General features: G+C 40.2%; 3 protein-coding genes and 2 long non-coding RNA genes across 10 annotated transcripts; 2 read left to right on the plus strand and 3 right to left on the minus strand.

The window, feature by feature from the left end:
- The first annotated feature begins 875 nt into the window (after positions 1-875).
- si:ch211-112f3.4 (EF-hand and coiled-coil domain-containing protein 1) lies at positions 876-13,261 on the plus strand. Of its 4 annotated transcripts, none has more exons than XR_002290272.3 (9): positions 876-2,437; positions 5,469-5,889; positions 5,971-6,105; positions 7,023-7,078; positions 7,164-7,267; positions 9,316-9,451; positions 11,434-11,523; positions 11,620-11,686; positions 11,775-13,261. XR_002290272.3 is itself a non-coding variant. In XM_004069196.5 (9 exons), the coding sequence occupies exons 1-9, from the start codon at positions 1,873-1,875 to the stop codon at positions 11,780-11,782; spliced, it is 1,623 nt and encodes a 540-aa protein (XP_004069244.1). In that variant the 5' UTR covers positions 876-1,872; the 3' UTR covers positions 11,783-13,261. The 4 variants fall into 4 exon arrangements, 2 of the variants coding, with proteins under 2 accessions (XP_004069244.1, XP_011473616.1); XR_013656205.1 differs by having other exon boundaries at positions 5,472-5,889; positions 11,775-12,478; XM_004069196.5 differs by having other exon boundaries at positions 7,164-7,308.
- On the minus strand, positions 12,817-39,155 carry slc41a1 (solute carrier family 41 member 1). 2 transcript variants are annotated; one of them, XM_023955112.2, is made up of 11 exons: positions 38,967-39,155; positions 34,885-35,941; positions 28,327-28,434; positions 22,904-22,975; positions 21,606-21,750; positions 21,339-21,485; positions 17,771-17,918; positions 17,514-17,593; positions 16,724-16,858; positions 16,491-16,639; positions 12,817-16,192 (listed from the first exon to the last, which is right to left on the minus strand). In XM_023955112.2, exons 2-11 carry the CDS (start codon positions 35,365-35,367, stop codon positions 16,007-16,009), a joined length of 1,653 nt encoding a protein of 550 aa, XP_023810880.1. In that variant the 5' UTR covers positions 35,368-35,941; positions 38,967-39,155; the 3' UTR covers positions 12,817-16,006. The 2 variants fall into 2 exon arrangements, with proteins under 2 accessions (XP_023810880.1, XP_078804195.1); XM_078948069.1 differs by lacking the exon at positions 38,967-39,155 and adding an exon at positions 38,512-38,895.
- A 7,953-nt stretch (positions 39,156-47,108) lies between these two features.
- On the plus strand, positions 47,109-59,310 carry LOC110015152 (uncharacterized). Its single transcript, XR_002290274.3, has 3 exons — positions 47,109-47,247; positions 47,362-47,394; positions 59,198-59,310. It is a non-coding gene; the product is annotated as an uncharacterized LOC110015152 (long non-coding RNA).
- klhdc8a (kelch domain containing 8A) lies at positions 58,469-110,133 on the minus strand. 2 transcript variants are annotated; one of them, XM_004069045.5, is made up of 9 exons: positions 109,813-110,133; positions 100,195-100,226; positions 76,374-76,745; positions 74,417-74,627; positions 71,854-72,018; positions 71,562-71,780; positions 61,784-61,885; positions 61,518-61,666; positions 58,469-59,259 (listed from the first exon to the last, which is right to left on the minus strand). In XM_004069045.5, the coding sequence occupies exons 3-9, from the start codon at positions 76,536-76,538 to the stop codon at positions 59,206-59,208; spliced, it is 1,065 nt and encodes a 354-aa protein (XP_004069093.1). In that variant the 5' UTR covers positions 76,539-76,745; positions 100,195-100,226; positions 109,813-110,133; the 3' UTR covers positions 58,469-59,205. The 2 variants fall into 2 exon arrangements, with proteins under 2 accessions (XP_004069093.1, XP_020559066.1); XM_020703407.3 differs by lacking the exon at positions 100,195-100,226 and having other exon boundaries at positions 109,813-109,952.
- Positions 110,134-121,244: 11,111 nt separating this feature from the next.
- LOC144992328 (uncharacterized) lies at positions 121,245-125,691 on the minus strand. The gene is made up of 2 exons (XR_013656206.1): positions 125,436-125,691; positions 121,245-124,737 (listed from the first exon to the last, which is right to left on the minus strand). It is a non-coding gene; the product is annotated as an uncharacterized LOC144992328 (long non-coding RNA).
- Positions 125,692-144,179: the final 18,488 nt, after the last annotated feature.

A 144,179-nucleotide genomic window follows, 5' to 3' on the forward strand; every position in this document is an offset into this window, starting at 1 on the left:
GTTCTTGAAAATGATCTCCGGATTTTGTTGGTATGCAACGCTGCAATTATGATCAGATTAGAGTGCGGTGTGAACGCTGCGGTGCAGTCTGGTCCTGCCCAGGTGGGAATAACAGGAGAAGCAGTTCATCTTTTGGCTGTCAGGACTGAGATCTGAGCTGGGAAGAGGAATTTCCTGGAGGATTCTTTCTGGAATCAGGTATTTGACTTCCAGCTAAAAATCTTCGTAAACGTCTGTTTGCTTTACTGTTAGTGGAAAGTTAAAGCTTCATCTCTCTTTTAACCCTTGTGCTGTCCTAGGCACTTTGACATTGGGAGTTGGGTCATATAGACCCACTAGATGGTGCGCTGAACTTCTTCAATGATTTGTGATCTTCACTGGTTTCCATGGATTACATGAAATCCTCTCCACCTTTATCCACCTTTGTCATGGTAGGGAGAACATGTCAGGGGTCATCTTGACCCCATAGGATAGCACAAGGGTTAATGTAAATGTTTGATATCTGTGTTTTTTCAACGAGGGTCTACACTGTTTTGAGGCATTTTATCCCAAATCCTTAATTGTTCCATCACCAGTACGGCGTCTGTTCAAAAAGGGTATAAATACCACAACCAATCATGTTATCATTTCTTTTATTCTTTTTTTATGAGCAGTTCTGGGGGATTTTGTTCCCAGATTCATATCTAATATCACAACCAAACTTTGTAATAAATCATGGCTGTTCTTTTCCTCAATGTACAGGAACTCGGATAGGCGGCAGGGGGAGATTTGTAAACCAACAAAAAACGTCCCTTTGAGATCCCTACAAGCATGTGTACAGAAGAGTTCGTCCAGCATGGCGATTAAAGAACATCGAAATGCTGTAAAGCTTTTTCTTTTTTTTTTCTTATTCATATAAATAGTCATAGTTTTCACTGAGGAGGAATTTCACTTGATAAAACGACTTTTGTGAAAATAAAGAGAAGAATGGACTTTGTTTAGAAAAAATTAGGCTTCCATGAGACATCACTGTAAACATTTTCATTGGTCAAGTCTTTTTCATCAGGGTTTTGAGGTTTTGCATTGATATTGGTGTTTGCCCTGCAGGTCAATTTGGAGCCCAAGGGGGCTGTCTAGTCATCTGGACATCTTGAAGGCTGGGATGCGTTCAACCACACGCCATTTGGTTCCCTTCTTTTCAATTTATATTGCATTTGATCTATTCAGCTTTTCCACTTATCAGTCCCTCTACAAATCTGTATTTTTTATAATTCAGTTTATTCATTTTTTTTAAAGCTAATGATAATCTGTTTCTCCATGAAATAATCTATGGAATGTACTGGATGTATGTAGCTGATGTGTTTGCCTCCGTGCTGTGACTTTGTTGTGCTGGAAATTTTGTTTTTGTTAATTTTTGTGTGTGTGTTACTATTTGTTTATGTCAAAATAACAATAAAAAATGTTAAAACCTAAAAGAAGGCCTTTTTCAAAGTTTATGGAGTCAAACTTCAGTGAATCCTACCTTGACTATTAGAAACTGTGAGTGCAGGAGTGAGAAGTCATTTAAAAATAGCTGTCCCTCCAGGCTAAATCTATACTCTTATTTCAACATTTTGTTGTTCTCTCTTTCTGCTCCTTTGATATCTGATCCACGATCAAACGGCTTTTTTTTTTTTTGCTCACCTGAAGTAGTATGACATGTACAGTCATCCGTGCGCGTGCAAGGAGAGCGTGCGCACGGAGGGTGGAGTCGCTGCTCTTGTGAGGAGATTATGCGCTTGAACGATTCGAGGAGTGGTGGAACCCAGCAGCATCTGGTTCCTTTTTTGTTGTCGTTTTTGCAGCTGTTGGGATTTAAAAACGGTTGGAAGAGAGTTGTGACTCCAGACACCCATGGAGCGCACCGCGCTGGCCGCTGCGCGCATCCACACCGCACCCAGACCTGCGCGTAAAAGCGAGTGGCTCCGGAGCGCGCTGGCCCACCATCACTGCCCCAACAAAGGCGTAGACAATGAAATAGTGGTCCTGGCCACCGGGATAGACCAGTACCTGCAGGAGGTCTTCCACCACCTGGCCTTTCCCAGACAGGAGGACTCGGTATCGGCAGAGGACTTCGCTGCTCTCTGCGCGGTGCTGGGACTCCGCGGCACGGAGGACGCAACAAGAACACTCAAAGATGAAGAGTTCAGGGACGTTTGCGCTGCGCTGCCAGAACAGATACCCTTCAAGGAGTTTCACTCGCGACTCTGCGGCTTTTTCCGTGCGCGCTCTTCCGCGCACAGTGCGTGGCGCTTGCCGGTCTCTGAGGACACGGAGCTGGTGGAGAGGCAGATCCGGCTCCGCTGGCCCCGATACAGACGGAGAAAGTGCGTCAGCTTCGATCTGACGACGAGGGACCAGAGGGGAGCCGTAAACAGATCCACGAAGCCTCGAACCCACGAGCAAGTCCACGAAGCAGGTACTGCGCAGCTCCCTGAACCTACTATCCTAGAAGAAGGAGAGGGGAGGTTTAGCCACTATTTAAAGCAGGTCAAAAACAGTTCAAATAAACTAAAACACAGATTACAAAATATATTTTGTTATATTAAAAACGTGTTTATTAAACATCAACGGTAAATATTTGTATATGCTGTAACACAAAAGACCCACTCTGATTACAATTATGGTTTTAACTTGTTCTTGTGGCGTTTTTTTTAATGATGGAGGACATGTACCAAGAAAACTAATCTTAACTGCAGTTCTGAGCATTTCTGCATTAAAATCATCGTGAATCAGGAGCAGACAAAGAAATGCAGTGTGGACCACAATCTACTTGCTGTGCTTCATTCTGAAGCATCCACTTGCACACAAATAAATCCATGTACGTCTTTGTTTTCCTCTCTGAGCTGACATCTGGCCCAGAGCTGTACGGCTGGATAGCTCCAATAGTGCCCGCCATTTTTGGTTCAGCGGTAATGTCAGGTTGGGTGTGTGAGAAAACGTGTAAGCTAGGAGAGCATGTAAACAGAGAGCTCTCAGCAGCTGGACGGGAAGGGGGGGTCAGCTTGAAGTCTCGCCTACAGCTAAGAGGCAAATTTCTAAAGGAACTTCTGCTGATGTGTGGATTTAGCCTTAAAACGGTACAATCCTAATTAAAAGAGCAATGGGCTTTTACAGTTGATTAAAAGATCCTCGGAGTGATTCTTTAAAGAGTTTTAATCCAAATTTGCTTGTTTAAAATTTTTTGTTTTACTTAAAAACTCGCCTCTTTGCAGATGATCCCCTCATTATGAAAGCCCTCCAGCTCCTTCAATAAATGTCTTTGTGGTTAGACACTCATTACGTAATCCCAGCAATTATAGCTTTTCATCCACTGATGTTTTCCTTCCTTTCAAGTCTCACTTTCATCATTGTTTGCCATTAATTAAATAAGACTTGAGTATTTAAATTGCTTTACTTTGAGCATGGTGGTGAGAGGTTGGCACTCCTGTCGACAGTGAGAACGTTCAATTGGGACTTTTCTGCGTGAAGTTCGTATGTTCTCCCCATGCTTCTTCAGTTTCCTCCCACATTCTCAAAATATGCATTGTAGGTCAGTCGCTCACTCTAAATTTGTCCTTAGGTGTAAATGTGATTGATTGTGTGATGGACTGGCAACCCGCCTGACAGTGGGTGGGATAGGGTCCAGCAACCCCCTGACCCCAAAAGGGATTACATTTGTTTACTTGGAAATTCCAAAAACAAAACCAGAGTAAAAGCATAAGAGACTTTGATCTGCACGTCTTTAAAAGTCACAAAGGACCAGTGATGGTACAACGCAAGTTTGGTGACTTCAACATTCATAAAAACAAGTTTGTAAACTTTGCTGCAAATGTCAGGAACTCACAAACTCCATGAGATTTGGCTTGGTGGCAAGAACTTAAACATTTAAGAAATAAACCCAAACATGACCGCAAAAAAAAACCCTAAGAAGCAACAACAAACAAACAAATAAAAGTGACAAAGCAGATGACCTGACAGTGAAGAACTCTGAGCCAGAGACTTAAATAGACTGAGGGCAATTAACTTAAATAAGTTAGCTGTGTGGCATGATAAACCTGAAACTGGTGTGACAGACAAAGGAACAAACAGAACCCGACCAATACCATGACATAACTGACAGAAACCAAACCACAGTTCTCAATCCTCATTCATTTACACACAACTTCCCTTCCCTCCAGTCGCTCCTTGCACACCAGTTAGCCATAAATCGGAACATTAGCTAATTTTGAAGGGACAAATAAACCAGATTTTTGGAGGGATATTTGACATATTAGTTAAAAAATAGACGGTTAAATGTTGAGTTTGTGCATATTTGAATGAAGTCACAGGCGTCATCGATGAGTCACTCATGCAGCCTGTAACGTCTTTTTGTTGTTTTATTGTGATGTGTACATTTCACCACTTGTTTTCTCCTTCAGTTAGGTCTTTACGATTTTAACAGAATTTAATTAAACATTTGTAAATCCTCAAAGAGCATTTCCTTGATCAGAGAACATAAGATAAAGATACTTTAATGATCCCAGCCTGGGAAAATTGATTATTGATTGACATTTGATTGATGTTAAAAAATGTGGCTCATCACAAAGTTAGGCGTCTGTCACTCAGCTGATCCCTGGGACATTAGACTGCAACTTTTTGGTTAGTTTGGTTCTCCAATTGGAAGCAGGTTATGTAAGAACAGATTTCGTTTTAATTTCTTTAAATATGAACTGCTGTTTCAGCCTATTTTTTCACGACGCCTTTGTGAAACCTGCAGTAGTTTTACATTTGTTTATTGATGTTTGTTTTGGAAGCAAAATAGTCAATTAATGTTTTTTTTTCTTCATTTCAACTGTTGACTGTATATGAAAACTGGACTAAATGACCCCTCCCCTTGGATTTCAAACAAGAAGTACCTGTTGGCTCCAAGAAGTCAAAATCACACAGACTTCTATAGAGAAATAAACAGTTATTACTATCTCATTCTATGTCAGACTAACCATTCCTGATCTGATACATATGTTTAACATGTTCTTAATCATTTTAATAGTAATTTAAAGTTAATCAAGTTATAAACTGGCCAATCGGATGCAGGAATAAAAGTAGGTTGAGCCTACTGGCCTTCACGTCTAACGTTTAAAACATTTGATTGACAGACAGTGGACCAATCACTGTTTACTGACGTCGTCTGGATCTGTATCGTGAAAAAAATGACCAAAAAACATGACCTTTCAAGTGTTCTTCAGGTGTGGAGTGGCCAATCATATTATAGAGTGCAGGCTTGGGAGATGGTGGCCACCATCCTGAGACAACCATTTAGTAAATAATACAACGACATAAAGCAAAACAGTCCATTTTAAGACCAGTTTTGGGTCCAATCAGTAAATTCAAGCGAACAAATCAGATTAAAAATAATCCTCACCTATAATATTGATGTTACAATGAGTCACTCGTGAAGAGAGATTAAAAAAATTTCAATATTTTCCCAGAAGAGGTTGCAGCTCTCAGGGAGCTGGTGGAGGACCTCCGCTCTGCTCTTCAAGGGAGTGACGCTCGCTGCCTGGCTCTGGAGGTGGCCCTCAGGCGGGAGAGGAGCAGCAGGACGACTTTTCCATCGGGCTGCAAAGCCGTTGCTCTTGAATCGTCTGACGCCTCGGAAAAACTGAACCCAGCTCCTGATGGGGCTCAAAGGGATGGAGCAAAAGAAGTGGAACGCAGATGGGACGTCAGGGACCCCAGAGACCCTGTTCTTCGAGAGCTGAAGCTAATTCGATCCTCCCGCGATGGGCAGCTGGAGGAGGCCATCAAATTCAACCAGCGTTTGGAGGAGGAGCTTCACTGGGCGTATCAAGAGGTGCGCAAGCTGCAGAGAATGGAGTCTTCATTGAGGAAGGAAAACATTCAGATCAGGTTCCTTTATTTTAAAAGTCTGAACGGAAAGTTTTAAAAGTTGATCTAAATAGAATTGTGAGATAATCTGTCTGCTTTTAGGAGGCGCGCAGAGGAGGCCAGGGAGGCGCTGAGGGTCGGCCTGCAGAGGGTTCGGCTGATCCAGGAACAGGCCAAATCTGTGCCGCAGCTGCAGTCCAGGATCAGCCAGCTGGAGACAGAGCTGCAGCAATATAGGTGCTTGTGCCGCGTGCATGTATGGTTTTCCACGGTACCGTGCTTTAAACATCATTTGACTGAACGCTGATGTGACTCACAGTCTTCATTCTCTGCAGATGAGCCAATTCAGTCTAAAGCATGTGGAGATCTTCATCACAAACCTGAAACAGGAGTTTTTAACACTCCTCTGTCGCTCAAAATCTCAAAGTGTGACAGCTTGAGCAGCTCTCTTCAGCTCTGTGACAACTGCTATTTTCACTTTCCTTCATCCAAAAACGTCTTGAAGAAATCAGATAACCACAGGAAATAACTTTTTTTTTTAAAAATGATAGCAACAGCTGCCAAAACATAAATAGGTTGTGTGAAGAAAGTGAAAACAGATACAAATGTCAGTTTTGGAAAATGACACAAATTCTTTTGATTTTTGGTTAAAAAGGAAATAATCAGAAAGAAAGACGACTGACTGAGAACGATTTGAAAATAGGTCAAAACATGATTTGAGTAGGACATCAAGCATCAGCATGACACCCTTATGACCAGGAAAACAATAAGATTTAATCACAGAAAGAACAGCATCATCAGCATACATCTGCAATTCAGCAAAAAAGTCAGAATCTCTGCTGGATGGAGTCCTTTCACCAGCCAGGAAGTGAGACCTGATGGAGGAAATGCAACACTTTACATTAATTACTAAACCAGTGATAAAGTCAACAATCATTCTCTATAAGGCTTCTCTAAGAGGCAAATACATCCACGTAAGATCCTCCACCACAGCAGAATCACCCCATTTTTACTCTTTTCTTGGTTTTCTAAGATTTTCTCTTGTATAATATGCATTTCGCTTTTTTTGTTGTTGCTTATTTTCTGCTGCCTGAGCAAAATATCAAGCAAAAAAAAAAGAAGTTTTGTATGTAAATTGTTGTTGTGACCAACAGAGGGCACAACACCTGCGACGCCCCGGTTCACTCTGAAGACTCCTGCAGCCAGACAGGTGAGTACTTTGCGATGAAGCTTTGGGAAACATCAAATTAAAGTCTGCCTCTCACTTGTTGCAAATCTGTATTTGTTTTTTGCAGTGAAGCATCCATCAGTCCTGCCCCCAGAAGCCGAGTGTCTGCAGCGCGCCGTGGAAGGACGAGCTGCGTCTGATGAAGAGGAGGACGACAGGGGCGTGAAGGAGGTGAAGAGGCATGCCTGCCGCCTGCTTGGCTGTGGAAAAGGGTCAGCTAACATCTCACACCCAGGCCTCGTTGTCAAAATTCATGTTGTCTGCTGTTAAGATCCACCTTCTACCTTGTAGATCGAGCAGTGATTGATTGGCGTGTACTCATTTAGTGCTTTTCAGTCATGGTCCCAGACACACACACATTCACACACTGATGACGGCTCCACTACAAACACTATAACCACCAAGTGGGGTTCACAATCTCACCCCAAGGAAACTCCAAAACTTGGCAGGAACCGGACCTATAAAGTTCCGATCAGAGGTTAACCGGATCTACCTCTGCGTCATTTTGTAAACATTTTTTGTGAACTCCTCACTACTTCAAGAATTAATGTGCATTAAGACACATTTGGTTCGCTCAAAATGAACCAGAGTTCATTTCCAGAACAAACTTTCAAGCTGTTCCTGGTCCGAGACCACCTCCATAGATTGGGTCAGAGAGCTGTTCCTGGTCCGAGACCACCTCCAAAGATGGGTCAAAGGGCGGTTCAGGCGGTCAAACAGCTCTCTGACCCAACTTTGGAGGTGAACTTGGTTCGTTTCCAATCGGACTGAGCTTCGGTTCGCTCTAAGATTCCTCAGCCTGAATACAATCCATCCTTAGAGCAGAGCAACTGAACCAAAACGGCCACCGTAGCCGGGCATTATGGGATGTAAAGAATGGTGGAAGGAAACAACTGTGACCATGAGACACGGCAACTCATTGAAATTTGGTCGGATGATGTACCTGACGTTGATACAGACATTCAAACTTGGAAATATAAAGTTTGAATACGTGAACTATCCCAACAAGGATTACAAAGCTAAGGACTTCCAATTTTCTTTCTCTCGTTGCTTTGCCCCGCCCTCGTAATTCCTGGCCAATCACAAATGACAAGCTGGGCTCATGTGAAGACTAAAACTTGACTTGGACATGTCTCTACAAACCTGAAACTTGATGAGAGCGTTTGGACCGTTTACCATCAACCATGTGCAAGAATATCAGAGTTCTCTTCTGAAGCCTTAGTCACAACTGGGTGGATATGGAATATCTGTGAGTGAAAAATGGGCGTGGCACCCACAAAATATCAAGATCGTAGATCGCTCGGTGAACTCACCCTGACCCACCGGTCAATCAAAAAAAAAAGAAACACCTAAAAATGGATCAATTTCGTATTACAGAAGTGTTTTGTTTTTTTCTTTTCAATGTATTCATGTGTCCAACAACAGTTGTCATGAAAAAGATGTAAAACAACTTAAATCTAATAGGGTTTTCTTGAAACCAGAATCATGAAATTGTTTCTTTGTGCTGTAAATTAGACTTTTTAAAAATGAGAATCCATGGGAAAAGAAACTGCTCCCTTCTTCACTTCTCATTTGTTTTCTCCTGATCTGCACCAAACCTGTGAACAGAAGGCGGGGGGGTTAGGTTGTCATCAGCCCCCAGCCTACGATGATGGTGAGGAGATTATGTTCAGTGAAGATGTTGGGCTTAAATAGACCCTCACTCTATAAGTTCAGAACTAGGTTGGACATGAAGTAAAATGGAAAATTGAAATCCTACATTGACCTTTATGGGAACACGTGTTGTAGTTTTCTGGGCGAGGTCATGGGACGGCGTTTTCCAAGATCTTCATGTCTTCTCTATCGGAACATAATGCAGTTCAAAGGTCTGTGAAACCCCTCGGTGTGTTTGTTTGTCAGGTGTTCTCAGCCGTCTTCAGACGGCAGAACGGTGTTCTTGGGATCTTTCAGCTGCTTCCCTTTGATCCGGTTGAGGATGAATCCCATCTGGGATGAGTTTCCCAGAATCTTGATAAGGTTAAGACACGCTGCGCTGTCTGACACTGCAGATCTCAGATATCGGCCCACATGCAGCAACAATAGCAGCATTGTTTTGCACGTTTAGGACGAAGCTAACAGAAGATGAGCTGTTGAATAAGACTTTGATCGTCTGTGCTGAGCAACTCTTTAAGTTCTGGGTCTAAGTTTCATGCTGCATTTTTTCCTTTTTATTTTTTTAGATGTCAGAACAGCGCTGCTCATCAAAGTCATCTTCAGGAGGAAAACAGTGACCATCCTCAAAAGGACAGCACAAGCTGCTGCAGGCAGATAGAGCTACTCAAGAAGAAACCTGACGTCAGCTTTGACAAAGAAAAGGTGAGAAAAAAACAAGTTTGACACCTTAGCCAATGAGTGTGTAGCGACTTTAATGTAATTGCTTAATTTATCTTTTTCACACGCCTCCATAGCAGACCTCTCACTCATCCTTCTTTTATAAGCCACGTTGCGCGTGATCCTCTATCCACAGATCTAACTGCGCTGCTTACGGAGCACGACAGACTCAGCATGACAGACTTAGCATGACAGAGCCATGTTTAATTCACTACCAGTCAAACTTTTTAATCATCCAAACCTCACAGTCACCGTTTCGTCTTTCATCAAACAGGAAATCAGACTTTTGCTGAGTCGGGTTTTGTCCGTGGCTTCTGAGTGCTTACCTCGGCTTGTTTAGTGGTGGTACCTGTGACTTGTTTGCCGTTTTATCTCTTGTGGCGTTTAGATTACTTGATGGTTTTTTTGTTGTTGACAAAATTGTAGCTTTTAATGCTTCACCAGACGCAGGTTCATTGTTAGTAACATGCAAAAGTAACCAAAATAACCCCTGCCTGACAAAGTTCTTGAATTTATTCTAGAGCATGAAAAATACATTAAAAATGGAGAATTTTCAAGGTTTTTAAAAAAGAAAATAAATGTAATCTGTCATATGATGGGTTTCCCTAAAATAGCAGTACCTGCCCACCCTCTCCATGCACAAACAACCACAAAAGACCCAACACGCAGGTGAACAGGCGCACTATATCCAGATTCACTATGTTGTGACGTAGTGACAACAAATGGCGGTTATAGAGTGTTTAACCCACACTTTTTCCACATGAAAGTCTGGAGCAGGAGAGCTGCTTTGAAGATTTAGGCGTGTAACTACTGCCCTCTAGTGGATTAAGAGTGCAGCACACAGCAAGTTCTGGTTTTTACGCTATCATAATGAGACTGTTAGTGTTGGAAATGCGTACAATATATAGGCCCATGTATGCTTCAAGGCTGTATTAACAAAATGTGTTAATAAATAATGACACAGCATGAGACTCCACTCTGCTGGTGTACTTTTTTTTGCTTTTATCCATTATATTATTTTACTGTGTCACTTATTTTATAATTTTTCACTATTTTACATTCTGTTCAAAACTTTTTTGTTGTTGCTGTTTTTAATGTTTTTACTTGTAAGGTACCTTGTGCACCTTGTTTGACTGCGGTCATGCTAAGAAGCCATAAAGTTAAAATTAATTTGATTTGAAATTTAATCTTAACTAAGTTAAAAAAAATTAATTTGAAAATTGCTGAACTAAACAATGCTAAAAAAGGAGAATAAATTGCCACAAATAAAATGGCAGATGTGGAAAATTACTATCATATGAAAATATTTGAATTACCATTACATTTTAAAAATATAAGATTAAACAATTTAACATAAAAAATGTTATGTTATTATTTTATGTTTGATATTCAAAAAGTAGCTAAATAAAAGAAAAAATTCTTAATTTGCTGTACAAAAATGTAAAAAATAAAGTTATTCAAATAAACTGTACTAAAATAATACCAGTGTTACTATTTCCTTAACCCTGTTTACTGCCTTTTGCTCACAACATTGTTAGTTTAATATGCAAAAATATTGACACGAATGTTCAGTAAAAAAGCATCTTGGTCCACACATTTTCAACAATGTGCAACTGTACTGTAAAGAATTAATCCTCAAAAACTTTTATAGTCTTTTAATACAGCAATAATCATCAAAAAAGAATAATGGATGAACTACTCTTACCATAACACTAAGCAAAACACTTCTCGCCAAAAGTGTTTTTGAGATTTCATGGAGGTAGCCATTTTGACACGGGCAAAGAAAAGCCCTTGTACTGCCCCCAGTGGAATGATGATAAACTACAGGGCAGAGATCATGGACTAAGTTATTTATAATGGGTTCACAAGGAAAGTTTGGATCATTAATGAGATAGTGGTCTCAGAAATGTGTATTAAATATGATATGAATGGTTACAAAGGGTTAAGCCAACTTTTTCTTTCCTCAGAGGTCTGACAGGCTGCAGGAGAAAGAGAAAACACGACTGGAGGACAAATTCAGGGATTCACTGTCTCTGCTGCTGCAGCTTCACAACAAGGCAAGCACAAACATTTAACTTAAAGATATGTTCTTAAAACATCCGCTTTGTGTTGCTTTCCTTCTATTTCAAAGCTTTCTTTGTGTTTGCCTCCAGAAAGCGTCCTGCAGAGTCCTGGAGAAGCTTGTGACGGACAGCCTGGAGGTGTGCAGCAGAAGTGCAGGTGCACGCTCTGATGCCTGTCCCTGTTTGCGCCAATTTATCCGTATTTGTCTTAATCCTTGTTCCCCCTCCTCCACGACTGCGTGTAGGACCCTGACAGCTCACGCAGGCAGCCGACGGCCTCTACACCCACCTGACCTGCAGCAACTGGACACAGGAGGGGGCAAAGACAGGAGAACATAACCTACATTTAAACCTCCAACCTTCAACTCTGCTTAAATCTGCTAACTAACACATTTTTAAGATTCTGTCCAATTTCTTTTACTACTCTCTACTTAATGCACTATATATGGCGTTTGCCATTTTTTCGGGGTGTCGGAATCCGCAGTTCAAGTCTGTGCCAAAATCTCTCTCTCTCTCTCTTTATATATATAAAATATGTATTTTTTCCTTTATATTATTTGAAATCTATTAATGTGATGTTATTTATTGCACTTCGACTTTATGAGAACTGGACTGAGTGCGTGCGACGTCACCCATAAAAAACGTATACTTCCGGTTCCAACAAAACAATTTTTTTTATGTGGACTTCGCCATGTTGGAACCAGAAATCCTCATATCGGTCTGACTCAGTATTTTCATGGCAACCACTCTCTCCGATCAGGATGGAGCTTTCTGGAAGGCCATACACCTACCACTAGAAAGTGAGCGACACGAAATCTGTCAAACGTGTCGAACATTTAAGATTTTCCATGGAGGAGCTGGTAGACACCGCATCATTATACTGAAGTATCTGATTAGCTAGTTAAAAACTTGCAATAAAGAAAAAAATAGCAAGAACATGTTAAAAAAAGGTATCAGAGCAAGAATGGTTATTCTGAGTATTAGATGTTTATTACTCTATAGAAGTCTATGGGATTTTGGCTTCTTGGAGCCAACGGATACTTCCTGTTTGGAACACCAGGGGGAAGGGGGTCCCAATATACAGTCAGTGAATGTACTTTAGATTTTTCAAGTATGTCTGGGCTCCTACTTGGTTTGAACCGGAATCTGAGACATGACTACCACTAGCATAAACCAGCTTGGGAGAATGTTTTATGCCAATTTAATTGAACAGAAACATCGTTGCAAAGACTTTTGTTACAGGATGAAAGAGCAACAATTTCAACAAAAGCTAGACTAAAACAGAGGAACTGTATGAAATAATATAGTCATTTATTTCCAGCAAATTACAGATACAGAAAGTGCCCCCCCCCGAACAATTCCTCTTCCTCTGAGAGGTTATACAGAGCGACATCTCCAGAGCCGGAACATTTGACATCAGCTTTCTTCAAAGGAATTAGAGCTGACAAGCAAACAATAGAGGTTTGATCTTGATGTTAGCAAACTGAAGTTGAGCGCGGCTCCCCGTGAGGGTTCCAAGGTTAACAAGGCAGCGGCAGCTGGGAACAAGCTCAGAAGGCTGGGAATGGGGGCGGAGCTTCAGCCCTCACATGGTCAAAAACATTGACAAAAACCAGCACACTTTTCCACTGCCAAAGTATTATCGCATCACAAGTAATCAACAGACTGTACATCCTTTATTAAACGAATTAAAGAGGCAAACCTAACTCCTGATGGGTTACTCTGAGTCGAACTTGGCTCTGTTATTGTTAAGGCCGTTTTGTGTTTCTGCAAAAGAGTAGTGGCTCGAAATGAAGAAGAAAAAAAAGTCTGACATGGTGCCAAACTGAGCCAAAATGGCAACATAAAACAACCTTATATATAGAATAAATACCATATGTACAATTTGCCTTATGTGCTTTTCAAATAAATAGACATAGCATCACATGCCCCATTGAAGAAGTATTCACACCTTTCTGCTGATGTGGAGACAGTAAGCCGGCACATGGATGGTAAAAAATGAAAATAATGTCGAGCCAAAATGGAAAGATGCCACTTTTCTGCATCAAATACATCCAGAAGACACTAAACAGCCTGCAGTGCCCTCTGCTGGTAGTGTGCAGACTACAGTACTCTGTCTCTTGCATTAGTTGAAGTGGTTGATGAACTTTATGACACACACACACACAAAAAGATGTTTTACAGTTAATTCAAAGATTAGAAAGAAAGACAAAACATTTCAACATATTTAAAATAAACTCTTTAAGACCAAGATTTTTTTTAAACAAACAAAAGGATCAAGTTCTGCACATTAGCACTATGTGTCCCGCACATGCATTCTGCTGGCCCCTATTTTAAAAGAGACAAGGGTGGATGAATTGTGGGTAATTTTTACATTAGCAGAAAGAGATGAACAGCCTTATATTTACAGAGTTTTGCTAAACTTTCCTCAAAACTTCCTGTGACAAAAAAGTCAGATTTCTGAATATGAAGCCAAATATGAATAAAAAATGAACAAAAACCTCAAGAAATGAGCACTGGAAGCTTTGGAGCAGTTAAAATGAACAAATTATTTTATCTCCTCTTCTTCTACCTGTTTTACTTGCCCTACTTGTTTGTTTAATTGGCACATTTCAAATGTTCTGGTGTAAATAAGATAAAAACAAAACGTGCATTAAATTTTTTTTTTTTTTTAAAGCATAGAAAGAAATCCCAAAGTTTTTGTTTTCTAGTTAAAAGTTTCTCCATTTTTATGTTTTTTTAATTACTTCGCTTTTCATTCCATAAATTATTAAACTTCATTTTAATAAGACTTATACCAGAATTACAAAAAAAAAAAAAACGTAACCTGGCGGACTCACCCAACTTTCTACAGCTGTTGGCTAACTGCTAAGCTAAAAGGTTAGCAGACTCAACCACCCGCTGCATTGCTAGATAGCTAACCGATTAGAGTTGTCAGCTAGCTGATGAGCTACATGATTAGCGGTCAATAATTATTTAGTAAGCTGAAAGGTAAGAAATAAATCATTTTTTAGCATTTGATTAGTGAGCTAATTGTACTTTTCATTCTGCTGATTAGCTTTTTGGTTAACTAGCATTGGCATGTATTAGCATCCTAATTAGCCACAACTAAATTTGTTACTCATTTTCATTCTTTTTTTTTATTCCCACAAAGGTTTGATAGTCGCAGTTAATATTATGTTTATTATGGAATATTTAATCAGTTTAAAGCACATAAGGCCGCTTTACAAACAGCTTGAATTAGGGTGACGTGGATCTAAAATTGATAAACTGAAAATCTCACATTTTAGAGGTGAAAATTTAGCTTTACTTAACAACTTTTAGTTGAGTTTAATCTTTTATCCTATTTTATAGAACAAAATAAATAGTTGACTCAAATTATTAACTTTTAAATGGATTTAAAAGAAGTGTCTTTCGTTTTTGGGAGGATCTTAAAATGGTTAAAAACAATTCTGCTCTGTTTGGCTGGTGATTTCAAACAAAAGGACTGGCAATGTTTCCTCCTGGAGCAATCTCCAACAATAAATTATATTCGTATTCTTGATTCTTTAAATATTTTGTTTGATTTGTTTTTCTCACAACATCCTAATTTGTAAATCTGGTAGCCAAGCTATCTTTGAATTTTAATCAATCAGCAGAAACTAATGAGTTAATCATTTACAAAAAACAGGCGCCCTAGAGTGCTGTGCTGCATCGACCTCAATTTGATGCTTCTTTTCTTCAATTCTAAAAGACAGAAGCATTAAAAAATAAAAATCACAGCCCATATTTGTGCTCAAATGAAGCTACGAGAAAAGGCTACAAAAGAATTTAGGTCCAGTCCCCTGTGGTGAGACCACAGCCTTCTCTCATACCATAACAAGGCCAAAAGAATTAATTTTGATATTTACTAAAGCGCTAAATTACACCAGACTTTGTGTAATATTCATTCTGTACATAGCACTTTGTGATAAAACATTCTTGTTTTGAGACATACACAAATATATATGTATATATATATTCTCTTTCATCACTGTGGCTTCAAGTGTTAAAAGCTTTAAAAAAAAAAGAGGGCTAACATCCCCATTGAAAATAATGAGGACTCGCTGTGCATGTTGAACAAGGAGCAATTCAGATTCATAATCAACCAACAGTAAAAATCACGGTCAACAAAAATAAAAAAAATGGATGGGTATTAATTCAAATACAGAAGGGGTAGTAGAGTCTGGGGGTTTGCTGGGTGGTTAGCAAGAGATATCCTTGTTTCCATAGTGACGGAAAGGCAATGTCTAGATTTTCTGGGCCCTAAAGTGAGAAGGTAAGCCACATCCTGATATCCACTGTGGGATATCATGGCTCAGGGATCATCCTGAGCCATGACGACAATTAGCCCTTAAGTTTGTCCACTCAGACAGATTGCTCAGACACACAGACCAAGTCGTCCATCCATGCACGCTTACAGTACGTCCGAGGGGTTTTCTTTGAATGTTTCTGCAGCTCAATCGCCCACATTCATGTCTCTGTCCCCAATGAACCAGCGCATGTGAAAGCAGAGGGCGAGGAAGCCCGTCCCCAGGAGGTCGCCCAGGGCGGTCAGGTACGGGATGGAGAAGTTGTCTGGATCCATGCCCCTCCCCCACATCCAGTTAACCATCCAGTCTGCCAGGTAGAGGAGGATCATAACCTTTGGTGGGTCGAAAAGAAATAAGTTAATGTTCGAGTGGTCATGCGTTCACCATTTACAGGCACAACAGTTCTGTCTTCAGTAATACACCTGGTGCATTCTTGTTCTGCTGGAACATAATTTCTCCAATATGTCACGGGTCTGCTATGGCACCGCCTACCAGGTGGATGTAACCTTAAAATCCGACCCCTGCTTTAGGACTCTAGAGGACGTAAAGGCCCGTTGTAGTGGAATACAACCCCAAACCCTCAACCAGGCAGCTTTGCCTTGATGACTTTCTATACTTGAGTGTGCTTACCTGCAGTAGTGCAGCTGCCAGATAAAAGGTGATGAAGATGGGTGTCAGGGTGGTGTGCCCTCCCCTCAGAGAGTTGATGGTATAGAGGAAGACGAGGTGACCAGGAGCAACCAAGAGGAAGAGCACACGGGCCGAACGAGAGTTAACCGCTGAAACCAAGGAGAAGAGAAAAAAAATAAAAATAAATCTGCACTTCTTCAATTTGCTCGTGGCTCCAGTTCACAGGAACTTACTGGAGCTGAAGAAAGCCATGCAGGGTGTTGGGCACTTCCTGGGGGAGGGGCTAGGTTCTCCCATGGGAAGACCACTCATGTGGAGATAGGTGGAAATTCGACTGGCCTGAACTGCCACCAGATTACCCCCAACACCTTCAGTGAAAACACAACAATTATAAAACGCCAAATGAGCCAAACAACAACAACAAAAACTCAAAGGAGATAGTTTAAAACGACTTCTGTTTAAAAACTGTTTTTGCATGTGGTCTCTGATCGAAATGCCATTATGGTAACCACTTCCTACTGGAGTCTATTTCTGCTGGAAAATCACAATACAACTACAATTATACCTTGTTAATCGCTGGAGTTACGTTGTACAAATAACCCGCAATAGGTGAAATCCACAAGGTAGTTAGCTTTATTTTTTACGATTATTCTAAATGTTTCAGCACTCAAACTCCTCACTACACACTTGATACACTTTTTCTCAGACTGACGTGATCACACTTTCTCCCTTGTTCAGATTCAGCAGGATCAAAAGAAAGGCTTAAAAATACTAAGTCTATCAAAGAGTTTTATTATCGTTACTGTTATTAAAATGAAAACAGCAGTTCTTTTAGCTGAGGTGCATTTCCTAATGCTTAAATGAGTTTGTATTAAACAATTTCTTAATCTTTGTCAAAAATGACACTAATATTGACTCAAAAATTGTCTTATAGCCCCCTATAGCTCAGCCCATGGCCCCAATACTGTTGTGAAAATGACAGCAGCTACTTCTGTGTTGCAGATCCAGTTCTCAGCTGCTCACCGTTGATGACTGGTGTGAAGACGGCAATTCCAGCAAAGTTGGGGTTGGTGACAGTTTTGTCGAGGATCAAACCTCCCACACTGAAAAAAGAGAAGCACCCTTCATGAAACAGCTCTTCGTCTACTCTTTTATCATCATCACTTACACAGTTCCAGCCATGAACGCACCACCACTTATACAAAAACGATTTACTTTTGTTTTTAATTGCTTGTTGCCCATTTTCCATCACCCGTTGGGCCCACTTTAATGAAACGTACCTACTGATCGCCATTGCGATAATGACCGGCTCCCAGCCAGAATAGAGGACCTCCCTGGTGGAGGGGGTCTTCCTGGCGATCAGCACCCACAGAGGGCACATTGCCACGAACGCTGCACACACCAGCGGGTTGGCGTAGTCGTTGTACTCTGAGTCGGAAGACAAGGAAAGCATAGAAAAGTCACATTAATTTGAAAAAAAAAACCAAAAATTTAAAAAGGGAGCAATTGTAATTCTAAAAAATCTGATAAAATCAGAATGGAACTAAAAAGGATTAGAAAATCTGAGCAAACATGCTCTCCTCCTGCAGGAGGCAGTGTTGCAGCTCGGCTCACACTGCGGGAGATGGATCACTTTCAAGCCCCAGACACCAGCTGTGTTTTCGCAGCCAAAATATCCCAAATATTCTGAATTTAGCAGCCCAGCGTGACGTTCAAAGAAGCACCGTAAAGGCTCGGTCCGACTGAGGCAGGACTCACATGATGGCTGCTTTCCTATGTCTGTCTGCGGCTGGAGATGACGGAGCTGCGGGGAGCTCGGGTGTGTCGCCGGTGAAGACACCGACAAAGACCTAACAATAGAGCCAAAATAACTGGAGGCTGGGCCCTGAAGCACAGCGAGAAGAGGCGTGGGAGGCTTTTTATCCTTATTTATCGCACACAGCCAGAAGCAGCGCAGCGTTTCACACATTTTACGTTTCCTACTCCCCTTTTGATACTTCAAAGGCTTTTTGAAGCAGAGTCAAAAATATAGCAACCTGAGTGATTCCATCACTGAGATTATCGTTGCAACTTTAAACAAAAAAAAGTTTCTTTGATTGTCATCTGGGAGCTGTCAGCAATCTCCATCTTCTCAAGAAGCTTTAGGGACTTTTGCCCCCAAAAACACCGCATTCAGGACAAGTTTATACTAAAATCTCTAGTCAGATATGATGAAAGTTAGAGAAAGTTTTGATGTCACACAGAGATTGAACATCAGGAAGATGTAAACCAGTACAATCCTTTTAGAAGACAAGATCATTTTCTGAGCTAAAAAGTTATAAGAAGCTTTTTTCATCTTCTTTTTTAATCTTAGAGTTGTTCCACCCACAACTCTAGTAAACTCCTGCCGCTCAGCAGAAACTATGTCCTAGAGAGTGACACTGATTTTTTAATTGTGGCAAAAACCACCATAATCATAATTAAAAGACCACTGGAAATGCTTTGAAAACAGATCAATAGATGATCGTAGTGAGACTTTAAAGACATAAAATAACAGCCCACTGAACGCAGCAACCAAACACAACAATTGCTGAATTGTTGTCCTCAGCAAAGTCAATTCAATGCTTGCTTTTTGGTGTCCCTAAAATGACTGTACTATCATCACAAATAGATGTTTTAGGTGCCTCTAGAACAATAGATTTAATCCACAACTCGTTCCTTCGGTTTCCCCGAGAAGACCAAACTAATATATATCTGAGCTAAGATGACCAAAACTGGACCCAAGATGTTTTTTAGAAAGTCCGAGGTCATTAAAGTAGCTTTCATGTCTTGATGACTTTAGAACTAAATCATGGTTTCTATTGTATAACTGTGCAAGGGGTAGAAGCACTAAAGAGTAATTCTCAACTGGTCTGAGATGTGTGTGTAAATCTGTCAAGTTTCTAGTACCAAATAAACTTCCAAATGATCTAAACTTGAAAAACCAATGTGTGAAAAACTTGATCCTGTTCTGCCAACTTTAAAAAGTCTTAAAACTTCAATAAATGTTTTTAGCAATAAGTTATCTATTATGACTGTGTTAAATTTTTAAATTATTTCTGCAAAGAATCTTCCAAAGCAATTTAAAATCCTGAAAAGTCCTTTGTTTGAGTAGCAGCTCTCCAATACGACGTTTCTGAAATTGAAATATATTCAACAACATCCTTGAGAAAAAATCTTAAAGAAGATGGTGTCACAAATTTCTCTAGTAGAAACAGTCTTATAACAGTCGTAAATAATCTTAGAATAATATCAAAACTATCCCAAATCTGTCTAAGAACTGTCACAACATTGTCTCAAATTGTTCTTAGTTTAGTTTCTGTAAATCAAACCGTTTGAGAGGGGTTGGCAACGTATGAAAAATAATCTGCAACTGATGGGAGACAGAAATTAGAATCTGACTTTTAAGACGTGTCACTCGACTAATTTTAACCCACATTGCGTGGATGTTACGTCGTATTCATGCAATATTTATTCAGTTTGACATAACGTGAAACTCTTCAATTTTACAAATGTCACAAATTATTTGCGGCCCGGCTAAAAAGAAAAAAACTAATTTATGCTTGATTCACAGAGCTGTCATTTGACCTCACCATTAAACCTCTTGCTTGACTTCTAGTAAAAGGTCTCTTTGGCCCAAATTGCCATTGTACAGACCCAATAGCCGCGGTTACATGGGCAGAATATCTTGATCGGATCAATTGTCGGGTTACAATTCCCCCGTGCACATGGGCACAGAAAACCTTTTTCCGATTAGAAGAAACGTTCACATGGGTCAAACTTTCGGTCAGAATAAATCATTTGGGCATGCACAGTAGTGTCGAAAAACCGGAAGGGAAATGTGTCCCGTTGTAAACAAACCTTTGCTGTCACATATATTTATGCAGCAGCTCGGTTATATATGAGGGGCGATCTTCTTCCAAACGGGCTTTCATTAATGTTATGAATATTATGAAGCACCTGTTCGCTCATCATTTTATATTTAATCCGCGTGGTCAGTGCTTTTTTTGTGGAAGAAGTACGGAGCTGGAAGAACCCGGTGTTACAACACGGGCTAACAACATTAGGATGGACACAAAATCCAGGACTAACCATGCGGGAAACGCTGCAATCTGCAGCTTGGCTGCACGTAAATGTGTGGGAATGACATCAGCCTTTATTTTGTCGGGGCACAACTGGAAACACAATTCCATGTGATATTTTGAAAAGTTTCTAAGGATTGAGACGGCTGTGTAAGCTGGCGGCTCGAGCTCTGCTCTGTTCTCGTTAGTCCGGCAGCCGCTAACCCAGAGCGGCGGTTCGGCTCGCAGTCCGAATTCTCACACATGACAAAACAACAAAACGGACATTTAACAAAGCACCCTCCCCTCAAACACATTAATAAATCCAGCTGCTTTGCTCAGAGAGGTTCACTCGGTCCACTGGCACTGGAGCCCGAATGCAGAGCTCTGGTGCCGGGTCCAGACGTCAGTGAGCACGCATCCCCCCCGCATCTCCCTCGTGAGGGGTGAAAGAAATGGGAGAGCCAGCGGGGCGAGAGCGGAGCAGCGCTTTACGCGGGGCTGACGCTTGTAATTTTTTATGCTCCAAAAATGGGCCCCTTACGACTTTAGAGCCCCTGACCTAAATCCGCCTCTCGGTATTAGGTCAACTAACACTTGTTTGCTCCATGAAATTGCATTTCTTTTGTCAAACTCTTCATCTAATAGAGCTCCTCATAATGGACCCTGGGGTAAAATTCAAGTACAGGTCACTTTCTAAGAGAAAAGCAGAATAAAATGTTGTTAGTACTGGACCATTGTGTGGGGCAATTAAGGAAACTTGTGTTACCTAGCTCCTTGTAGAGCCCAGTGGAGATGCCTGCCAGTAGGGAAAGGGTGATTAGGTCCCCGAGGCTTGCAGCGATGGGTGTGGCCACATTGTCAGGGTTGATGCCAACTTTCCTGGATGCGATGATAACGCCAATCATGATGAGACCTACAAGGGTTGGAATAGAGTTTTTTTTTGTCACTTGATTTTCCCTAAAATATTTACCATTCTGCTATAAGGCAAGGAGAAACAAAAGGTCACATGTTACAGACAGTGCAATGAGAGTACCGAGGATGAGGGAAGCAATGAAGGCGGTGGCAACGCTGGAGGCGCACAGCAGCACGGCGTGACCCAGCCTGATGTGTCCCTCTGGGATCCAGCCAAAGATCACAGCAGCTATGGAAGCCAGGAACCCCACCACTGTCGCCTGGACCTACACAAACACACACGCTTTAAAATGCTTCATCTTCCAGTGCAGCCAACGTGTGCTTATAGGACACAGAGAGCCTCCCAATATCTCAGCCTGCACACACTTAATGGTCTTCTTAAATACACACTACACAAAGAAGTACAACACTAATGTTTGTTGTTGTCACAATTCCATATTTATCTCTTCAAGTAATAAAGAGAGTCATTAGTTCTGAGTAAACCACAGCACATGTCTGTCCCCGTGAGAGTTACCCTTACCTAAAATAGGAGAAGGTTATATGTTACATGTATTCTAGGAAGTACAGTCCTCTTGGTTATATGATACACTCACACTAAATCAGAACTGTCTCACAACAGGTAACATAAGTATGTAGAATACATATATAACATTTTTTGGATAAAACTTAAAAAGGTTATGTTAAGCACAGCGGTTATAGACAAACCATAATCTTGTTCTAGCTCACTATATCTTTACTCTAGAGACAAAAAATTTGAGACCACCTGAGTTGCAGCTGAAGCTTGCTTCAGCTTAGATTAGGAAAAAGGGTTGGTGATGCCCATGTTTCATTATTTTACCTAGGATTCATCTCTGTTAACTAAGAACTGGTACAGAAAGTGAAGTATAAAAGTTGGTATTTTTGATGGGTACCTCTGTCTTTGCTGATGACATTATCATAAGCATGCCAAAGAAGTTGTATTGTCAAGTCATAAACAAACTGTATTTGTTTGACCATTTTACAATGCAGAAAACTTCCAAGAAGCTGTAAAACACTAGCTATGCTAATACTATTTTATGTTCTTACAATGGGAAAATAAATATTAAATACTAATAATTTATAAAAGTTAGCACTGGGATATAAATCCAGCTATACAATGTTGGATATTAAGTGGGAAAAACCTAACTAGAACCATACCTCAAGAGGTAAAAATATATTTTTTAAAATGGATGTCCCATCATTTTATCCCAAAGTGCAGAATCTGTACCCAGGTTTTGTCTATTTTAATTTAAAATCATCCACCAGTGATCTGAATATTTGATTTGAGTCAAAACAAACCATTTATCCAGCTTTGGTATGTAAGGTGGATTTGAGATCAGTCAGTTTCCCACAAAAAAGAGATATAAACAATTTACTTGTATTTTTTTTGCATTGGTGTACCTGGATTAGGGCCAAGTTTCCCATAACCATTTTCCACATGTCCTTGGCTGTATCCATTTGACCAATATTAGCCTGAAAAACAAAGCAAAGCACATCATCATTTCCCCTGTTTGCGTGTTGTTCAGTGCAAACACATGCTTTGGTATCTTGATCCCTTCAGAACAATTGGATTTCAGTTCTCTGGACAAAGACACTCTGATCTGACCCTCCAGCCTGCGGCCGACTCCACTTATGTCATCTCTCCTCTTCTGACACACACACTAATGGTCTACAGAGTCAAGAGGCTATGGTCGCAGTGGCTTACTGTGTGTCCAAAGCCATTATCCAATCCCCCATCCTTTTCTGATGGGTGATTTATTCACAGTTGCAGAGTAAATGTGAATTCTGACATATTTTAATTTGAAACTTATTATATCCATTTCTCCAGATAGGAATTTTTCATTTTTTCCAGATAGTTATAATTATTTAATAAAACATATAATAAAAAAGTAACTTGGGGGGTTAAAAAGAAATGTTATAATGCTGTCTCTTGTGGTGGCACATCCACTGTATGAAGGACATACTGAACATGAAACTTGCTCTGTGTGCATTCACTAATACAACAAATTGATCCATAACACTATTAAAAAGCCAAAAATGAATAACAATCATAGTTACTCCATGTAAATGTGAGGAAAAGAGCAAAGTGGTGGCTGGGTAGCATCAGCACCACAACCAACCCGATATCAGAACTGACTTAGTTTGTCATGACCGTTGTCATTCAGATACTTTCCACCAAACATAAGACTTGTTAAGACACTTAACTTGTAGTTACTTTTTCTTATTTACTTATTTGCTGATTTTCTGAAACCTTTCATACAGTTATAACAACTTTACAACTCAAGACTTGACTTAGACTCATGACTAGATTTGACTTGAAAAAAATGAGCTGATAATGAGCATCTCTACTAACATATTCCAGCACAGCTTATGATGCAACATCCAGGTGATTGTTACAGGACATTTTTAACCAAACCGACCATTTAATTGAGTGTTTAATGACTCATAATAACTATATAAAGGGAATTTAGGATTATCGAGTTATGAGCGAGGAACTGAAAAAAAAAAGCCTTTGCAACATAAAAAACATCCTACTCAACATGGCTTTTAGTTTATTTTTTTAAATTAATAAAGTACATATGAATGTTGTTAAACGTTAATGCAACCACCAGGGGGTGCGATACAGTGCTTTGGTGTGCAGGTCCCATGTTCGGCTAAAATGCAGACGATTGTGTCCGGCATCAGAAGTAAAGCTAAATCTGTTGTGAATGACGAACATACTTAACACTTTTATACTACAGATGTTGCCAGAGACATGAAATAAAATGCTCTCTTCTGTAACTTCGCGTCTTTACGTTATTAGCCTAAATTTCAACAGATTCTGAAGCTCAGAACAGCAGTTTTCTGCCAATGCGGTAATAAAGTGTTGCATTTCTGTGAAAAGTGGCTTTTCTCTGCGTAGAGACAGTTGGGTTGGTTTACGTCAATTGTCTTAACATTATATATATATATATATATATATATATATATATATATATATATATATTTAATATAATTGCGTAAACAGTGGATGTGTTGCAGTAATTCAATGAACAGCAGTACATAGACTAAAGCTCCGGTGTTAAAAGGGTCAAACATACTTAACAACCACCAGTTTCGGTGCTGTAACAAGACTACTGTTGGTCAAAGATGGAGAAGAAGATGTGTTTTTCAGCAGAAAGGGAAGAGGAAAGGCAGAAGTGCAGGATATGGGGGGGGGGGGGGGTATGCTATGAATATGCAAGTGAGGAGGATGCAGAGAAGAAGGTTAGGTGGGGGTAGATGATTCGCTGGGGTGAGCCAGAGAAGGAGCAGCCGAAAGACAAAGATGGAGAAGATACCAAGAGGGAAGGTTGAACATTAGAGACTTTTGAAGCACAGCTGAGGGGTGTTTGTTAATTCTAACACCTTCACATCCTCTCAGATGATCACTTGTTTCTTTGACTGCAGGGTTCTAAACTGATGTGGTTGGGGAAGACAAATGCTTTCAAAATAATTGTTCCCTATTGAAAAGTAGGTTAGTCCTTAACCCTTTAAAGACATTCTCGGGTTTAGTCACAAATGGAGGGAAAATAAATCTGTATCAGAGCAATCAGGATGATTTGAAACAACCAGTCCTGACTCCTAACTCCTATAAAACCTGCTCTGGTTCCTCCACTGGATATCTGAGCAATAATGAGTGAAGACTTTTTCCTCCCCTCACATTTCAAACCACATGCCACCATCCAGTCCATGGAGTGGCACAAAATACCAGACTTACGAGGAGAGAACCAGACGTGTGAATCTACCAGATGAACCCGGAACCACCACCAAGAATGTGCTCCTTGTCAGATCCTGTTATGTAACCTTATACCTACTGCTTCTACTATCACCTAACAAAAAAAGACCCAAGCAAACATCCGTTGCCAGACCATGAAAAATATGTCTTAGGTGGGTGGAAACCATTGACTGTATATGAGAACTGGACAGAATGAGAAGAAAATGGTTTTCTTCCAGCTCCGGCAAAAAGAGGTCAATTCTGTCGCAATGAGGACACTGCCATGTTTGAGCCAGAAGACGTCAATAAGCAGCAATTAGTCCAAATCGGTCCGAGTCAATGCTTCTATGGCACTCTTGGAAGTGCACACCTGTACCACTTAAAAGCGCTCCATGGCTATGTCCCAATTCCCTCCCTAGTCCCTAACTACTAAAAAAAATTATCCACTGCTGGACTTTCTAGTTCCCCGGATTTTAAAAGCAATTCGGACACCATGCTCACTCCTTTTTAATTTTTTTTTAAACAGCAAATATGAAGTCACCAATTTCACAAAGTGAAAATCTAATCAATACGAGTATTTATGCCAACTATTTATGAATCCACTGTGTTCTGAAAATGAAAATGTTGATGGTTTATTTAAAAAAATACATTTAAATACATTTTTTTCTCAAAAATTGTTCAAATGCAATGGATTGTGGTCTATAGTTGTCATTCTAGTGAGCATCAATGCACATTGGTTTTTCTGCAGAGTTCTGGGAAATTTCTAGGGCACTTGATTTTGAGATTTTAGATTCGGACACTATGTAGTGAGTAGTGAAGGAATTCGGATATAGCGAAAGATGTTGACTGAGTAATAGCTGTTTATTTCTTAATAGAAGTTTATGGGAGTTTAGCGTCTCGGAGCCAGCGGGTACTTCCTGTTTGGAATGCCAGGGGGGAGGGGTCACTCAGTTAAGTTCTCATATAGTCAATGGTGTAAACTCATAGAAAACGTGCAGTTTTGTGAAAAAGTTCAAAGAAAGCAGAAAATATAGAAACATTGGGGTCACACAACCGTGACCTGGTGTTCTGTGAAGATCACGGATGACAACAGTGAGTTTCATCAGGTTTACAGTAGACACTCAGAAACCTGACAAGTCCTCCATTTTTCGGGGGAGCCTGCCAACAGTGATTACATTTCGAGCTGTTCAAACAGGGATTACAATTTTTTTTCTTTTGCAATCATATAAGCGCATTAGGAAACTTGCAGTGGACTTAATCTGCTCATTATTACTAACAGCGTGGAGGGAAACGTGGTCCTGCTGGGGTCAGCCCAGCAGCAATGTACCAGGACGGCCGCTGGATTGCGGCCAGCTGGAGATGGATGCGAGTTGGCCTGCGCAGGAATATATATCTCTTATTGGTAGCTCTATAAAAGGTCCTCGGCTGGTCCTCTGTGAAAGTCAACCTTACCTCTTGATGTGTTTCTTGACAGGAACTCCGGCTCAGGTTACAAACCTCAACTCCTTTCCACACAGACAAGTTTTCAGAAACAAAAATTGTTCATAACTTGATTATTAGTTAAAACAATGAATGTCTTTCAGGTTTAGACTCAGCGGTTAAGGTGTGCTACGTCAGAGTGATATTTCTCCCAGCAGCCCTCTGTTACCCAGCAACGGTTTCCAAGTATTCACCTGTTGTTTACTGTCCACTGATACAGAGTCCCGACTTTAACATTTACTAATGTGGAAAAAGCTCTTCAGGCGCTGACTTCCTTTATGACTTCATTACTGTGTGATTAATGCTGGTCTAAACCCCATAGGTGCTAGGATATGCTCTCTTTTGACTGATGTTTAAAACATAAATACACAAAGTAATTTAGTGCACATATTTTTTTAAAAAATTTATGTCATTTCACTTTTTCCTTCAGCTGATCAACTTTTACAGATTTTAAAGGCAATTACACAGTGGGCCTCCTATTGGCGTTCTTCAGCATTTAACCTTTTATTTCTGGTTTAAGCTAATTTTCTGAATTGCTGTGACACTTCTGTCAGCTACTCATATAATTTTAAATTTTCAACCAAACTATCAATCAACAAACATAATTTTTTAGCATCATTACCATTTTTGTGCATGTTTGGTTGGTAATTTAGGATGCAACATAGATTTTTTGTTATTAATCTGCCTACTTTTACACTTAGTTTTTCTCTCTCTTTTTATAGTAAAGCATGTTGGTACCCTGAGGGAGTTGGAAAGTGCTTTATAAATAAAGCTTCATTCGTTTTTTTAACTCTTTGACGCCCATTGAATTACCGTAACTCATCGACCTTTTACGTAATCAACGCGATTCCAACAGATTCTGAGGCGGGGAAAAGCAGCTTTGGGTTGATTTACAAAAGTGATAATGGCCGGCGAAGTGAGCATTATCGAAGTTAACGCACCGTGGAAGCCTGAACTGTCTGACGCATTGCTTCCGCAAAGTCTCTACTTAAGCTAACAGCTACCAGATTCACACCTGACTAGGAAATACATAATATTGCAAATCCTCAAATGACCACTAGAGGCTGGTTGCAAAAGGGAACAATTGCCCGTTGATCTCCATGTTCAAAATATAAAATATATCGTTTTATTAGGGCTAACATTTGTAAATTATTACAGCTGTCGTTTCTGCTTGGCAGTTGGATTACCAAATTGGTTCACTGCTGCACTTAGTCCCGCCTATTTGCCCATTTTTGGAATATTATTGAGGTGGGCAGAGTCACTTTCTGTCAATGTGCCTGTCCCCCTTCAGTTTTGATTTTTTAATTTAAAGAGATGAATTCTCAATTATATATGTGTCTACGGTGGTCAGTTTCCTTTTAAAAAAATGAACCGTTTCTGTTTAAATCCTTTGATGTAAGGATTTGACCACCAACCTGATATGAACCACCTATAAATGATTTATCAAAATAGGCGATCAAGTTATTTCTCAGTCTTTGAATTGAGTGGTGTAACATAGAATCTGATTATAAAAGCGGAGAACAGTTTCTATTGTTTTTTGTTTTTTTTTGTCTGTCTGTAAGAAGTGATGATGGTGCGATTCCCAAACAGGAAACATGGTGTGTCTTACCGCTGTGGAAAGCCTGGAGGCCAGTGTCATCTCCAAGTTGCCTTTGAGCCCCAACAATGCAGGAACCAGAATGAACACCTCCGACACCTCAATAAACACCGTCCAGTGCTGTAATGACACAATCGGATGGAAATCATTAGATATGTTCACACCGTGTTCAAATGAGAACAGAACAGTTAATGAACTTTTGAAGGAGGGTGCATGAAGGATTTAGCCCAAAACTGTGAATGGTAGACCTAAATTTAACAGATTCTAATTTATTTTTTTTTATAATTGCACAACATTTTGAAATCTTTAAAACCCAAGCTCGTACCTTACGCAGATCTTATCCATACGTTCCTTGACTTGGTAGTTGAAGAACATTTATAGACATCATGAGACTGAATCGCCTTACTTCCGGGTAGGAAAATCAACTCGCGAAAACAACTCATATTTAATTTTTAAAAAATCGCTGTTTAGTGTGCCAAAGTTAATATATCATCATATATATGGATATAGTTTACTCTGAAAGGCTGAGGAGAAGAATGAACACCAATACTTGAGCCCTTTAAATTCATAACACTAGTGTGAGACAACGGCTCCTTTTTGAAGACTTTAATGAATCTTCTGTCTGACATTATTGGACGTGACCCACGATAACCTTGAGTGTGGCAGCTGGCCAGCTCCCGGAGAGCTGTTTTTATGACGACTCCCTCTGTGCCTGCAGTTATAGCAAAGAGCTTCCTCTATTAGGCATCCTGCAGTGAAAGCAGGTTCCTGCAATCAAGAGGGGAGCGATTGCTGAGGCAATTGATCTATCTCCAGCAAAAGTGCTTATCTTTGAGTTGCTCCCTTTAGGCCTTCCACAGAAAAACAACAAAAAAAGTTCCCTCTTGCCTGAGCTGAATCAATATTCTGCAAGCTCACACAGAGGAAAGACCCGCTGGAGAAACTAAAGTGTGTGTGAGGGGGGGGGGTAGTGATACTGTGGATACTGCTTTAGCGTCTTCTCTTAGTGTCACTGGGTTGTTCTCACCAGATGTTCAAGAGCGATAAGAAATGTTGTCCACACATCAGTATGCTCTGAAGGTGTGGCGCAGAATCTTCAATCTTCCTTTTGCCTGCCTCTTACGCTGCCTTAGAGTCTTTATCCAATAACCAGTCCTCTGGCCTTGGCTCCCTGCCTCCTGCCAACCCAGCGGCCCTGTGAGCACCTCTGTGAGCACTCCTCTTTCACAGCCACATGCTTTCAAGCTTTCTCCCTTCTTACTTCTTCCTCAACTGTCTATCTCCCTCTTTGACTCCCCCGCCGTGATATATGTTGTTGTGTCCATGGAACCCTGGCTCGCAGCCAAAAGCCCGCCTCCTCGCTTCCAGGAAATCTACTGGACAACTCTGAGTGCAGACCTATAGGAGCTCTGGTATGCAAGCCTCACGACGGTCGAGCTGCCCAATTGAGTAACCTGGCCCCATTTTTATTTGTGATCGCTGTACTGGCTGTACTAAAGCTGCACTGGGGCTTGGAGCGCAATGTCACGGCGACGTCCAGCGGCGTCACAGAAATGACGGCCAGTGGGGTCGACGTCGTCTTCCTGATCCTACGGCATTGGATGGTGAAGTCTGGCTTCATGCGTGAACACATGAGGATCCCAGATGCCAATAGCAAATACGAGGCAACTTGCAGCAGCAAAGAAAGGCCAAACTGACAAAAATATTAGGTCTATAGTAAAACAAATCTGAAAGACCTACTCAGATAAATTCTTATTGGTGTTTTAACATGTTCTTGTGGCATTTTTCTGATGATGGAGGACAAATAAAGAAAAATTAGGCGGAAAAAAAATGCATTTCTGAGGAATTATTCAAATCAGTGTGACTCGGGAGGAAAAACAGCAGTTTGAAAAAGATCATATTTGTTGGATAGAAAATAGGCTGGGCGGGCCACAAGCTCCTTGCTCTGCTCCATTCTGATGCGCTCACTTATAGACAACTGACCATCTTAGTTTTCCTCTAAGTTGGCATCTGGCTCAAAACTGTGCAGCTGGATAGCTCTGATATTGCTCGCCATTTTTGTTGCACCGCTAATGTTAGGTTGGGGGTGTGAGGGGCTGTAAGCTAGCAGGAGAACAGTTACTTATAACAAAGAGCTCTCAGCAATGGGGAGGGGCTTGCTCCATGCCAACGGTTCCGTCCACAACGCAGAGGTAAATTTCTGATAAAATACTGCCAATCTGGAGAAAATATGTCCTAGAAAAAGTTATAGGTTTTACATTTTTTGTCTAAAAACGACATAAGCTTAACTAAAAGACCACTTAGAAGGCTAATAAAATAGTTTAAAAGATAATAGAAATAAATCTTTTCTAGGTACACTTGTGCAACATAAGGGCATGAGTTATTAAAATTCTAGAAAATGTGGCTCAAATTTCCTTGTAGGTTTGAATGAAATGAATTATCTGCTCGCGGCTCAAGTGCAATTAATGTTTTAAAATATTTTTAAAATATTAATAAAATAGGCAAGGTACATGGGTTGGGAGGCGCAACACAACGTGAAGTGGACCATTTTAAGGTAATTACGCAGGAAGAATGAAAGAATTCACCAAAAAAACCCAAACTGAATGAAACACAGGAGAGAAAGCAAACAATCGGCACAACCTTAGCAAAATATGTATTTGTGAAGCTACTGGCTCTTCTTGGCCTGACAGCCTCATGCTGTGACTCAAGCATTTCCACACATGATTCAGTTTGGTGGAATCAAGCCCACAATGTTGTTTCCCAGTGGCTTCGGTGTGAAAACCAAGCGGGTGGATGTGGCTGGAGCAAAATACCATGTGGCGGGCAGAAAGGAACTGTCTGTGGTCAAACCTTTGTCTCAACTTGAACTTCCTGCTAACCGTGGTCTGTATTTTTAGATGTTTTGTTTTTGAGGCCGAAATGGTGTCGGAACCTAAAAAAAACCGCTAGACGGCTAGACTCTGAGACAGGCACACACGCAATTATTTGTTAGATTTAGAGTTGTGACACAAACTATGGGAAGGAAAAGTGACATTTTGGGCTTCGGTGACCTTTACAGACAATATGGAGCAAAAACGAACAAACTTTTAACACTTAAACCATTAACTTATCAGTTTATATATTAGCAGATTATTTTCTGCCCCAATATTTTCAGAGCAAAAAAAAGGAATTTATAAAAGCAACTTATGCAAACTTAGTTAACCCTTTAACACTGGAGATGTCGCCGGCAACACTTAAATAACACACGCTCTTTAACCTACCGTTATTCTCTGACACGATTAATGGACTCTGCTGATTCTCACACGGAGAAAAGCGGCTTTTCAGATAGGCAACACAATACTAACGTAGAGTGATAAATATCAGCGCAAGATTGCTTTTCTCCGCTTCAGAATCCGCTGGAATGACATCAGTTGAGTGAACAGGTTCAATGAATCACAGTAGTCCAAAACATGTCAACACTGGAGCTAAAGCTCCAGTCTTAAAGGGTTAAAGACCGTCTAGCTTAACCATATTTCTTTGGTAGTTGCCCTAATTGGTTCACTACAAACCTACAACTAAATCTGAGCAACATTTTTCTTTAAATGATGTTCAAATGTTGCTCAAGTCCGCCCCCTTTCATTTCAAATTCTCTCTTTTTTTTGCCCATCAGTCTCAATTTTCTCACCAACTCTTCTCAAAGTTGTCTCACATTTGTTCCACTTTCTTACTAGATGGTACAAGACAGATTTTTGAAAGTTGAACTTTTTTGCAAACTTTTAAAATTGTTTAAAATGTCAATGATAAGAGATGCAAAATGCAAAAAATAAAAAAGGGACAGGAGACATTTTGAGACATTTTGGAGACTTCTCTGCAAACGCGAATATTTTGTTACAGTCACCAGTTATAAACGAGTTCGGCAAAAAGCAGCATCAATCAGCCGTTGCATCCAACCGTTTGAGCCAGCTAGCCTCTGTTAGCTGATTTATGAGGAACAAACAGGATTAGCTATTATCTGGTATCCTGTTGTTCCCCCTCACACCACCAGTTTATCTTCTTCTGATAATCAATCTCATCCTCATCTCGTCTCACATTCATCAACCTCCCGCTTAAAAAAATTACTGTAAAAAAAACCTTCATAGGTTATTTACATCCAGCCTGCTTTTCTTCTCTTGGGTTGTTAACATTTAAGTCCAGCTGAGCTTGTCACCCTTGGTGTGCAAAAATATCTGAGTTTCAAGTGATTCTCCTGCCAAGCCTCAGAGCACAACTATGCAGATGACTCTCTGCTCTATATCAGCCTGGACAGTCCTGTTTCAAGCCAACTCTGTGTGGGAATAAGGCCAAACAGAGGCTTTTTGTGCATGTCACAGTGTTTTTTTAAGTGACCAAAAGTTCAGGACCCACATTTCAAAGAAACTCCATTGGAGCATCCAGGTCAAAGCTGGGACTCTTGAACTGCCATGCTGCAGCTCTCAGGTTCCCTTTTAGCAGAGAACCTGCAACGTTTTGACCAAACTAATGAGAGAGACAGAGAGACTGAGTCGAACGATTACCCTCCTGCAAGGACGGGGCAGGGGGATTAGCTGAGTTGGCTTTCCACTGTCAAGGAGGGGGGAGATTTAGGCAGCGAGGCGCCGTCTTAGATGTTCAGCCGAACTGTCCGAGACAGTCCTTTTCGGTAGAGTCTCACCTGGCCTCCCACCATCTTTTTTATTTTATTTATTCAGCTGCCGAAAGGCGACAAAGTCCTCTACCTTGGTGGAGTTGTGAGCGTTTAGTTCTCCCTCTGAGTATCACTCTCACTCGGCTGCAGTGTGCTGCCGTTTCAGGTGCTCAAAGAAAGAAAACTAACCCCCACCCCCAACCCTCCTCTCTGTGCCCAGTTTGTGAGGGTCCACCATGTTGGCATCAGTATGCATGAACACAATGTACCAGTCCACTAAAAGTCTCACACATCCAGTTTGATCTGCATTACCAGCTGACTTCGTCAAAATATGACACAGAAACTTCATCTACAGGCAATTTTAACATCAAACACACGGAGTCACCGGTAAAAAAGAAAAAAAGAAAGGAAGAACTAAATCAAGACATGTTTGTTGTTGTTCGGAGGCTCCGGGGGAATCCAGTTGCTTCTTGTTGTAACAATAAATATCATCATCCAAGTGTGTCACGTTTTAAATTGGGCTAGTGCGCAATGGGTCATTGCAAGTCAGACGCAATGGGGGGTCGGGTTGTGCCAACACTGCAAGCAGACAGGCATGTTGTGCAGCAGGAAAAACAGATCACATGGATCTGCCGCGCTGCCCTTCAGCTCCAAAAGCAGAGTAACAGACGCATGCCAAGGTGGTTGGGGGGGGGGGGGGGGGGGGGGGGGGTCCCACAGAACCCATTCATTCACACCTTACAGGGGGTTTCCGACGGTACGATTCCCCGCACTCAGGATTAGCAGTATTCATCAAACATTAAATTTGGTTGTTTTCCATCATGGCAACAGAAATGATATCAAATGTATGAAGCAAGAGAGGAATAAACCCTTATTTGCTCAACGTTTGGAATAACAAATATTCAGACATTGGTTTCTATTTTTTCCATTCACTGAGTTTGTTTTCTCTTGAGGGTTCTAAAAAACAGAATAAAATTCCTCCTTCTTTAAAATCTTCTGGATTCTGTAAGAATTTGATTGATTCTGCAGTTAGTTTAAATCTGTCAAACAATGTTTTTGATTGACCATGAGTTGTTTATCACTAAAGCTGATGGGCATGTTTTAGGGTTGTTCTGGCCCGTGGAGGGTCGTAGAGAGGAGCGACCACACTTTAAGGGGACTGCAGGTGTACTGTATCTTAGAGTTCATTTAAGGCTTGTTGAAAATTGTGTGTTCCATTGTTGTGCCAGTGGTAAGAATATCGTGAAGTATTCCTAAAGTTAATGTAAGTTTCATGCACTTATGACATGCGAGTGACGCTGCTGTACGGTGCCCTTACGCCATACTAGTCGTTAATAAATCTTTAGGCACGACTGCTCCTATGGCTAGATATTAACTGTCTTCGGGCGAAAAATGGGCAAATCTGTACGCAAAGAGCACGCACCTACCGCTTAAACAGCACTTGGAAGCTGTCTATGGCTAATAAGTATTTGTCTGGATTTTTGTGTCTCTACCTCAAAATGAGTTTCCTCTTCTGCTTAGCAACCGACTCTATGCTACCGACATCCGCATGGTAGCACACTAACATTCAAATACAACTCTTTGTAATATTTTCTACCTTTTCGACTTCCATCTTAGGGAGTTTTTCACTGAGGTCAGTTTGTTTCCAAATAAATTCTAAACGACTCATGTAAGAGTTTTCCAGATGTTGTCAAATGGTAAACAGGCTTCGACATGTCTCAAACTGTTCTCACTTCAGTTGCTGCAAAACCTTTGAAACTCAAATTGGGTATAAAACGAAGAATTCAATATTCCAATAAAATGTTTCACAAATTTAGCTGAAATTGTGACAGAATTTCAGCAGGATCATGCAAGACTAAAGGTTTTGTTACTTTAAGTAAAACAGTGATAATTTGCTACCTTTTTCTTTATAAATCAAGATCACCTACCTGGACGATGTCCAACACCATTCCCGCAGCTACTGTCCCGAACCCGGCCAGCAGGAAGGGAAAAACCACTTGCAGACCGATGGAGAAGGAGCTCTCCTTGAAGGGTGCCGGTGGTTCAGGGCTCCGATTGGTGCTGGTGTCGTCACTCTCATTGCTCTGACTCGCATTCTCCAGGAGCGCATCCTCCTCTCGCTGACCTTTGACGTTGTCTAGACAGTCTATTGCTACTACACTCTCCGACCTCTCCTCGTCCACCGTCTCGCAGGCTCTCTCCGTTAACGAGGAGACCTCCGTGAGCTCAAACTCGCCCCCCGTTCCTGGGCTCACTTCTTCCGGGCCGTTGGAGAGGATGAGTGGGTGGACAGTGCAGTTGGAGTTGAGAAAGGCCGGGGTGAGGGGGCCTCCCTCTTTCTTTATCTCAATGGCCCCCGAGGACATGTCGATGTCGGGGACTTTTTCTTGTTCTTTCGACCAAAGCACCATGCGGAGGCCTTTGAAAGACAGTAGACTTGACAAGAAAAGGTCAGCTCACCTTGGCCCAATGGTTCTGGGGCAGTCAGAAGGGAAACGGTCACCTGCTCTGGTCTTGAACCTGCTCAGCCCAGGTTTTATTTATCCCATTAAAGAAGCAGGCAGGTAGTTAGAACCCACGCTAAAGGGGAGAAAAGCACTTTGCGGGAATAGACGTCCAGAAAGGCGGCGGCAGTGCGTCTGCAGAGCCCGTGTTCCTGTCGGTGCTTTGGCAGCAGAACCAGTAGGTCCTCCATTCAATGCAAGGTGCTCAGAGTGGGCCGGCAAAAAAAAGACATACTAGTCAAAACGTTAAAAAGAATATGTTCTTCAGGGCAATGGCAACCTTTCCCCGCGGTCGGTCCTAAATAGTCGCTTAAAGGGTGTAGAAGGAGGCAGACTCAAGTACGGACTGGTCCGTTCACTGGCTAGTGAGGGAGGGGGGGTTTCGCCTTACACTGTGTGGCCACAGGGAGGTTTCCAACGAAGATATTTAAAGATCTGCTGGGGATTGAATTACCTGCTGCCCAAAAGGACAGGCAGACACCTGAAAAGAGAGGACATTCACAAGGGATTTAGTTTTGAAAGAGAACAAGACGACTTCCAGGATAACATGAGACACTTTCCTGAATGAATGCAACAAAAAAATCAGAAATGCTCAGAAAGTTCTAATGAGTGTCAAAGACTTTACCCCCTTCCTACATGACATAGTGGAGCAAACAAAAGTTTCTAACATTCGACACATCGAAACATTTAAAAATAAGTCCTTAGGGACTGGAAATGACAATGCCTTAAAACTTTTGAAAACGCGTGCCAACTTGGAGACAATAACAGATATAATGGTAAAGAAAGAAAAGAGAAGTTTTTATTTTATGAGCCACATATGGAGAAATGCTCAGTTGTATGCTAACTAACGGGTCATATCAGAAAGGCAACTTTGACTAATGGGGAAAAAATTGACATTTTTACTATCACCTGGAGACATGAAAAAAATCAATAGAATTTTTATTTATTTATCAAAATCATAAATTCTAAATACTACAGTTGCTATGGACCAATTGCCTTCAGAAAAATCAAGATTATGAAGAATGGACACAATCTATCAGGCATACCCAACCTACCATGTTGTCAGTATATTATAGACGCATAAAGATTTTTAATGATTCGGGTTGTGGGCTCGCCAAGACGCTAGCTTTACCGTAAGAAAATCTTTAAATTGCAGATACTTAACGTTTGTTCAACTTGTTGTGAACTCAACCTAAATCATTTAATCCAAATACATGTGGCTTTTCACAAAGCTAAAGACTAGTTGCTATAAAGACTTTCAATTTAACTTTAACGTATGACATTTAAAAAATGATGACCCGGTTAAAGAGAAAAAATTATAACTTTTTGGGCACTTTGGATTTTTTAATCTAAAGATGTAAGAAATTAAAACTCAAATAGTGGCATAGTATTTGAAACTTTCTAAACTTTGAACTGATTGGCACAAAAACGTGTTTGAAGGCTTCAGCAAGCCAAATTCAACTATATGAGGGTGATCCAGTGTTTTCAAATTAACAGCATCCTGTAAGCAGAAGGTTCGCTATGGCGACCCCTTAAGCTGGAAGGCAAAAGCAAAGAAGAACATCTTTTTTGCAAATGAACAAGTTGGTTGCTAGGCAGGTTTTAAACATTGGCTTTGGTAAATGTACCTTTATTCATCAGCGCCAGACATCGGCCCTGTTGCATTATAAAACTCCAGACCCCTTTTTCATAAAAAGAAAATGGTGTGATCCAATCAACCAAGTGGTCCTCAGAACACATAAATGTTGCTCTTCTAATACACTGATGTCACCAAGGGTTCTTATGGGTTAACAAGAGCTCTTATTTTGAATTAAAGTGTCCCTTTACCCCAGGGGTCCCCAAACTTAAGGCCGGACCAGGTCCGCCCACCCATTTGACCCGGCCCCCCTGAACGATACCAGAGAGAGAGAGAGAGAGACCCTTTTTTTTGCATTATTATTTTATTTTTAGCCTGGCCACGTGATCGAGATTCATGAAAGCATAGAAAACGGAATCCCTGGTATTGTTTACTCACATCAATAAAGCTTTTTTGAATTGAAACGTCATCTAAGCTAAAAATGTTGCTACTGCAACCTAACTTTGCCCCAGTCATAGAACTTGAACGTGACACCCCCATCAAAACAAAAAATGATAAAAAGGTTAGGTAGGAAAAACACTGATCCAGAATGCAGGGTATTTAACCTAGGGAGTTGATCAGAGAGAGCAAAGAGTGGTGTCTACTATAGGCTAGCCTCCTGAAAACCTCCAAAACTATTAGCAAAGAACACAAAAACCTTATGCGACCACTCATATAAGTCGTTTAAGAGATTCTGCTCTAACAAGTGAAGTTGAGCATTTACCTAAGATTGTGCATGGACAACAGAAACTTTATTTCTGTTAACAACCCACAAATATTTATTTGGTTATTGATTTTCTGAAATCTAAAATACTGTTACTAAATATTTCCTGACTTTTTATGTAAAGACCCCAAAGATGGTTTTTTGTTTTAATTTCATAAATAGTATTATTATATGTTTGCTGATTATTGTAACTTTTTTTTTTGGTGAAGAACCCAAAGAGGAGTATTTAATATCAGATTGGGTTATTAATATTTGGTTATGTGTGGCTTTCAGTTTACATTTTGGCACCCATGCGACTGTCACACTTTCTCTGTTTCAAACTGACCCTGGCCCCTGATCAGAGAATGGAAACGTCAAGTGGCCCTTGCTGGAAAATATTTGGGGACCCCTGCTTTACCCTTTAAAAGTCCTGTACATAATTTCCTTCCTGTTGTTCAGGTTTCCCAGAGTGACTTTAATAAGAACTTTTACAGCTTCCACCTTTACCTGGACTTCCTCATGTAGTCTGATTTCTACCAAAACCTCCAAAGCATCACTTTAAACCTGTTAACAGCAGTATTCATGCCATTATTGTAAGAGGTAAGTTTGTCCCTCCTCAGCAGATAAACACCAATAAAATGATAAAACATCTTTAGAAAGTGTAAATAATTACTTAACCAATGTTTCAGCATAGGGAAAGTATTATTATTATAATCATTTGTCAGACCCCCACCTGAGGGATGATCAGTGGTATCAACCTGATCAGAGTCCACATCTGAACACCTGATGGGTCCGTGAAAGTTCTGCTTTTATTCTGAAGGCCAGTGTTCGGGCCCGCGCGCCTCGCTTCTGCTCCGGCTGGATGTTACGACATCCGCGCTCAGACTTTCTCCGGCTGAAACAATCCTCTGCTTAGTAGTCAGGACCAACACCACCCGAACCCAACATGGCCAAGGCGTAAATTAGTGCTCCCCTGCTCAGGGCTGAATAGACGAGCCCTCCTGTTCTGTTCTGCTGCTCATTTAAACAAGTGCGGGGTCTGGAGCGTCAGGGAGTCGCCGGGATGAACGCAGAAATCTCCTTCATCGTCGCGGGAGCGTGCGGGGCAGACTGCAACCTTTTATCGTATGATGAAGAAAAGTAAAAAAAAAAAAGAAAAGACAGTGGATGAAGTTTTTGAAAAGTTACCTAAGTGTGGAGAGATGGTCGTGGCGCGCTGTCCTCACGTCTCCTGGCGTGGACGCAGATGCGCACGCGATGTGACCGGCACGAGCTCTGCGCAGCCCGTCTTAATGCGTGCTCGTGGCTAATGGTTAAACCCTTCCTCCCGCCTGTCCCAGGCTCTCGCGACCTCGTCACATTTGCACCGTGGCCCCCACCGCGCGCGTTCCGCTCGGACTCGCATCTCTCTAAGCCCGTGCGACTCTAGGGGGGCGGGGGGCGGGGTCAACTCTTCTCCGCACGCGCGCCTACGGCTGGAGGATCGCTTGCGCACGAGCGCGTGCCCTCTGAACCGACGTGCGATTTTTTTTTTTTAAAAAGAAAAAAGTATTTTGCTTATTTACAAACTAGCCGCTGGGAGGGAGGTTTTAATTTAACAACAGATTTATGAATGAACTCCAGCCGCACGTTTCTAGTCATTTATCCACGAACAAGCGGAAGAAATGAGTTCAAGGCGTTTAAATAACACCTGAACGTCCCGAAAACGAGGCCACTGCACACTGTTTAAATAAAGTTTTAGTCTTTAAATAAAGTACACTCAAACTCAATTTAAAAATAACAAATTCATTAAAAAAGGACACATACATTCTAATGAAAAAGGTACAAATGTGCAAATAAATGTCAGGAACTGGTCGTGGAGGACCCAAAATGCAGGAGACCAGGCTTGGTGACAGGAAATAAAACATTTAATAAACTGAAACATGACAAAATTATGGGGCAAAGCAAAAATATGATACAACAGAGCAGATGACCTGACAAGGATGACCAGAAACCAAGACCCTTAAATAGGTTGAGGGGAATTAACTGAACTGACGACAGCTGTGGATCATGAACCTGAAAACTGGACTGACTGACAAAATGAAAATCAAAAACATCACCAAGAACAAAACCACAGAATCCTTACAATAAACACATTAGATTTGGTTATTAAAAATATTATTACTTCCTATCGGCTGATTTTTGTGTTGAAAAATCTTCATTGGCTTATACCAGAGGTGTTTCAAGGTTCCAATAGTATAGCCCAAAACCTAACAATTTTTCAAGTATGAATTGCATTATTTTTTTGCACTAAAGCTACGTACATTTGACGTGCTTTTAAAAACGTGTTAAACGCTTTTGAACGTGCGTTTAGCCCTTGGTGTTCACACTGGAGGAGCAGAGAGGGGCTTCTTCTTTTTCTACTGTTTACCAGAGTATGTCCACCATACTCACCATAATCTAACGAATCTTGCTCCAGGCTTTTTCTTTTACAGCTCTATTCCTCTATGTGAAAGACTTGGTGTCATAGAATCCCAGCCGGCACAAACCACAATTATCAATTTCTCTTACACGATCCAATTTCAAACAGTTGGAACTTCTGTGAGTCCCTGATTAGTCAAAGTTCGACCTGGTTTAATTTTATCGCGCATTCAATGGTCCCGCATTTTGTACATAGATTCCAAAAACTGAAACTTGTTTCTGTATGTAAGTATGACAATAAACACCTTTGAATCTTTGGAATCCCCTGACAACACAGAAGAAGCACCACTCAGTCTTATGATTGACTTTGAGGAGTTGCTCTAAAGCAACATGGATAAAGAATTCAGTGGATTTGGAATAATTCCTCATATTCCTAATATATTAGAGTCCTCCTATGATTCATAAAGGCTAAATAAGCATCAATGTGTTACGGTAATGAAGCTTGCAGATATTAAGTCTTTTATTGTTATCTTTTTTGTTGTTATAAATTGCGTTTCAAGATGAAATGTTTATTCTAATTCCCATATTTTGTTAAATACATTTCTCCCAAAAGCGCGGCTCATACATGATTTTTTTCTTCTTTTTTATGCTGCTGCAACTTTTACTCGATTGCACCTATTGGAATTTATACCATGGTCTGTCTGGGTGAATACTCGATTCTGATTGGCTGCTGGATGTGCATTAAAAAGTGATATACCACAGGATAACCGAATCTTGACTGAAGCGGTGGTGTGGCGCGTCGCATGCCGCACCACGTAACAAATAGTCCACTTTTTGTAAGAAAAGCGATCCAAATAGGAAAAAAAAAAACAAGAATTAAGGACTAGAAAACTGGTTAATATTCATTGCTTTTGTAAGTGACCATGGTATAAGTGGGTTAATGGCCTTCGAAGTGTACATTATCTTCGCGTCAGACGGTTCAGGCTTCCACGGCTTGCGTTAAAAAATGATAATGCACACTTTGTCAGCCATTAACCCTTACTTAAAAAATATTAGGAATTTTTTGGCTGCTACGACTTCTAGTCCAAAAACTACAGGTAAAGAGTTTTTAACCTTTAATTTTAGACTGAATATACAAAATATAATTGTAGAAAACAACAATAAAAAAATACATAGAAAACGCCTTCAACTCACTTCTAACCTGTAAAACCATACGTTAGCTGAGTACTATCGTGCAGTGTTTTTCAACCTTTTTTGAGCCACGGCACACTTTACCCTTGACAAAAATCCCGCGGCACGCTGGCATCCAAAAAAAAAAAAAAAAAAAAAGGAGAAACTCATAGTCTATTGATCTACAGCCCCTCCGCAATCTCACATGCATTTTTGTGATAATTGTGGAAGAAAAAGCTGGAAGACGCAACTGTTTTTTCTAAAAGATGTAATAAAAGTCATGTGAAAAGGTTTAAAAACTGTTTGATGTGTGTTCATTGTGGTTTCAAGACGTTTAACAAAGAAAGGCTCATTGTGCACTGAGATGCTTTCACTTTTACCCAATGCATCATGGGAGATGCATTCATTGTTTTGTTCACGTGTTCCACGGTCTGACACAGGATTCTGTGGAAAGCTGCACCGCTAAAGACGAGCTTTAGCTGGTATTTTTGTTGGAACTGAGCGACTTTATGAGCAGAATCAGAATAAGGAAATGAAGACTTTAACCACTTCTGATTGGTCAGACTGATGACGTATGATTAAGCCTCCAAGAATGATTGGTGGAGACAGTTAAAGGGGCGGGACTTTTCAGAAAACACTTATAGCTGCAGCTAAATCGCAGTACTGTAATTCTTGTCAAAATGTCTTTTATAGAATTAAATAAACACAAAGAAAAAGTATTTTATGATCTTTCATATCCCTAACTACTCAGTGTTTTATCAGGGCCTGTTTGGATGAACAAAGAGCTAATATCCTGGAGATGGTAAATGTTTTTAGATCAGTTAATGAGGGCAATTTCCCACGGCACACTGGTTGAAAAACACTACTAGAGTGAACAACTGCACAGAATAAAGTATTTAGGACAAACTCATTTTGAAACTAAAGACTTTGAACCTCATTTAACTGTATTCCTGTTTATTCCATTTTTTTGTTTTAATTGCTATTTTTAGACAAATAAAATATGTAAAAAGAAAAAAAATTCGGGAAAGGTTTACTCAGTTTCCGGTTTCGAAATTTGTAAAAAAAAAAAAAAAACACAAGTTCTACGCTGTTATTTATAGAATAAAACACAATAGCTTATATTTCTCTGTCTGTCAGATCTGTACTCTCTTTGGATTTGTTTAGTGTCAGCATCCTCGAGCTGTTCTCAGGCGATCAGCAGCACTTTCTTATTTTTTGTGGGACCTGCAGCATGAGCAGCAAAGGCTGTGACAATTAGCAAATCCTAGAGCCTATCATAGCAAAGATGGATGTGCTTGAATGAGTCTTCTTCTGTCACTTTTGGCTTCTCCCATCAGGGGTTGCCACAGCGAAACAACCCTCCCACGAGGATGAGTCGCACGGCACCCTTGGCAATGTTTTTACGCTGGATGCCCTTCCTGACGCAACCCTTTCAATCCAACCGGGCTTGGGACCGGCACAGCAACAGAGAAGGGACTAGGGAGCAGCCTGGATTCGAACCCTGGTGTCACGGACGTAAGGCGCCACGAACCAGTACGAGCTAAACCGGCCCCCGATGTGCTTGAATGAGTAAGGGATGGAAATCCTTCTCCATTAATTATCCGTGTCATTCATAGATGAACTCACTGTGTAAAATGTGTGATTTGTTAAAGATCTCCTGCAGAACATTCCAAAGTAATAAATACTGCATTTTTCGCTCATTAGGGCTTACCGGATTATATGAATGAAGGGTATATTTTTGGGTATTTCTTTGAACGTAGGCGCATAGAACTGTAACGCCCATAGAGGGAGACAAAAGAGCAGAAAGTGCTGACTGAGAGTGCATCAGTCAGACTTTGTGTTCACAGTAACTCTGGAACTTGTTTGTAAAACGCTAGCTACACGTTAGCCGAGTTAGCAAATTCACAATACCTGTAACTCCCAACCTTATTTGCAACACGTAAAAAACTGATATCGTTAAAACGAATGTCACTGTGACGATCTAAGTCCCAACCTTTTTAGTAACACATAAAAGGACACAGTCCTGTGCTGCTACACGTTAGCAGAGTTAGCCACGTTAGGGTATTTACAGTAACACCCAACCGTTGATGCAATTCGCAAAAAAAACAGACTGACATTTGGACAGAGTGCTGTGTACCTCTCAGACATCGCTTTGACATCAGTAAACGCAACCAGAATAAATCCATGTATAAGGCGCAGAGGATTATACGGCACACTGTCATTTTTGAGAAAAATTATGCCTTATAGTGTGAAAAATGCGGTAATTTGAAGCCAAAAAAACATTTGTCTGATTTTATTTCAAAGATTACAAGTATGTGTCCTTTTCTACAGGTTGTAAGATTCAATCTTGTTATCCTCGACTTTCAATGACCACCAACTACTATCATGTTATTTTTCTCTATGACCCACTTTTTCACACCAGTGACCACATACGCACGGAAGACTGTGAGTTTCGGAGGGTTTGTTTTCCCCAGAAAAATGTTGACAAGCTCTTCCAAGAAGTGAAACCTCTATTGAGATAAGAAACTTGGCAAGCGGTTTCAGATAACAGTGCAACACTGCTGGGAAAAAAACCCTGCTGTTAATGACTTGCTTTTCTTGTTGCTTTTAATAACAGTTGACTAGTCCTAATGTGTTTTTTTTTTCCTTAGTAAATGTTGCTTAAGGCAACTGCATCGAATTATTAGAAAAGAAGAGGATTTAGAACAGATCCTGGTGGGACTCCAGATGTAATTACAAATCGTTTTTATTATTCAGTGCTTTTACACTTTAATAGTTTTACAGACTTGGTTGAAACAAGCTGGGAAATATTGACAAAGTTTTATTTGGTTTAGTTTGCGTTCACACTTAGGAGAGAACCCAAAGACTTAAAGGAACCGAACCATGAAAATCGTGACGCAGTTCCAACAGCTGCTTATCTGTTGGCAATATTTTGTGAAAAAATCTCTGACCAGGATAGAAAAAAATCAGGGGCAATTGACCGCTTTGTCCTCTGGCGATCACTTCTTAAGTTCATATAACTGCGTAATACATCACTTTCACATTTTAGAACTTTTCTAAGACTTGAGCGTCGACAGGTTCAGGGGGGTATTCCAGAAAGCATGTTTAAACTACCCTGACTTTAAGCCTGAACTCTGGCTGAAATCCGCCTGAACTTGCTTACTCTGGGTATGTCAGTTCCAAAAGACTGGATATGAGTTAGTGTAATCATGCTCGACTTGGTAACCCTGGGTTAATGCACGTGCACAGCAAGTACATAAAGACATTCTCAATGGATCGCCGATTTCCAGAGTCACCATAGAAACGCTTGGAGAAAAAAGAGAGCGCTACACTTCAGTGAGATGGAGTCGGAGATTTTAATGACGCCGTATGAAGATTATACGTCCATCAAAAAAGTAACACGGCTGCATCAGCAAAAGAAAGAGTTTCTGCTTGGAGAGAAAGAACGGATAAAGTAAACGCAAGAGTTTCTGATCTTACTTACATTGTGACGCATATATATATATATATATAACTTATCCAACTTAAATTAATTCAATTGGTAAGAAGTTATTGAGTTAAATTTATTCAACCTAATTTCTTACGTCTATTCAACTCAATATTTTTTTACAACTCAAATTTACATATTTATCTAACTAAATGTCATATTACTCCAATTCAATTAAAGTTTTTCCATCTTAATTTATTGTAATTCTTGAACTCACATATATGTCTAAATTTGAGCCTGCAGATATTCTCATTTTATAACAAAAAAATGAACAAAACAGATTTGAATCATGTAACCATGTACCACATCTCTGAATTTATCATTACACATTTACACAGTAGTGGTACAAAATAAACTCATCATCCTCTCCCTCTCTCTCACTCATGGTACAGAAAGAATTAAATATGACAGTACAAATAACTCGGCAAAACACAGAAAAACAGCTAAACAACTAAACACATTTGTTCAAAAACCCACACTTAAATCCAAATCCGTCCAGACAGGCAAAGGGAACGGTATCCCACAATTCCTTGCGGTGCCGATCTAACAGCAGCACCGAAGTTACACCTACCTTACGTAATTGAATTAATTTAAATGAAATTAAAATAACTGTCTGAAAACTACGTGTTTCTTTAAGCTGACTTAACTAAAAATAATTGATTACTTTTAACTAAAGCAAATAATTAAGTTGGATCAAAGTAAAAAGGTTTATCTTTCCAACATCCATACGTGGTCTTATCACCCTCTCACGGTGGAAAAAAGTATTATCTGAGCTTCTTCATCCACTAAATCATCTTCAAATGGACACGCCATGCTGCTTCACCTCTCTGAAAACAAACTAACCTTCAACTAAACCTGCTCCAGACCAGGTTATGTTCAGAGCATGAGTTGCCAGGGGAACTAAGCATACCCTGAAACATACCTCTATTTTTGGAACCGAAAGCGGTGGTTGTACACTTATTTAGCCTGTGTGCATTCACACTGACACATACCAGACCAGAGATCTTTAGCAAGTTAAGCAAAATTATGCTAAAGGAGGAAGCCATCAAAGGAAACAAACTCTTGTTGAGACCAATGTATAAATGCACTTCTATTATTTGTTATAAAAGTTCAACAACATCAATGCAATTCATTTAGTTCCTTTTTATTTGTAATTGCTTGTGATTGTTAATTGCTGAAATCATTAAGTGCTAAAGAATAACAACAAAAATAAAAGTGTAATTTCTTGAGAGTTTTGGGAAACTTATATGATTTACATTGAAATAAATGTGAAAAACTGGCAGGAGAAAAAAACAACAAAATAGACTATTAATTGACACAAAAAATATTTTAAAAACAAAAAATGTATTTAAAAAAAAAGAGTATCTAGATTCGACCCCTGCAGAACCTCCAATGTAGTTTACATAATAAGCATTTTAAAATTCTGTTAATTTAACAAACTGGCTAATGCCTTGTTGTAACATAATTCAAATTGAGAACATAAATGTCCTTGTTCCGCGCTCAATTAAGTTAAGTTTAGGCTTTTGTATCATTCCCAGAGGGCAGTCTGATCCTGCATCCAACGGGTCACTGACACCTTGTAAATTTGTCATGCAACACCGCTCTGATGAAAATCATTGAGGCCTCTATAAGAGCTATGTCAAAGTCCAGGCTTTAAAAGAAGCGAGAGACTTATTTCCTCCCTTTTTTCTCAGAAAAGCTGAATGAACGTGTACTTTGGAAAATGTCCAGAGGGAGGAGAGCAGTTCTGTTTCTGCTCTGACTGGATTCATTCAAAAAGTATCTTCACTCCATTGTTGACTGGGTGTCAAAATGGTAGGAATGTCAAAGTGAGTCAACAATTCCTGTTGAAAGATTAGATAAAGTATGAAGAATATTAATTATGTTTAACCTCATCCTGGGAGATTATCTAAAATGATGTTGTTCTTATCTTTAGAGTTTGATCTGTAAATAGGGCCTCAAACCTTTCCGCCCATGAATGAGAAGCTACTGTGGTGAAAAATTAATCAGAAGTCATCTGATTTGAGAAAAAGCTAAACAAATAATACACTATTAATGAGATTTAGCAACAACTGCTACACTTAGTAAGACTTTACTTATTTACCACTTCCTGTTGAGTACTGCAGAGTCCTCCATCATAGCATTTTCTGATGCCAATAATGATTCAGATTTGCCTCATGAATGACTCACACATTTCCGCTTTAGACCTCATCCTGTGCAAAATAAAAAAAAAACTTGATTGCCATCATGAGTGGGCAGCTACTTGTTTGTGACTGCTCTCTGTGGCCGCTCCATTGCTCTCTGTGCTTTTTCCACATTAAGGCAGTGAAAGTAACTGCCTCTGCAAAGCAGTGCAGAGACACAAGTGGGGCACTTCATTAGGCTGGACTAGTGACACTCTTAAATATTCAGGTAGGATTAACAGTACATGACTTTTCAAGAAAATAAATGAAAACCATGCACACTCACTTCCAAAGCCTATTTTAAATCACCCATTAACTTAACATGCTCTTTTCTGGACTGTAGGAGAGCTGAAGCGCCGGGGTCAATCCTACACAGGTATGTTTTAAATCAGGAAGAGAAGAGTCTGTCAAAGTAAGCAAAAATTTAAAGGCGGAAAAAAAGGGTGCAAGAATGATGTAGAGAATTTTTAAATATTATTCTTCGAGTAAAACAGTTAATTAAAATATCAATTAAAAATAATTTTACTACTGGAAATGCAAAAAAAAGAAGCAACTAACATACTAGAGTAGAAAAATGTTAAGTCGGCAAACTTTATTTAATTTTAGCATTTTTCTTCTAAAGTAAAAGAAATAAATATTAGTGATTAATTGTTGATTAGTTTTGGAAAAGTAAGACTTTAAAATTACAAATATTGAAAATACTTTTAAGGGTGTTACACATATTTCACCAAAATTTAATAATTTCAACATTAAAAATGTTGACATGATGCCAATTCTGATCAATATTCTACATTTTTTAAATTCTTTAAAACGCATTCCAAATTTAAAATGAGTTTAGAGTTAGGTGAGAATGCTACAAAATGTTATTTCTAATATTTAATTATAAGGTTACATTAAAGAGCAGTGGATATGATTGTTTCAAAAACTGTTCCAACAAATCCTGTTATGTTTATTTTAGGTATATCCGTCAAATCCCAAGTTTACTAAAAGCGAACAAATTGTGATTGACAGATGTTTTTTTACAAGCAAAAGAATCATTGCAATGTTTTGGAAGAAAACCTGTAGGCCCAAGTTAAGTCAATGGGTGAAACAGATGCTCATAGTTTTCCCATTAGAAAGGATGACATGTATTTTACGATTTATTTGTATTTGAAAAATGTATCAAAGGATGGCTTTCCTTTAATTTCCTGACTAGTAGAGGTTGATCTGTTTTTTTCTTGTTTTTTCTCAGCATTTTTTTGTTTTTTTCATGTAAAAATTGGGTGCAAAGCTTGTAATTATATTTGATAAAGTACCAAAAAAATTTAAATAAAAACATTACAAAAAAATAAAAAATAAAAAACGTTACATTAGCCATAAAAAAGGCTAAAAAAATAAAAGAAGTTTAAAGATGATAAACCTAAAGAAGTGTTTAGTAGAAATGTTAGTTTTTAAGGCAAAATGTTGGATTAGCCAAGAAAGTATTGAATGAATAGGACAATAACAAAGCCTAACAATGCTAATACTACATAAGATTTTACGCTAAATTAAAACCTAAAAAAAGGAATTGAAACAAGAATAATAAATAGTCATGACAAGCAAAATGAAATATTCAAAATGCTAAATGATAATATAAATGTTTTATAGAAAACTCATCCGTCAGATGGCTGAAAATACTAAATTTGCTTAAGGAAAAATACAAGCTTTAATGCAAATTTAGCCAAACAGTAGGCAATCTGAAACAGCTGTAACAATGACGTAAAAAAAGATTTAAAAAAAAAGCTAAAATTTAAATTTTAATGACGCACAACTTAACTAAAACTGACACATTCATACCCACTGTTTGAGTCAGTAGCATTGATTTAGATGTCAAACTGTGCTTTACTAAATAGGTCTTTTGTGTCAGTATAGAAGCTAAAAAATAAAATAGTGATCAACAATTTCTAGTGAGCCAAATGAGTTATGGCCAAAATGTGATGGTTAATCACGGTTACTAGGTCAAGTACAATGGAAAGTACCAATTACAGGCAACTTATTGTGTTCTTAAGCGTGAAGATTCTGCGTACATTTTTGTAAGGCAACTAAATAGTTGCCTCAATGCCCCTCTATTAACCTTGAGCACATGCTGACATCTGCGTTGGCCCATAAGTCATTCTGCACGACTGTAACTTTGTCTGTACACGAGTTCTGTTTGATCTGGACACAAGGTTACCAAACTGGTTGCATCATTTTGGGGAAAAAGGTGTCTTTACATAATCCAATGCTTCTTTAGCACCACAGTCAATGCCCATGTCACTGAGTTCACATGTGTGGAAAAAAACATTTAATGATTTTCTGCAGTTTCAAAAGACAAAACTGCAATTTTTTTAAATAGAATAGCTCAGACTTTTGTTTCAGTTTATATTTTAACTGCTTTAAATAAAACCAGAACACACGTACATGCTTTAATTTTAAACAGTGGACATACACATATGATTGTCCAGATACTTTAACTTTACCCATAAACAGTTAAATATTATGAAGTAGTTACTTATGAAGTTAGATTAAACTTTAAATCATCCAGGAAGGAAAAGACGGTTACTGACCGTACAACTCGTTCCAGTTTGGGCCGAATTGTGACAGTTGTTGAGTCGCGGAACCGACAGGAACCACATGTTCTCGTGTCACAGTGACTTTATTTGTTAGTATGAGTACATTTGGTTTGCGATGCTAAAAACATGATGAAACGTTTTTTCAAACATGAAACAATTGGCAACAGATTTTTGTTTGGGTTTTCTTTCAAATCTAAACTTTAATTCAGGACTTCTTACAACAGAACAACAGGCGGAGTCCGGCTGATTCGCCCATCGGGTGATAGGAGCATCTGTCACGTCAACACGTCACTCAAAGTGCTGTGCATAAAAACAATAAAATTTAAAAACAAGATGTCAAGACGAACCCCCCCCCCCACCCCCCCCCCCCCCCCACACACACACACAAAAACACACACAGACACACACCATGATAAAAAAGTGATAAAATGATGGAATGTAGAGACCTGGCTTCCTCCTGAAGTGGGGGAACAATATTTTGGGGACATGTCCACATCACTGACCCCCCACCCAAGTTCACGGAGAACACTACCACAGGACCCCCCCCAGATCCAATCAAAAGAGTCATACCTGGGACATCCCATTACAATGACCCCGTTCACCGAGAAGGGTCAGTCACCGATGTGTAGGATCCCTCAGAGGAGAACACTGGAGTCACAAATAAAATGTAAAAGGAATAAAATTAAAATTGAAATATATTTGAAACATGAACAAGAAACAAATAATTACATAAACCCTAATAGACATATAAAATGGTAAGTGTGACTAAAAAAATTAAAAATAAATACAAATAAATAAATAAATGAATGTATGTACATACACACATGAAACTAGTAAAAAGAGAAAATAAATAATTTAAATATCAAATAAATTCCTAAAATACAACTCAAAGCTATATTAAAAAGGTAGGTCTTAAGCCTTCCTTTAAAAACATGAATAGTCTCTGCGGCCCTGAGGCTCTCTGGGAGGCTGTTCCACAGGCGAGGTCCGTAAAAACTGAATGAGGCCTCGCCGTATGTTTTCGTTTTAACTTTTGGGATACCCAAAAGGCCGGTTTTAGAGGACCTTAGGGTTCGCGAGGGCTCATATTTTAAAATCATGTAAGATAAATATGAAGGCCCGAGACCATAAAAACATTTGTAAACCAATAAAAGAACTTTAAAATCAATTCTGAATTACACAGGGAGCCAATGCAATGATTTCAAAATGGGTGTAATATGTTCCCGCCCACTGGTCCTCGTCAGAGCGCGTGCTGCTGAATTTTGCAGCAGTTGAAGATTTGCTATCCTTGTACTGGGAAGACCAGCGAGCAGGGCATTACAGTAATCTAATCCGCTGGTAATAAAAGCATGCATTAGCACCTCTGTGCTGGCAAGACAGAGAAATGGGCGGACTCTGGCTATATTTTTTAGATGATAAAATCCTGTTTTCGTGATATTTTTAATCTGTGGGATGAAATTCATCTCAGAGTCAAAAATGACACCCAGGTTTCTCACACACTGAGAAGTTTTGTAATTGTTTAGTTTAGATAAAACAATCTCTCTCTTGTCCTCAGAACCGATCAGTAAAGTTGTTAGTAGAAAGCTGGGGCACGAGTAACCTAGGGTACCCATGACGCTTCACGCAGTCCAAAGCATGTAAATACGCTCTAGTTAAAGGTATGATGACATGCATCTGTAAAGGCACAGCAGGTTTTGGGGTTGTCCAGACCCATGGAGGCTTGTAGAAAGGAATGGTGGTGTGTATTGGAGTGTATTGTTCTCATTGAAAATGGAACGTAGCATTCCCATGTGTGTGATAAGTGTATCATGAAGTATTTGAAAGGCTTAAGACTGATTTCCACTTGCACGTACGCGGTGTGTCTCTGTTGTGTTGACACAACAAAGTAGAACATTTGCGTCGGAACTCCGTCCTTCTGTCCTTCCGAGTTCTTTTTCCGGTCTGGCAATTTCATGGTAGAAAGCCGGAAAAAGCGAAAATAGGTCCGGGTTTCAAAATAAAAAGTTCCGTTGTACTTTCAAAAAACAAATCTTATTTCATATTTACGGCGGCGTGCCCATGCGGTTTTATGCACGTTAACACCAGAGACAACACCGGCAACTATCTTTGCTATTGACACTCAAAAGTTTTTTTTTGAAAGCACAAAGACATAACATCATTGATGATACAAAACATGCATTTTACACAGACTGAATGAGGAAGGAGACGGCATGGGACCTGATTGCTAAAGTTTTGGATGTTGATGACATGGGGATAGCAGGACAAATTACTCCTCCGAGTGCCAGGGGGGAGCAGAGACTCCAGACGGACTGGAGACGCAACTGAGACAATGAAAACTAACAGAAGGTCTTGAGACGGACTCCTAACACAACGCAACGGATACGCACCGCAGAACGCAGATGGACCACAGACGGACCAGTGTAAATTTAGGGTGACACTGTAGTTGTTAGTGAAACATTAGTCACAACTGCCCTCATGGAAAGATACCGGCTACCTGAAGGAGAAAAATGGGCAAACCTGAACGGGGCACACACGCATCATGAGAACATCATGTGAACTACCCCCTTCCTCAATCCTGGGGATTTGAGGTGGCGTAGAAAAAAGGAAAAACTGGTACAACACGCTGCGTCCCACCCACTTCACCCTTCCACCCTCTGTGGGTTGAATGAGCGTTCGCGGTGACCTGTTGCTCAAAGCATATCAAAAAAGTGCGCATGAACATTTTCCCTCTACGATCTCACCGAGCGATCTACCACCTCGATATTTTGTGCACGACATTAGAGTGACCCGTACAGGTTTGCCCCTTTTTTCACCCACCGACAGCTTGTAGAGCAGTTGAGACTAAGCCCAACTAAACAGGAAAAATAAAAACTTCGAATTTGTGGCATCTTAAAAAAACCTGGAAATCACATCTCCTACCTGTTAAAATTAGTTAAATGCCATTCAGTCTTGAAAGTAAGATAAATTTCCAGCGCTGTTTTGAATGAAGAATGTTTAGATGTGTGGTGCATCTCCACAGTGTTGCATGGCGACATGTTCTTTCCATGTCTGTTTCATGATTGTGTAAGTTAGTTTCCATCGTCTCTGTTGCGTCTCTGGTCTGCCCCTCTCTGCCCTGGCTCCCAGAGGAAGTGGTTTATCCTGTCCAGTATTTCGTCCCCCTCTCTTCGCTCATCCAATACTGAAGCAATCAGGCCCCACGTCCTCTCCTTCCTCCATGAGTCCTTGTAAAATGCATGTTTTGTGTCAGAAATATAATTTTTTACTTCCAAAAATAAACTTGACAGTATTATCCGCAGTGTGAACGTCCGTTATCGCGTGGGCATATTACCTCTAAAAATTTTGCATTTTGTTTTTATGTTTTATTTTGAAAGTCCAAAGGAAGTTTTTATTTTGAATTTCGGATCCATTTCTTGTTCTTTGGCTTTTGGCACGGACATTGACGCGTCAGCGGACTAGAAATAGAACTCCTGCGTAAAGCTAGAGTTGCGTTGAGGAGGGTCGAACCTCAGAGGCGGACGTGACGGAAGCGATGTAAACATTCTGCTTGATTAATGGACGTTCTGTTTTTTTGTGTCAACGCAACAGAGACCAGTGGAAATTCTCCTTGAGAAGCCTAAGATAGTGTTCCTTTCGAATAAAACAATGTTATCCATCCAATTTGGATAAAACTAAAAGCACATTGAGGAGTTGTTAAGCATGGAGGTGGAGTGATGATGGTTTGGGCTTTTTTTTTTTTTTTTCAAAGTCGTTATAACTCGGCAATTCTTTGCATAGAGCTTTTTTTTTTTAAATCCCTTTAAAGGCGACTTTGGTTGGAGTTAAGTGGACACATCTCAAACGTGAACTCAAACCAGCAAAATATGACAAAGGTAGTCGCTCTTTTTTTAAGTTTGCCTGATTTTTAAGGATATGTTTGAGGATTGCAACAAAGCTTGTGTCTCCTCAGTTTGGTAAAACCTTGGAAACACGTGTTTTTCTATAAGATCAGGCCGCTACCTCCTCTCACTGCTTTGATGACCCAAAAGAATGGTCTTTATGGAGCCTCCAGCCCCCCTGTGACAGGCCAGAGGTGTCTGTTTTGTTTAATGGATGAACAACGTGATGTTAGCGGGAGGTTACTCTTCACACACCCATCCAAACACAGTCTTCTCCGGGCACGAACAAGTGAAACCCAGTTAAAGGGTACGGCCCGGTGTTACTCTCTGACACATTACTTTCCTTTTCCAGCAAACCTCGTTGCTTAAATGATCTGTTCTTTCCATGTTAGATATGGATTTTGACATTCTGTGTTTCATTTCCTTGCTCGTTAAGCATTGTGGAAAGTTGGGAAATGGATTACAGAAACCACAGGGCAGATCAGGGTTTAAAATTTCCAATTACCTTATAGTTTTATAGAGATGTTTTTTTCTTTTTTGTATTGTTGTAATTGAAATTGGTGTCTGTGGTTCCAGCTGCTTTGAGATCATTTACCAACTCCTGCCCTGTTGTCTTGGGCCGATTTCTCACTCATGATCATGGAAAACCCATCAGGTCAGATCTGGTTTGGAGCCCCAGACCTATAGGTGGATTGATGGTCCTGTTCTTGCACCAAGAGCTGTCACCTTCACCCCCCAGCTTTAGTAGTCCACTCCGATATCGTGCAGGTCTGAGATCTTCTCCCTTAAATCCACTGAAAGCTCTTTAGTCTTTTCCATGTTGGAGAGTTTAGAGTCTGATTCTGAGAGTCCAACTGATCTGTGTCAACCAGAGCTTCCAGTGGTTACTAGGGGAACCATGACTTATTTACCAAGATGAAATGCAAGTATAAATTCTTTAAAGGCATGTTCTTGAGTTTTGATCTTTCACTGTTAGGATGACAGGCTTTCAATTTCTTTTGGATGAGAAAACCTTCAAAATCAGCAAGGGAGCAAATGCTTATTTCCTCCTCTGTAGCTCCTCCTCATCCATGATGTCAAACAAGCCCCGCCCCCTTTTAAGATCTGAATCATTCTGTGGGATCACCTGGATGGTCCAGATCAGGTAAGCTGACCTAAGGTGACTATTGATGACACAATTAAACCCGACTCTGCGTTTAAATGTATTTGTTTATTTGTGACTCTCCATGCCGCCCCGGGTGATTACCCACAATGCCCGTGTAAAAGGAAAACAAGTTTTGCGGGTTTCCCAGGTTTTCAGCTGCTGACCTGTGTGTCTGGGAGGAAGCTCGGAGGAGATCTGGGTGATTGTGGAGAAAACCAATTCTCCTGAGCTCAGGGAAAGGCTCCAAATCTCTCCCCTCCTGACATTCTTCTGGGCTCAAAAGACCCCTGAGACAGAAGTGACCCAGCTCTGGCGCAGACCTCGTTGGTCCTGCCAAGAGTGGCTGCTCTGCCAAGGCGTTGCTGGGGCTTGGCGCGGTTTTGTGTTCTGTTCTCGTCTCACTTCCTGGTTTGGAACAGTAACCATCAGAAGCGTTTACCTCTGCATTCAGACCCTCTCCCATCATCTTTGGAACCAACATTTAAAAACCTGTGTCGTTTTCTAGGACATAGTTTCTGCAGAGCGGCAGGAGTTTCGTGAAAATTCACCTCCAAGTTGGTCCATCAGCGTACAGCAGTGCTTCTCAATTATTTTTTGCCAGGCCCCCCCGAGGAAAAAGAAAATGTTTCGTGCCCCCCATGACCCCTCCCATAAACCCACCCCACACACACACACTCGCGCGGTGACAATAAATGAGGTTAAAGTCTATAAAAATTATGTAAGTATACCTAGAATTGTATCTTTTAACATTAACAAAAGAAAAAAGCAAAATAAATCCACTTTCAACAAATACTAACTTTATTTTGCCACACAGAAACCCTGTTCTAGTCTATAACAGAAAAAAAGCTTAAAGTGCCTGAAATAAAAAATATCTGTCAGTCCTGATTTAAACTAGAAACATTTTGACCAACTGAACCATTTGATGCTGAAAAAAATAATTCAATCAATACATAATATTAAATGTAAATTGATCTGAAACATTAACACAGCAGCACCAATATATTTAAAGTTTTTAGTCTGAAGAAATAGATAAAAACATTGTGCAGATTTTTTTTTCTAAATGATGGATTGTTTATTTATGATGTCATAAAGTGCAGCTGTTTTCCTGCATTACCTGCTGTCTTTATGTCAAATACTGACACCAATTGAACAACAGGCAGACAAAGAATACATTTATGAAAAATAAAGACCCGTCATCAAAATGTCTACAATAGTTCATAAAGAAAATTTTTAGCATGAGCTGAGGAATCTAAAGGCACGCCATGATCCTGGTGTTGGGCAACAGGCAGTGCTTGCAGCGCTCCGCGTGCCCCGTTTCACCTGGCAGCCTGAGCCCACACTACCCCTAGCCGCCAGCCTAGCAGGAGACGGGATGGGGATTCCCAGGTTTCAGGCTGTTATAAACTCTGTGATTTAACAGACAATAGGAATCGAATAGTGGCGCAGATTATTTTTCCAAGCACTAACCCGCTGTCACCATCGCCCCCACGTTAAATTTGCGCACCGGACAATTGCCCCTATTACCTGTGCCTAAAACCGCCACTACTGCATGCCCCCCCTGGCATCGCATCGGGCGCTCCCCACTATTTGAGTAGCACTGGCGTAGAGCAACCCCGCCCCCATTCCCATTGCTGAGAGCTCTCTGTTTACACAATTTCCCGCTAGCTTACAGCCCCTTGCACCCCCAACCTGACATTACTGGTAAATTTACAAGGATGTACAAAAATCTAGTCATCTACAGGCGAATGCATCAGAATGGGGCGGAGCAGAGAGCTTATAGCCCGCCCACTGAATTTTCTACACCATAAATAGGATCCTTCTCAAACGGCATATTTGCGTCTGCACCGAATTCACAACGATTTGAGGAAGGCTACTCAACTGGAAACTCGTTGGAATGGTCATGAATGTTGACGGCGGCCTTCAGGCGACGGTCAGTCAGGCAGGGATGATGTCATTCTGCAGCAGCTCTGTTTGGAGCAGATTGGATGTATAAAAGTCTTGGGGGTACATATAAAGGTGGCCATTCTGCCTGCCACTGGACTGCCACCGCATGACTTTGACATGTACGCGGGCGGCCACTGACTAATGTAAAAAAATAATCCTCTGGTTGCCGTAAAATTGACATTTTTTCTTAAAACCTGTGTGTAAAAATGCGACTACCGCCTCTTGATCACAAATGTCGCCAAGCGACCACCTGGCGAATTTGCTAAACAACATGCATTTAGGTCTCAGCCCAGTGGCATTTTGGGATATGTCACTGTAGCATAAAGAAATACTCAGAAATGTAATTTTAAGCTGAATTTTCTTAATACATGTCATCCAACATGCAGAAAACGTGTTAAAAACCCCAAAACACAATTTTCATCGGCGTGGGTCTTTATCTCATATTCGTTTTTAAACAGACATCATGTCAGAGGATCCGTTTCTGTCCTTGGTGACAAACGTAACACGACTGGCATCATGTCCTCTCAGAGTGGATCATGTGTGAAAGAAATCCTCTTAGCGTCTGAGTCCTCTTAAGGTCAACTCATGAGTTTCTTTGAGCCCGCATTCCTGCAGAAGTGCAGTCAAGGTTTGTCCTCACGCATGCATGCAGCAGCTCCTGCATGCATGCGTGAGGACCAAATGACTGATGGCACTTACCCGCCATCAGTCATTTGGGCGCCAACCGCAGAATTCCGCCCGCAGAAGCAGTCCGCATGCTGAAACACTCTGCACGAGTGACTTCCTGAAGGACCAGAAGACGTTTGACCATAATTTCAAAATACACAAAATAGAATTTACCATCTGATTTCCATTTGACCAACTTTAACATTTGAATCGGCCCCCTTTTGAACTAACCGATTCATTTTCACACAGTTGGACTGAGTGGCTGACTGGAAAACAGGGGATAATAGTTAGACTTTAAATCACTGCTGTCCATTCATTGCTGTTTAATTTGTGGTAAAACATTGGAGTTTCAGACTAAATGACATCCTGTCTTTGGTCAATGAGTGATGGTGGGTCATTGTGTTACTTTATATTAAATAACTTTAGTTTTCTTTGGAGAAAGTCCTAGAAAATGGAGAAGAAATTCCTGTTTGATGTATAACTGTGTTTAGGTTAAAAAACAGATTTATTTAAGGATTTTTTAGACCAAACTGGAGTTAAGTTTGACATGGATCACCCTAAGCCATGCCTTCAAAAATCCACTTCAATGTTTTTGGTGTTTTTTACATGTTCTTCTGACACTTTCTTAATGATGGAGGACATAGATAAAGAAAATGAAGCTTAAACTTGGATTTCCGTCACATACTCAAAAGTGACCCAAAAAACGATGACATCACAGCGGCAGGTGTAAAAATAATGAATGAGGCCCAAAAAAAATATTAGAAAAACAAACGAGACCAAAACTCACATGTCGAGGATATCCAAAGGAAGTTTTGAAGTTATTATGGGATGGCCACAGGACCTACAGCTTGGTGGCCATCTTGTGGCAAATTTGGGGTTTGTCACATTTTTCGACAATTTGGGAAAGTTTGAGTTTAGTTTGAGTGATTTTCATGAAATTTCACAAAAGTGCTGCTAGATTAAGCCCAGAATCACAAACAGTGTCATTGACCTTTGACCTTTGGAAGAGGCCGTCATCTTGAATTTTGGGGAAAAAAAGTATTCTTTACACAAGGGCCCATATCTGGTGAAATGAAGGAAAACCAACAACAACATCCTAAAAGAGTTTAATTGTTTACATTTATGTTTTATTTTAGATTGTTTTATACTTTAGACACCAATCTAATGTAAAAACTTCAAATCTCTATTTTTTGTGTTTCTTTTTTAGCACCCGTCCCTTAATCTCACTGTGGTTGACAGACAGTAGCCTTATTCAATAAATAGGTTTTATTCATATTTTCACTATGTTAAGTGAAACATTAAAATAAAACATGCAAAATATTCACTTTCAGCAAAAAAAAAGAGCTAAATGGATTTTATACTTTCATCTGCTTGACCTACATTATTTCTCTAGAAATATCTTAAACATTCGGAATAAACATGCAGGAGAATGTCTGATCTAGTAGAATTTCTCCATGGAGAACCTGAGTGTCAGCTGTGGATTCTGTGCATCGGCGCTGCCCTCTAGTGGAACACAAGGGAAGTGCAACAACCATTTAGCTGTGAGGATGCAGATGAAAGAGCAGCTACTTCTCATCACAATAACAGGATTATGTCATCACAGGGAATTATTCAGACACTAAATTGTTTATTTTAAATAATGCAATAACTGCTCAACTTCCGAAACCCAACAAACACAAAAAAATGGTAAATGTGAACCTCAAAAAACGGATTTCTGTTACATTTTTGTCTACAGTTCTAGACATAGTGATTATAAAATAGTTCCTTCTCCAAGTATGCACTACAACGTACAACGCAGAAGAGTTACACAGTAGAAGTATCCGCCATAGTACTAAAACAAAACAGTTCCTCCACAGAAGTCTTTGTGAACAGTTGTGTCCGTTGTGTCCAGCAGGGGGCAGTGTTATCTGTTGCATTGCAGAGGGACGTCTGTTCTCCGGTGTTTTCCTGGCTTTTCTAACTACTGCATTCTTCTAGAGGCTCCATCACAGCAGCTCCTCTTCCTTGACGTAGAGGATCTCGTGAGCCGAGCTGGGGACCTGACGGAGGCACAAATGAGGAAGAAGAGGATGAAGATATTTGCCGCTGACGCGCCCAGCTCCTGTCAACAGCTCAGGACGACGTCAAAGTCACTGATTACTCAAAATTGAGGCTCACAGTCAGGGAGGAGACAAAACATTCACGAACAATGTTTTCATTTTGAATATTTTAAATTAAATGTATTAGTCTTGATTATTAGGTAAATTGCTGAACTCTATTGTCATAACACTGCAGTTAATCCCTGGACAGTAAATATAAATGCACAAATACATCAATAAATGCAGAAAATAGGACCTTTGGCATAAAATGTGCTTCTTTTCTTTGTGATTATGTTTTGTGTACTTGTGCTTTCTCAGTGTCACGTCACATTTATGACTCTGCTCTGCAGCATCACTGGGGGAGTGAAGGAGTGGGGGATAGAAGCCAGTAATGATCATGAAATGTCATAATTTGTATTAAAAACCTGCAGTAAAGAAACTTCCACGGTGCAGAAATGCTAAGGAGTCCCTGCTGTTATGGTTGAAATGAAATGGAACTATTTTATTTTGAATAAAGCGGCGATGAGACAAGAAAAAGAAAAGAGTTTTTACTTTAAGAAATCTAACAGGAAGAAAAGGAAAACCAATTAGTTGTTTGATCGATGAACAAAGATAAAAACGAAGAAAAAACAAACAAACTTTCTTTATGAGGCCAATTCATTATTTGTCTTTTGTTGTTTTCTTCCTCTGGACTCTTCCGCTTTACTGAGGAGCTGAGATACCTCAATGTCGGGATCGTTGCCTCAACGCTGCTGCTGCTGGATCTGAGGTCTGCTGCTCGATCTGAACTCTGCTGCTGCTGCTGCATCTGAGCTCTGCTGCTGCTGCATCTAAACTCTGCTGCTGCTGGATCTGAGCTCTGCTGCTGCTGCATCTAAACTCTGCTGCTGCATCTGAGCTCTGCTGCTGCTGCATCTGAGCTCTGCTGCTGCTGCATCTGAGCTCTGCTGCTGCTGGATCTGAGCTCTGCTGCTGCTGCATCTAAACTCTGCTGCTGCATCTGAGCTCTGCTGCTGCTGCATCTGAGCTCTGCTGCTGCTGCATCTAAACTCTGCTGCTGCATCTGAGCTCTGCTGCTGCTGCATCTGAGCTCTGCTGCTGCTGGATCTGAGCTCTGCTGCTGCTGCATCTAAACTCTGCTGCTGCATCTGAGCTCTGCTGCTGCTGCATCTGAGCTCTGCTGCTGCTGCATCTGAGCTCTGCTGCTGCTGCATCTGAGCTCTGCTGCTGCTGGATCTGAGCTCTGCTGCTGCTGCATCTGAGCTCTGCTGCTGCTGCATCTGAGCTCTGCTGCTGCTGCATCTGAGCTCTGCTGCTGCTGCATCTGAGCTCTGCTGCTGCTGCATCTGAGCTCTGCTGCTGCTGGATCTGAGCTCTGCTGCTACATCTATTTCAATTTGAATTTTATTTGTATAGCCCAAATTCACAACAACAGTCGTCTCGATGGGCTTCGTATTGGTAATTGAAAAGGTGGAACATAAAATCAAAAGGATTATGAACACATAGAATTCAATAGGAAAATCATAAAATGAAATAACAAACTGACTAAGCTAAACTGGCATCCCTTCCCTTAGACCCCCCCTTTGCGGTCCCTGAGCTCTGCTGCTGCTTCATCTGAACTCTGCTGCTGCTGCATCTGAACTCTGCTGCTGCCCGTCTCAAGGCTTTTGCTGCATCTGGAAATACTGCTGCTGAATTTCTGTGTTTTTCTGACTCCAGATGTAAATTCTTGGCGTGTTCTTGGTCATGTCAGCCGGTTTTCCATGTGTAGGTGATGGCTCCCACTTTGTTCTCTGGAGTCCTGAAAGTCTTTGAAACAGTTTTGGACTGAACCATTTCAGGTCCTGGACCACTACTGGATCCCTTTCAGCAGCAGCTCCATGGCTTTGTGTCTGAGATCTTTCAGCAGCCTCAGCAGGACTTTGATTTTCTGCTAGAGAGGCGTCTTCACTCACCAGCCGACAGATTGATGAGAGGAGCTGAGCTGATTCTGAAGAGTCGTGTTTGACCAAAGTTTACAATGGATTTCACTAAAAGGCCAAGAGCTTTTCTCACTCAGACTACGTTTTTTGTTTTGCTAAAAAAGCAGATTTTGAATTGAGGTTAAAGTTTGTTTGAATCATTTAACAATGTTCTCAGGACAGCATGAAAACATCTAAGCTCCTCCGTCTGGCAAGCTTTTAACTTCGTTTGTAAAGTTGAGGCGCTAACATTTTTACCTGGTTGACTCCTCCCACCACCAAGAAGCGGTCTCGAATAACAATGGAGGAGGCGGAGCATCTGGGAAAATTCATAGGTGCCAGTTTCTCCCACTTCTTCTTCTGTGGATGAAAAGCCTCCACAGTGTCGAGAGCCGACGGCTCGTGTCCTGAAAAGACACACAAAAACCCCGAAACGCCACACAAGGTATCAACGGATCGTTATCCTTCAGATGATCTGATGTTTGTTAGAGTCCAGTCTAAATGCACGGACTGCAATCTCTCACCGAGGCCGCCTGCGACCACCATGCGGCCACGAAGGAACGCGGCTGCAAAGTCCGCCCTCTTGCTCTTCATGGACACAATGTCGTCCGACTTCAGCCAAGACCCTGAGAGAGATGAGGACGTGTGAGGTTAGAGGTCAAACAGTCACCAGGCCTGCCTGGAGGACGCTGCCAAGTCTCCAGTGATGCCGGATCAAACCAAACAGAAAAATAGGTAAGCCCGTCAGGGTACGAGGACGACCCTCACAAAATAAAGATCATAGACCACTCGGTGAGCTCTTAGAACAAAAATGTCCTTTTTTTCTACCAGCAATAGGTCCCAGCGAACACTTATCCAACCCACACAAGAAGGATGTGTCGTATAGATTGTTGATTTTCCTGCAGACTGCAAAGAGCCCATCAGGTTTGACCTCTACTCTCTACTGGTTAAGACCGCTGAACAGGGGGCTAATGCCTCGCTTCCACTGAGCGGTACGGTTCAGTCCAGACCAGTCTGGTATTTTGACTGTTTCCATTGTACAATAGACCCATTAAGCCAGACCGAATCGGACCATTCTTGGGCAGCTGTATTCTGCTTCGCCATCCACAACCTTCTCTCAAATAACATTCAGTGACTTGTATGCAAAGAAGCAAAAACCAAGTGAAAAAAAAATGAGAGCGGTTGCTATAGAAACATTGACTCAGACTGACTTGGACCAATCCCAGCTTACTGGTGACCCCTGGTTCCATCATGGAGGCGGCCATCTCACCAAGAAATGACGACTAAAATGACTTAATTTGGTTGAAGCCAGAAGTAAACATTTTAAATAATTGAATAAAACTTTTGTGGGGAAAAAATAAAATTGACCCCCCCCATCCAACAGCTTCCTGTCTGTTTCCATGAAACCTTCCTGATAGGACTTTAGCGCAGGTGCAGAGATCTCTAATTTTGTCCCACCTCCCAACAGCCTCTGGAATCCCACAATGCCGCTGGTGACCCCATTAAAAATGAAGGTGAGCGGAGCCACAGGTGCAGGAATTCAGCTTTTTAACTTAATCTCCTGATTGGGTCCACATCGATCAGGGCTCTCTGCATTAACCGTGGCAGCAGAAAGGGAAACAGCCGTCAACATCTCCTCTCACCAAAAATTCAGCCAAACAACAGCCTGTCCCCTTCACGCTTTGTTGTGAAGATGGTAGAATGCTTCAATCAGGGAAAGGGAGGCCAGAGCAGAATTACGAGTGAAAAATAAGATTAAGAGACAAACAAATGAAGAAAAGGTAAGAGAGGAAGCCAGATGGGGCCAGCATACAGCTGTAATGAATAGAAATTCTTTTCTTTTCCAGACTGCTTTAGTTACACTCAAACTAAGAGACTGGAGATCACAGCTGGCCGTCCGCTCTGGTTTGTTCTGTACTGCAGACAAATCTCCACCTCTGTTGGATGTGTCGTTTTTCTTCAGTTCTTTACAATCGGCCATAGTTTTTAATGAGGAGTATAGATCACTAAAAAAATAACAAAACTACAACTAGTAATTTCTTTTGTGAGGGATATCCTGTCCACTAAAAGCCCACAGAGGACGGGGTCTGTTATGCTACGTTTACGTCGGCCTAAGGAAACGCGTGTTCAAGCAACCACTTCAAAGGAAAAGTCTTTGCGCGTTTCGAGTTTCCACGTACAAAACTGTCACAGTCATGCTTCACTACGAGAGTTTTTATGCCGTATTCAGGCTCTACATGCAAAACACACGACCATCGAACGCGTGTTGCAAGTTTGACCAGACTGAGCTTTGACCAGTGAGAGACTTGGATTTGGCAGTGACGTGTGGACGGCGTCTCTTTTATTTCACGGAAGTGCCAACTGTTTGAAAAGCGTTCACGGAGGAGAAATTAATTATTACGGTTTGTGAATTCTATGACACCATGTCTTTCATGGTGCGGAATAGAGCTGTGAAAGAAAACGCCTGGAGCCAGAGTCACCAGATCTGCGCCGCTCTGACATTTTGCATCAACTCTCTTCCAACTGTAGGTACATGAACGTATCGGGTCGCCAAAGTCCAGAGTAAACATCAAGAACCTGCGTTCAATGCATTCTTGAACACCTGTAGGCGTAGCATGACATTAACCGTTGTCATTTTTTGTTTGTTTGACATGACAGAGATGAGGCTGCACCAGGGTGTAGCGGTTAGCACTCGCTACCAGCTCAGTGGTCTTATGGTAAAGTGTCCATCCTGAGACTGGAAATCGTGCACCAACCTGATCCAGCGGGGAGCTGATTTGGAAGAATTTCTGACCAATCAGCATCACCCTCCATGTCCATGTCTGACTGGCTGGTTTTTGTGGCACATTTGTAACGCGGTTCCCTGCCCTGTTTCGAGCGCAGAAGAGAGAGAATTTCTCTTGAGTAAAAATTGTTTTGTTTGCACTTATCTCTGAGTTTAAAGAGCAATATAAGTTTTTGAGCACATAAATCTCTCCAACTGTGTTGACCTGCAATGGACTGGCAAACAATCCAGATTTTACCCCACATTCACCCTTCAGTAGCTGGGACAGGCTCCAGCAACCTTGTGACCCCAAACGGTATGGAAGTGGGTTCAGAAAATGGATGGATGGATAAAAAAGATTGTTGTTTGCTGGCAGAAGTTTTTCTTTGCTTTGTAGAAAGTGAAACAGGTCTCTGATGAGATGAGAGGAGATGTTTCTTTAAGGAGTCTCACCTTGACCTGGAACAGTCGCAGCAAATTGTCCACGTTCTCATTGCTGGGGGATTGAGCCAGCCCTTGGGGGCCCCCTACTGGGCTGTTGATACATGGCACTTCAGGGGCTAAGAACCCCCCCAAATCAAATGACTAACATTATTTGACTTTTCACCTTCGATTCCAATGAGTTTTTCCTGTTTGTCCTAGTGTGAAAGCGTCCCACCCTCCTCTTGCTGTCCAGATGCCTCCCAGAGTCTCTCACATATTAACCACAGGTTGTGGTTTGGGGTAAATTTATGACACCAGCAGAAGCCAAAACAATTTTATATTTCTCAGAAAAGAACCGTCCCATGATCCATTTTTTACATCCTTGCATTTCACGGAGATGCCGTCGCCTCCTCTCCACGCACGACTTCCAAACCGTCCTCAAAGGGTGAAATGATTTTTCGCCATAACCTTCTGGCTCCAATCCTCTTTGACTGAGCTGCATTTGCAAGCTAGATTCCCTCGTTTTTTCCCCCTTTTTTGCCTCAGAGGGATTATAGGAGTCTTCGTGTCAAGCTTTCCTTTGTGGAAGCCGGCAGCCGTGTTCTCTGACAGGAGACGGCAGAGCAGAAAAGACACAAAAAACATGAAGAGAGGGGCAAAACAATGCAAAGAGGGAGATGAGTTGATTCTCTGAAGACTGGGCTTTGTAGTCGGCGTGATGGTAATTTCACTCGCAGCGCTTTCTCCTCGGTAATTGTCCCCCGTGATTAAAAACTAGAGAGGGACGGTGATTAGTTTGGGGCCTTTGATGGATTGTGTCTGTCACATGTGAAGTTGCAGATACTGCTGACCGCCGACATGATCCTCCCAGAAAGAAACCCCCTTCAGAAGTACTTTTTCTTTATTAATCTGCAGAGAAGTGCAATGCTTTTTTTTATTCTTCTCTATTTTCCTTTGTGTTTTAGTCCTGGAGTCATAAATCAATTATGCAACATGGGAGCCCTTATTGTTGGGAGAGCGGGCTGCATCGTTTGTGGAAATCATTTGTGTTGCTGGGCTGCGCCTGCTCCAGCAGGACCAATAAAGGTGCAGCTTTGTTACAGAAGCGGTAGTAAAAAGCAGCCAAGGTCATTACTGCTGGAGTGTTCACGAGAAACAACAGCAAAAAACAGCAACCGACTCAGATTAGCAACATTCATCTGAGACTTTTGTTCTCAGACAAGCTGCAGCTTTTATTTTGAAATCCTTCCTGCACATCAGTTTTATTACTAAGCTGTTTTAGGGATAAATTTAATGTTTAGTGAACACAGAAAAACTGCTGAGGACAAAGAAATCCACAAGCTTTTCTGCTATAAAAGGCCGGTGGTGGCTGTGTCCTTCAGAGCAAATATCCGGTGCTTGTGGACTTGTAACCTGTGTTTATGGAGGACGAGAGCTAAGGAGCTCCTCTGCAGGGAAAACATCTGATGAAGAACTTTACACAAATCTGAAAACATCAACTAACAAAAAACAGCTCAAGGCATGACCTGAGGAATAAAGTACTGCTTCTAGCCCTGGAATGAGGGAAAGTAAAGAAATCTGAAAGGTGCAGTTTCTCAAATGACCACTAGAGGCTGTTTGTAGAAGTGAGCCAAAAGATTCTGATTTAAAATGAACCAACATTTACGTCAAAAATGACACGAAACCAAACCTCATACCTATTTCTTATATTAAACACCCAATCTGAGTAAAATTGTGTTTTTAAAATGTTCTTGTTCATTTTTCTGGAGGACACATATAAAGAAAAATTAACATCAAAACTGCATTTTTGAGCATTTCTTTATTCAAATCGTTGTGAATCAGGAGCAGACTGACAAATGCGGTGTGAAAAGAGCTTATTTGCAACATAAAAAATCTGATGCACAAGCTGAGCTCTCCGTGAGGATAAAGGAAAGGGGAAACGGGGGGCGGGGCTGCTCTGCACCAACAGTCCCGCCCACAACTCATAGGCGAATCCTATTGACCTACTGCCGCTCTGCAGAAACTGTCCTAGAAAATGACACCGTTTTTTTAAATTTAGCCTAAAAACAGCGTCATCATAAATGAAAGACCACTAGGTACTCTTTGAAAATAAATAAAAAGATGATCGGAGTGGGTCTTAACAGACAAAAATGAGCTTTAAAAGAGGCTCAGTCTTTAGACTGAAGACTTTCCAAGGGGTTCTCAATTTTTTTAAAGAATTTTTATCAGGATGCAATTCTCTTGTTTAAAGATAATCGTGTTGTCATTTATTTATAGTAAACTTATTTTAAGGTAATTCTCAGAGGTGTATTATTTCAAAAGTCTTAAACATTGAATTTTGTAAATATTTAATCAACAAGGTGAAAGTTCCAAACTTTAAGGATTCAAAAGTGTTTTGCAGCTGACAGAAATGTTCCAAAAATGCATTTCTGAAACTTAAACTAGCACAAATTGAAAGATGGTGACAGCAGAAACTGGGAAAAGTGCCCCATGCAGACTCGTCTTTGCAGAGTCGAGATGGTGAAATGCATGAGTTGGTTTTTCCGGAGAGGATTGTGAGTTTTTCAAGGCGGAGTTGTCTCGTTCTGCTGAGACAGATGTGAGCAGCAGGTGGAACAGAGGCGGCTGACGTCTGTCTGCTGCCTTCCAGGCCGCTCAGGTGAGGATGGCCTGACATCTGCCCCCTGGGTGCCCATGACTCTGCTGAACGTGGAGACTCCTGCACCTGCAGTCAAACAGCTGCAGCCACAGCTTTCTGCTCCGGCGTCGCAGCGTCTCACATGTCTGCTTTCAGAGGTTTCTTCATTCTGGTTTCTCCTCAGTGGAGCTTTACTTCCATCATAATGAAGGTTTTCATTTTGTTTCTTCTTTTCACTCAAGAGCGGCTGGGTAGCTCGGTTGGTAAGGTGGGAAGCTACCATGCAGGAAACCAGGGTTCAATTCCCGGAGGGGAATGAGCAATGGTACTGGGGGCAATTACCATATCAATGGCGAGCAGTTAACATCACCCAGTGAGGGTCCTTAGGCAAGACCCTTAACACTACTGCCTCCCGAGCGCAGTTTCGGCTGCAGCTCACCGCTCCCCAAGGGGATGGGTCAAATGCGGAGAAAGAATTTCCCTTCGTGGGATAAAATACAGTGTATAAAAAAAAAAAAAAAACAAAAAAAAAAAACACATAGTATAGCTTCTTCATTTGTCCATTTTTATTTCGTCTTATCTGCACAAAACACTTAACATTACATAAAAAATATGCTAAAAGATCAATTTAATAATAATGATTAAATTAAACAGGGGCTGCACAGTGGGTGTAGTGGTTAGCACTCTCACATCAGTGAGGAGGCGTTGGTTCAAATCCCTGCTATGTGACGTTTGCATGTTCTCCCCGTGCATGCGTGGGTTTTTTCCTCCCAACGTCCAAAAACATGCTTCATAGGTTAGATGATTCCAAATTGTCCCTAGGTGTACCTGTGCTAAGATAGGCTCCAGCAACCCTTTCTCCCCAAAAAGGATACAGCGGGTTCAGAAAATGCATAAACAAAATATTCATTATCTGGGCGGTATTCCAGAAAGCATGTCTAAACTATCCTGACTTTAAGCCTGAACTCTGGCTGAAATCCGCCTGAACTTGCTTACTCTGAGTATGTCGGTTCCAAAAGACTGGATATGAGTTAGTCTAATCATGCTCGACTTGGTAACCCTGGGTTAATGCACGTGCACAGCAGGTACATAAAGACATTCTCAATGGATCGCCGATTTCCGGAGTCACCATGGAAACGCGTGGAGAACAAAAGAGAGCGCTATTCTTCAGTGAGATGGAGTCGGAGATTTTAATAACGGCGTAAGAAGATTATAAGACCATCAAAAAAGTAACACGGCTGCATCAGCAAAAGAAAGAGTTTCTGCTTGGAGAACGGACAGAAAAAGAACGGACAAAGGAAACGCAGGAGTTTCTATCTCATTTCTATTTTCATTGTGCACTTCTTGAACTCTCATATGTCTTTGAGCCTGCAGATATATAATCATTTTTATAACTATAAAATGAATGAAACAAAACAGATTTTCATCATGAAACCAGATACCATATCACAGAATTTATCGTTATACTAATGCACAGTAGGGGTGCTATATAAACTCATCATCCTCTCCCTCCCTCTCACTCATGGTGCAGAAAGAGTTAAACATAACAGGATAAAATAATGCGGCAAAACATAGGAAAACAGCGACAACTAAACACATTTAGTCAAAAACCCACACTTAAATCCAAATCCGTCCAGACAGGCAAAGGGAATGGTATCCCACAATCCCTTGCGGTGCCGATCTAACAGCAGCACCAAAGTTACACCTACTTAATTTAATTAATTTGAATGAAAGTAAAATAACTGTCTGATAACTACGTGTTATTTTTAAGTTGACTTAACTAAAAAGAATTGATTTATCTTAACTAAAGCAATTAATTAAGTTGGATCAAAGTAAAAAGTTTATCTTTCCAACATCCATACGTGGTCTTATCACCCTCTCATGGTGGAAAAAGTATTATCTGAGCTTCTTCATCCATTAAATCATCTTCAAATGGACACGCCATGCTGCTTCACCTCTCTGAAAACAAACTAACCTTCAACTAAACCTGCTCCAGACCAGGTTATGTTCAGAGCATGAGTTGCTATGGCAACTTGACCTACCCTGAAAGATACCTCCATTTCTGGAACCGAAAGCTGAGGTTGTCAACTTCCTTAGCCTCAAACTTACCGTGGGAGCTAGCATAACCTGCTTTCTGGAATACCCCCTTGCTTTGCTCGCACTGAAACTGATCATCTTTTGATCTATGGTACAAGTGTTCCCAGTCGTCTTTTGATTATTATTCTGCAGTTTTTAGCCAAAACTCAAAAAGCCTGCGTCGTTTTCTAGGACATAGTTTCTGCAGAGCAGCAGGAGTTTGTTAAAACTTCACCTCTGAGTTTTGGGCGTGACAGTTGGCATGAAGCGACCCCTCCACGTTGGTGAGAGCTCTCTGTTTACATGCTCCCAAGCCTCACAAAACAAAATCTGGTGTGGACGGCTGGTGTGCAGCCCCTCACACTCCCAACCTAACATTACCAGTACAACAAAAACGGTGAGCAACATCTGAGTTATCCAGACGTTCAGTTCTGAGCCAGATGCCAACTTAGACGAGGAAAGCGAGGACGTACATTTGTCTGCAAGTGGATGGATAGAAATGGAGCTTGTGGCCCGCCAGGTATATATTCCAATATTTTTCCAATTTAATTTTTTTGTTGGTTCCTGATTCACAATTATTTGCATAAAGAAATACTCAGAAATTTAATTTTGAACTTATTTTCTTTATGCATGCCCTCCATCATGAGAAAAATGTCACAAGAACACGTTAAAAACAGAAAAACATAATTTTCATAGGAGTGGGTCTCATCAGCTCTAGTTAACTGTCCTTAAAGCAAACTGGACACATCTTCCTCTATCCAGTGTGTTGGGCTTTCCCTGCGCTCGCCGCATCCAGTCTACGATATGACATCCGTCGGCGCGCGTGAATCTTATCGCTGGCAAAGTGAATGGATGAGTAACACGACGCCAGCGTGTGATAGCAAACCGCACGACTGTGTGCAGAGATATTGCTGCAGATTGAAAATAAAACAATCTGTTTCTGGATCTTGTAATTTGAAGCGCTCCTCATCCGCAGCCTGCCTCCCCAACAGCTCATCCACCATCTCATCTCAGCCAAAATTAGATTGGAAAAACGGCGTGTGTGTCTGCGCGCATCACGCAGGTGTGTGTTGGCAGCCGTCCTGTCCTCGTCTTCCTTTTGCTCTCACACCCAAGTCAAAGCCTCTCCCCATTATCATAAATTAGTGCTATCGCTCCCCTGTTCTGCTTTATTTGGCTTGCTTTGGAGTGTGACTGCTTGCCCAGCTGTCGAGAATGACTTATTGATTTTTGCTTCCCCATTCCGCCTTCCGCTCCCTCCTCAATTTGTTCACCTGTTACTCCGGGCCGTCTCTGCCAGATGGAGGTGTGAGGGATCTGGCTGCACTGGTGGGCACCAACTGTGCTCACAAAACACCCGAGGAATAAGCCTCTTTCAGTAGATAAAACGCTTTTTTTACACAGAAATCTACGTTTGACATTTAGAAACCTTCAAAGAAAGATAATAGAAAATTAGAAGTTGAAAAGATAAGGTGAAGCGAGTTTGTTTCAGAAAATTGTTCTTGGAGAAGGTCCCATTAAAAATCATTGTCAGATTAAAAAAAAGGCTCTTTTTCAGAGGCGATCCGGTCATAACAGCAATATTAAGCATGTGTGGAGCAGACACACACTAATACAATGGCACTACTTTATAGTTTTTATTTAGTAATTTTCCCCAGTAACATCTGTCTACACTCATCACTCCCATAACCTCACTGTGGCCAAATGAAATCTTGATGTGTTTTGTGTCCATCTAGCAAAGCATATGAAAGTCAGAGTTTTTGCTAACTTGACCATTTAACGCCAGAGCTTTTGCTCCAGTGTTTCCATTCTTTTGACCACCGTAACCCTTCAATCGTTTACACAATTAACGCCAGTCCATCAGATTCTGAAGCATCAAAAAGCAGCCGAAGTGCAACACTTTCCAGTAGGGAATTGTTTACGCAATCCATCTAGATCAGCGATTTTGCAGTTGTTTGAAGTTTGAAGTTGTTGTTAATTGATTTTGTTTTTTAAATAAATAAATAAAAAGTTTTTTTTGTAGATATGCCCTTAATTACATTTCTAATATCTAAATTAGACAGAAGAAAACACATTGTTAGCAACAAATTGAGAGCTGTGAAGTTGCTATGGCAACATTTTACAGGGCAGCATCAAACATTTTTTGGGGTAAACGAAATGGAAACCTTTTTAGATGATTATCCAAAAATTTGATTGATTATGCATTTCTGCCGTTACGTCAAACCATTTTTTTAATTTTGGCAGTTATATTGTTGGAAAAATGAAATTTAAGGAGTATATGACTCCTTTAAAATTATATATACATTTTATTTGTATGAGAATTTTTACTTGACTTTTTCAAGTAAGCGTTGATTTCATAGAAGGAGCTGCGTTATGCGACGTGTGGCGTCCGTTTCTGTACCTTGGTTGGTATCGAAAACATTGATGTTCTTGGTGAACTTGGAGCTCTGGTGTCCTCCTCCCTGCCGCAGTCCTCCGAGCAAACACAGCCTCCCGTCTGGATCCCACAGCACACCTGCATAGGTGCGTTTACACGGAAGAGCAGGGAGTGAAGTCCAAGAGCGGGTCTCTGTGTCGTACGCCTCAAAAGCCTTCACTGGACGCTTACACTGACGGCCCCCTTCAAGAAGAACACCCCCGTGAGAGCTGGTTTGAAAAAAAGCCCAAACAGAAACTCTTGGTAGGGTTCCTACCTGCAACGTAGAGCTTGCTACCAATCAGGTGTGTGATGGCATCGTAGCGTGGCGTGGTCATTGGAGGAAGCAGCCCCCACACATCCTTCCTGAGGTCGTACTGCTGAAGGATGCTGCGAGGGAGGAGGTCCGCACCCATCCCACCCACAGCCAGGGCCCGGCCATCTTCAGGGGAAAAATTTAAAAATGGCATAATATTTACATAATAACCCAAAGTTTTTAACAGCTCAAAACCAAAGTCACGTAAAGACCAGTCGGCCAAAACCCTCGAGGGACATCTGCACACATGCAAACGCACTTATGGATATCACGCATGCATCACAAAAGACCGAAATTTCAAACGTGTAAAATGTACACAGTGCCTGTGTGACACCACCTTAAGTCAGTGTTTCTTTAAAAACCGTATTTAGTTGTTGCAGAAAAAAACATACAGGCATCTGAATCATTAAAAAGTGTTTTTCCTCTGCAGCTTAAATGTTTGTATTTTTCCCTATAGTCGATAGTTGTATGAAAACAAAATGTTTGGTCAAATTGAAATTATTCAGAATGTTGAAATGGCTCCTAAAGATTTTTTTTTAAAAGGTTCTTATACTTTTAGTGTGAAAATACTTTCAACTCTGCGACGAGCCACAAGGCTGTGACCGACGCAGGAGCGGCGGGAGTTCAGCAGCAGAGCACAAAAGCAAAAGAGCATGTCTGGCACTTCGGAATGACACCTCTGGAGCAACAATGGAGAGTCTTCAGGCATTGAAAGGTGGTGGAAATAAATCCCTGCATTGAATATGAAACAAGCTGCTGTGTGTGAGATATGACTTTTTCAACTGTTTTTGTTTTTCAATGGATCTTTTGATGAGCTTTTGTGAGCTCATTTCCAAAATCAATCCGTAATCAGTTAAAACTCATTCCAAAAAAAAAACCCAACTCCTTTCAAAAAAACTTTGAGGCAAACAATGGCTCATTAGCTAAAGTTCATTATCTATAATTTAGAACAGAATGATTTGAAAAAGTATCAATAAAATAAAGTATTTGAGTCCATTTATTAACTGGCTATCCTTTTGGAAGTATATTTGTTTTTATTTGGCTCTACTGATCGTTTGTCACACTGTTTGCCCATTTCTCAGCAGCTGGGGATGAGTTTGGGGGGGATAGGACGGCGATAAAAGACCAGAAGATGGAAAACTGATGAAAGTGTTGGAGAGACCAGATGAAGCCAGAGAGAGAGAAACGTGCTGCACAAGTCAGAGAGAGAGTTTCTGCAGAGCCCGAAGCGTGGAAACAAACCAAACACAACCTTCTGGACTTTCATTTTGTTATAACTTTTAGCACAAACTTAAAGATTTCTGCATTTTTTTCCCTTCCAAATAAATCACTGATTCTGCTTCAGTAGAGGTGCTGATTCACTTTTTTTAAGGTACTTTGAGGTTTCTGGTATAAAAAGGCGTCATTTTTGTGAATGTGTGTTTGTTAAGCTAATTTCCATTTATTTCAAAACTGTTTCAAGTTCCACTTCAATTATTTTTGAACCATTTTAAAAGCGTTCCCAGTGGTCTTTTAGCCATGATTATGCAGTTTTTAGCTCCACAAAATCTGTCATTTTCTAGGACAGTCCTGCTGTCTTATTTAGTGCAACTTCACTAGCTTTTTTTTAATATAGCCTATTGTGTTCTATGCCCTGATTGGCTGTTGACATTTTACTGAATGTGTTCAGTTTCCAAGCCTACATAAATCTTGGCTTTTACTATACAATACTGGATTTATTTTTCTGTGGAGGTTTGAACTTTAAGAGCTAAAATAAGAGAGAAAAGTGTGAAAATGTTCATGTTTGTCTGAGAAAAGAGTATAAATTATGGTGAGTGAGTTTTACAGCCTTAAACATCTAAGATCCCACTTTGTGGACCCATCACGGTTATTTTTAGATAAACGAGGGGTTAATTTTATATTAAAAATGTAAAAATATATTTAAGTTAAGTGGAGTTCTCCAAATAAAACAATGAAAAAGTGCATTTTGATCTGTATATTTACCTTAATCCTACAGAAAAAAAAAAGAGGGAAAATCTGTTAGAAACACACATTGATGTGCGAGCTTTCTCCTTTAAGTTTATCCACAGATGTTCTGACATAATCTGAGCTTTGGCTGCAGATGAATGGATGATGGAGGCTGACGAAGCCTGAAATCCAGTAAGACTGAGCTCAGGAGGCTCTGCTGGAAAGAATGGGATAAACCACCTAAAGGGGAGCAAAGCCTCGAGAAACACCTGAAGCTGTGACTGCCGCTGCATTCCACCTCCCAACAGCTCCCAACAATGCAGCTGCACTTCTGCTCTGCAGCTTTGCTGCATGTTTTTACAGACAGATGGACAACAAAACACTCTTCTACCCCAAACCAAGAGAAGAAGCTGACGATCCATGACGATTTCCATGTTTGGGTTTGACATGGTTAAAACACTTTAATGCAATTAGAGGATCAGATTGCTGGTGCAACCTTTATCATCTCTCCTAAACCGCTGTGCAGCAGAATTAAGACATATTAGGAGGTTAAGAGTCAGTCTGTGGTAATCCATACCTTTCACTGTGATGGATATACCCATCAGAGCTTCCCGCAGAGCACTCCGCTTCCTCCACCTCCCCTCCTCTGTGTTGTACATTTCCACCGCCTTTAGGGGGTTCTGGTTCTCTCCCACTCCTCCCACTACCAGGACCTGCTTCCCAAGCACTGCCACGGCAGCTCCAGCTCGAGAGGTGGGCATCGGGGGCAAGCTGATCCACCGGTCCCCCTGCAAACGGGGCACAGATGGAGCTTTAGAGGCGGGCTGACGTTGATACTTCTCTGATTGTAAGTTCCGAATAAAAGTTAAGAATCTCATAGTTGGTGCACTTCTTCACACAGCTTTAAAGACCAACTTAAATAAAACCCAGGTTTTTGGTGTTTTCAATATGTACTGTTGGCATAGAGGACATATAAAAACATTTAAGCTTAAAATTGTGTTTCTAACTATTTCTTTATTCAAGTTGAAGTAAATTAGGACCAGTTGAAAAAAAACTGTTCGAAAAAGACTGTAGCTGGATGCATTCTGATGCATCCACTTGTATTTCTTTGTTTTCCTTATGCAAGGAAACTCAAAACTGTACGACTGGATAGCTTAAACATTGCTCGCCATTTTTATAGTGTTAAAGTGAGGGCTATGAGTGGCTGTAAACTAGCGGGAGAGAATGTAAAAAGATTTTAAATTATTTAATCTTTTTTTTATCCATCCATTCGATGGAAGTGGGGGCAGGCTTACTCTGTGGCAAGGTCCCGCCAACAACTCAGAGGTGAATTTCAAATGAACAACTGCTGCAGAAAGAAGTCCTAGAAAATGACCCCTTTTTTATTTTGGCTAAAGATTTAGATAATCATACTTAAAGGCTCCCCAAAATGCTTTTAAACTACATCACAAGATGATCAGAGTGCATCTTTAACGTGCTGATCATCCAAAACCATCTGATCTACAGGGCTTTTGCGTCACAGAATTTACTGTAAAACTCCTAAAGAAAAGCAGAATTAAACATGTTGAAAAAGTGACAATTCCTTTAATGTAGTAACACTAGATGAAGCTTTGCTAAAATTTCAATGAGGAAGACCTCCTCACTGCCAGATTGTTGCATGACTCTACAAACCATTATCCATTAAGGCTTTACTCTGAACGAATAGCTAAAAAGCCCGCCTTTCCTCTCAGGCAATCAATCTTTTTTGTCTTTAAATGCATGACTGGCTGTCTTTCTGCATTCTAGATGGTTCATCTGCCGTCCACCCTGTCCTCCACCTGGAGTGAAGCTTTGGAATGGTCTGGTCTCTAACCACCATCAGTGCTTTGGCTCTAGGGTTTATAGTTCATCCCAACCATGCAAGACGCCATCGAGCCAGACCCTAACCCCCATAATGAATGGCTTTTATCACATTTTTCTGTAACAAATACATTTTTACTTAAATTTCCACTTATTGACTTTGTTTTGGGATTGCTTGAGTCAGGTTTTTTTCTTTACCTAGTAACCACCATCTTGGCAGGATATGATGTCACTAAACGCAAGTCTGGCAGCTACTTCGAAACAAAACCAGCAACCATTTTTGTGTTATGATCCATGTTTAACCATTTAGCGTTAAAACGATTGGAGAATTACCTTTTGAAAAAAAAAAAAAAGCCCCAAGTAGTTACTTGGTGAACTGGTATTTAGGTATATAGCAGTCCCTCGCTATATTACTGTTTACCTTTCCGGTCTCGCTGTTTTTTTTCAGTGCAATTCTGGATTTTTAGTTTTTAAACAATGCAGTGTATTCTACATCCCGCTTATCTCCGCTCTAGAATCTGCTGGAAATACATGACCATCAAAGAGTTCCAGTTTTTGAAAGAATGTAAGTACTGGAACTAAAGCTCTGTTGGTAAAGGGTTAACACATAATTGACTATCAGAACGTTGCTAAATTTACGAGTCCTAGCACTTTGTGAGTAAATTGTTACACAATGGGTGTAACACTTTCCATACCTCAGGAGAGTAGAGGTCCAAAGCCGGGCATGGTCGCCCTGCAGCATCACAACCTCCGAGCATGTACATCTGCCCCCCCACCTCAAACAGTGAGTGGTAGACACGCCCGCTCGGCAAGCGTGCCAGGCTCTGCCAATGAAACTCATTGGCACTTGGGACAGCCATGACCGCCACACCTTTAGGAAGGCTCTGAGATGAGGAGGAGGCCCACAGATTAGGAATAGACGGCGTGGGAAAGATGAAGGCGGAGGACCCCAAGGACAGGAAGGGCCTGTGTACTGTCAAGGTGAAGTGGAAGAAAAGCGGTCAAACTGGATCTAGACTGGGATCGGGTCTAGTCTATTCTGGATGTTTGCCCCCACTGGGTCAGTCCTGCAGAAACACATCATAAAGCTTAATGTAAGATGACTCATCATTTCCAATGAAACGTGGGTTTCTCTCATTATGTCTATGACACCCAGCAAGATCTGAAAAACACAAGATTCCTGCAGGAAATGATTACAACGTTTTGTCATAACTGCTATCATGCAATTACACTAAGAACCTTTCCCCAATGTGGGACTAATAAAGGTTTTATGATTACATGTTACCAAAAAAGAAAAAAAACACTAGAGCCAAAGAACCAAAAAAAGTGAAAATAAAAGAATTGAAAGATGCAAAGTACTATACTATTTAACAAGAAAATGAATTAATAATTAATAGTGGAGAATTTAGAGAAAATTGAAGTTCCTAAAGGAAACAGTACATTTAACGGCACCTGGGCCGATTTGCTTATTTTCAAGACTTTGCCAGTATGATTAATGTGTAGCGTGGAATCAACAAAGTCTCAAATGTGGAGAGACATCCAGGAATACACACACAGCTTTTGCCCAAAAGTGTCCCGATTGAGATGAGAAAAATAGTTGTTTGACAAAAATCTATTGGAGAAGCGTATTAACTGCTGGTCAATTACGACATATTTGCTCGTTTTGTGGCCTCTTGGAAAATAGTTCTCATCGGAACCTATTAAATGAAAGAGGATACAAAAAAAGAGAATATCTCTTTATGAACTTTCAAATTAAAAAGGCGAAACTGATCCAAATTGCTCTTTGAGTGGTAAAGGTTTCCGACCCCTGTCCTAGAATATAGTTGGACATTTTCACATGGAAGTCAACTCTTTATGGAAAGACCAACATGTAATGTTGTCAGTGTGTTTCATTTTCAAGTAAAAAAAAAGTGAAACTTAGAAATATGCTTTTATAACAACCACATGCATAAAAAAGTCAGAGTATGTGATCACTTGATGGGTATTAAAGAGTTAACGTCATTATGAGATTCATTGCAGTTCTTAATGTCCTGCTGGTTTTCCACTTAATCCTGGGTTTATATTCAGTTTACTGCACAACAGACACGTTCATCCCACAGATAACCACACTTTTCATGTTTGTTTCTCTTTCCCTCTAATTTCAGGCCTTAACTTGATGGATGACAGTGGACTTAATAAAGAAATTATGGGATGACGGTCTTGGTAACAGCATGCAGAAAAGGTCTCCTCTGAAATTATGTGTGTGCTACCCATTTCCTAAACCCGATCACATCTCATGACCCCAATTAACCTGATCAGATGAGAATATCAGAGCCCAGAATAATAATGAAGCAGAGTTTGATTTTAACCAAACAAGTACTCGTTCTCTCTAAAATACCTTTGGAATTTGTCCTTGATACTTTTTTCTTTTTTAACCAGCTAGGTAAAAGTCTTACATTTTGTCCAGATATACATTATTGGCAGAACAACATTACTGGAGGAAAATGTTTGACGATTTCTGGTTAAAAAAAGAAATGAGAAACTGGTAGGGATGGCCCGTTTGACACGGATGTTCCCGCGCTTGTTTCACCTTCATGAAGCAGAGTGGTTCGGCACAATGTTTCGGGGCGTGTGTCAACTAGCGCAGATCACAGCACCAAATCCATTGTTTGGTCAAACCACGGTTTAGATGTCACTTGTGTTTGAACAGGTAGGCGCACTATTCTCTATAAATACAAATGAATCCCGAACGTTTCTCGACCAGTTCTATTGTTTCCCCTGTATTGGAATCAGCGTCAGGTCATTGCACTTTACCATGGCCCTGAATGGTTGGTTCATTTTTCCGACACAATTAAATGAACCCCGTGAAAGCTTCATGGGGCCTCTACGCCCATCCCTAGAAACTGGTGATGTGGGAACCACAACTTAAATGCTTTCATAAACATGACAAAACCATGAACAAAGGAACCAACAAAAGAGGTGACAAAGGCAGATGACTTGACAAGCTGACAATTAAATAAACTGAGGATGATCAACTTAAATTACTACAGCTGTGGATGATTAGAGACTTGAACCAGGTGTGACAGTGAAACCCAACATTACAAGAAAAGTGAAACCAAACTATGTAAAGCAATGAACACAGTTCTCAAAGAAGGAAATACAAAAAAAAAAACATACAATTAGGCACTTTTAATGTTACAGAAGTTGAAAGCTAATGTGACTCAAATTTGAAAAAAGATACTTCTCTTTTTTAGCGCAAACTCACACTACACAATGACTTTTAGATATAGATGTATGAAAACACTCTAAAACTGAGTAGTTACCATGGTTTGCATGGAATCTGTCATAAACTAACAAGTATATTTACATATATAAGTAATTTGGCTTACTTTTTAATTATGTATATAGTTATGTACAATTTATGTGGACAACTTTTGCATTTGTCCTTGATAAAAAAATGACATATAATGCAAGTTTCTCTTATCTGTCTTAAGCAGCCATATAACTCTTCCTTTCCCCCTAAAAAAAAACAAGGTTGCATCCGAATTCCTTCACTACATAGTGCACTATACAGTGCGTTTGCCATTTTGTAGTGCTGTCTGAAGCTACAAATGAAAATCCAGTACCCAAAATTCCCAGGAGTCTCTGCGATAAACCAATTAGCATCGATGCTCACTAGATTGTTTAAAAATGGACCACAATGCCTTGCTTTTGAACAATTTAATTTAAAAACATTTATTCAAGTATTTTTTTAAATAAACAAAGTTTTTATCATCAGAACACATCGTATGATGTTCATATTTCTTAGGTTTTCACTTCGTAAAATCAGTGACGTCATATTTGCAGAGTAAAAATGTTATTAGTAGTAAACATTATGTTCAAATTGCATTTAAAATCCAGGACACTAGATATATCGTTTCTCTGACTTGGACCTCCCAACATAAGGAGACTGTAGGACATGTAGGAGACTAAAGACACCCTCAATATACAACTAGAAAAACACGGCAAACCTCTAATGTTGGTAATGGTGTAGATCTTCTTCTTCCACTTTCGGCTTCTCCCATCAGGGGTCGCCACAGCGAACGAGTCGCATGGTAAATTTGGCAATGTTTTACGCCGGATGCCCTTCCTGACGCAACCTTCTCAAACCGGACTTGGAACCGGCAGAGGTAGAGAAGGGAACAGGGAGCAGCCCGGAGTCGAACCCGGGTTTCACGGACGGAAGGCGCCGCAAACCAGCACGAGCTAAACTGGCTCGGTAATGGTGTAGATAATCAAATATATCAATTCATAATATATATACAATATCTGCATATACTCTATATTAAGCAATAAAAACCTGGAGTCATAACTTGAAGCACTACATCATTTCTTAGTAGTTAGAGGGTAGGGTGGGAATTCAGACATAGCATGGCAACATCTGAAAAAAAAATAAAATAAAAAAAAACAAAAAAAATAAAAACCCATCACAGCTGAACACAAAGCCCGTCTAAACATATCAATGGCTCTTGTAGCTTTATAGGCATTACCGCGGTATTTACCTTTACAAGACATGTTTGTGTGTTTTTTCATCAACCCGCTGATAAAATTCACATATCTGGCATTTAATGCACATATTTCATGGTCTAATACAGAGTCAGTGCAATCTTTGATTGGTTTATGTTGGAGTGTGTTGTGCTTCAGTTGTGTCATGCGAAGCATCTGCGGCTAAGGGGCTTCATGTTTACGTCATCCAGCTGTTACTCTGTTTTCTTATGCTATCCCTGAGGACCTTTACACTTCCTACTTCCTCATGGCTCAGAGGAGAAGGTTTGCCATTTCTGAGTTGAAGCTTCTGGAATAAACCCACAATCCCAAGCAAGGGTATCAACATCGGACTTGATGAGCTCGAAGGAATGCTGAGATCATCTATTAAATGTGACTCCTGTGATTTAACTCAACGTCTCAGTAGTTTATCCTCTTTATCTGTTCCTTTTTTTTTTTTGTTTGTTTGTTTGTTTTTCCACACGGCCCCCTCCTTTCAAAATCCTGCCCTCCCCATTGTGTGTCAGTTTTATTGTTCAGGTTTATCTACCTGTCAAACCTTTGGTTAGAGGAATAAAGGATGGAGGGACGAAGATAAGGAGGCCTGTCTTTCAAAAGAAAAAAAAAAACCTCCACCATCCATCCTTTACTTTTAGTGTGAGTGAGGAACAGTTTCCATAGCAACAGTAGACCGCGCTTTTCTCAAGAGGCACAGCTTTTGTTTTTATTATTATTTATTTTTGTGCATCTTTTTCAAATGTTTGCTTATTGCCTGGTTTGCTGTTAATAATTAAAAAAAAAAAGGAAGGAAAAACAAGGCAGACTCGCTCCTATAGGCTGACCCCAGCAGGCGTGCGCTCGCTAACGAGGCGGGGTGGGTCTCGCCCGCGGCCCGGCTCGCGCAGTGCATTAATTGCAATCTGTAACCAATTTTGTTTGTTTTTTTCCCGTCTTTTTTTTAATTAACTGCTTGAGCAGCTTGAGATCAACACTAAGCCCACCAGAATCTTCTGAAGTCATTTCCAATCAGCATGCCTCTAACTTGAAACTTTTAATTAGGTTGCGCAGTTACCCTCCCGATGGTGGCGCCATGCAGGCAACATCTCTAAACCTAAAGCCACCTAGAGCCCCCTTCAGTAAATGAAGCATAATGAAGTGTGCGTTAATGTCAGATCATGCTTTATTGTTAAGCCTTTCAATCAGCCGTCTGCGTCTGAATGACAATAAACATTCATCATCGTAAACAGCTTGCAAGAACATCTAAAGTCATTATGCAGGTTGTTCTGCTTGTCGCAGACACATGAATATGGAGATGCAAAGATTGCAGAAGCCGACCTGGAGCCAAAGCTCAAATCCTGATGGTAATAACATTTGATACAACAAATTGGAATATTTGAGACGACTAAACTGCATCCATCTGCAGTTCCGTTTGAGTTTATCCCTCGTAATCAAACCTGCAGGGAGGAAATCCAACGTTTGCCTCCTTTGGAAAAAACGTAACAGGGAAAATCTACTCACTTTTAGTCTTGCACTGCTCATCTGACTCCATATGGTATAAAACCACAGTTAATGACATTTTGTGCGCAAATTTTCTTTGGCAAAAAAGTCCAAATAAGTTATTAAAAACGGGTTGGATGTAAACGTGCACATTAGTTTTTCTCCTTTGACTCCTTCACAGAGGCTTTGATGAATCTCGAGGTTTGTTGACTAATGACTTTGACCCTACCAGCATAAGGAGACTGTAGGACATGTAGGAGACTAAAGACATACTCAATATGCAACAAGAATAACACAGAAAACCTCTAATATTGGTAATGGTAATTATCCAACATTCTTAGTCAAATTTTTAATCATATATATATATATATATATATATATATATATATATATATATATATATATATATATATATATATATATATATATATATATATATATATATATATATATATATATATATATATAGCAAGCCTTGAGCACCAGAGCAATAGAGGCTCAGATCTACCACACCAGACAAGACCCAAGGTGTAGGCTGTGCAAAGAGGCGCCTGAAACAATCCAGCACATAACTGCAGGATGTAAGATGCTGGCAGGGAAAGCATACATGGAGCGCCACAATCAAGTGGCTGGAATAATAATATACAGGAATATGTGTGCAGAATATGAACTGGAAACCCCAAGGTCAAAATGGGAAACACCTCCGAAGGTGGTAGAGAATGAGAGGGCAAAGATCCTGTGGGACTTCCAGATCCAGACTGATAGAATGGTAATGGCGAACCAACCAGACATTGTCGTGGTGAATAAAGAACAGAGGAAAGCCGTTAGGGCTGCACGATATGAGGAAAACTTGCGATATGCGATATTAGTGATCAATATTGCGATAACGATAAATTTGCGGTAAATAAACAAATAGAAAAATAAACAAAAACATCATTCCCATTTCATTGCAACAGTTTAAAAATTATACTCCAAATGACCCTCATCGACATGGGGGACAAACGTCAGGGTGGCTAACCCTGGTCCTCAAGAGCCTCAACCCTGTCTGTTTTCCAATTCTCCCTAGACTGCTCGATAATGATAACCAAAATCAGGTGTGTTCAGTCAATCAGGATGTGAAATCACTTGAGTCAGCCAATCAACAGCAAGCTGGTTAAGGAGAGCTGGAAAACAGGCAGGGTTGAGGCTCTTCAGGACCAGGGTTAACATAATAGGCCTCCATCTGATTGGTCAACAATGGGAAGGCGTCCATCTGATTGGTCAAAGCATAAAGGGATTTATTTGATTTGTTAAATCCTTCAAGCTGCTAGAAGATTGTTTTAACACATTTTGGGTTTGCGATTTATTGCGATATTCGCCGTCTTTTGCGATATGCATATTGCAGAGCTGGATATTGCGATAACGATAAATTTGCGGTATATTGTGCAGGCCTAAAAGCCGTTGTGGTGGATGTGGCAGTGCCAAGCGATGGGAACATCAGGAAGAAGGAACATGAGAAACTGGAGAAATACCAGGGACTCAGAGAAGAACTGGAGAAAGCCTGGAAAGTGAAGGTGACAGTGGTGCCTGTGGTAATTGGAGCACTCGGGGCAGTAACCCCCAAGCTGGAGGAGTGGCTACAACAGATACCTGGAAAGACCTCAGACCTCTCAGTCCAGAAAAGCGCAGTGCTAGGAACAGCTAAGATACTGCGCAGGACCCTCAAGCTCCCAGGCCTCTGGTAGAGGACCCGAGCTTGGAGGAGAAACCACCCGCGGAGGGTGAGAGGGGCGTTTTTTTTTTTTTATATATATATATACAGAATATATGTACAATATCTGCATATTCTTTTATATACAAATATATATATACATATATGTATATATATGTATATATGTGTGTGTATATGTATATATACATATACACACACACACACACACACCCACACATATATATATATACACACACATATATACATATATACATCCCCCGGAGCTAGGATGAAACGGGCCCCCAGTGTCCTAGAAAAGGTTATGTCAAACTGGGGCCCTGTGATCGACAGCTTCCTTTTGGTGCTATACCTGTAGTTGCACCACGTAGAATGCAAAATAGGGCAGTTAGATTGTCCAATCAAAGAAATCTAGTTCATATCCCTTGCAAGAAGGTTCTGACCAGTCCCAAGGAAACTAATCTCAAACTTGCTGCACTCAATGTCAGATCTTTATGCAACAAATTATTTTTAATCAATAATCTTATCTCTTCTTTTAATCTTGATTTTATGTTATTAACTGAAACATGGCTTGACAAAAACACAGGAAACATAGTTCCAGTTGAATCAACTCCCCCCAACTACAAACATGAATCGGAAATACGAGAAAATAAAAAGGGTGGAGGCGTTACTGCGCAGTATATTGCAACCCACAGAATATCATTTGGTGTGTTTTCATCATTTGAGTATGTGTCCTTTAAGATTGAGTTAAAACAAACTCCTCCCTTACTCTGCATAATTATGTACAAACCTCTTCAGCACAGGCAAAGTTTCATTGATGATTTCACTGAAATGCTCTCAATTGTGTGCACAGACTTTGATGGTCTAATCATTACAGGTGATTTTAATGTTCATGTTGATAATGTCAATGACAGAAATGCAAAAGAGCTCAATGCTGTCCTTGAAACCTTTGATCTAATTCAGCATGTGAGTTGCCCCACCCACAGCAGAGGGCACACTCTGGACCTGCTCATCACAAAGGGGGTTATTATTTACAATGTCAGTGTGGTTGATGTCGCCCTCTCTGATCATTTCTGTGTATTCTTTGACCTGTCTGTTGCTCCTAAACCACCGCCTGGCCCTGTAGTTGTCCAAAGGAGACAAATAAATGAGAGCACTAGGGCACAGTTTGTAGAAATGATAAACCCTGAAAACGCCTCTGGTGCCAATGTTGAAGAAATGCTGAATTCTGTTACTTCTAGCATCTTGAATGTTCTGGATGCCATTGCCCCTATGAAGGTTAAATTGAGAAAACATAGACAGAAAACTGCCTGGAGGAATGATGATCTAGTCAGGGCACAGAAACAACAGTGCAGCAGAGCTGAGCGAAAGTGGCGCAAGTCAAAACTGCAGGTTCATTATGGAATATATAAGGGGGAGTTGTACGCTTACAACCAGATCTTATGCAGAACAAGGGAAAGGTACTTCTCTGAAATCAGTGGAAGTTGCAGCAGCAACTCTCGTATCCTGTTCACAACAGTAAACAGATTAACTAACCCTCCAACCCAGCTACCAATAGAACTGGTTTGCACACCTAAATGTAATGAGTTTGCTGTATTTTTTAATGAAAAGGTTCAGGGCATTAAAAAAGCCAACAACTCCACAACACATATAACTATCCAACGGCCACTTACTCACTCTAAGCTGACTCACTTTGTACCTGTCACTGACCAAACTGTCCAAGAGACCATCACCTGTCTGAGCTCGTCTACATGCTGTCTTGATGTGTTACCCACTAGATTTCTAAAGTTTGTCCTGAACAGTGGGTTGCCACCAATAACTCAAATAGTTAACATGTCTCTTCAATCTGGAATATTTCCTGAGGCCTTAAAAACTGCAGTCATTAAACCCCTCCTGAAGAAAAGCGGTCTTGATCCCACTGTACTGAATAATTACAGACCTATCTCTTATCTGCCATTTTTAGGAAAAGTCCTTGAAAAAGTTTTCTACCAACAGCTCACTGACTTTCTCTTATTAAACAATTCATTTGATGTTTTCCAGTCAGGTTTTAGACCCCATCATAGCGCAGAAACTGCTCTTATCAAGGTAACCAACGACTTCCACCTGAACACTGATGATGGCAAAGTCTCTGTCTTAATCCTGCTAGACCTAAGCGCTGCCTTTGATACTGCTGATCATGGGATCCTTTTGCACAGACTCCAAGACTGGGTTGGCATCTCTGAATCTGCCCTAAGTTGGCTCAAGTCTTATCTAGAAGACAGGAAATACTTTGTTGAAATTGGGAGTTGTGTTTCAGACTACATGGCCTTGACTTGTGGTGTGCCCCAGGGATCAATCCTGGGACCCCTTCTGTTCAACCTCTACATGCTGCCACCAGGGCAGTTAATACGCAGTAATAACATATCTTATCACAACTATGCAGATGATACTCAGATTTATGTGTCACTGACAACAGGTGAATATGGGCCGGTGGATTCACTCAGCCACTGCCTTCAACAGATCAGTGCGTGGATGCAGAACAACTTTCTCCAGCTAAGCGCAAATAAGACCGAAGTTATTATTTTTGGCCCACAGAAACAAAGAGAAAGTGTCAGCAGCTACCTTCATTCTCTGTCTCTTAAACCCTCAAATCAAGTCAGAAATCTAGGGGTAATCATGGACTCTGACCTGAACTTTAACAGCCATATCAAGTCAGTAACATCAGCGGCATTTTACCATCTGAAAAACATTGCCAAAATCAAAAACATAATGTCAAAGCCAGACCTGGAGATACTTATTCATGCATTTGTGTCATGGTTTGGGTTTCTTTGTATTGGTTTTTGCTTTCTGTCTTCTTCTGTCATGTTTGAGTTCTGTTTCCTGTTTTATTTTGAAAGGTTTCCTTTTTTGTCATGCTTTTGAGTTTTACTTCCTTGGTCCCAATCTGCCCTGATCATGTTCACCTGTGTCTTGTCAGTCCTGTCTGTATATAAGTCTTGCCTCTGCTTTCCTCTTGTGCTGGTCCATTAATGTCTCTCATGTCTCCTGTCTCCTGTCATGTCCATGTCTTCATGGTATGCCCACAGTGAGTTTTAGTTTTGTTTCCCTGCTTGGCAGGGCCTTTTGTTAGTTGATTAAATCCCTTGCCCTTGAACCGTGTGCCTCCGTCTCTGCATTTTGGGTCCTTCCTGCTCACCAGTCCCCCCAACCTGACAATTTGTCTCCAGTAGGTTAGAATACTGTAATGGCCTGCTCACCGGCCTCTCCAAACGAGCCGTAAAACAGCTTTAGTACATCCAGAATGCTGCTGCTCGAGTCCTGACCAAAACCAGGAAGTATGGTCACATTAACCCTGTTCTCAGGTCTCTGCACTGGCTCCCTGTACCTCAAAGAATAGACTTCAAAGCAGCTCTGCTTGTGTACAAGTCTCTCCATGGCCGCGCACCAAAGTACATCTCTGACACGTTAGTGCCATATGAACCATCTCGTACTCTGAGGACCACAGGGACCCGCCTCCTGTTGATTCCCAGAGTCAGAACTAAACAAGGCGAATCAGCGTTTCAATATTCTGCAGCTAAAATCTGGAACAGCCTCCCTGAAGTCGTAAGACAGGCCTCTTCTGTGTTCATGTTCAAATCTAGACTTAAAACATTTCTGTTTAGCCGTGTATATGACTGAAAGGTCCTATCTGCACTTTTCTTTCATTTCCTTCCTTTCTTTTTAAATCAATTTTCAAAATTTTTCTTTTCTTTTAAAGTAAATTTTACGTTGATTATTTCTATGATGTATTGTGATTTTAATGCATTTTTCTGTTTTGTGAAGCACCTTGAATTACTTTGTGTACGAATTGTGCTATACAAATAAACTCACCTTGCCTATATATATATATATATATATATATATATATATATATATATATATATATATATATATATATTTATATTTATATTTATATATATTTATATATATAAATAAATATAAATAAATATATAAATTTATATATATATAAATATATATTTATATTTTATATTTATATATATATATATATATATATATATATATATATATATATATATATATATATTCGCATATTTTGCAACTAACAACTAGAGTTGACCGACTCCGATGGATGTTTGTAACATGTTCTTGGGGCATTTTTCTGATGATGGCCATACATAAAGAAAACTAAGCTTAAAATTTTGTTTCCGAGTACCGTAATTTCCGGACTACAAGCCGCTACTTTTTTCCTGCGCTTACAGCCCTGCGGCTTTTTCAGTGACGCGGCTAATTTATGGATTTAATTGGCGGCCGCCATGTACGTATTTTCGAACTCAGTGAATAGTTTGAATTCTCTATCTAACACCAAGCACGAGGCATTTTTATTCAACACACCTCTTAGCAGCCAAACAGCATGGACTTGACTTCAGGTCTTAGACACTTCAGTCATGGTTCAACAAAACGAAACACGCATGCCCGGCCGCATCCCAGAATCCTTTGGGGCCATTAGACCCAACGTGCACGTGATCGCCGCTACATTATGATGAAGCTTTCAAGTTAAAAGCAATCGTTAAAAGCAGCGTAAAAAAGTCCACCGTCACCAACGGGTTTGGAAAAGCCGGTTTGCTGCGTGACGGAGAGAACAGCGCATGGAGTGAATGTACACTCCATTTACGGTTTCTAAGGAAACCGTAAAAGCGGAATTTTGCTTTGAAAAACTCACAGCCTCCGTGTGAGCTGGAGACATCTTCTCCTGCTGATTGAGCTGCGGGGCCGATGGCAGTCTGATGGCTCCCATAGTAACAACGCACCCGCCCCTCATACACAAAACGTACAGTTTTAAGTCCGATTGCTCTGCACAGAAACGATTTGCTCCATCCACCGGCGCAACGGGGACGAAGTGCTCCTCCTTGAAGCCGCGCTGGCCAGAGGTGTCGGAGTAGATAGGAAGGGGAGACAAGGAGCGCGCGGGGCGGGATCGGAGCGCAGAGGCGTCCGCGGAGTGCAGAGGCTTCTGAATTCTGACGCACGCGCCGCACTGAGGCGCGCGTATCGCGCTGAGGCGCGCGCTTTTCAGTCGCCGCTGCTTTATTTTACCGTTGTGTTTTCTAACCAGTCCTGTTACTCCCATAACGCTGCTGCGACACAAGCGGAAGGAGAGCTTTTCCCGTTCACCCCTCCATGCACTGCTGCTACTTGCTAATTCTTAAACACGTACAACAGAATGGCGAGCCGGGCGTTGGCCCCGCCTTTAGCCCCTAAGACTCATGGGAAATGTAGAATCGCGGATGTAAATTTCTTCATTATAACTGAGGGATGTAATGTTGATTATATGGTTACTGTTTGTAATTTTATGTTGGATACCTAGATTGTCAATAAGTAAAAAAAAAAATGAAATAAAAACACCATAACTGAGGGACTTGTGAACAGAATATAGATCCATGCTGTTTGTCAGATGTCGATACACTCAAATACGTGACCCAGAGGCAAAATTGGCACCACCCACAATGTGCTAATGAATTGCACTTACTCTGGGATGCTGGGCGTGATCTGTCAGGATGACAATATCGGCTAACACATGCGCGGCTTGTACTCTGACGCGGCTTGTGTATGTATAAAAGCAGTCAAACACGTGAATATGGGTGGGTGCGGCTTGTAATCGGGTGCGCTTTGTAGTCCGGAATTTACGGTATTTCTTTATTCAAATTGCTGTAAATTAGGAGCAGATAAAAAAATACGTTTGGAAATAGCTTATACCTTGTGACATGTCGAAATAGCTCAGCTCATCAATTAACTCGATTAATTGTCACAGCCCTACACTTTAGTCATAGAAGTGTTTATTTCACAATGTAAAAATGTTTTTTTTAGATGTATGTTACTGACTTTTTAACAAGGAAATTATTGGGAAATTCCTCAAGTCTTGGCACCAGCAACCAGTGGTCTTTTAAGAAATTGCATTATTTAATAGTACTTGGTTTCCTTTGAATCTGAGAACAAAAGGTTTGGTGGATGCATGATCCATTCAGTTTCAGTTATGAAACAGTCACATAAACACAGAACTGTTGATGGTGGAAAAGTCATGTAATCAATCAATACAAAGAAGATTTGTTACGGCCAGCATATCCCCTGACCTCTGATACAGTAAAGTAATGGTCAAGTGCCCCCCTGGCACTAAAAAAAGAATTCTGTACCACGTCTTCATGTAAAAAAGGTTTATCTGCATCGACCCCGCTAAAGGGAAAAAAAAAACCAACATAATCTGAAAGCTGCTCTATCAACTGTTAACTCTTGAAGTATTTTATTTTTATTCCAGATGTAATGGTCCTTCTAATTTTATAACATACTCAGATTGTAAAAAATACGCATAAAAGCTAAAACTAGCATGTCATTTACATAGACCTTAAGGTTAAATTTCAATACATTGGGAGTGAAAAGTCTATTTTCATACATAAAATTCACTGGATAAGGGGCGCTATAAGCAAAACAACAGTCAGATAATGTGGTATGACACTACACAGAATGCCTAAAGGGGCCAAGAGGCAGGCAAACACATCCTAATATTGTGTTGAAGCACAGAACGTATCACTCCACAATGCTGCTGAATACAATAGTCGTCCTGCTCCGACACCCCATCAAGCAGTGCAGCTTCGTTGTTCCCCGAAGTTGACCTAAAACCTTTTGACAGAGTTTTGAGTGCTGCGACCCACAGAGAATCAGTAAACACAACCAGAGTTCATACATTAGGTGCACCTGGTTATGAAGCGCACTCTGGATTTTTGAGAAACTAAAGGATTTTGAGTGGGCCTTATGGTTTGATTAATAAAGTATGTTATGGAATTTTCATACAGTATTTGTTGTTAATATTTTGATTATTTTATTATTTCTATTCTATTTCAAATTCTATTATATTTTATATATATTTTCTTCCATTTTATAAGTTCTTATGTCATGGTCTAACTCAGTTTCTTAGCAATGTAATGTCAAACCCTTTGGGAATTAAACAGTTTATTTTCAAGATTAAAAACTTTTTCATTTTTAATTGTCATGACTCATGTCTACAGAAAAATGTGGGGTCCAGGGTTAGAATTGATTGATTGTTCAATTGTTGATAGTTGATGTGGCTTAGGTTCAGTTGGTAAAAGATTAACCCGGAAACCAAAAAAAGGACAGAGGAAAAGCACACCAGTGAGTGTTATCTCCTGAAATTTATGACATAACTTTGCTTCTTCCCTGGGGGATCCACAGGATCATCTGAGAGCGCAGCACACTTCTGCTGTTTGTTGATTGGCACATTCAGAGCGTTCAGTTCTATATTCATCTCCTCACGTTTCCCTTTTTGTCTTCCTCACAGATGCATCCTTCTCTCTGGCAACACAAAAACTGCTTATAAATCAGGACCCCCCTCCATCTGCTGACAGCTTAACGGTGTGATAGAAGTTTGACAGCACTGCGTGGTATCGTCTGTACTACCCTGAGCGGTGAGTTGGACCCGGCAGCAAGCGCAGAGGATCTTGCATTCAGACCAAGACGTGAGCAGATTGTTGGCGTTATGGTCAAGGTCTAATGACGCAAGGTCAAGAAGAAACAGACGCTATAAGCGCACACTGTAAATTTAAAAAAGGAAATGCATGACCCTGCACAGTTTATCTAAGGTAAATTCGACTGGCATATGAGGTCAGTGGTCACCACCAGCTCAGTGGCGTTGTGGTAGAGTGTCGGCCCTGGTCCTGGAAGGTCGTGAGCTCAGAACCAGGCCGAATCATATCAAAGATTTTAATGGGACCCAATGCTTCCCTGTTTGACACTCAGCATAAAGGGGTTGGATTGGGGGGTTAAACCACCAAATGGTTCCCGAAGCACAGCTGTTTCTGCAGCTCACCGTTCCCCCAGGGGATGGGTCAAATGCGGAGAAAAAACTTCACACAACTAGGTGTGTGACGGATAATGGGACTTTAACTTTGACTTTAACTTTATAAGCCCAAACATTCATGTATGCTTGCTTATTGACACCCAAGTTATCCAATTGAGGGCTGATAGTCAAATTGTTTAAAATTGACCCTTTAATGATTCTAAATTTGTCCCCTTTGCTATTAACGTAGATTTTTTGGGTTGACAAAAGAATATTCTTGAACTGAATCAAATCCAAATCGCACGATGTGACAACACAGGTTTTTCAAAAACAGAGATTGATTGCTAACGTAAACTGACATATTTCCCTAAAAAAAAAAACAAAAAAAAACACAAAAATCCCAGAATACATTTATTTGTCACAGATATTAAAACATTTTGTTTGCTTTGGGCATCACTTCCCATCTGGACCAGAAGCAAGTTATTTGATGCCGTTTTAGCTTTCTTTAACAAAATGTTGTGTTTTATTTTTGCTAGCCCATAACAACAAAATAAACGTCTAAAACAAATATTTGAAGAAATCCCCTGATCTCAAGCATGTTGGGAAAAGTGTTTTAGGAGCCCAATGAACCACTCCCATCTCAACAGGATTTAAAGGCTGTGTCTCACAGCCACTACATACATTTTGCACATATTGCACGGATGAACATTGGTCATACGTGAATATACGTGAACAAGGTGAGAAAAGCTGTGGTCTGTTCGTGAAACTTTTGTAGATGTATCATGAATGAACCACCATAAATCCGCAGAAAAAGAACGAATAAACCACGCATAGAACACGTTAATCAACGTAGAACATAAACCGTGCCTGATTATTGAACTATTATAGGTAGTTTAATAGTAATTATTGCGGCAATTAATAATTTTAGCATATGTGATATACAAGTTATCAGAAAGTGGTACATGAATGAAAAGTCCATTAGACATACATTGAATGGTCATGGAAAGCCACAAATTAGCGTATGCATCTCGCAAAAATTATGCACAATGCGTAAGATTTACGTAATAATAGTGTATAAACTATGCTAAATACGCGTAAACTGCGTAATTCTCAACCAATACCAAAAATTTTGAACGGCTCAGAACCAAATTAAAGCAAAGACCCATTGGCCGAGTCCCTCAACGGACATCTGCGCACACCGCTGAATGACGAACGCAAGAAACACAAATTAATTTCATGCATGTATCACGAAAGACCAAACTTTTATACGTGGAAAATGTGAAAAATGTGGATAATGTATGTAGTGACTGCGTGACACAGGCTTAAAATTATAAGTTCTCTTTGCCTGACAGTGGGAAAAAAACTTTTTGGACTCTTAAAACTGTGTTAATAAAATTAAAAGAAGCATTTCTCTACATTGTGCACTACCTAAAAGAATTGCGCTAGCATCAAAGCAGTCACATATTGACTGCTTTGGAAAAACTTAAGTAGAATATATTAAATTGGTGTCTGAAAGAAAGTTTGTCTTTGTAGCGTCATCCTTGAAAAGATTGCACAGCACCCCTGGGTAATAAAAAACAAAGCTCAAAGTTTGAGCGCGGAAGTCTAAGGCTTTAAAATTCCACGTTAGAAAGAGCTCAGCTTTGGTGCACCAACAGTTTGAAATGCATTTCTATCCTGCTGTGGTCCTAAAGCCTCAAAAACCGCCAGCTCCGAGGCTCCATTAATCCTCTGTCAGGTCTGCCTTACAGGTCGGCCTGTGATTTGTGAGAAGTAAGTTCCTGCAACACTTTCTTTCGAGCACAATGACCCAGTTTTTGGTATTCAGAGGTCAGATAAAACACCTGGTATGCTTTATTCTGCTCTGCTAACAACTCTGTGTGTGTGCGTTCACCAAGGGAGCGTTTATTGACTCGTATTTAATTAGTCTGCGGTATTCAAATTACACATCTGTGCAGCAGTCTGTGCTTGACATTAGTGCACAGATAAAGTTGCCAAAACCTGTTAGAGTGTGTACATGTCTGCACTTGAATGGAGTAGCTTTATCACTTTGGCCTGGTTTTCACTCCAATAAATGACAAAACTGGTCTGGACCTATTATGGTTCACCAAAGCTTCTGGGGGAACTTCGGCACTCAGTCGATGTTTTTCTTTTTGACTGGGAACCAAAGGGCGGTCGAGATGCACAGAAATTACATGATTCCCATTGGCTGCTTCAGGCTAGATAAAAAAATCTTGGATATTTTTGTGTGAAAATAATGTGTTTTGCCATTTGTCTTATTTATTTTTTGGAGTAACTGGGACTCCTCTCTCATAGGACTAATAGTTAAACCCAACAGGTAGACGGCCAATTTTAGTATTAAGTCCCAAACATGCTGTCAAATCAAAAGTTCCCTTTCTTCGTTGATGAACAAACTCTTCATATCCCAGAACGGTGTCCCCCAGAAGAACTCATTTATTGCTACAACAAGATCAAATTAAAACATTAAGAACTCCAAACAAACATGAAAATGGTGTGTTTGTGAAGACAGAAGAAAAAGTTCTAAACTCTAAGAATTTCCTTGTCAAAACAACAGCCTGGTGTTTTCGAAGAGTTACGATTTCAACAGACTCAGAAGGTAAGTCCTGAATAAGCCTCGCTCTGAGGGCTTAAAGGGTTTTACAACCCACATGCTCCCCTCTGTATAGACATTACAAAAGCACCTATTATTGAAAAGGGAAATAAACAAGCTTTCCAATTCCTTAAGATAAACTTTTGAAATAGCCTATAAATGGAATTGCTTACATTTAAGTTCCTATTTATCTAAAACCCACAAAACAGATTTTATACAGTATTCCCCCCATATTTACGTAGGTTAGGGACCGGAGACACCCCGAATAGGCAGAATCCGCAAATATAGTTTCAGATTTTTTTTTTCCTTCATTAGGCTAATGTGGGATAGCAAATTGTTAAACTTGGTCATAGAGAGCCAGAAATACCACTCCTACAGCACAGTAGCCTTCTATGCAAAACATTAGAACATCCCTGTTCTGAACGATCTCATTAGAAAACCTTTGAGCTAAGTGCTAAGGGCTTGGTCCATATGTGTTTACAGCCTATGAATTAGGATTCAAACAGTACAGGTGAAGCAGATGGTGACTTAACAAGAGCAGCAACCTAATATCCTGTTTTTCTGCTACGGCGTCTGACTTCATCAAGCAAACAGGATTGAAATTCATGACACACATTCCGCAGGATCTGCTGTGACAACAGGGGAGTCCTTATGATAGTCATTAATTCCAGTTTACTTTCATATTGATTACTGCTGCAGCCTCTTCCTTCATCTCAACACCTCTTTCTTCACCTCCTCTCACAGATAAATGTGTGGATTTGTTGCAGCTTTCTCCTGGTTTTCAGTCATTCAATAACAAATGTTGATGTCTTTGTTTCTTCTTTCAGGCAGCCAAAGCAACACCTTGTTAGTATGTTGGAGAGCCTCTGGGTTACCTGGCACCTCAAACTGATCAAACGATTTCTGCTTTAAGGCAGAAGACTAAAATCTTCACGGTTTGGATCACTCAACCAAGACAATCGTCTAAATTGGAGCTGACCTCAAGAGGAGGCCGAGAAGAACTGTTATTGTTTTTCCAAAGATGTAGAGAAAAACAGCTTATATAAATGCAGAAATGAGTAAATTGGACATATTTTATAGTAAAAATAGCTAACTCAGAAGCACAGCTGTTCTGCTGACTGATGAAGAGCACTGACAGACTTGATTTGGCATTGACGGGTCGATGTGTAGAGCAGTTGCTGTTATCTGCCTTTAAAAGGCAAACAGAGCTCCACGTCTCTTCATCCTCCTGCAGCAACCCTTCTGCTTTCTGTGTCTTTTACTGTGAGTGTGTCACTTCATCCGTGTATGAGGCAGATGCTGTAAAAGTGAGGACACTGTCACCGTGGCAACTTAAGTACGCTGACAAGCTAAGTCTGAGCTAGAGAGGATATTCAATTGTTTTTCTCCTGCTTTAGTTTTCATGTAAAAAGGTGTATCATGGAAGATACAGGAGTTACCATCCAGAGGTGATGGAGACACATCCACAGCATTTCCCAACACCTGCACTACTAGTGTGAGACAAAGAAAAAAAGATCATTCTTATAGATATACCAGAGTCCAAAAAATGTCATATTTTAAATAAGGTATTATTCTGATTATTTTTGTTTACATTTGTTGCAGAGAGAGAGCATTGCTGTGTATTTCTTTATGAACATATTTTAAGTTATAAAAGGACCAGCAGTCGATGATTTTATGGCACTTTTTCTTTTCTTGCAACCCCTTTTATTGTGGTTGTAGTGACTTTACATCATAAATGAAAAACCAACTCCTGCTAGAAAAGGGATGCAACACTATCCATTCTCAAATTACCAAAAAAATAGAATTTAGTGAATTAATCTGCTTATGGAAGCAATTGTGAAACCATTAATACTTAGAATAAACAAATCCAAAGATGTATTTATCTATTTATAGGGTGGTCCCTAATTTGTTGCAGAAGTCAAGTTTTAAAATTAGCTTGTAATAGGCAAAATCAGTAAAATAGTCATAGAGCATAGACATAAAGACATAAATTGAGCTTTTGGTCACCTTAGTTGAGCTTGTGGAGAAGAGACTTGGGACCTGAGTTAAACTTGTGACCAAGGACTTAAGACCGTAGCTGAGCTTGTCGCCAAAGACTTGAGACCTGAATTAAGCTTGTGGTCAGGGCATTGAGACCTGAGTTAGGCTTTAAAAGAGCCTGTGGCCAAAGACAAAAAAATAAGTAAAATTGCACTGCCACGAAAGGTACCGGTATATGTATCTCTTTATCAATGTATTGCATAGAAGAAATCTGATGTCAATGTAACAAACGTATTGACATTAGAGCTGTGACGGAGTGGGATTTTTGATCACCGCGGTGATGAAGCAGCAGGAGTCGCAGTGTCGCAGCTAATCGCACCCAGCACCATAGGACCTGGGATTTGGATTTGGGACCTAAGTTGAGCTTGTGGCCGAGGACTTGGGACCTGAGCTGAGCCTTTGGCCAAGGACTTGAGGCCTGGATTAAGCTTGTGGCCAGCACATTGAGACATGATTATGTTTGTGGCCAAAATACTCAAGACTTTAGTTGAGCTTGTTGCCAAAGACTTAAGACCTCGGTTTAGGTTGTGGGCCAAAGACTTGGGCCTTAGTTGAGCTTGCAACCAGAGACTTCAGGCCTCAATGGAGTTTAAAACGTAAGTAAAAGGCCAAAGCAAAATTAGTTTTCTATAATTTCACCTTATTGGCAACGTTTATAAGTCAGTTCAGTGTGACAGAGCCTTGCCTAACAAGGTACATGCTAAATTATTTGTGAGCAGTGCAAGCGCTAGAGACCTGCATGTCTAGTGATTATGGCGTTATGCTTTAAGCTGCCTGGCCGTTATACATTAGTAGGACAGGTAGATGAAAGCCAGCTTCATTGTTGTGTTAAAAGGTTTGGAAAACACTGTCCAGACTTCCCGTTGTTTTACGATCCACATGAACAGGAATGCTGTGAAAATGGCCCTCAGCACGCACAAACGGTCTCACTTCAGCAGACAAACACACATTCAAGCACATAAAGGCACAGATCCGTCTGGGAGTTAATTCCAATTCTGCTGACAGCAGATACGTTTTACATTAACTCTCACATCACATAGTAATTACTTATAAGGCCACAGGGATTATGATGTCCCAAACTCCCTTCTGTAATAGAGCTCCACACAGCCCTTTAGCTTTGCTACCCTGTCTTTATCACCCCCGCCTAATTGAGCCGTCCCTCCCTCATTATCCCTCCATGTAATATCCTCCATCCATTAACCCAGCCCCCTTTTTTCCTGCAACTCCACATTTTTCCCCACTCCTCATTCCTTTTCTCTGTCAGGCCTTCACAGCAGTTCCACAAATATGACTCCTCCACCAATGTGAAGAACAAAAGGAGTGTTGTAACTAAAGCACAAGTGTGTTTGAGCTATAAACCACGGCAGGGGTAACAGAATGAGTCTTACGTAATCAGACATGTCCTTTGCACACGCTCGCCATTTCTATGTACACATTATTACACTCTCTTGGCTCTATCTTTGTTTGCTGTGAGTGTGCATGTCTATTTCTGTCTTGTTTCCATGGCTCCTGCAGCATCGACATGCAATGTTCACCCATGTCCTCCAATTAAAGACTGAATGCAGCTGAAGACAGAAGCTGATTAAAACATCAAGGGGTAAGACTTTGTACTTGGGTAGCTTCATAGCATCCAGTAGGTGCAGTTTTCAAAATGTAGCTGACCTACTCTCAGGGATCACCATGAGGTCTTCTAAAAAGTTTAACTTTTATCACTTCAGTCATTATTTAGTGCTGGCCGTGGTGAAAAAGTTCCACGTGAGTAGCTTGATCTGAAGTGCAAGGAAAAGTGGCTCAGTGGATGTTACAAGCCAGGTGCACTCGAGTTTTTTAATGGTAGACCCAGTAAATGTCCGGAGGGATCATGTTGGAGAATCTTCAAGCCTTCAGGCTTACTCATCTGCCTCTGCTGTTCTGTGGCCCAACTTATATCCCTCCTTATGATCTACAACCATGGGATGACTGTTGGGCTGCATAGGAAATAGCTTTGATATATTCCTGTCAGAACTGATCCCTATCACCAGTTTGGTGGTCGAGCTGAGTGGAGTTTAACTTCACAGCTATGCTGTTCTGTGTACTATAGACTTTTGTGTTTATTGGCCTCTTCTACTGAGTCCTCCCAGGACGGCAGGTTTCACCATTAAAAACTATGCAAATGAATGCAAACCATATTATGAGATTGGATGTAACATTTGTTATTTTATATTGTAATGGATGTATCCTAATGGAGTACTGTTGGATGACATAGGAAAAGAGGTAAAGAGGAAAATTACCAGTGGACGTTTGCTTCATTTTTTGTTATGTCTGAACGCAAGTGTGTTTTATTTTCTTAACTGGATGAACTATTATCCTTAAAGGTGAAGGTTATGTATTGGTAGTATGTCGTTAAATACAGTAATATAGAGCATTTAATCACTAGTTCTTCCTAGGTGTATTTTAAGGCAGAGCCTTTTTGCATGCATCTTGTTTTCGTTTGGTGATCTAGTTATATCAACCCAACTGTTACCACTTGTGGTTCACAAACCCAACAAGATCTGAAATCTAAAGGGAGCAATCAATTGGTAGAACCAAGAGACAGAAATCAAGAAAATAAAGCTGCTTGACGTTACTATGCTGCAGAGAGTTAGAATGAGCTTTCTGATGCGCTCAGATGCTCTCCAACTGTCATAAGACACACTTAAAATATCCTTTTTGAAACACCAACAGTGCAATTTATAATCTGGCATGAATGTCTGCATTCTGGCTGTGCTTATTGAGCTTGATTCATTATCTGTGGTACATCCCCCTCAGAAATCTGTCAAAAATATTTTAGTACAACTTTGGTAAACTACGACGCTTCACTGCTTGATGGATTGTCAAAGAATTACAACTGTCAGGAGCCTCGCAGAGTGATATGTACTGTACTTGAACATAATTAATTATAAAAGGGTTTTGCTTTGTCTTGTTTTGTATGTGTTAAACACTATACAAGGGCTGTGTTTCCACGGACAAAAGTAATCTGAATAAACACCTGTTTAACAGTGGTTTTGTTTCTTCTTCTTGAGTTACTCAAGATGTTTCTTTTTTATTCTTTGTGTGTTTTACTTTGTAAACTTACTTTGTAACTTATAATGCCCTAATGCCCAAACACAGACCTTTGTGGACTAAAAGAAACTGAACTCAACTTTTCTTTAAAAAATGGTTTTTAAAGCTTGTCTATGATTCAATAAAACGGAAGCCAATTCCTGCAGTATTCAGACAACTTTGGACAAATATGATGCAGAAGAAAGTTGTCCCTGTGTCATTTACTGCCAGAAAATCAAATGATAAGTGATGGTTCATATGAATACTAACATAAGCATATGGTTCCAGATTATTAATACCTTGAAACTTGCAGCCTATTTAAGCCAAAAAGAATAACATCTACATAGATGCCATAAAAACAAAATAAATGTAAAATAAACTTTATCATTGAAGTTCCAAAAAGATGTAAAAGATTGCACCTGGAAGCAACTATGGTTTAATTTCCCTTGAGGAGACTGGCAAAAAACTAGAAGTTGTTGGCATTATGCTCTTTAAAGCATTTTATATTCCTTTTTTTACAATATTGATATTATTGTAGTGGTATTACATTTTATGGGTTGCTCAAGTTTAAACCCTGTGTGTTTCACAGCTGTGACAAAATAGCTTGTTTGTTATTGGAGTTGGGTAACAGTTGGTTGCATTAACAGCTTACCAAAACCCAAAATGGACTGAGACTAAGCTCCAAAGTTTGATAGTCAGACCAAATCTATGGAGGCACTGTTTATTAGGGTTAGGTTATGATTGGGACATGGTAGACATGGGTCTACTCCATGTCAAGCGAAATATGAAAAACAAATGTCTCCTTCGAACTGAGAGGGAATGTGTTGGTGAAGATTGTCCTTCTCAGTCTGCCTGACATGATGCCAATTTTTAGCATTTCTTGTGAATACAAGCTGCATTTACAAATTAAATTAGGAGAAACATCACAAAAACTGAGTTTAACATGAAACGTAAACAGTAACACAAAGATGTAATTTTCTGTTTGCTGATTACACAAAAGTCTGTCAACAGCTGTCAAACAAACTATTCTGAAACCACAGATCCTGATTTTTCAACAGTCTGGTGCCTTAGGAAGAGTTTGACAGAGCAGCTTGGCAGGGAGAAGTGTCTCACTCCATTTTATGAGCTAATATTAGCGATAATGCTGGAAAAAAAGAAAATAATGTGGAAACATGTGGTGGATATGAGGTGAAAGGGGAGTGGGAAAGGAAAGTAGAACAGGCAGAGGTGATATTGCTAAAGCAGAATAAAAAAATAATGGCACAACTTTACCTTGGGATGGACGATACTTTTTCCAACCTTACCTGTAAAATCAACAAATGATACTATTAAATCAGTAAAAAGTAAAAAAAATTAAATAAATATTTTTAAGGTTATTGGCACAATTCTATCACAAAGATAAATCTATATTTAGGGTAACTCATCTGCATTTAATCTATGTAGACAATTGAAAAGACATTTATGTTTTACTTCAGATTTCAGTAAATATTGCACTAAAGTAACAACTTTTTCGTAAATGTTGCCACTTAGTTTAAATAATATGTTGCACTGTTATTATTTTTTTACATATTTCGCTGCATGCGGTTTATTCAGTTGTAGCTTTTTTGGCTCAATAAGTTTTTAATTTGCTTTACCAACTTGAGTATTTAAGTGATTTTACAAGGGATATTAAAGAATGTTCAACAATATTTAATTTAAACTTTTTTAATTTGCTTTTTTTATGTAGAATAACATGTATTAAGACATTTAAAATGTCTTAAGGTTTATTCCAATTTGGTTCAATTCTGTTTATGTAGAATTAACTTTTTTGTCAAAGCGCTACACAAAAAGCTAAATGTATCAGTGCAGAGAAAATTTTCTCTTAATGGAAGATTAGGAAGAAACATCCAGCAAAACTAGATTCTGTTACATACGACTCAAAAATATTCAATAATTTTTTTAAAGTCTTCATAATTTTGTCATTTAATCAAAAATTAAAATAAGTTCTTCAATAAAATCCCTGGACATATATTGAACAAATGCCTTTATGTCTGTGTCTGGAGTTTCTAATCTTTCTACAGCTTTCTATTAGGTTCAGATAAAGCGAGTTATCTGGACAATCAAGCGCAGTAACACCATGGTCATGGCTTTTGGTAGCTCTGGCAGTGTGGGCAGGTGCCAAGTCCTGCTGGAAAATAAAACCAGGATCTACATACACCAAACAGCTTGAAATGCTCACAGTGTCATAGTAGATGGCTGCATTAAGAGTGAATTTCAAAAAACATAGTGAACCAACACCAACTGATGACATTTCACAAATCCTCACTGATTCTGGAAACATCAACACTGGACTAAAACCTTATTGGAATCAATATTACACCTGGAATCCTTAATAACCCTTCTAAGAACTGTCTTTGTATTTTTGTTATCCTAAAAGCAGACTGACATTTCTCTGAAATATACAGCTTATTGGGAAATAAAAAGTTTCGCTAGGATTTATAAAAGGTCTATAAAAGGTAACATGGACACAGGCCTATAATTATCTAAAACACCAGGGTCCAAATAGCTCTTTTTCATGATGAGAAAAACCAAATCTAAGGAGAATAATTAACAATATTTAAAGAGTTATTGTCAAAGGTTCCATAAAATCCGTTTTCCTTTTAGAAAGGATTGAAGATGGTTGTTGTTCCATGGGAGAAACCCCTATTGAGAGTAGGAGTATCTTTCAAAACAAAAGTCTCTGGTGAGTCCAAAGGTAAAAATAAGTTACGGCAGAGTTATGATATAAAACACCACTCTTATAACATCAATTTTATTTATAAAATGGATTGCAACTTCCCCACACGGAATGTTGGTCAGGATTTGTTAAATACTAACTTGTCTATGACTTAAGGCTTTTTTGTGTGAGTCATGTTTTACATTGTTTATATATATGTATTCAATTTTTCCTTTAATATTTTTCAATAAATACCTAAACTTGAAATTGTCCATTTACTTTCAGCCCTCCTGTATTGCCTTTTGCCTTGTTTCATTGATTCCTGTCCTACTTTTTATGGTCTCAGTTTTCAGTGGAGCTCCCACTTCCAGGCTTGATTTTAATGTCCTTTCAGAAATGTCAACTTTAATATCACAGAATGCAGTTCAAATGACGGCAGGAATGTGTGTTTTTTTCTTTTGCAAGATCTCATTAAAATGTGCAGCCATTCGAAGGGTTAGGTTCCTCACTGTTCGCGCAAAGGTCTCCTGCTGCATAAAACGAGTGATGTGCAAAAAACACACAGCTAAGTCCACAACAGAGTGGTAGATAAGCCATGAGTAATGACCAAGTCTAGTGTGTGTCATCTGCTTTGAGTTTGCTGTGTAACATGCTGTGTAAAACTACTATTAAGCAGGTCAGGGAACTCTTTAGTAAAGCACTCTGTCTGCTTCTCTCTGTGCCATTAACATCACCACATATAGGAGACATTTTAGTAGATGTATAAATAATAGATAAAAACTCACTGGTAAAAGCAGCAGCGTGACCTTTAGATGGACTATAAACCGTGGCACTTAAAACAGAGGGGGTACTCAAAACAAAGGTGGGGAGCTCAAAGGTTGTGTACCGATCTGAAGAAATCTGTTTGATGCCAAGTGAACCAGTGATAACTTATGCAGTACCACACCAACCCTAATCTGTCCTGATGAAATTCAAGTTTGGTGGGGGGGGGACTCTGACAATGTACTTGTTTGACTGTGGTCATGTTAAGGCGCCATATGAATGATTAAACTTGTAATTTTGCCTATCAATGTTTTAATAAAAAAAGGAAAAAAGTCAATTCCTTGACAAATTGGATAATGATCATTATTTTTTTAAGAGGCATACTGAGGGTTATTACATATCAAACCAAAACAAAACTGTGACCCAAAAATTGAGGTTTGTGCCGAATTGTAGGGAAAGTAAATTGTTGCATCCCTAGTGGACAGAGCAGAAAATGTGGGGGGATGAAGGAACCAGTCACAGATTTGCAGCGGTCTGAACAGTGTGGAGAATGTCAGTGGTTAAAATAGGTGAGCCCAACAAGCTGGGATGGATTCCACCAAAAGTATTTAAAATGATGACTGGTTTCAGAACAAGTTAAGATTGTTAATATTGTGGTCCCTCGCTATAATAGGGGGTTTTAACGGTACTACTACTCTTGTTGATACTGCTTGTCGATCCGGTATTTTAACGATACTCTTATCGATACTTTTTGAGAACGAAATATAAATAAATTACAAATTAAGAACATAAAGTATTTTTATTTCTCCATAATGCAACATTGTTTTTTTTAACACAACATTTTACTTTACACATTTTTCCAACTAGAAAAGTAAAATACATAAAAAAGAAGTTATTTAATTAAAATAAACAGCAATGTTTTGACATATTGCTGTCATGATCTAAATATGTGCAACAAATTAAATAAATGTTTGAGTTCATAAGATCATCCCAGAGAAAGTCTCTGCTTCAACTCCGGCAGTGAAAGCTGTGTCTTAATCTGACGCCTGTAATTCCATCTGACAGAGTTTGAGGCCAAAGCCCCTCCCCTGCCTCTCTACCTGCTTTTCCTCTCTACCTGTTCACCTGTTCATATCCTCTGCAGCAGCGAGTTGTTTTTTCCTGCGCCCCTCCGGTGCGTTCTACACCAGTGTTTTTCAACCAGAGATGGTCAAGTGTGCCGTGGGAAATTGCCCTCATTAACTGATCTAAAAACATTTGCCATCTCCAGGATATCAGCTCTGTGTTAATCCAAACAGGCCCTGATAAAACACAGAGTAGTTAACAATATGAAAGATCGCTAAATATTTTTTTCTTTGTGTTTATTTGATTCTATTAAAGAAATTTTGATAAGAATGACGGTACCGCGATTTAGCCGTAGCGTCAGCTGTTTTGGGAAAAGTCTCGCCCCTTTAACTGTCTCCACCAATCATTCTTGAAAGCTTAATCACATGTCAGCAGTCTGACCAGAAGTGGTTAAAGTCTTCACTTCCTTGTTCCGATTTAGCTCGTGAAGTCTCTCAGTTCCAACAAAATTACAAGCCAAAGCTCGTCTTTAGCGATGTAGCTTTCCGCAGAATCCGGTGTCAGACCGTGGGACAAGTGAACAAAACCATGAAGCTCAGAGAAACGATCTCAGGCTGTTTTCACACTACATCTCCCACGATGCACTGGGTTAAAGTGACAGCGTCTCAGCGCACAATGAGTCTTCGTGTTAAACGTCTTGAAACAACAACAAACACACATCAAACAGTTTTTAAATCTTCTAACAACTTTTATTACTTCTTTTAGAAAAAAACAGCTGCAACTTCCAGCTTTTTCTGCCACAATTATAACAAAAATGCATGTGAGATTGCGGAGGGGCTGTAGATCAATCCAGACTATGAGTTTCTCCTTTTTTTTTCATTTTCGGATGCTAGTGTGCCACGGGATTTTTGTCAGGGTTAAAGTGTGCCGTGGCTCAAAAAAGGTTGAAAAACACTGTTCTACACAGAGAGCGAAAAATACAGTCATCATAGCAGCAGGTTGACATGATCGTCGGGCCGCTCTGGCACAGATTTAATTAATTTTACACGCGCGCGCCACGTGCTGTCTGAACAACAGCCCCGCCCTCTGTGTACACAAATAGCCAGACAGACCTCCTCTTCAGTGAGAATAGTGAAAATAATATCATCATTAATTAACGGAAAATTAACTGACTTGGTGAGTTAAATATGGCAGATAACGTTTATATCTTGTGGGATACACAAAGAAAAGCGACTTCTCCAGTACCGATAGCAGAACCGTGGAGGTCAGATCTTAACGATACTGTGGTCTTGAATAATGTTGTCCCGGGGCTCGTTCAATACCGGGGCACAGTATCCATCCCTAGCTATTACGCAGTCCACCTCTTGGTCTTGCTGTTTCGTGGATTTTGCATTCGTTTATTAAAGCACATTGAGTTCTGTGTCCTGATAGGCTTGTCCATTAATCAATCTCTTCAGTGCTGTCTCTGCTGTACAGAATACATCCAGCTTGTCAAATTTACATGAATTTTTGATTGCCAGTAAATTTTTAGCTTCATTCTGTAATACTGGAATTATTTTTCAAAGATCTAAACTTCGAGTATTTAAATAAGAGAGAAAAGTGTAAAAGATTTGTCTGTCGGAGAAAAGTATTTTAAGTGTGTAGTGTGGGCTTTTTACAGCCCAAAAACATGTATAATTATTGTAAAAAATAACTATGTAGATTTTACATAACACTGCTTATTTTTTGAATGTATCTCCTGCAATAAACAAGGGACAACTGGAAAATCAAGATTATGATGTGCACAGGTGGTATATAGCCAAGAATTCCCACTAAGATACTAAAGTGTTCTACATGCCAGAGAGGAAAGGGGGACAGACATGAAAATAGACTTTCCACAGTCTAGAAAGTTAGTTATTTAAAACGAATTTTGTTTGTTTCCCCTCTGACTCTCTATTGGACATATCTATATGCTAAACTATCCACCAACATACGATTTGGAGTTAGTTTAATTGGCTTCTTGAAAACTGATCAACAATTTACCCAATACATAGAAACATTGGAAAGCACCCTCAAGTGGTTGCAATAACTTTTAGTACCCGGTAGTAGACATACTACCACCCAAGGTTTAAACAAGCCCAACCATGTTGAGCTTTCAAAAAAGAAGAAGAAAAAATAGCTTCATCAATCCCGAAGGCAATAAAATATAGAGATTAGATAAAAGCTGATATGTCAGATTTAAATAATAATTTACAAGTTATTTTTAAATGTATAACACAAACTGTTAAATCATTTTTATATATTTAAACTATATTTGATGTACCTGTAAAATCTTCAGTATTATTTTGTGTCTCTCTGCTGTATTAGAGTTTGTATAATTAGCATTTGTCTTTTCATTTACTTATGATTTAAATTAAACTCTGGTGGCATTTTTTTCTTAAAGTTGCTTAAAAATTTGACATGTTCTTTTGGAAGTCATAATTTTTATATGAGAAATTATTTAGCATTTAGCTGGTAATACACATCTTTAGAAAAATGTTTCAGCAGTAAGCATTAATGCTTAAAACAAGAAACACCAATGTTTTCCTGCTCTCCCTATAGAGCAGTGTTTCCTGTATTTAAGTAATTATGTTTCAGCGAGGCTGGTTATTTCCTCTTATTTTCACCTTCCATGTTTCAGTTGGTCTCATAAAGTCATTTTTACTTAGTTGTGTAGTTTGACCTTCCTCTGTCTCTCTGATCTTTGATTCTTGCACCTGTGTCTCATCAGCGCAATGTGTATAGTCATGTCTTTACTTCTCTTGTCTTATTGTCCTGCTCTTGCTGTGTGTTTAAACATCGTTTCTACCCTGTCTGACCTTTGTGACCTGCCTCGGTAAATTCTGCCTTTACCTTCGTAGAGCTTGTATTATTTTCTGAGAATCAACTCCTAGATGTATGCTTTCTTATCAGCAAACAACTCCACTTAACCTTATATGTAAGGCATCTTGAAGCAATCTCAGTTGGACAAGCTCTACTTGTGTGTCAGTGTTATGCTGCCTTCACGTCGAAAGTAATTTGCGTGTCAAATTTGCACTCGCCGCCTTTCTTTTGACGTGTGTCGAATTTCCTGCTTGACGCTTGCCCAAAGATGTGTCTATAAACCTGACACTCAAGCCACGCATGTGGGAAGCTACTGGCAAAGCTTTTTAGCCGTGTTGCTACATGGAAGAGTTGACTGTACATCTCATTTACAATGCATGGAATACTTGCTCTACAAAAGCATCAGTAATAATGTCTCCGTGTCTGGGTTCAGAGATCATTCAGAGATTTTCTTGTTACGGTGAGTTTCTCCAACTACTGCAAGAGCTGAGTCTGATTAACGGCTGCATTCAGCGGTACTTCCATCTCTCTGAGACATAGTTTGACAACTTGCTGTCCCGCATTAGTCTAAGGAGGATCTAATGTGGAGGGACTAAAGTAAGAGTAAAATTAGAGGACCTTTTTATTATTGTCTCAATACAAATAAGAAAAAGATGACGTAGGAGGAGAATGAACGGCAACTATTAGATTCTCCTTCATGTTGGTTTTGGACTCCAACCTCTAATCACATCATCATCTCGCAGGCCAAAGCTGAGTTCCTGATTTGTCGATGTTAGGCCTACACAATAAATCGCAAATTAATCATTTAATCTCGATACCGAGCTGTGCAATACGAATATCGCAAAAGTCGGCGAAAATTGCAATAAATGGTAACCTTAAATCTGCTAAAACAATCTTATGGCAGCTTGAAGTATTTAACGAATCAAATCTCTTTATGCATTTGACCAATCAGATGGACTCCTTTATATCATTGACCAATCAGATGGAGCCCTTTTATGTTAGATGCTTACATCCTATGTAGACGAGGGTCATTTGGAGTGTGATTTAAGTCATGTTGACTCTTATTAAAATTAAACTGTTGCAGTAAAATAGGAATTATGTATTTAGTTGTTTTGCTATTTTTTCATGTATTGCAAATCATCTCGTCATCGCAAAATTGATCACTAATGTCACAAATCACAAGTTTTCCTCATATTGTGCAGCCCTAGTTGACGCCAAAGATTAGATATTTAAACTCTGAAAACATTGCGCATGCTGCATAAAGCTGTGCTGCACCATGCCACAATGCGTCACGACGCCCGAAACACACTACCGCCAGACCACCACACTGCGCTCAAAACGAACTGCAGGACTTCACAACGTGCCTGAACATTGACTTAACGTTGAAACTGGACTCCTCTGCCATGTGAATCATCTTCAAAGTGAACGTAGCTTTAGTGTGATTAAAGTTGACACTTGTGCCCTAGTTTTGCATCTACTTGTTCTAGGTTTCTCTTTGATACAGGCTCAAACACCTGACTGCTTCATAGTAGCAAAACAACGTTAATCAAGACGCCCACATTTGCAGATGATCAATTAATTATGTCAATAGACAGCATTTAGTTTCTTTGTTTTAGGTTCTACAAGCTCTTATGACTTAAAACTTTGGCTTCTGTGCACCACAGACTTTCAATTAACACTGCAGTGATCTACCATGTTGATTTTGTCCATTTGCCTTTGCTCATCCTTCAGTTTTCTTAGGTACTCACGTTTGGCTTCAGCACCCTACTGTTGAATTGAGACTTGCAAGAACCGACTTAGTTCTGTTTTGATGCTTAAATTCAACAGTAGAAATCAAAGCAGTGAATATTGAGGTGAAGTCCTCTCGAAAGGAAATATAAGGGGTTTCTTTTATGCATCTGTGGGAGCCTTGGCATCAAAAAGACCAGTGTGCTGCATATTGATCAAGTGACCTTTCAGATAAAGCAGTTTTAATATTTACAGTCTTCGCTGTCAGGAAGGACTGCTACAATAAATCCATCATCATCAATCATCTTTTCATAAGCTCAGGCAGGAGCTTCTGCACTTGGACAACTATGACAGCTGAAATTATGCAATCTAATGATGGCTATCTTTATGAAATATGCCAAATGAAAAGAAAATACAGATAAGATTTTGAAATCTTCTCATGATGCACAAGTGACAGTTGTAGAGAAAAGTGGAATTAAACACTGATGAGTTCTTCTTTCGCACCTCTTTGTTTTCTCACTTCTGCAAACTTTCAGCACTGTTCCAGTGATAAGTATTCTACTGACCAGGGACTTTTCTGCTCAGGCTGTTGGTTTCTCAGGCTAGAACATAAAGATCAAATAGAAAATAATGGGGAAAGCCTTAAATCTGAGAAAATACATCATGTTGTTCAACAACTTGCTACTTCCTGATGCTTTCTTCAGCAACACGGGTCTCTAAAACTCCTTTCTGACCAAACCACTCCGCATAAACTCCAGAGATAAAGTGCATGGCCTCATTGACCACACGGGTATTTGCTTTTACTTCATGTTTTCATCAGCGTAGCAGTTTCATCTCAAATCAACCTCTACTTAAAATGACTCTTATTTATTTTTGAAGTATTCTGCACTTGTAAACATTGGTCTAGAAAAAAGTTAAGACCTTGACCATTTCTGTGTCACAAGTTCTTTTGTAAAGAAAAAAGTGAAGTTTTTTCTGCAGACACTGAAAAGAAAGACCTGAAACTGCCTTTCTCTGTAGGTGGAGTGGATGACTAAAAGTAAAACGTTCCATCGTCTGAAAAAAGTGTTATATAAAAAAACTAACAAAATAAAAACATTACAAAAAATTACAATTACCTGCTAAATAACCTAAAAGGAAGCGAAAAAATAAAATAAAAAATTAAGGCTAAATAATGATTAAATTTCTTTCTACATGTGTTATTAATATGAATACATTTAGAAATAATTTTAAAATAAATAAAATCCACTTTTCTTTCACTTGTTAATTCTTCGTAGTTATTTTTTTTTTACATTTTCCAGTTAGCTTTTAGCTGTCTAGGTCTTTGTACGGCTAACTAGCATTAGCATGCCAAACATTATTTAGCAAAATAATTAGTATTTGTTTCTATATTTACGTTTTGCTCTGCACAAAACCAGTCAAATTATATACGTGTTTTACTTTTTTATCTAAATATCACGAATTAGAACCATAATTGATTTTTTTTTTACTTTATTTTTTTGCACTTTACTTCACTGTCATCTCACCACACAATGATGTAAATAGTTTGTTTTTTCTGTAATTGTGCGTGGTTATACCGTTTAGTGCAGTTTATCTAGATAACTAAAGACGCATCTAAATCTGAAGATGTTATATTATAACAAGCAAACAACAAGGTGGTCAGCTTCACTGCTTCGTTGGATTATACGGCAGCAGCAGTTCGTCTAACTTCAGAGCAGCTCTGTGGGGAGAAGCGGGAGTCGTATCCTCACAGGAAGAGCGATAACATTTGCATTTATTTCCGCTCTGGAGATACTTACTTTTTTCCCCGTTTCCCGGGCTCCTTCTCTCGGCGTAAGGCGCCTCCGCTTCTCCCTCCTCTCCTGCCTCGGAAAGAGCGAGAGATATTTGGGGGAGGGGGAGGAGATGCGAGCCGCTGAAGCGTCCCGCCGCACCGCCGAGGAGGAGAGCTCAACGAGCCCGAGATCTCGCCATTTATGTGGGTCAGACTCAGAGATGAAGAAATTCATCTCCGGCTCCCATCGCACAAGTTCACGCTCATTCCCTGCAATGGTACGATCCGGGAGAGGGGAGCCAAGCGGAGATAACCTATATTTGGAGAAGAGGATCCCACTGACACTATTTTAGGAGCTGGAAGAGATCAGATATGTTATGAAATGCAGCGGATGTTTACTGTTCTCCATAAATATTTAAAACTCACTATGTAAATCCAAGGAGGGGCTGATGAGACTCAACTGTCTTTCAAATGAGACAATGTGCAAAATTTGGAGAAATATTGAGAAAGCTTGATCCATTTACTTGTGTACTCACAACAATAGCTGTATTGACAAATAGTAAACAAATAAAGCTTATTACATAATCAGAATCCTATTTAAAGTAAGCTCCAGGTGCACATAAATGTGAGAAACAAGCTTGTATTTCTTATTCTATGAGGTATTATATTATTCCAAGTATAACACTCCCTATTTTGAATGGAAAACTTTAAAAATTTGTGTGCTCACAAAATTGTAATTGAATTTTATGACCAATCAGCATCAACCATTTTGTCCATGTCTGTGATTGGCTGGCTTTTGTGGCACATTTGTAAGTTTGTGCTCTGTTTTGAGCTCAGAAGAAAAAGAAAATGGTTTTCATTGTACATATTTTTAGATTACAAAAGTAAAATTGTGTTATTTTGCACATACTTTTGAGTTTCTAATGCATTTTCTGTTTCAAGTGTAAAAGGATTTTTGAACACACACACTTTTTAAAGTTTTACACTCAAAACAGTGAGATTTTGCGCTTGGAATAATTTTGCTTTTTACATTTTATGGTAGCATTTTTCTCATGATAGAGAACATATCTAAAAATTAAGATAAAAACTACACTTCTGAGTATTTCTTTATTTAAATAATTGTTATGTTATTTTTATTTAAATCGTGTTAGTCACAGTAGAAGCATTAGCCACATTGGCATTTTCACAATACGTGTAACTCACAACCAGCCTGATACAGCTAAAATAAATATTACTGAGAATATGCTAACTCCTAAACTTAATAGTAAGATGTAAAAACAAAAAAACAGTCCAACACTACTACACGTAAGCCGCGTCAGATTATTCACAATAACACCCAACCTGGCTTGCAATTTGTAAATAAAAATAGAATGACATTTAGAAAGAGCGCCGTGTACCTCTCAAAATCGCTTCAACATCAGTAAAAACAACCAGAATTAATCCATATGTAGAATGGAGAAGAAATGTATTTGGTCAGTACTTGCCTATTGTAAAGCATGGGGGTCGAAACATCATGGTTAGGGACTGTGTTTCAACAAAGGGACTATGGACGACTGATCCGTGGAAAGGCAAGAATGAATGTGGCCATGTATTGTCAGATTTTTGAGTGTTAACAGAATGGTACATTGCCTGTCCGTCCTGGGGGAGGATCCCTCCTTCATGTGGGCACCCCTGAGATTTCTTCTTTTTTGTCCAGATTCCGTTTTTTTTTCTAGGAGTTTTTCCGTACCGTGAAGGAGGGTCTAAGTTGGATGTGGGGGGGCCAGTGGGCACCACATGCTTTTATTGAGGCGTCTGATTGGTTAGTGTATGACTAAATTTGCCATAAAGAAAAAAATATGAAAAAAATTAGGATTAGCAGATACACGCTGCTCATCTTGGCATGTCTGTACCGCTTTTGAAGTTGTTCGTCTCTCCTCCAGCGCAGAATTGTGGCGTCGGTGTAGTAATAATGATGCAACAGTCAGACGGCTCCGGGGTGGACTTAACCTTTGACATTCAAAAGACACAGGAGCACATAAGGCACAGAGAAATCCACTCTCTGGGTTGAGTCAGTGTGACATCAGACTATCTGTAACTTCTTCAAAAATGTTGAATCTGACAGTGATGAAGATAATTATGTTGCACATGGAGAACAATAAGTTATAGTTTCTTTGATCCCCTCTGAAAAAAAATCTGATTTTGAATATTCCTTACTGAAATATTTCACCACAATAATAGCAATAATTTTTTTATTTATTGACAATATTCCTCTTGACTACCCGCAATGCAAATGTATCCTCTGTAGAAGGCATTTCTAAACCTGAATATCTCCCATCCACTGCATCCTACTGAATTAACTCACTAAAGGACAATTTGGGCTTTTAAATGATTCCTAATGTAAAGTGGGGCTTTGGAACTTGTAGTTTTTGTTGGATTTAGATTATGGCCTATATCATGAGAAATCATTTATCCATCTTCTTCCGTTTGTTCCCTTTCGGAGTCACGGGGCTGCCAGAGCCTATCCCTGCCACTTGTGGGTGAAGGCAGGGGTCACCCTGGACAAGTCGCCAGTCTGTCACAGGGTTCATCATGCAAAATCAATCTTTAAAAATCCTTTACGTGTATTATAATGTCCATTCTTCACTATTAACAACCCCAAAGTGGTATTTTGAGCCATTCAAATATCTCTGAGCATTTGTCTATAGCTCTGCTCTCTGAGCACCAACCCCTCCTAATCCATGAAATCAAGTGGGTTCTCACATTGTGACATCACAAAGGGAGCAACAGCCCCTTACAGGAAGACTCTGCACTGACAGCACCCCCCACCCCCAGGCTAACACACCCACTTTCTCTGTAGAACTACTAAACACACAAAGCGAAAATAACTCAAATTTAATTGAAAAAAATCGATCTTTAGTGTGCCAAAGGTAATATATTATCACATATATGGATATAGTTTACTCTGAAAGGCTCAGAAAAAGCATGATATAGGCCCTTTAAACAATATAGGGATTTTTTACCGTTTTTTTCCCCATTCCTAAGTTCTTGTCTGTCAACTTTTTTATTTTCTTATTTGTATTTCTGTTGGGCAAATTAAATCCCCACCCAGTAAGAGAACATTTTTAGAGCAGAACTGTGGGATCAACACAAAGTTTCTTTCTTTCCAGCAAATCTTTAATTGATCCACTGACTGTTTGTCACTGGGTGAATGGAAGTATCTCCTGTTTGCCAATTGTGACGACATTAAGTCTTATTCCTGGTTCAGTTGATTACATTTACTGTTTTTATGGCTGTCATTGAGTTTCTTGCAGTTATTATTTCTGAAAAAAAACAAAAATATATATATTTTAGACAAACCCCTTTACCGTTAGTTTATTATACTAGAATAATTTTCTAGGCTCTGACTACATCTCTTCTTCTCTTTTTCTACTGCAGGAAATATGGTTTTGTTAAATTTTCATGAAGTTCATGACATCCTCTTTGTCAGGGTTCTACAAAAGCTAAAGTTCCACAAAAGTTTAAACCCACTCTTCACAGAAATCCAAGTTTCCTATGAGCGCTGCTGGGAAAAGCCGGGCCCCTCCCTCTAATGCTCCAAGTTTCCCCAAGTTCCAGAAATATTCTACTTTGTTCACGCTGAAAGAAAAGAGAAATACCTCAAAAGGTCAAACCCCACAGTAACACAATGAATGCACATTATATTTTGTTATTCAATATTTGATTGTAGGTTTTAACTGAAATCAATAATATCAGGGATGTACAAAGTGAGTATTTTTAGTTTCCATTAACTGATAGAGTTTGATTTTAAAAAAGGAAATCTTTATGGTTTGAGGAGAGTGAAGCCCTGGGAGCATGAGTAACATCCTTCATGGCATTTAAATGCTATTTATAGATTATCTTAGGCTTTTTCCTGTTCGGGTAAGAAGGAATTTGACCCATTTTCTTTCTTCAAAACAGCTTTGTTAAATATTTGTTTTAATTTGCAGGCTTTTCTTAATATAGCCCATCTGATAATTATTTAGTCAGGGATGATATGTGGCTTAGGGGCTGTATGGCGCTCAGTTCTGTCTTTGTGTGCTTCAGGTCAGAAGCCATGATCTGTAAAGGTAGACTTTTTGAACTATTGTATTAAGCTATTGTTAACCTTTAGCTTAGCTATGCGTCCACCTATTTAGAGTCATGACTACACTGCTAAGCATCTCTTCTGAATCCATGTATGGACCAATAGGCAAAACTGACTTCCTGTTTGAAACACATACAAAAATGAAAGAAACTTAAGTTGATTTGATTCATTAAACAGCAAAGATTAACAAATGTTCTGGTCTGATTCTGTTTAGAAACTGCATTTCAGCAGGTTCCCACTCACAAAATGACAGATACATGAAAAATAAAAATCTGACGATCAAAACAGTACAAAGGAAGCAGTATAAAGGGGACTTGAAATGCCGGTTCAGTGGTAGCACTTGCATTTGTCAGTTAGGTGTAAAAAGTAGGTAAAGACGTAAAAGAAGGATTTCTGTCCATAGGAGTTTTTGAAGGCGAGTAACGGTAACAGTCTATTTGTGGCAGATCTGGTGGAACATGCAGAAATTAAGCTGCGTTTTGAAACCAAGGTAGTAAGTGGTGTTAAAGGGTAACCGCTCAAGATTTGATAATTTAGCTTAATGCATAGGCTTATTGTGAAGTTCTGAAATGGCAGGGCATTTGATAAAGCAGAGCAGTGGTGAGTCCAACCCGGAAGCATGTTGTGGATCTTGTTAGCTCTATTGTAGAGTCTTCAATGGTGAGTTGATTATATTCAATGTGAACCAGTGTACCTGTAAAAGTAAGAAAAAAAACGAAGAAAAAAAAAAAACTACATTAAATTCTAGAAAACAAAACATAATAAAAAAAAATGAAACAAATGTAATTTCCAGAAATCCTAAAATGAAATGTTAAAACATTGAACAAAGTACAATAAAATTTCTACAAAAATTACATTTTTTCTAAAATGCAATGTTTTTTTATTATTTGGTTTGCTCTTTTTATTGTCTTTGAGATCTTTAATATTTTTCTGCACTGAGTGATTTGTGATTTACACTTCAGGGTCACACTGTACAAATGGGTAAAACAGACACACTATAGTAAACACACCTCTAAGTGTGTGGAATTTTTGTACATTTTGTTTTGCATCTTTATTTTTCTCTGTTTTCTACATAACTATATTGATGTTGATGTCACTTTTATCAGTCCTTGTGTAAACACTGCGTTTTAGTCTGAACTGAAAATAATTAGGTTTTTTGTGCCAAGTCAATTAATATCTCAATTGATGAAAAATACCATTTATTTTGAGTTTAAAAAAAAGTAACAAGAAGCCTAATTATTTTCTTTCTAATCTGTCAACATGTTTGGATAAAGAATTCCCCTTTTATTAATTCACAGTCTGCTGTCAGTCCCTGATTTAGTTAAGAACAATGAAGGCTTTAGAATTCTGTCCATGCTCAGTGAAAAAATGGAGAGATAAATATGCCATACTCTACTCTCCTGGCTCTCTCTTTTTTTTTCAAAGCCAGGCAGAGGGAATGTGGCCCAGAAATCCAGGAGCAAAACTGGCTACCAATTTGCTGTCAGCACTTCTGTCGTACCTCCTGGGACCTGATTACAGCACCATCATTTGCTTTCTCTCAGTTTTGGACACAAAAAGATGTGCCATCGGTATCTTTCTGCTCAACTGCAGTCTGCGGTTCATCACTTATTCCGTTTCAACCGCATTATGACTTTCTAAGCGCCTCGGATTTGTATGTTCTTCTGTCAGTCTCTGAGCATGAGAACTGTCTGTAGAGGTACTACTGCTGATGACAGCTGGCTGGGCCTGTAATTGGCTTGTTGACATGTCAGTCTTCATCTCTGATGTTTCTGTTGGAGCAGAAGAGAGGTCTGGAGGGGGCAACGAGAGGAATCTGCTGCATCTATAATTCAGCTGGGACTCCAGCTGTCTTCAGGCAGCACTTTCTACATGCAGCCCATCATAGTTGGCACCATTTCTGCGGGATTTATTCCATCTAAGGTCAGTCGGAGACTGAATTAGGTTTTCTCCAGAAAACAAAAGAAAAAAACAAACAGTGTTTGTAAATCCCTATTCAATGTCAGTCTTAGTGAAACTGGCAGCACTGGTAAGCTTTTTTTTACAAGACAATAAAAAGAAAATTCAGGGATAAAATCTCATCCAACTAGTGTGTAAAGCAGGTTGGTTTACAACCAAATGTGTTCTGTAAGCTACATGAACTTCGGCATGTAAGAAGAACAAAAACGGTCAGAATAATTCTAAATTCAAATGGAAAACAGAGCGTTGTGTAACTCAAAATGGATCAAAGAACCAATTTAAAGAAATACTCTCACTGGCCACAGTATTGGGCACACCTGACCTACTGCTTATTTACACTAATTTCTAATCAGCCATTCATAATGCAGCAACTCAATGCATTTAGGAATGTAGACATGGTCAAGACGATCTGCTGCAGTTCAAACTGAGCATTAGAACAGGGAAAGAAAGGGGATTTAAGTGACTTTGAACATGGCATGGTTGTTGGCAGATGGCAATAAAGTGGGTCCACTTTATTTAATAAAGGCATGTTGCATGTTTTTTGGGGGGATTTTTTCCAATGTGGAAGGAGCGACTGGGAAATTATTGTGCCAGTTTATGTAAGTATATAAATATGAATGGCAAATGAATGATCAAAAAACATTATTATCTAACAAAAATATAGACAATTGGATGATGCCAAACTTTAAAGTTGGAATGTCAGGAGTAAATGACCTAGATCATGTTTTACTTAGGCCCTTGAGAGTAAACCATATCCATATGTATGATAATATATTGTGTTTGGCACACTAAAGAACACATTTTTAATGAAATATTAGTCCATTTCATGACATCCACTTAGAGCCGGCTTCAGCAGCGCATCTGCGTTTCTCCCACAAACAAACAACATCCAAACGTTTGCAGAGATGGATGTGAATATTGTGCGTATATAAGGAAAGATTTTGCCGATCACCGCCGGCTTCATGGAAAAAGTAGGTGTGGTCGTTAGCCTGGGGCCAGTGCTGGCAGCGCAGAGTCTTCCTGGAAGGGGCTGTTCCTCCCTTTGTGACATCACAATGTGAAAATCCACTCATTTTCATTGATGGGGGGGGGGCTGGTGCACAGGGCGCAGGGTTTTAGAGGAAAACCCAGAAATGTGTGAAGAAATAGAAGTATAAAATAGAAGAAATATTAAAATGCTTAAAAATAGACTTTCTTGACCTTTCACCTTTCTGGAAACCGGATAGTAAGATACTGAGTTTTTTCTGATTATATTTAGTTTAGACTCATTTATGTTTCCAATATTCATTAACATTTGTAAAAGAGCTATGCAATGATTCTGCTTTACAACTTTTACAGAGGAGTGAGCTTTGCTGCGTCTAAACCTTTAAAACTGGTGGTTTAGGACCCAAAAAGGAAACCAGGCTTGGTGACATGAACTGAAATATTCATTAAATAAACTAAAACATGACAAAACCATGACCGAATGATGCAACAGAAGGGTGACAAAACAGATGACCTAAAGGTCAGACACTTAAATAAAATGAGGATAATTAAGTGAAATGATGACTGGATTATTATCAATCTGGACCTTTGACTGACAGGGAGAAGACACAAAACAAGAAAAAGCAAGGAAACGTAAAAGATTATGGGGACAATCCTCCCAGCAAAGTGGAGGGACTATTTTTCCTTCATGCGTGAGCCTGAGGCTCTGCTTCAATTATGAGGCCTTCTTCCTAACTGACTGCCTTCAACCACTTTGATCAAGGCAGCGAGCTGAGGACATTTAAAAAAAAATAGCTCAACTTTAATCATCCTGCCGAGCTCTGTTTGTGAAGCGATTCAGTGTAGTGTTGCATTGAATGCTGGGAGACTTTTGTGTGGTAATTTGTCATGGCGACTGAAGTGGTGTGGGTTCAAAGAGCCTCTTTGAAGTTTTCTTGAAGTGTACATGGATGAATGACAAAGATTAGAATACATTGAAGTGTTGCTCCGACCCAGACAGATATGAAACAATGAATACATTTCCCAGACATGACCTTCGTGTCAGAGTTGAATGGTTTTTGTGCAACGTTAAAAAGCAATTTGAAAGATTGACAAGCTGGCAACCTGAGCAGAATCCGAGGTTCTTCTTGCAACAACTCCTATGGTCTTAAACACCAGACAAATCTATAATACTCATAGGGGCCTCTACAGGCTGTAAACTTAGCAGCCACAATGTTGGTCAAATCAGACTAAGTATGGGGCGGAGCTAGAACAATTTATATGGGGGGTGGGCAGGGGGTAAAAGACTTTGGAAGGGAGGCAAATGAAAAGATCAAAAATAAGTATTTCTTAGTGTTATCATTATTATTGCTTTCATTTAAAATGTTGCTTTTGTTATTTTTACTATGTTTAAAGAAGCCTGTTTTGATTATTTTTCAGTCTTTGTAATGAAACTACTACTAACTCAACAATTGAGGGGTGAAATGAGGGGGGCGAAGCGCCGCCACTGGTGCCACCATGTCACAATAAAAGTGACACTCAGACGAGGCAGCGTTTCGTTAACTTTGTGAACATAAACACATGCCTAAACAAAAAGTAAAAAAAAAAAAACAATTCTCCATCTGCCTTCCAAGTTTTGAATGAAGTTTTGATTATTTTGCAGAGTGGATAAAGTTCAAATCAAACATCTCTCACTTTTTGAAGCTGACTGCTACAGTCTTATGACTGTGATCCACAATGGAAACTGCACTGATGAAAAAAACAAGCTCTGCAACACTCCCTGCAGGACACTCGATGTCAGCAGCCATATTGGTGGGGACTAAAATATTCTAAAGGACCCCTTTGTCTGCAGTCTACCACCCACAGGGGTTGGTGTACAGCATGGATTTTGTTACCTGCTGTGTAAAAACCTATGACACTATTCTTACATGTTGTACCATGTTTTTGTTTTATTTAATTTACTCAGACTTTATTTTTTCCAGCCTCTTTTGAGGTGAATTGGAATTCCCGTTTTGTCATTGTTTGAGTTTTAGGAAGTTTGAATTGATTTCAGAAAGTAAAAATAAGAAAACAGGAGGGTTAGGATGTTGTGGATATAGTTTTGCTGAATTGGTAGAGCTCAATGTCATTCTTTTTGCTTTTTTAAATGTTATTCTGTTTTTAAATTTTTGTTCTTAATTTACCAAATTTTAAACTTTCTTTTTGTTATTTATTGAAAAACACTTTGGTACCAGGAAAGAGTTGAAAAGTGCTATTTAAATAAAGCTTAGTTCATTCATTCATTCATTCATTCATTCATTCATTCATTCATTCATTCATTCATTCATTCATTCATTCATTCAGAAAAAATTGCACAAGAAATGAATCCTATATCAATAGATCACATTGACAAGGTGCAAGTAATAGGTTAAAAATAGCAAAGACCCCATAACAGAACCTTGAGGCACACCAGAAGACACAAGGGATGGTTCGGATCTGAACATTGGGTTTAAAGCAATGATTGCAGAACGAGAAAAAGATTAAAACCAAATTAGAGGTTTAGTCACGTGCACCTGGTGCTGCAGGTATATGTGGGTTGTAGAGAAGAGCAGCCGTATCTTAAGGATATAATTTAACTTAATTTACGGAAGTGTGAACACTTTGAAAATTGATCTTGAAGTAGAAATTCGAAGTTTATTTGTGTCCGTCCAGAATTATATGAAACCAAGTCTTTCGTATATCAGAATAGAGCTAAGTTAGCGAGATTTGCACTGCTTCAACATTTAGCAAAAGTGTAGGTACTTGTGCTGGTGTTCAGTAATGACAGTCCAGTGTGAACACCATGGGCCAAACGCGTGTATAACGCGTTCTTTATCGCACTACACATGCCTGGTGTGAACGTCGCATAAGAAGTTGGATAATGCAGGTTGCAGTCCCATTCAACAGTCTATTGGCTGAAAGAATCACAGCTACAAGGAGAAAACCCTTTTACTGGGAGCTGCAAGTCCAGCCACTTTTGCAGTCATGCAGAAAGCGATGGAACCAGAAAGAATCCTCAAGGAGAACGTTGTCCATCAGGTTCTGCAGTGCTCAATACTAACCAGTTTGGGAGGCTATTTTATGACATTAGATCAAAGTTCATGCTGTATAGTCCATCAATTTTACAACATTTGATTGTGAGGAAGAGTGGGACAACATCTTCCCCACACACAGAAAACCAAAAAGACTTTGAGCTGTTGAGGGTGAAGGGCCCAGGTAGTACGTTTAGGTGGAACTACACTTTTCTCATGGGACCAGGCTGGTACGACAGATTTGTTCTCCAAATAAGAAAACAATAAGAAACCCCTATATACTTAAACAGCTTTCCTTTGTCTGATAATAAAGTAAATGAATCACGAAAAAGAGCAAATACTCTTGTGCAGCATTGCAGGGATGACCACGATTCGTTGTTCTGCTGATAAAATAAAGCATTAAGCTGTGGTGCCTTCAGATTCAACAGGAATTTCTTGAAGTTAAACAGTAAACAAGCCTCGCTGTTGGGTTTGGGTTTTGTTTCCTTAAATTTCGCAGATGGTACGCTGCCTCGTTTGTTCCTGCAAACTTTCTATTAGGATCAATTTACAATTCCAGTCTTCACAGCACATCACCATCCATCACTGATGAGTGAGCCTACGGGCTGTAATCCGTGCGCTGCATCGATCACTGCAGTGCACATCGCTGGCAATCAGTTGCAGCCTCACCAGGCTCCTGAATGTTTGAGTCGAAGCAGAAATAATCAGAATGCTGTGAAATAACCATAATCCTGCAGCCTGCATCCTAATCAGACCCCAGGCTGCGAGCGCGCACTCAGCTCCATGAAGGATAGTTGGCTGTGATCTATTCTCCTTATAGGATTTTGACCTGAAATTCAATAAACATTTTTCTTTTTTCCATCTAATCCAATGCTTGGCATGTATCTCGCTTTCTGTTAGGAAGAAAAGGATGCTTCTCTTCTTGTTAAAATGTTTCCAGGCACCAAAAGTCTCCAGTCTTTGAGTTTAGTGTGGGATTTGACCCTGTAACCATTTGTATCATCCTTGATACACACATTTCTGAGATCCCTATCTCATTAACATGATCAAAACCTTCCTTAAATTAATCATATATAACATGGTCTATGTTTTCTGCCCTGTAGTGCATTATCATTCCACTAGGGGCATTAGAAGGGCTTTCCCTGCTCACTTCAAAATGGCTGCTTCCGTGAAATCTAAAAAAACAGGAAACAGGAAAAGTTTAGCTAATTTTCATTTCTCAACGTTAGGTCTGTTAGAACGTGGTTAAAAGGGTAAACAACTACCATATTTTCCACTTTTTAGGGCACACCATCAATAAAAGGTTTATTTACAAACTTATGTCATATTTAAGGCGCACCGAAAAACAAGGCGCATTAAGGGAGACAAAAGAGTCAGAGATAAGGCAGTGAGTGAAACTTTATTAACTGCGTTTACAGCAACCTTAGAACATCTCTGTGACACGCTACATGTTTACAAATAAAAACAGAGTAATATAGCTGAACAAACGTTACTGTGACCACGCCCGGCACGGCTACAGGTTAGCCAGTAACACCTAACCTTGTTTTCAAAAACAACAGACCGGCATTACTGCAGAGCGCTATGTATCTCTCAAAATCACTTCAAAATCAATAAGCACAACCAGAATTATTCCTTAAATAAAACCATCCGGATTATAAAGAGCACCGTAGTTTTTTGAACAAATTAAGATTTATGGTTAGTGTGCCAAATAGTGTGGAAAGTATCACTGTTTTATCGATGCCTCTTGTCTTTGACTTCTTTTATTGTTTATTCCATTACATTTTTTGGTCAAACAAAAAACGGAGAAACTTGAACAAAATTGAGAGCAAATAGAAGAAATGACTGGAAGATAATCTGAGAGTTCTGGACCTCTCTAGGTCCCTCTGTGGGTGTGTGTGTGTGTGTGTGTGGGGGGGGGGGGGGTTCACCTCCTGTCGCGTCTGCTCAGACACAGCGAGTCCAGTCCCAGTCAGCCACAGTGACAGGAACAGTGTTGTTTCTGTTTGTGTCGACACATTTACCAGGATCTGCACAGTTTCACGGTGACATAATCCACAAGCAGACTGGGAATGATGAAATGCTTCTGCCGTTGGTCCATCCGGCCTTTTTTTCCCTCAGTTTTGATTTTATTTCTTAGAAATATATTGCTTGTTTCAAGAAAAAAAGCAGGAAAAACAAACTAAAGATTGTTTTTTTCCACGAGCCATCAGGCTGCTAACCTTTTATTTTATTGCTTCAGAATTTCTTTATGCAACATCATAACCATTCCTGCTAGTTTTTATTACTTACATTTTCTACTTTCTATCTTATCATAAAGATATTTATTTATATTCCACCATCTTCTAACAATTTAAAGTATTCAGAGGTTTTAGCATAAAAGTGCTTTGAATTTACTCTCTTTACAATAAATATAAAATCTTTTTTCAGAGAAATTCTTTTTTAATGCAATCAAAAGTTTACCAAAAGGCTGCTTGCTAAAAAAAAGTTTAAACAGTAAAAATTTGTGGACAATGAATTAATCTTGACAAAGCTTGATGCCAATTGTTGATAGTGTTTTTATGTTTTCTTTAAAAAAAATATGAGTTTAAAAGATCTGTAGCAACTATAATGCTGCTGATTTTAATTTTTCCCTGCAGCTTAACATTGTACCTTTCATTTTTGAGAAGCTGCAGTCACAATAAACTGTTCTGGTGGCCCAAGAGTTTTCACCATTAATTATTACGCCCACACCAGAATATTAACCTGACCTGATAACAAGTGATAGTCAAACACAGCCACTACAAACATTTTGCACATATTGGACGGATGAAAATTGATCATATGTGAAAATACATGGAAAAAGTGAATAAAGTTGTGGTCTGTGCGTGAAATTTTCTCAGATGTTTCATAAATGAACCACATTGAAACCAATGAAAAAGTATGAACAAAACACTCAAAGATCTTGTGAATCAACTGACAACATAAAGAGTGCGGGACGATTGCGCTGATTTATGCAGGAATGGCGAGCAATATTAAAGCTATCCAGCCGTACAGTTTTGAGCCAGATGCCAGCTCAGACGAGGAAAACAAAGACGTCCATACTTGTCTGCAAGTGGATGGAGTGAAGCAGGGAGCTTGTGTCTCACCCAGCATATTTTCGATGTTACACACAAGATCTTTTTCAAATGGCTTTTTTTTAAATCTGATACTGATTTACAACAATTTGTATAAAGAAATACTAAGAAATGCACTTTTGAACAGTGGCACGTAGGAGGCAACCTGCTCGTGTCTCCTGAGCTTTATGATATTTTTCTTATTTTTACCTGGACAACAATATAAAAGATCCGCTAACTGTATTCTAATTGTTATTTTTCTCAGGTTAATGCAGGAAAGCAAGTCTGGTTAATTTGTTAAATATTTCATTTATTTACACCCAGACAACACAAACATTTGTACAAATTTATAAATGAAGACGAAGAGAGAGAAAAAAATTATTTTATCTGGCACTGTGATTTAATTCTTTAAAACAATAAGTGAAAAGCTAAAGTAATAAAAGTAATCTTAACCAAAGAACTAGCATGCCAACTTTGGATGATTATGGTAAAAATGATAGACCACAAAAAAAAACACATCATACTTGACACACAAACAATGCTGGAGGATTTGAAGCTTTTTTTATATTCATTAAAACGAGAATGAAGGATTTCCTGTTATTTGAAGTAAAAGATAGCTAAAGATTTTAGGATATTTTTGAAAGATTTCATTTTCATCTCAATCAGTAAAGATATTTTTGAGAAACTGTTTGCATTTCAAAAGTTTAAAGATGTGTTTTTAACATGTTCTTGTGGCTTTTTTTCTGATGATGGAGGGCATCTATTAAATAAATTAAGCTCAAAGTTGCATTTCTGCGTATTTCTTTATTGAAATTATTGTGAATTAGGAAAATATGTTGTCAGGAAAACGTATTTGTGATGGCTTGCTCCACACCAACAGTCCCGCCCACAACTCAGAGGTGAATTTCTACTGAACTACTGCTGTTCTGCAGAAACTTTGTCCTAAAATATGACAGGTTTATTGATTTAGGCTAAAAGCGGCATGAAAAAACTACTGGGAAAGCTTTGAAAAGCTTTTTTAATGTTAGAAACACAAAATATTGGAGGTAAATTGCTCTAAAAGAGATGAAGGTGTTACACGCCACAGTCTTCTGTTTTCTTTGCCGTGCTGGATGCTTCACTCTGAATGTGCTCTCCGGGGAACGCTGCCTTCCACTGGTTTCTACTGCCGTAATCTTCTGGATGCTGAGAGGAGCCCATCACGGAATTTCACGCGCCCTTCCCTTCGCCGTCTTCCTCCTTCACCCTCTCCTTTTTCATCATCCCAGAACTTCCTACCCGCTGGAGAGCAGGCGCGAGGCGCTCCAACCCGCTGAAACTAATCACGGAAACAAGCAAACAAGTGGAAGTGCGAGCTGAGAGCCGCGCAAATCAATAGCGTGCTTGATTGGTGTGTATGTGTTGGCAGATGCACACAAGAATGGCAAACAAGACAAGGTCACAGCGAGGAAGGCGGCGTGGAGCCGGCTGCGGTCCTAAATGGATGTTACTTGACGTTAACAAACGAAGGAGCCTTTCTCCAAGTAGGTCGGCACCTCCTGTGACATCAATTTCCCTGCCAGGACTCAACCGCCACGTGTGCACACACCATCACAGACCAGCATGCACCAGGACATGGTTAATGGCAGTTTCTCGCCATCAGGGAGTACATCTGCTGCTGTCGCGCATTTCAGCTACTTTACTTGATCAGTTAATGGTGATAATTTCCCAGAGAGAGCCTCCACCTGGCTTCATGCCGCTCCGTCAGCTGCTGATTAAAGCTGAGTGTTTTGGAGCGTTTGCTGTGAAGAAAAAAAGAAAAAAATTCTATTATTTTTGGAGATTGTCACAGAGACCGTTCAGGATTATCTCGGGAATATTTTCGGCAAAGTTAAAAAAATAAGGCGAAACCGAGTAACTAAGGCCTGCCACTGGTTACACACTCCAAAAATCTTTTACAAGGTGACCTCGCAGCGATTCAGAGCATCTCCAATGCTTCTGCGGGCCCTTAGCTGTTACCATAGCAACCCCCACTGAGCTGACAGATAAGAGGCACAGCCTCCCACGTACACACATGCATTAAAACAAACGTGTTTGCTGAAACTGGGAAAGCATATGCTGCATTCTTTGAAATAAACCGAGCATCAGAGGCAAGGTGTTGGAAATGCCAATACGCCATTGTGGTAAAAATGGAACATGAGGAAACTCCAGGCTGTGAAGACAGAGCGTTCCCCTCCACTAGTTCTTGCAGTGGGAAGGCGGTCCGCATCTCTGCACTGCTTATCAGAACAAACAGAGATGAGGCTGGAAGAGCAGGATGCACATCGTGTACCGGGGAGGAGGATGAAAGCCGTAAGAACAAGAGGAGGTCTAACAGCCAGACACTGGGGGTAACTCCAGGGAGCCCTTCGGTACGGCACGAACCGGCTTCCACTGGGAACGCTTCCATTTCAACACATCACGCCAACACAAGGATGAGTCAAAAAAACAAAAAGATTACCTCTGATTCCACCCTAAACCTGACGCACGCTTCCCAAAGATACGGGAGAGCATCTGGAGCCTCCAACAGGCTTGTAATGAAGAAGACAAAGAAGGAAATCTAGAAGACATGAAAATCTCCTTCCTGCTTGCTCTCTGTGAGACAAAGGCTGCAGCCAATCATTCCCGCCACATCCTTTTCATGTCTTTGGAATCCACAGCGTGACGAGCGCTAAAACCTTTTAATAAATGCGCCAGACACTGTTCAGAGAGAATCTGCCGCGCCGTCCTCCGGTGCAGGAATTACTGAGGGTGTGTCTTCATGGCATTCAGCAAAACAATCATGCATGCGCCTCAAACTGCAAAAGAATATGCAAATGATGGAATTCAGGTATACAGGTAGGACAGAGGAATGGCAGGAAGTCTTCAGTTTTTCAGAGCAGCTTTGTAAGGGACCGGGAATGTTTCTCAGAGTAGATTTTTACTCTCAATGGTCCAAAATTTGAAGTTTCATTGGACTTACCGCAAAGAAGGGTCTAAGGGCAGGGATGCACCGTTTAGTTTAGTTCGTTTAGTTAGTTCAGTTTACAAATTTCTAATTGAATAATAAATAATACAATAATAAATACAATTGAATTGAATTGACTCAAACACTAGGCAAGTTAAAAGGTTCCTAAACACCAGCCACACTTGGTGCGTCCAAGAGTGACTTTTACGCGGTTTCATGAACACGCATGCAGCCGGTGATGTTCACATAACGGACAAGCTGGTGGCAGCAGGGAGGGGCTTTTTTTCTTATTTTGTTTTTTTAAACGTTTACTAGCAAATGTCCGCCACCTAGAGTGGGAAGAGGATTCATGTGAAAAGTCGAGGTGGTGCAAATCCCGCAAATCTTGCTCCCAGATTTTGTCTTTCCACGACCATGCAACACATGACTTTTCACGCATGTACCACCAATGTATAACTCTAATATCGCTTATACGACGCACATATTACGCTCAAATTACGTACTTGATGGATGAATCAGTAATAATTTGCACATATACAGCGGGATAATCACGCACGGTTCATGTTTTGTGTTGATTGACGTGTTGTTTGCGTGGTTTATTTGCACTTCTTCCGTAGTTTCAAAGTGGTTCATTCGTGATGAATCTGTGAAAATTCCACATAAAGACCACAACTTTTCTCACTTTTCCCACGCATATTCACATATGACCAATTTTCATCCGTGCAATATGCGCAAAATGTACATAGTGTGACACAACCTTTACAACGGTTGGCAACGTGACGACACCCATAGAAAATGATTTCTTTTTTCCAAGTCCAGCAAATTTAAGTCAATTTAGTTGCCGTTGTTTTGTTTTTTGTTTTTTTTGTGGCATGGATGCCGCCATGTTAGAGCCAGACAATGTCAGTACGCAACGATTATTTCGGGTTTGTCCACCCTCACTAGTTACAAGGGAGCTTGTTGGAAGGCCACACCCCTACTTCTTGAAACAGGGCTACACAAAATCTGTCAAAGGTTTAAAACACGAGACCGCCTACTTTTTTTGAGGCATCTGTTTGGTCAGTTTATAACTTGAATATTTTTCACAACAGAAAACATAATGAAAAAAAATAGGATTAATAAGAATACATTGAAAAAAAGTAGGTTATTATGACAAATCGAATGACTAGCTGTTGGCTGTTTTTTTCTCAAAAGAAATCTTTTGGCTTCTTGGTACTTCCTGTTTGGAACGTGAAGGGGGAGGGGTCACTCAGTCCAGTTCTCATTTACAATCAAAGGGTTATAATGAGGTGAAATCAAAGTCTATTCAGTTTTTAGCCATTTGGCTAAGAAGAACTCTGCTGTGGAGCAATTTGAAACACTTAACCATGAGCAGAATATTCTTTGTTTGTTCTGCTGTGTATCACAGATGCTTTTGTCAACAAAGCTGCTTTGACTTTCACCTTTGAAAAACAGCCTCAGTCATCTCTGGAACCCAACCAAGGCAAGTGAAGACAGGTGAACATCAGCTGCTCTGACACCCCTCTGAAGATGGGAAACTGCACCATGCCTTATGGTTCCCTCAAGGGCTTGATGTTTGGTGATGACCCTTCTCCGAACAGGTTCTGGGGGGGGGGTCATTCTTCTCCTTAAGGTGGAGGAGACTCGGTGGAGGTTGTGTGAAAAGGCGACACATTATGTTTAGTTGAGTTTGTCAAAACTGCATCAGAGCGTTGTTTTGTCAGCTTGATGTTGAATTTATACATCTGTTGTGGTAGAAACAGAATTTGATCTGAATCGTCAAAAACGCTCTCATGACAGAGCAGCACATTTCCCTCTCCCGACCGTTATTTCCCCCTTTTTTGGGGGGTAAACTCAGGCACTCTTTGTCTCCTTTTCTGCCTGATCCAAACATGCATCTTTGAAAAAGACTTGGATCCATCATTGGCAGCGTGCAAACCCCGGTTTGTGTTTGACTGACAGGTCTCCAGTTAATCTTAAAAGTGGATCGACAGCAGTAGACGAAAAACCCATTTCAGTTATTGTCTTAAAATGGTTTTAGCATAAAAACATTCATACTTACTCTGTTAAGTTAAAGCAAAAAGACAAAATTAAAGGAGACTCGAGTAGAAACAGCCCGAGGCTGATCACTGATGCCACTCACACTGCGCTTCCCGTCCTCATATTTATATACATGAGTCTCCTGTCACTTTAAATGCTGCAAGAAGCTGCAGGACAAAATCCTCTCCCTATTTTTCCAAAACGAACACTCCACTGTGTCATGGGCTAACACAGTTAAAGGAGGGAGCATCAAAGCTCCTTTCCTTGATACCGCAGAGACTTGAACCTCTTTATTTCATGGCTTTTAGCCAGTTTGTAGAAAATCTACCGTCATAGCTGCAGCCCAGCGGAAGACACAGCTGTGAATTCTGGGAAATGGGGGATCTGAGGGTCTCTCAGGTTAACAAGCTGTGAGGAATGATTACAAAAACAAAGAAAAAGAAACAGGATGTTTCAATTTTGTGCAGTGAAATTATATTTTTGGGCAATTTCTGTTCATGAGTTTAGCCTTAGTCACAGGTTTTTGGGCTGTCCTGGCCCGTGGAGGGTTGTAGGGGAGTGCAAATGTGTATTGCAGTCTCCTTGAGGATCGTACGGCCAACTCGAGGGAGATCATAAAAATGGAACATACCATTTTTGTGCACATGGTAAGTGTATCGTGAAGCATTTGTAAGGATTATGGAAGTTGGACGCCCCTCTGACGTATCTGTGATGATGTTGTATGGAGTCCTTAAGCCACATCGTAGTTGTTAAGATGCATGTGCTGGCTCCTACCTGACATCACACAAATGCCGCATGTGTGATACGCAAGTGCCTGTAGGACCATTGTAAGACGCCAACACAATCTACACTGTGATTGTCTAATTTCCTAATTTCGAACAGTCAGGGAGCGCACACTCAAGGGATCAGCACTGACAGGCTGCTCCATTTTTGTTGCACTGGTAATGTTAGGTTGGGGGTGTGAGGGGCTGTAAGCTAGAGGGAGAGCGCGTAAGCAGAAAGCTCTCAGTAGTGGGAAGGGGGAGCGAGGTTGCTGCACACTCCTGCCGCTCTGCAGACACTATGTCAGAAAATGACTTTTTTTCATTTTGTCTAAAAATGACCTAATCAAGATGAAAAGACCACTGGGAGGTCAAAAGATGACTGCAGTGGGGCTTTAAAAAATTAACACAACACAACAAATGTTATCCTAAAAAAAGCCAACACTGGTATCAAGACTCGTTTGTGGTTCTAGGGGCGGAAGCATCGACACACAGAGAGTTTGACAAACTTGCAAATTAGGATTTGCACATGATTTATGTCGGTAAAATGCAAAGATTCTGCTAAACTGAATGATTCCAGTTTATTCATTCACATATTTTCCTAAAAATGGTGCAATGGTTGGCGCTCATAGCTTACTGTAAGAAGGCCCTGGTTTCTAAGCCCGGGTGGGATCTTTCTGGTTGAAATTAGCATGTTCTCCTCATGCATGTGTGGGGTCCAAAAACATTCTATATAGGTTAATTGGTTACTCTAAAAAGTATCTCTAAGTGTGCATGGGGACCTGTGCAGAGTGGGTTGCAACCTTCGCCCAACATAGCCGGAACTGGCTGCGGCAACCCCATGACCCCAAAAGGGATATGGCAGGTTAACAGATGGATGAATGGATAAACTTGTTAATAACTTTGCTATTGAGATGCTAGCATAACCACAGATAATGTATACGAAAAACAACTTAGTTTCAGTATCAAAAGAAGCTGCAGAGTCAGTTTTCCTCATATTTTTCTTTACAAAAACACCATGAATTAACTTTATAAAAACTTTTTTTTTGCCACACACATATGTGTTCCATCCATTCTTCTTCAGAACCCACTAAAGGCCTTTTGGGGTCAATGGGTTGCTGGAGCCTATCCCAGCTGGTGTTGGACAAAGGCGGGGTACACCCTGAACAGGTTGCTAGTCTGTTGCAGGACTCAAATGCATTAATTTATTACAATATTGACTGATCAGTGGAATCACCCTTTTTTTTTTTTACTTACAGTACTCAGGAGTGTATAGGATTTACCTAAGCAAAAATTCAGAATCTTTGTTTTTCGTTTCCGAAAACGACATGTCTTTCTCTTTTCCTCCAAGAACCTCTCATTTGTGCATATAAGACATGTGATTTAATCTCCCCCCTTGTGGGGCCAGACAACTTTACTTTCTGACCTTCAACTTTGCAGATGAAGAACGATTTGCAGCTCAGCGTCTTATCCTCGGCTGGAGACGGGCCCCTGCCACGCTGAAAAAGAGTTGGCCATCAAGCTTCCTTATCTCCCGAGGGAGCGCTCCGTGCACTGATGTCTGGATATCTTCTGAGTGGAGCTGTCTGCCCCAAAATCCCAAGCGGCCACCGGCTTAGAGAAAACAGACCTCCTGGGCTGAATTCACTTTTTGATATCAGTCAAAGAGGCTTTTATCGCAGTCGAACAATGAAACGAGACAACTGATCAAGAGTCTGATGAAAACAGGTCGTGTCAAAATAAAAACGGGAAGATTTTGGTTTAAAGCTCGAATGATTTGACCTCAATCAAAAAGAATTTAGAGCAGCTTAAACACTTTCCTGGGGAATCTGACTGAAGCAGCTGCAGTACCCTGAGCTGCCACAGGGTGTCTCTGCTGCTCCAGTAACATCAAAGCAGTTTCTGTGGACTCTGGTAATGAGGTTTTGTCCTTCCTGCTCCCAGTGCGTCTGGTGAACAGGTGAATGGACCGACGCCTAAATGAGATCCAGCTGCTCTTGGCATGATTTATTTCTCTCTCCGCTCTCTGTGTGCAAATTAGTAAAAAGTGTTTGGTAATATTCTTGATTAGATTCTTGTACCGTACACCTCACTATCAGGGAGACATCTGTTCACAGATTCTATCCTTGCCTTATGCTGATAATGGGCTTCGTTTTTTTTTTCTTAACCTTTCAGGATTTTATGTTTCGTATATTTTGTCTTCATTTATTTGTTTAAATTCCTTTAGATGGAGTAACTCTGACAAGAACGCAGAGCTGTCGACTGCAACACCAAACAAATAAAACAGTCATTTAGATGTATAAAAACCTCAATAACAAGTATTTGTTAGGAAATAAAACTGAAAACTACACTCTCTTGACAACAGAACACAACTATAGATTTTAAAGCAACAGTAATCCAGTTGATTTATCTGAGCAAACCCAAACTTCTTCATTTTGTTCCTGAATTGATCTTTTTTCAAGTTAATTGGTTTCTTTTCTATTCATGACATCTTTAAGAGAGTGGGGAAAGTTTAAAAGAAAATTTGGAGGGGTTAAAACTCCTGCATTGTTAGAAACAGGTTATTTTTGCTTGGCCGACGGTTGAACCCAACAGAACTTAAAGGTTTGTCTATGGTCCAGCCTAGTAGGTTGTGTTTGACCAACAGATAAGCTCTGTAGTGAAGTTAAGCTTTTTAAGCCTTCGTCAACTTGCTAAGGTAAAACCTTTTTTAACACCTGCACAATTTGAAACAGTAATCCATGCTTTCGTCACGTCCCGGCTGGATTACTGCAACTCTCTTTATCTTGGACTCAGCCAGTCGTCTCTCTTGCGTCTCCAACGTGTTCAAAATACAGCTGCTCGTCTTATGGTTGGAGCACGCAAGAAAGACCACATCACGCCGATCCTAGCATCGCTTCACTGGCTGCCTGTGCATTTTAGAATTCATTTTAAGATTCTTCTGCTTGTTTTTAAATCTCTACACGGTCTTGCCCCGCTGTACCTCTCTGAGCTTCTCTCTCCCTATTCGCTGGCACGGTGCCTCAGATCAGCTGATCAGATGCTTCTGGAGGTACCGAGGTCCAGACGGAAGCTCAGAGGGGACAGAGCTTTTGCTGTAGCCGCTCCGAAGCTGTGGAATACTTTGCCGCTGGCCATTAGAGAAGCCCCTTCACTGTCCATTTTTAAAACCCGTTTAAAAACCCATTTTTATGCCTTGGCTTTTGGCCAAATATGAGACCACTGTTTTTCTAACTGTTTACTGTTTTCTATAGTTTTATCTCCTTCTGTGTCCCCCCCCCCCTTAACATGTTTTAATGTTTTTTACTATTGTGTTCAGCACTTTGTCTCAACTACTGTTGTATGAAAGTGCTATATAAATAAAGTTGAGTTGAGTTGAGTTGAGTTGAGTTGAGTTGAGTTGAATCGACAGAGTTTTAGTCAACATGTAGCAACATTCTGAATCCAACGTTGTATAAATCGATGAGCAGGTAGGGATGTCTTCTTTCTCTTTTTCTACTATTTACTATAGCCCATGTCCGTCACCAACAGCTGGAAAAGGCTTTGTGCAAAATGTGGAAGTGGTACGACTCCCATGAATTTTTCTCCAGGCTTTTTCTTGCACAGCTCTAGTCTGACATATGAAAGAATTGGTGTCATAGAATTCCAGATGGGCAGAAAAACAAAAATATTAATTTCTTTTCCATGGTCAATTTTCAATTTTTTTTTTTTTTCATTGAGTGCTGAAGGCCTATTGTGTTGGAAATATTTTACTTTTACACAATGGGTTATGAATCTTCTGACACACCAGAGGTATGTCTGAATAAACCCCTTTTGTAATTTAGGCTAAACTTTATTCATCTTAATTATAACATTTTTGTGTTGGCCCATACGGAAAAGAAAAGGAGGGAAGGAGAGAGAGGGATGTTAGAGGGGGGGAGATAGGGGGGGGCGGGGGGGGGGGGGTAAAACCATGAGGCAGCATAAGGCAGCATAAAGCAACAAGTTGCTGGATGGCTATAATTATTACAGTTATATTAAGATGTAATACAAATCTCGAAGGGGTGGGGCCTGCTCAATTTTCAAATAGTTGATACTTCTGTGAATTAGAAAAGATACAATCCATACGTCGCTTTGTAACCAGTTTGGCAGTCTGCTTCGGGTCACTGTCTATTGGGAAGATCCTTTGGCGCCCAAGCTTCAACTCTCTGGCTGATGTATTAAGATGTTGCATCAATATTTCCACATACTATTCTTTCCTCATGATATATATGTTGTGAAGTGCACCAGTCCCTCCAGCAGCAAAACAATCCCATAACATGATGCTACCACCCCCATGTTTTACAGTTGAGATGGTGTTCCGAGGTCTGCAGGCTTTCCCCTTTTTCCTCCAAACATCATGTACATTTTTGAATTTGAGAAAAGGAACAAATGCTTGTTTGAAAAAATCCTAGTCCAATTATTCTGACATTTAGCAAATAGAAACAATTTTGTTAATTGTGATTGACCTAAAAACAGGAAAAGTTTACTTTTATTTCATGCCTGACGGTGAGAAAAAAAAGCATATGTGTGTTTTCATGTGGTGTATGTAAACTTCTGGTTTCAACTGTATATCTTCATCATCACCCAAAGGGAGGTGTCCAGGAGTCATCTGAACCAGTTGCCAGAACCACCTCAATATGGTCCTCATCAAAGAGCAACTTCAGTAAAGTTTTTTTTCTCAAATTCTGTTATAGCATAATATTTTAAAGGAAAATTTAATTTTAATAATTTAAATCTAAGATGATACAAGCGTCATTCATGACTTGCTTGTGTCAGAAACTATTACGGTATAAAATACAGGAGACCAAACCTGCAGCTCAAACAGAAAATGCTAAATAAATAAACCTACAAATAAACCAACTGTAAATAATCTGTAGAACAGAGAAATAAAAAGTGTGACAAAGCAGATGGCATGACACTAGTGGTCTGGAAACCAGACTACTAAATACACTGAGGATAATTAAGTAAATAAAGACAGATGTGAAGGTTTAGCAATTTAAACCTGGTGTGATTGTGACAGAAAAATGATTAAATAAACAAACATGAAAGAACCAGGAAAACAAACCAAACTAAAGGGCACCATCCTCACAGTACTCTTCCCTAAAAGGGCAGATCCCAAATGCCCAACATGCCACTGCAGCAGGTAGGGGGCCTGGATGATGGCTAGAACAAAACAGCAAACCCAGAAAAACGTCCAGATCATTGTAGCTGAACAGGAGTGATGGTAATATGATAACCCTTCTATTCAGAGGAGCACCCCCCAACAACTCTGTTCAAGGACAAGAGACGGGAAGGGGTGCAGTCTCAAAGGCCCTCCTCAGAGACAAGTAAGATAAATCAAAAAAGGGGGAAAGACCAGCAGCCTTACTCAGGGACAGGAACAAAACAAGGAAGAGAAGCAGCTCCAGTAACTTACCAAAGTAACAAGACACAAGAAGAGGAGCAGCCCAATAACACTCTTCAGGGGCAGGAGACATAAAGAGGAGTGGCTCCAGTAACCATCCATTGTAAAAAGACGCATAAAGAGGAGCAGCTCAGTAACCCTCCTCAGAGGCAGGAGACATGACAGGGAGCAGCACCTGTAACCCTCCACTGCAACAAGACCCATGAAGAGGAGCTGCCCCAGCAAGCCTCCTCAGGGGCAGGAGACATGAAAAATGTGTGGCTCTGACAATCACCCTGAGGAACTAAGAATGACTGGAACAGGGATCCAAAGAAAAACCTTTTTCTGGCATAAAGTGGACAGCGATGACAAGAACCGTGCAACTGTATTCATAAACATTCTGCTGGATCCAAGTAGGTCAAATCAGTCTATCAGGAACTGGTCATTAAGGGTGGAAACTTTGTGATGTGACATTCAGTATCGAGGCTATATGGCATGTGCCAAGTAGGAGAGTGGGCATTCTGCAATGATCACATTGCGACTTGCTCCATTAAAGGGAGGAGTCAAAAGGATGACATTTAAAGCCCCGTTGCTGGGCTGCACGTGACGATTCATGAAGTGGTTCGGATTGTGTTGTGAGTTTTGACAGATAAATGAATCTCTAAGGCTTCATTGGAAATGTGGGTGTTTGAGAGTTGTAGTTAGTGTGAGTTTGGAGAAGGTTTGGATGGAGGTAGAGATAGTTTGGAAAATGTTTAGAGATTTGGGAGAAACTAGTTTTAAATAAACACCAATTATGTGACCTTCTAAAGAATAATCATTGCGTTGTCCATTCCCCCATTTTCCACACTGCCTGTAAATATCTACACAGTATATTCTTATCCATGTAATATTCATGTTTTATACAATTCTTTTTTTTTGCTGACAGTTTAAATCAGAGGTTTTCTGCACAATTCATACCAACTGACATTTTTGTGTCTAGTAGATGTCCTACTACAGCAAATGAATCTTCAAAAAGTTTGCTCTGAACCAACTGAATGAAAGGCATCAATGCTTCAGGAAGCTTCATCTGCCCATCACTACTGACAATGAAATACTCCAGGCTTGAAGTGGAAGTCCCCCTCCTATGGTTGCCGTATGGAGTGGGCCCCCCCTCTTTCGGTTTTATTTGCACCTTAGACATGTAGGGCCCTTGGTAGGGGGGGTGCTTGGACATCACTGCCAGCAAGCAGCAGATGTCCTCCTAGCACCCTACCCGCCAATTTTAACCGCACCTTAGACATTTAGGGCCCCTTGGTGGGGAGGGTGAGGGGACGTCACTGTGAGTAATCAGGAGATGTCCCCTTAGTGCCCTACCCGCCAATTTTAACTGCACCGCCCTTAGTACACACACCCCTCCCCCCTCAATATATACATCCCAACATAAACACACACACATGCACACACACACCCTCTCAAACACACATACACGCACGCACATTTTGCAAGGAAGGTGGGACCTAGGACCATCTGTCCCCTACCTCCTCCCTGGTGGGGGGTACGGGCCCCTTTGCAACGGCGGCCGTGTCCCCGGGGTGCCGGCTTCCTGGGCCCAGCAGTGCTCTCTCCGCGCGGTGGGGGGGTTCACATTACATCTGAGCCGGGGGTGTTTGTGTCCCTGGGGGGTGGGTTCTGGTCCCTGCTCCTGAGCGCTGGGCCCCGCCAAATTTCCAACTGTAGCCGAGCCTGGTCGGGCCATATTTACAACACCCCTTGTGGGCCCTCTTTTTTCCCCGGGGTTCCCCCTCCTGGGCGGGGGCGGCGGGCCCCTGCCTTGCTCCTCCCTGGACCAACCGTGGGCCGGGCGGATGGCTGCCTGGAGTGCGGAGCGGGTCTCCCTTGGGGGGTCCTGGCTCGTACCTGGGGTAGGGGCGGGGGGATGCCCGGAACTCCTGGGTGGTGGTGGGGTGCTCGTCTGGGGCTGTGGGCGTCCTTCTCCGGTGGGGCCCTGCGTTGGGCGCTCCCGGCGCGGCGGGGGGGCTGCTCTCCTGGTTGGGCTGGGGCGGCGCTCTCTTTCCCTCCGTGCCTCCCTGCTCTCTGGCTCTGGGGGCCTTGCGGCGGTCCTGCTGGCCCTGGCCTGGGTGGCGGGCTTGGTCGCCCGGGCGGCGGTTGTTCCCTGCCGGTTCCCGTGTGGCGTTGGGGGGGATTCCGGCTGCCGCTGCTGCTGCGGTGGGGGTCTTGGGGTGGGGATGGCTGGGCACTCTCCCTCCTTCTTGTCACGTTCCACCATCCATTTTAGAAGAACATAAACACTCACCTGAGCACAGGTGTTAGCTCACCTTTGCACTATCAGTTTGCATGATTGAAGGACTGAAATATTTCACACTAGTTGGTTTTAAGGCATAAGTATGCGTGTGAACACTATCTGTTTTGTGTACATGTCGACAGGTGGACATTTTTGCAGCTAGCAGGTGTCTTTATAACATTTGAGTGTGTGTGTGGATAGGCCCCGCCCTTTTGTACTACATTTGAACCTTACCATAATGATTAACAACCAGTAAACTTGTTGCTTTATGCTGCTTCATGGTCTTACCCCCCTTCCCCTCTTATTATCACCCTCCTACCCCCCCCCCCCCTCTCTCTCTCTATCGTCCCTCTCTCTTCTTCCCCTCTTTCCTTTTCCGTCCGGTCCAACACCAAAGATTTTCAAACATGATTGAAATTAATAAAGTTTGGCCTCAATTACAAAAGGGGTTTATTCAGACATACCTTTGGTTTGTCTGAAGATTAATAACCCTTCTTGTTAAAGTAAAATATGTCCAACACAAGAGGCCCTCAGCTCTCATCTGCCTGCCTAGCTGTTGGACAGGACAAGTAAAAAAAAAAAAAAGTGGAAGTCCTTCAAACAAATGACCACAAAAGTAAAACAAACTCATGATTAAAGCAGAGAAACAAAAGGATGCCAACACAGACAACCTGGCAAGATGGAAGTGAAAAGCAGACTCTTAAATACACAGAGGACAATCAACTAAACAAAGACAGCTGTGGATAATTAGCAACTTGAACCTGGTGTGACTTTGACAGGGGGAAAAACCCAAAATCTGTAAACAAAACATGGCAAGAACCAAGAAAACATCTGAAAACAAACGTAAGGGAAGGTCACCGTCACAGTTTGGTTGTCACAACATTTATTCATCTTCTAAACCCGTTTTGTCCCTTTCGGGGTCACGGGGCTGATGGAGTCTATCCCGGCCACACAACATACTGTCACAACATTTAAATCTAAAATCACTATTTCAAAAAAACATCACAATGTTGGAAACTTTAGAGTTTCAGACCTTTAGATTTCAATTTTGTCCTATTACAAAGTATTAATAAGTAGTCTTTGTTGCCAAACTAAGCAACTCTTTCCTCCTTCCATAAAAAAACATATTTTTAACAGATTAAAATCCTTTTTTCTTCAATAACACTAAATCTGCTGGGGTTTTCTAGAAAGAGCTTTGTAGCAATTCAATTAAGCCATCTTTAACTTTCCTTTTCCTAAAATTGTTTTTCTTCCTTTGCAGACATTCCTACCTTAAAACTCCAAAAGCTAAATAATTGCTCAGTGAATTCAGAACACCAATATTTTCATCATTAACCTCCATGTGCTCTGTCTTTATGAGATTTTCTTTCCCCCCAGAATGATTTAATGGTGAAACCCTGCTGCTTTAATGTGCCTCTTGTATGCTCAGGAATCAGATAATGGTGGAGTCAGAAAGTGTAGCAGGTAAATTAATTGTTTCCTAAACAGATGGAGCCATAAGAACATGGAAAATCAGGAAAAATCTGTGAATTGGTTCAGGCTGCTTTTTGCAAGGTCATAAAAATCATCCTATGCTTTTGTCAAATGCACCCTCGTGTGGGGTTGACCTGTATGGGTGGTGTGGGTTTTAGGGTTGTCCAGGCCGATGGAAGGTCATAGACAGGAGCACCTTAAAGGGAGCACAGGTGTGTCATGCTACATTCACACCGGGTATGTAACGCGCGTTCAAGAATGCAATAAATGGGCATTCTTGAACACATGTTTAGCATACGGTGTTCACACTGGACTGTCACTACCCAATACTAGCGCATGTCTGCCACCTAGACTTAGAAGAGGCTTGTTGTGAAATGTAAAAGCGGTGGAAAACTTGTGAATCTTCCTCCAGCTTTTTCTTTCACAGCTCTATTCTGATAAATGAAAGACTTGGTTTTGTATAATTCTAGCCGGGCAAAAACTGCAATATCAGTTTCCCCTCCATGATCAATTTTCAAACTTTTGGCACTTCGGTGAATTGAAATGGACGCCATCTTCACTACCAAAGCCAAGTCTCTGATTGGTCAAAGTTGGTTTAACTCTCAACGCACGTTCAGTGACGCTGCATTTTGTATGTAGAGCTGGATAACGTTTGTAAAACCTACATACGTTAGAATGGTTGCTTCGACAATGTAGCATCCCTTCATTGTTGTGTGGCCAAAAATAACAGCATTTGTGGAGGATGAGTAAATAATCTATTGTATCAACAATTTTTTTTACTGTATAAACACTTTTTTTCTGTTTTTCAAAGAAGCTTTTCAAAGGCATTTCATTCAATGCCTCTTTTTCATTAAGTTCTTTGGAAAGAAAACCATTTTGGGGGGTAGAGAAAAAAGAAATCAAACTTTGTTTAAAGGCAAAATGCCCGCAGAGATGTTTACCAAAGAAAATGAGTGAATGGACCCCCCACTGCTGCCTGTCAACTCTGATGTTGGCTCTGCTGACGCTTTTTCTCCATTTCTAGACTTGTAAAATGTCAAAGAACTGCTGTGAGCCGCTTCCAGTCTTTTTGACGAAAGACAAAAAGGATTTCCTTTAATTGATGAAGAAGTGCCCTCACTTCTCCCTTTCTCTTCTCGTATTTTACTGGTGACTTTTAAGAGTTTTCATTACATCAGAAGGACATTTACTTTTTTATTTAAAAAAAAACCTGCAAGAAAGACCAAATCTTTTCAATAAACTGATTTATTTTATGAGGAATTCATGAAGCTTCTGTTCAGATTTCAGTAATAAATATGAATCATCAATAGGATTTACTCCAATCTAAATACACATTTAAGCAACGGAAAATAGATTTAAAAAATCTGACAGACTAAAAATAAAAATGTAAATTTAACATTTTAAAGCCTAAATTAGAGAGCTATAAATGAAAAAAAAGCAAAACAAATTAGATAGGATTAGGGAAAATAATGTTTTTTTCTTTTGGTGTGCCTGATTATAAACCAATTAAAGGCTGAATAATTGTTGCCATTAGCTGATTCATTCTCCTCTGGTAAAAGAGTAGAAATACAACTCGTGAAATTTCATTTGAATTCAAATAAAAAATGTTGTTTAATCTCTAAAAAGTCATAGCAACTAATTTTCTTAATGTATTATATGTATACAGTGTAAATATAAAAAAAAAAACACCCCTCTCACCCTCCGCGGGTGGTTTTTCCTCCAAGCTCGGGTCCTCTACCAGAGGCCTGGGAGCTTGAGGGTCCTGCGCAGTATCTTAGCTGTTCCTAGCACTGCGCTTTTCTGGACTGAGAGGTCTGAGGTCTTTCCAGGTATCTGTTGTAGCCACTCCTCCAGCTTGGGGGTTACTCCCCCAAGTGCTCCAATTACCACAGGCACCACTGTCACCTTTACTTTCCATGCTTTCTCCAGTTCTTCTCTGAGTCCCTGGTATTTCTCCAGTTTCTCATGTTCCTTCTTCCTGATGTTCCCATCGCTTGGCACTGCCACATCCACCACAACGGCTTTCCTCTGTTCTTTATCCACCACTACAATGTCTGGTTGGTTCGCCATTACCATCCTATCAGTCTGGATCTGGAAGTCCCTCAGGATCTTTGCCCTCTCATTCTCTACCACCTTCTGGGGTGTTTCTCATTTTGACCTTGGGGTTTCCAGTCCAAATTCTGCACACATGTCCCTGTATATTATTCCAGCCACTTGATTGAGACTGTATGCTCTATCTATCTATCTATCTATCTATCTATCTATCTATCTATCTATCTATCTATCTATCTATCTATCTATCTATCTATCTATCTATCTATCTATCTATCTATCTATCTATCTATCTATCTATCTATCTATCTATCTATCTATCTATCTATCTATCTATCTATCTATCTATCTATCTATCTATCTATCTATCTATCTATCTATCTATCTATCTATCTATCTATCTATCTATCTTTACAGAATATATATATACAAAAAACGCCCCTCTCACCCTCCGCGGGTGGTTTCTCCTCCAAGCTCGGGTCCTCTACCAGAGGCCTGGGAGCTTGAGGGTCCTGCGTAGTATCTTAGCTGTTCCTAGCACTGCGCTTTTCTGGACTGAGAGGTCTGAGGTCTTTCCAGGTATCTGTTGTAGCCACTCCTCCAGCTTGGGGGTTACTGCCCCGAGTGCTCCAATTACCACAGGCACCACTTTCACCTTCACTTTCCAGGCTTTCTCCAGCTCTTCTCTGAGTCCCTGGTATTTCTCCAGTTTCTCAGGTTCCTTCTTCCATAGGAAGAAGGAACATATATATATATATATATATATATATATATATATATATATATATATATATATATATATATATATATATATATATATATATATATATACACATATATATACTGCTAATTATTGAGTCAATCAGAATGTGGGAGCTCCTGAGTGGGCCTGTCAGCACCAAAGAGGGGAAGGAGAGCTAGAAAACAGGCAGTTTGGTATTTAATGACCAAGTTTGGGCGGCCCTGTTGTGACCAGTTTTAACTGTTGACAGGAATGATTTCCTCTAGCCGTCAGTCCAGTAGAAACAGCTGACTTAACACAGTCTAGTCTTGGGTCAGAAGAGGATAATCAAGGTTTTACGAAGCATCTTTCTATGAACAATTAATTCTAAATGGTCCCGAGCAGAGCCCAGAACAACCAGCCCTCCTCATCTGTGTGTTCCACCTCTTTATCGTTAAGCTATGTTCGTACGGGGCATGTGTTGCTGTTCAAGAACGGACTATACGCAGTTTCATGAACGCGCATTCAGCCCATGGTGTCACATCGGACAAGTGGGAGCAGCAGGAAGGAGATTCTTCTTCTTCTGTCTTTCTGCTGTTTACTAGCATTTGTTTGCCACCTACAGTTGGAAGAGGTTTGGTGTGAACCATCAAAATCTTGTGATTTCTAACATAGAGAAGACTTGGTGTCATAGAATTTTGTCTGGGCACAAACCAAAAATATTAATTTGTCCTCCATGCTAATTTTCCAAACGACTGGCACGTTCCTGTTTCGAACTGGATGCTATCCACGCATTGCTACCATATCCCAGTCCCTGATTGGTCAAAGTCTGTTTGATGTTCAAGCAGTCAAAAGTTCAGCTGGTTGAACTGTCAGTGGATGCCTGCTTTGTACGTAGAGCTGACAACGAACGGAAAAACATGCGTAGTGATGCGTGAATACGAGGGTTTTGAATTTGGTTTTATGAACATTTTCATAGACTTTATACTGAAAGTGGCTGCTTGAACGTAAGTTGCGGGGGGCCTGGTGTGAATGTAGCATTAGGTCACAACTGCACTAATCACGATTATACCATCTTTAGCCAAACTCAAAAAAACCTGTAGTTTTCTAGGATGTAGTTTCTCCAAAGTGGCAGTAGTTAATTTAAAATTTACTTGAATTAAGAAATGATAAGAAAAGCAATTTTAAAAAAAGTACCCAGAGAACATGTTCAATTTTCATTGGAGCAGGTCTTTAAAAAGACAAGTACAGGTCAAAAAAGAGAACGAGAACTGGAAAGTTGTCATAAGGGGTCCAGACATGAGTCCCAATATGAAGCAGGAAAAATGGGACAGAAGAAATGTGCATGAAGTAGAAGCAAAAACAAAAAAGGAAAAAGCTGAGAAAAAAGACTCCAATAAAGGAATTTGAGGGAAGTAGGGCAGAATACAGTGTGGCAGACAGGAAACGGATGAGACTAGGATTTGGCCACTATGACCAAAAAGGAAAACTAATTAAAACGAACCTCAACATCCAAATTTGGACCTAATAAAACCCACGAAATCCTTGAGGCCTCCCCTCCAAACATACTGTACGTAAACGGTAAACCATTCAGATGTTTGCAGTAGCAGTTCAGTTTATCTCAAGGTTCCAGGTCCTTTTCAATTTGAATGGCTTCAAAAGATTCAGTGTAAACAAAATGTCAGATTTTGCACGCCCGGCATGTTGATATTTTTGACTTTTGCCTTCATAATCTTTTAATCTGCACCTGACCTGAATACCTGATGAAATGGGATTAGCTGCACTCTGTACCTCCTTATAGCTCAGGGCACACTCATTATTTCTGGTTGTTCTGATGTTTTCAAGCTCTTTTCTACCTTTGAAAGGAAACAATCGGTTGTTTTTGAATTTGCCGCTGGCGTGATGTGATTTGATAGAAGATGTAGTCACTCCTGAAGAAACAGAGAACTTTAGAAGCTGGATCTTGAAGTATCATGGGTTTAAAAAAGGTAAGCTATAGATTAAAATACATTTCGCAAAACATCTTTATGTCTTTTAAATAAAAAAAACAATTAAAACTGATTTAGAGATTTTAGAAGAAAACATTTCACTGAAATGGAGAGGGTTTTTTTCTGATGATTTTTCAGTGGATTTATTGTCAAAATGTCTTTCTTGTATCAGTACAGATCTATCTTTAAAACAAAAAACAAGTCAAGCTGACTGGAAATTTAACAAACATTGTGAGTTTTCACGTGTGCTTTGTTGACTCATTCTGTCCTGCAGAATGTAAACAATCAGAAATTTCATGATCTATGAATAGCTTTGGAGCAGAGCTCACTTGCAGTCCTTCCATGGAGATGCCCGTCGCTAAACATTGCAACAAGTCTCCTGGGGAATTTCTGTTTGTTGAGTAGAATTAAGGTGAGGAGAGACACATTTTTTAGCATAGATTTGATTCTTTGCACAATCCTTGTGGAAAAGGAAATAAGAGAGGAAATGTGGATTTCAGTTCAGCACATAGATAAGCATCAACTGGATCCATAACCTCAGTCATCGCAGTGAAAATATTTTATATACTTAAAAGGTGATTCTGCTTTGTGGCCTGTGATGGACCTATTGCCCCATCTTTGCCCAAGGATAGCTAAGATAGGCTCGAGCAACCCTATGGCCCCCAAAGGGATCCTGCGGGTTTAGAAAATGGATGAATGGTTTCCTGATGTTTGTTTTTATTCAAAGTATCATTCGGGGTTTCTTTTGGGCGACCATGGTGCTGAGGTAGAGCGATCGACCACTGATCAGAGGATAGCAGGTTTGGTCCCCACCATCTGTCAAAGTATCTTTGAGCAAAACAAAGAACCCCTCATTGCTCCTGGTGGTTATAGGTTGGTGACAGTGTTCAGCAGCGAGGCCAGTATTTGTGTCTGAGTGGGACTTTAATGCGCTCTGGGCCTAGAAGGTTATAAAGCACTGCATAAGTATACGCCACTTACCATTTGTTTGTATGAGAGGGACGAATTTTGCCAAAAACATTTTCCTCTCATGCTCTTGTAGTTGATTCTTGCTTTTCTCGTGACCCATTTTCTCAAATTGTCTCTGACAAAACCCTTGGATGAGGTTTCAGATATCAAAGAAGAATGGGAGGCATTGAGGTGTGAAGATTTGTCACCTGGGTTTGTTTCACCAGGTTCTGAAGCCAAAAAGCCATTTCAACTGAGACATACTGACAAACCATAAGCTGCGTTTCCACGGACAAAAGTAATCAGAAAGAATGCCTGATCCGAAGAGAAATGTGTCATGTAAACACGCCGTTCGGAACACTCTGCCCCGATCAGACTCGTTCGGATCAAAATTTCTTTCCGATCGAGATAAGTGGGTTATGCCGATTGTTGGTCCGATCGTTGTGCATGTAAACAGTTCATTCCGATTGTGGGTCACTACTGCACTGGTTTAACGTCATGCATAGACGGTGTTTCGCTCCAGAGAAAGCTTTGGAGCGCAAACAGGACCGACCGGCTGCTCCGCAGACGCCCAGTGCGACACGCGG

This window comes from Oryzias latipes, chromosome 5, assembly GCF_053564925.1.
Source record: "Oryzias latipes strain Hd-rR chromosome 5, Olatipes_Hd-rR_3.1".
In the NCBI taxonomy this organism is placed as follows: domain Eukaryota; kingdom Metazoa; phylum Chordata; class Actinopteri; order Beloniformes; family Adrianichthyidae; genus Oryzias; species Oryzias latipes.

What these genes read in the sequence shown, in the direction of transcription:
- si:ch211-112f3.4 (XM_004069196.5), top strand. Translation starts at nt 1,873, where the DNA reads ATGGAGCGCACCGCGCTGGCCGCTGCGCGCATCCACACCGCACCCAGA. An exon ending in AAGGAAAACATTCAGATCAG is followed by an intron (nt 5,890 to 5,970) that starts GTTCCTTTATTT and finishes GTCTGCTTTTAG; the next exon opens with GAGGCGCGCAGAGGAGGCCA. An exon ending in CTGCTTGGCTGTGGAAAAGG is followed by an intron (nt 7,309 to 9,315) that starts GTCAGCTAACAT and finishes TTATTTTTTTAG; the next exon opens with ATGTCAGAACAGCGCTGCTC.
- slc41a1 (XM_023955112.2), bottom strand. Translation starts at nt 35,367, where the DNA reads ATGGTGCTTTGGTCGAAAGAACAAGAAAAAGTCCCCGACATCGACATG. An exon ending in CATTGCTTCCCTCATCCTCG is followed by an intron (nt 21,486 to 21,605) that starts GTACTCTCATTG and finishes CAACCCTTGTAG; the next exon opens with GTCTCATCATGATTGGCGTT. An exon ending in TGGGCTCTACAAGGAGCTAG is followed by an intron (nt 17,919 to 21,338) that starts GTAACACAAGTT and finishes CTTCCGACTCAG; the next exon opens with AGTACAACGACTACGCCAAC.
- klhdc8a (XM_004069045.5), bottom strand. Translation starts at nt 76,538, where the DNA reads ATGGCTGTCCCAAGTGCCAATGAGTTTCATTGGCAGAGCCTGGCACGC. An exon ending in TAGCAAGCTCTACGTTGCAG is followed by an intron (nt 71,781 to 71,853) that starts GTAGGAACCCTA and finishes TTCTTCTTGAAG; the next exon opens with GGGGCCGTCAGTGTAAGCGT. An exon ending in GGTGGTCGCAGGCGGCCTCG is followed by an intron (nt 61,667 to 61,783) that starts GTGAGAGATTGC and finishes GTGTCTTTTCAG; the next exon opens with GACACGAGCCGTCGGCTCTC.